The 142,886-nt window shown below is 41.4% G+C and overlaps 9 protein-coding genes across 9 annotated transcripts; 5 read left to right on the plus strand and 4 right to left on the minus strand.

Moving 5' to 3' along the window:
• Positions 1-16,677: 16,677 nt before the first annotated feature.
• Positions 16,678-25,432, minus strand: syn1 (synapsin I). Its single transcript, XM_030780811.1, has 13 exons — positions 25,125-25,432; positions 23,985-24,042; positions 23,493-23,584; positions 22,960-23,116; positions 22,405-22,494; positions 21,055-21,117; positions 20,541-20,683; positions 20,304-20,378; positions 19,986-20,088; positions 19,335-19,466; positions 18,473-18,554; positions 17,579-18,239; positions 16,678-16,822 (listed from the first exon to the last, which is right to left on the minus strand). The coding sequence occupies exons 1-13, from the start codon at positions 25,430-25,432 to the stop codon at positions 16,678-16,680; spliced, it is 2,109 nt and encodes a 702-aa protein (XP_030636671.1).
• Positions 25,433-31,768: 6,336 nt separating this feature from the next.
• vgll4l (vestigial like 4 like) lies at positions 31,769-36,372 on the plus strand. Its single transcript, XM_030790247.1, has 5 exons — positions 31,769-31,835; positions 34,443-34,566; positions 34,716-34,956; positions 35,827-35,908; positions 36,050-36,372. The coding sequence occupies exons 1-5, from the start codon at positions 31,769-31,771 to the stop codon at positions 36,370-36,372; spliced, it is 837 nt and encodes a 278-aa protein (XP_030646107.1).
• A 12,244-nt stretch (positions 36,373-48,616) lies between these two features.
• On the plus strand, positions 48,617-58,321 carry slc20a1a (solute carrier family 20 member 1a). The gene is made up of 11 exons (XM_030778593.1): positions 48,617-48,875; positions 50,153-50,899; positions 51,304-51,444; positions 51,876-51,961; positions 52,079-52,175; positions 54,342-54,461; positions 54,667-54,882; positions 55,061-55,562; positions 56,536-56,721; positions 57,165-57,249; positions 57,669-58,321. The coding sequence occupies exons 2-11, from the start codon at positions 50,554-50,556 to the stop codon at positions 57,822-57,824; spliced, it is 1,935 nt and encodes a 644-aa protein (XP_030634453.1). The 5' UTR covers positions 48,617-48,875; positions 50,153-50,553; the 3' UTR covers positions 57,825-58,321.
• An 872-nt stretch (positions 58,322-59,193) lies between these two features.
• snrnp200 (small nuclear ribonucleoprotein 200 (U5)) lies at positions 59,194-75,068 on the plus strand. The gene is made up of 45 exons (XM_030778581.1): positions 59,194-59,495; positions 59,967-60,130; positions 60,288-60,459; positions 60,658-60,850; positions 61,085-61,140; positions 61,251-61,346; positions 61,475-61,627; positions 61,716-61,815; positions 62,110-62,246; positions 62,581-62,661; positions 62,998-63,171; positions 63,392-63,529; positions 63,661-63,816; positions 63,988-64,158; positions 64,379-64,572; positions 64,753-64,876; positions 64,996-65,145; positions 65,307-65,417; positions 65,512-65,643; positions 65,802-65,990; positions 66,175-66,372; positions 66,730-66,882; positions 67,003-67,083; positions 67,226-67,309; positions 67,453-67,559; positions 67,722-67,840; positions 67,988-68,142; positions 68,361-68,550; positions 68,811-68,984; positions 69,263-69,423; positions 69,825-70,052; positions 70,305-70,496; positions 70,814-70,992; positions 71,149-71,300; positions 71,415-71,523; positions 71,650-71,758; positions 71,874-72,063; positions 72,257-72,421; positions 72,575-72,696; positions 72,823-72,966; positions 73,155-73,331; positions 73,471-73,631; positions 73,794-73,875; positions 73,978-74,070; positions 74,397-75,068. The coding sequence occupies exons 1-45, from the start codon at positions 59,451-59,453 to the stop codon at positions 74,544-74,546; spliced, it is 6,411 nt and encodes a 2,136-aa protein (XP_030634441.1). The 5' UTR covers positions 59,194-59,450; the 3' UTR covers positions 74,547-75,068.
• Positions 75,069-75,554: 486 nt separating this feature from the next.
• Positions 75,555-78,482, minus strand: ciao1 (cytosolic iron-sulfur assembly component 1). The gene is made up of 7 exons (XM_030778490.1): positions 78,226-78,482; positions 77,628-77,776; positions 77,375-77,486; positions 77,171-77,259; positions 76,554-76,749; positions 76,345-76,423; positions 75,555-76,198 (listed from the first exon to the last, which is right to left on the minus strand). The coding sequence occupies exons 1-7, from the start codon at positions 78,362-78,364 to the stop codon at positions 75,964-75,966; spliced, it is 999 nt and encodes a 332-aa protein (XP_030634350.1). The 5' UTR covers positions 78,365-78,482; the 3' UTR covers positions 75,555-75,963.
• Positions 78,483-78,732: 250 nt separating this feature from the next.
• Positions 78,733-82,776, plus strand: tmem127 (transmembrane protein 127). Its single transcript, XM_030783047.1, has 3 exons — positions 78,733-79,673; positions 80,074-80,238; positions 80,827-82,776. Exons 1-3 carry the CDS (start codon positions 79,436-79,438, stop codon positions 81,135-81,137), a joined length of 714 nt encoding a protein of 237 aa, XP_030638907.1. The 5' UTR covers positions 78,733-79,435; the 3' UTR covers positions 81,138-82,776.
• A 4,635-nt stretch (positions 82,777-87,411) lies between these two features.
• gatd3l (glutamine amidotransferase class 1 domain containing 3, like) lies at positions 87,412-90,428 on the plus strand. The gene is made up of 7 exons (XM_030780281.1): positions 87,412-87,531; positions 87,944-87,996; positions 88,261-88,374; positions 88,471-88,602; positions 89,419-89,511; positions 89,735-89,900; positions 90,294-90,428. Exons 1-7 carry the CDS (start codon positions 87,412-87,414, stop codon positions 90,426-90,428), a joined length of 813 nt encoding a protein of 270 aa, XP_030636141.1.
• A 2,879-nt stretch (positions 90,429-93,307) lies between these two features.
• igsf9b (immunoglobulin superfamily, member 9b) lies at positions 93,308-118,317 on the minus strand. The gene is made up of 20 exons (XM_030765223.1): positions 118,257-118,317; positions 116,058-116,264; positions 105,473-105,619; positions 103,860-104,011; positions 103,502-103,619; positions 102,779-102,920; positions 102,079-102,224; positions 101,711-101,853; positions 101,245-101,385; positions 100,957-101,073; positions 100,636-100,786; positions 100,378-100,489; positions 100,051-100,226; positions 99,713-99,939; positions 99,548-99,632; positions 99,139-99,309; positions 98,566-98,602; positions 94,077-97,583; positions 93,728-93,903; positions 93,308-93,498 (listed from the first exon to the last, which is right to left on the minus strand). The coding sequence occupies exons 1-20, from the start codon at positions 118,315-118,317 to the stop codon at positions 93,308-93,310; spliced, it is 6,207 nt and encodes a 2,068-aa protein (XP_030621083.1).
• An 11,703-nt stretch (positions 118,318-130,020) lies between these two features.
• On the minus strand, positions 130,021-133,312 carry tmem230b (transmembrane protein 230b). The gene is made up of 4 exons (XM_030774832.1): positions 133,231-133,312; positions 132,719-132,869; positions 132,378-132,500; positions 130,021-131,177 (listed from the first exon to the last, which is right to left on the minus strand). The coding sequence occupies exons 2-4, from the start codon at positions 132,812-132,814 to the stop codon at positions 131,037-131,039; spliced, it is 360 nt and encodes a 119-aa protein (XP_030630692.1). The 5' UTR covers positions 132,815-132,869; positions 133,231-133,312; the 3' UTR covers positions 130,021-131,036.
• Positions 133,313-142,886: the final 9,574 nt, after the last annotated feature.

Here is a 142,886-nt window from a genome sequence, read left to right on the forward strand (position 1 = left end):
GGTACTGTCCAAACATGAATACAAAATACTGCAGTGTGACCTATACAATTCAGGCATCCCAGACTACAGTGAACTCACTATCAATAAGTCTGCATAAACAACAGAGTCATTTTTGAGAATTTTCCATATGCAGAAAACAAAAAAACAAAAATAGTAGCCGGAGGGGTTACCACAGATGTAATATTTGTAATAATTTGAAAAGATGTGGACTACATTGTTACTCTGAAAACTAGGCTTACAGAGACTGAAACTAACATTACCAGTGTCATGTACGTTTGCCAAGTATATACACACCTATATTCAAAGTATTACAGTATAAAAGTACATTTGAGTTCAAACAGAGCTCTGAGTACAAAGAATATATCGTGTGGATACCGTGTAAGTAAAAACTACTTATAAACATCCTGCTTATTTAACTGAATGTCACAGCAATCGACCAACAGGTGTGGTACTTTATTGGTCCACTAGACCTTAAAGTCTAGGGCGGAACATAATTTTTAGAGGACTGATGGGGCAGAGCCGATAAGGGATGTTGTCTCTTAAATCCCTCGACAACTGGCATCAGTTGTTTTGCTTTTCCGCTGAAATCCTTGTTCTTTAGCTACAGGCCTGCAAAGATTAAACAACTGCTTTCGAAAACAAAATGTGGCCATTTCAGTATCTCTGATCATACAGTGCACGTTAAGAGACTGAGGCAAGATCCTCAAATACGTCTAAATATAGTTTGAGACAATTCGCCCCTTACCAATGCCTTCTGCAAACATACCACATGCTCCGTCGCCTAGATACAGCACACATTACAAACTCGAGGTCAGTCATACTTTCCTAAGTCGACAGAGTTTGGTAACAATGTGATTTATAAAGCAATGCCTGGTCTCGACAGTGAGGACAATAATATAAAGTCTGGGAATTGAGTGTTATTAGGACGTGTCTTTTCGGCGGAACAATAATGTAGTTTTAAAATGTTTATTTTACGGTTTTAAATAACACGAAATTTCTCTGATAAGATAATGAACAAAAAGCACACTTTGTTCTCATTTATGTCTGTGGCGCAGCGCCCGCAATGTGAAGCATCTATCGTAAAATGACCTAATACCTTCCTGCACAGATGACATCACTGTTAGCGCTGAAGCCCCTTTCGTTCTCATAAAACATTCCAGCAAAACAAAGCGGGTAAGTTTTATTGTCGTTCTCCATTCAATAGCATCAGTATCAATGCGCAATTGTCTTACCGTCTTCATCCATAGTTGAGAAGCATCCAGTATTCGTTTACGATTGGAGCAGCCTTGAAGTGAAACTCCAAAACCAATAGTCCTTCATTTCAGTAGTCCTTAAACTGATCGTGTAGTCTCAATCGTGCTCAAGAATACGTAGGTGGGCTGCATCAAACTCCTTAAGTATTATTGTTCGCCCACGGGTCCCGGGGGCGTACTGAGATAAGATAAGGGGGTGTGCCTGATTCTCTTGCGCTTGCCTGAGTGTGCGATGAGGTATGAATGCGCCTGCGCCTGCGCTTGTGTCTGTGTGTGCGTGTGCGCGTATCTGTTCACCTCACATCGACCGTACATATGCGGTGCCGCGGTTTGGGGGCCAATGAAAAGATAAGATGATTGTCATCATCCAGCTGTTGTTATCAGTCTTGCTGATCGTTTCCTGTGCGATTACGACAGTAACTCTCAAGCCCTACAATTACCTTTCCCCTTTACATTTGTTGTTTCTGAATGCGTGTCATTATTAAGGCGAACAATTACTGACCTTGAGATGAGCTTTGAGGGAATTAAATTACATCCTAAAGGGGGGAATTAATTTGTATCCCTAAATTCCAGTTATTAGATGCATGGCACACATCCTTTTGAATACACAGAGTCATCAAATGAATAGTTTAGAAAGGTCAACAGTAATTTTAAGCCAAATGACAAATCAAGGGTGCTTAACTTCATACTGCTTAGGCCTATGTGTACTTCTTGAGCGGCGTGGGAGGATATCAGTATTAACTGGTTATTTTTAAAAACATGAGTCACTCCGTCAGACTTGCCAATTAATTGAATTAAGTGAAGAAAACCGTTGCATTAGAAGGAGAGTGCAGCATTTGAAGATGTGCTGACAAAATTAACCTATGCATTAGGTTGATGAATAGAGAGTGAGTGATCTATTGGGTCGTTTTATTGATCATAACCACAAAGCGCTTTTACCCGCTAACGCAGTCAAGGTAGGGACTAACGCTACCAGTTGGCCTGATCTAAGTAGTCATTAATCCATGTACACAGCTAAGTGACCAAGCAAGTGTGGTCTTTGGAAGTGTTTCAGTAAAGCATAATGGGCAAGCCTGTACCTGTTGTCAGTTTAATAATAACTTTGTACTTATCAATCTGTCACTTATTCCTTACTTAATCTGAATGCATGGCAGTTTTATAGCAACAATACTGCTTCTCTGTATGTTCTTCCAAGCTAGTGTGTCAACTGACTGACTCTCTGTACCACTATTATTGCTATTTAGAATTTGAGGACCATAGCTCCTAAATTCTGACTCAATCCCAGTTAAATGACAGAAAGCAACAGTTTGAAAGTTGCTAATATGACGCTAACTGTTTTCCGTGTCGGTCTTAAGACGTGTCACAGTACAAAAAGAGTCCTGTCTACCACTGTGTAATTATTTTGTTCCCTGTTTGTTTTACTTGTTGTCTCAGACAGTTCGTTCTATCGCGCTTGTGAGCTCAAGTGTGAATGCTTTCTCTGTTCGCGAAGGCGCCTCTCTCCGGCATACACTTATTTACTTGTTGCATTATGCCGAGAGAAGCAAAGGAAACTGGTTTGTCTCTCATTGATTTTGTATTCAATGCGTTGTACATGCAAAAAGACATTTACAGAATGTTGTTCCATAATATCTAGGACTGATGGTTCACCTTGATTTTTTTTTTCATGGTGTGTAAATACAGTGTATCTGTATTGAGTTCTAGTCTCCAGAAATAGTACAGTATAATTCGGTGTAAACAGTCTTTTTCACTTCATTACAGTCTCCTATTTTCTCTTGTCTCTTAACCACTACGAGTTCCTCTGAATACTTAGATAACATTCCTCCCTTGGCTTTTTGTTCCCATTGCACAGAGCAGTGATTACTGAATGAAGATATATTAGCGTCTTTATTTGGGAAGCTTACTAAAGGAGATAATCAGGAGAAGAAATAGAAGGCCCTTAACCGCTGTGACCCCCCAACCCGGGCAATAACTGTGCTGTGACCGCACCTGGACTGCCTGCTGGCCGCGTGCGTCTCTCGACGGCCATTGTAAATTGATAGCGCTGGAACGACGATAGCAGACTCGTTGGAGCATCGCTGCATCATGTGACTGGCACCTGGGGGGAAAAAATAGTCCTTAGGAAAGCACAAAGGGAGAGATGAATTAGCACAGACAGTGCTGCTTAGCTCAGGACTGTCGTGACGATCACTGAGTTTGGTGTCACAGAGGGTGTCAAAAGGGCGAAGAACACATTAACGATTTTTGTCGACTGAACAAGGCTGGAATATATTCAGTAGTGAATATTCACGGATTTCAGCAGCATGAGAACAAGAGTGTAATGTCTCTAACAGTTTCTGCAGTTCTAGAATTTAGCTGCTTCTGATCTAATAATGTTATAATAATACCTGTTTCTTGTGTCACAATCAATTACTGCTCAAGTACTAATAATGCTGATCCTATGTTTTGACACAAAATCTTTACAAACTGATATATAAATATATATATATGCACATCCAAAAGCTTATAGAGCATTACATGGTTACTGCAGGATTTTTAATTTTTCTCTGCTCTCCACTTCCACTCCACAACCACAGAAAAAGCCCGTCGCTGTTATTGGAACTGAAACCTAAACTCCCATTGGTAAAGCCTACCCTCCATCTGTCTGCTTCCATATGGGTTTGGTATGATACAGCATGACAGGCCTGATTCCCGCACAACTCACAAGGTGTGAAGACCCAGCCAGCCTGAGAGTTTGAGTGGGCATAACGGGGAGTGGGCCCCAGCATCCAATTCATCCCGGTCCCCACGGCCTGAGAGCCATCCATGCATGACTGATTCACCTCTTCCTGCCGAGTACTGGGGCGTTAGTAACTGTCGGCCGCGTGTTAGCAGGTGTCTAAGGCACTGCAGAGGCTCTGGGGATGTGAGAGTTGGGAAGGAGATCAATGCTCAGCTGCAAATCCTGCTCGAGTTGATGAAAGACTCCTCACTCTGAGGGATCAACCAGACTAATGCCTTTTCTGATACAGATACACTGAAAACAACGCCCACCAAGCAGACAGAGGTTGCGCTAAATTGAGAACCTTGTGATCGACTTTTCTTTAATTCATGAGTCTGAATTTGAAATGGACAAGACATACCCCACATGATGTAAAATTTGAATTGAAAACAAGGTCACCCCCCCAATAAATTTGAAAGATCACCCACTGCCAAGTGGATACATGCCAGACGTGAGGCAACTCCAGTATTTAAGCCCAGTCCTACCCACAGAGGCATCTACGGTTCATTTGGGATTCCAGGTGTGAGGATGCAGTGAGTAAGTGTTGTGGCCTGTAGCATTTCAGTACGTCAGGTTTACTGTGATAATATTTTACCATTTTATCTATAACTGTCTTTGTTTGTGGCAGCGCTCACTCCCCACGGTACATGAATTGTGAATGAAGAAAGTAAAAATGTCCTAGTGTTCGGTGTGTGTGTGTGTGTGTGTCTTAAATCTTCACAGGAACAATTTCTCTCGCTCTCTTTCCTGGCCCCTGAAAGCAGCCGGAATCATCGCAAATTCTCCTTTTCACAAGTAGCCCTTGCTACATCCTGGCACCTGCCAAAATGGAAAATAATAATAATAATAATAATAATAATAATAATAATAATAATAAGTACGCAGACACAGACAAGTTGAGTGGAGGGCACAGCCTCCTTCTCACAAGCAGGTTGCTGAATAATGATGTAACACGAATCCTCAAACAGCAGATGATACATAATTCATTATCCACATACCGAGGTTGTTTTTTTTTTTTTAGTTTTTTTTTTTTTTTTTTTTTTATCTTTTCCAAGACCAGATCATTACATTCATGGAGAATGACTCACTAATCTCTCAGGGCCAGTTGAAGAAGTACTGAAAGAAAGCCTTCTTCATGATTACAGCACCATTTGTTTAAGGCTTTCTAACCTTCCACTGGGGGTCTTGGATGTTTAAATGTCGTGTATTGTCCTTTAACACCTGATTAAGCATCACAGACATTTCTTACCTGTCTAACGCAAAACTGGTGGGCCATAAAATATGGAAGAAGGACACAACATACTTGCAGTAACCTTCACTGTATTGCTTTCTCTCCGCCTCCTTTCGTCTCTGCATAATATCGTCTCTCCGAATGATCCCATTGGTTCTTTGTGATGTACACATTGCCAGATTGAGGAAAAAAAAAATATGAGCTGTACCTTTAAGGGGAAGTGCTTTTCTGGTAACAGACATCTGAAGGACGTTTGCTAATGATTGGTCTGAGAATAAACAGGACGTGTGAGAGAGGCAAATGAATGAAAGCTATACCTTTATTTACCGATTCCACAATGGTTCATACGATCGCCCGTCTGTCATTCCAAAATTATAAGCATAAACGTGATACGATTCTTGGCGTGTTAGAGAACACTTGCTCACCACAAATGACTAAACCCCATCTCATGATCCATACAACAAAGTCATTTAGATGACAGGGCCTGTCGTCAAGATAGCACATTTAATGAGCAGACCCAAACTGTCATAGATGCTGTTACGCCACTCTGCTAGTACAGATGGAATGCACTCGCATGTAATAACATGAAGGATAGTGACACTAATTGTTTTTTTTCCTGCCTCTCATTTTGATTTTTACACTTTGAAAAATTGATGGGCTTCGTTTCACTCGTCCTAGTGGAGATGCTGCTTTCCGGTTCTGTCGGTAAAACCTTTCCATGAACTAACCGTGATTTCTCCTGCTTCTACTTTAAACCTGAAGCAGATGTAAGAGCATTGCGGATGCAGTTAATTTTGTGGCTCACTTCAGCCTGTAAGAGCATGTAGCACACTTTATGCAAATTTAAAGACCAGACTCTCATCCCGAGCAGCACAGCTGTGATGGAGATAGAGCTGAACAGGAAAAGTCCATTACAGGAGAATAGCAAAAAAGCCAGGCAGTGGAAGTATATAGAAGAACTACATAAGAGTGAGTAAAAACACGTTAAGCATAGAGTCTCTCGGGAATCGCTCGCAGAAGCGTTTGCATCGTTGCATAATCAGGGTATATTTTTATACTCATGTGCAAAAAGTGTCTTTGCATGACCGATGATCTCCGCAACAACTGTTTGTAGCAGACATGGATGCACTGAGGTATTTCACAGCCAGCTGAGAGGAGGTGAGAACGTGGATGGCACTAGTGTTTGAGCAAATGGTCTCAATTAAAAAGCTTTAAACCAGAATGGCTTAGGAATTTTGACCCAAAGACTACACGTCGTAGAATGAACAGAGAGCATCAAAGAATGAGATTAGATTTTTTTTTTTCCCCTGCACGCATGAGCTGTCTGTACATCTATTTCAAACGGGATTAAGGGACCAATCAGCTGCCTCTCCAAGCTTCCCCAAAGCAGAGCCACACCAAAATTCAGACCCTGAGGAGCTGCTCCTCCTGAACGCTCTCACAGGCAGCCTTGATCCCTGCTTCGTGTTTCATTCTGGCCTGATTCAACTCAGTGCTGCTTCTGAGAGATCAATTGACTCACCCTTCCTCCAATGCTAGACTGGCCATTTGTTTTCAGGAAAATACAAACTGCTCTTTAGAGTTAGCCCTGGTCAACCAGGCATAGTACTGTCTTCAAACACACATTTTGAAGAAGTATTATAATTCTTTTTTTTTTCTCTTTTTTTTTTAGTTTTTATTATTCTGAAACGAATGAATAGTTTTAACATAATTCTTATCCATTTTTATTGAACTCCTGCAGTCTTTGAGTATCTTAGGTCATTTCTAAGCTTGCAAAGATTTGCATCAGTTAACAGTAAATTATGGTCTTTTTAAAGAAAAGCTTCAGTGTGTATAAAATGTTATCTTGGCTCTGTCTTTGGTTGTGCCTGGAGAAAGGTAATGCCAAGGTATTTTGGCTCACAAATAGAGGACAGGATTGTTTTCTCATGTTTGTCCGAGCAGATTATGCTCTAAGTCAGTTGCAGAGAGTCTCTCGTTCCCTGTGTCTGGCTGAGGATGCTGGCATCCTTCTCTGTCTCCTTACGAGTTTGCCTCCTGCTCAAGTGAACCCCTGGTACCTGGGAGTATTAGCTAAGCTACAGAAGGTGGAATTAAGTCCATAGTCATTAAAGATGAAAACAAAGAAGTGTTTTGGTGTATTTTTCCTTTTTTTTTTTACGCAAAATGTATGTATCTGCTTTGATTACATCAGCATTGTGCCTATGAAAAAAAAAAGAACACTTACAAACAAACCCTCCTTGATGATGAAGCTTTTTTTAAATAGACTGTCGTATCCATGGTTACAAGAAGAGGCCAAAAATCGTCGAGTGCAGTATTTCGTAATAGCTTTTTTTTTTTTTTTTTTTTTCTTTTCATTTCTTTTTTCCAAGGCGGAGAAAGGGCACGCTGTGGAGAAATGCTCCACGGAGACTAACTAAAACCTACATCAAGAGGAGGTTGCCTGAGAATACGAGGGAGTCTTTTTGCGTCCTTTAAGATAGAGAGAAAACGCTGTTGGCCCCATCTCCTCCTGTCTGAAGTAGAGGAATCTTCATTCATCTCAAACCCTCGCACAGTCATCCCCAGTTTATGGAGGGCGTAATGAGGCAAGCCAATCGTAGGTGTCTTTATATAATGTGGGGTACAGAGCAGTAAATGTGGCGAGGTTACATTAATCACACATTGTACCCTGTACTGGTGCATTGCAGCTCTGCTGTAACTCTCCTCCACTGCATAGATCAACAGTGTGAGAAAAACACATCATTTGCAAGGGCTGGGGGACTGACTTGTCCCCTGGAACTGACTCATGACTTGACTCACCGAGTCTGGTTGCTGCTCCAATTTTCAATTTTGCTCCAGGTGTATGATCTGGTTCGAGGAGAGTAAAAGCGTAAAAGTCCATATCATGGTTGAGACTTGGACAGCCACATTAACACCTCCAGATAGTGTTAATTAAATGGCTAGGTGCACCACACTCCACACACCTGCCAGGTATTATGGAAAAGATGTCAGTCATCTGTTTCACATGTGTGTTTGTGTGTGTGTGTGTGTGTATTTCAAAGTTTTAGTCGTCAACCGAAGTGGTTTTAGGCTTCGGCAAGCTAAAACTGCAAGAGAATCTCGTTAAATCTCATTAATCACCTCATTAAACATTAACCTCACTGCAGACATCTGAATGACAGGCAAATGCATGTTTTAAATGATATGTTAGAATGAATGTGATGTGTGTACTGTAATGCGGTGATAATGATTACAGAGATTATGTACTACGCCGAACCAGTTGTGCCGAATAAGACTTTCAGTTCGCTTGCTAAGGCTTTGTCATTTTTAGTCATTTATTTTATTTAAAATGGCTCTTATTTCATCAGCCAAGATGCATGCACAGCATTCTCAGTTGCGCTCCCTCAGGCTATTTGTTATTTGGCTTTTCCCAACACACAGAGAGAAAGTCATCTAAAATGCATTGCCGCCTCTGACAGGAAATACTTAGCAGAAGATTCATAGCGCTCTACAATGCCTGCTGAAGACAGACTACATCAGTGTAATGTAGACATAAGTGTCATTGAGCTTTTTCTGGCAGAGTTCAGTTCTTTTTTTTGTGTGTGTCACTGGGTTCTTTTTGACTTGCTGCCTTGTCTGTGTGTTTGTCTTATTGGGAGGGGGATAGGGTTTGTGTTCAGGCTTTGTCAGTAGAAGTCCAATAAAATCAAATCGCAATCTACACTGCTCTTCACAAACAAAGCTTGGGCTGATGAGTACCTATCGTAGATTGTCGATGAATTCAATACCAGATTGAATATCTTTCCATTCCCCTCTGGTACCATTTTCACATGCGGATAGCACACCTGCATCAGTTTAAGGCTATTGCGTTTTTGAAAAGACTTCTGCACTATAAGACATAGAGCTCACATTTTGACCGACACAATGGGTGTTGCTTCAGTCAACAGTGAAAAGTGCCTGGGATGTCATTATACCGCAGTAAATGCATATAATTACAAATGCTAATGAGGAAGTCTTGTATCTATGTACATAGACCCTCTCTCAGAAGCACCCGTTCAGTTAAATATCTCATCCACTTCTCTCCGTGTGATTTAAGGCTGTCTCAGCAGGGACATCTCTCATGGCCACTAAAAGCTCATGAAGTAGGTCGTGTGGGAATGGAGGGAGAAATGTAGAGAAGGAGAAATTTTCCCCCCTCTTATTAAGAGACCTGTAGATCTCCCTCTATCTTGAGTGTTCATTTATTCATAGTACTTCTGAGCAGGAGAGAGAGAGAGAGAGAGAACCTTCTCTTTTGCTCACAGATGAAAAAATCATCCTCTCTAGCTCTGCTTTTCTTGGAAAGGCTACGCTACAGTACAATACAATATTTAGGCCCTTCTTTATGTGTTTTGCTCTAACGTGGATCCCGATATTCTTAATAATTGAGCCTGAAATTCCGTCATCATATCACGGTTTTGGAAGAAGCCCATTTGCCTCTTTAAGGCTGATTTATCTAGTTTTCTGGATCAAGCCAGCTTTAAATAGACACAGCTTCTGTCATTGTCTCTCAGGCTACCTTTTCACTCTATCCAGGGCCGTTTTAGAAGCATGGACTTCACTAGGGAATGTGACACATCCATCAACTGGGATCATATATGAAGTGTGTCGAGTCAACGTTTCATCGTTTGTATGCCGAGTACACTTCGAGAGAGATTTTCTGCAAGAGCGTGTCTGACACCAAATCACGTTATCGCTTAGCGTCAGGCCGAAGCTACTTCAGGTCTTCTGACATTTATTAAGATTTATCACGTACTTCAGTCCAGTGTGCATCTAGAGCAGCCAGATAAGACATGAAACTCTAGAGAGGATCTGAGACTCTCTTATTTCTGACCCAGTGTCAAATAGCAAAGGTGTTGGGTTATCTGCAATATGACATCACATAGAATTTTATTTCACGTCGCAAGATAGATGTTGAGGGTCATAAAAAGTATTCAAGGGAAAGAGAAATTGATCAGTCCTCTAATTAAAATCGACCCTCCCCATGTCCCCTCCCCCCCTCTTCGAGGGCCCACGTACTCATCCCGTGCCTCTGGGGAGTCTTTAGATTAGAAACTTGTTGACTGGGTATCGAGTATATGGCATGTAGGTTAGGTTTGAACGTCCAGAAAACATTCACTCTTTTGGAGAGCCAGAGATAGTAGCCGATACATAGAATAAGAGAGAAGCAGCAGCGTTACTTTTTCCCAATCTCCTTTGAACTGAAGTATCTAAATGAAATCCCCATGGTAAACAAGTAGTAAACAGGTTAAAAAAAAAAAAAAAGAAGTACAGCTCACAAAGTGTGGTATTTGAATGTGTTTCTACAACGACAGTGAAATGTCAGGACATGTGTATATAATACTATGGACGTAACGTGAAGCTGAAAGGGAAGAATGACCTCTGCACACAGCATTGGTCAGTCCATAGACGCAACTCTCCGTACTGCAGTGTGTGACAGTCCACATGCTGTGCACAGTCTGCTGGTCTTTGCCGGACTCAGCACTGATAAAATTACAGCACAGATGGGACCCCTCTGACACAGAGAGTAAATTTACACATCTAAAGCTAGAAGACTTCTCCCGCATCTTCAAAACACAAAGCAAAAGCTTGTGAAGATCTTGAAAGGGATTTTTCTTTTTTTTTTTTACTTCTCTCTTTCAGATGTCTTCCTCCTCTATCTCACCATTTCACTTTTTTTTTCTGTCGTGTTGTTGTTTGTTTGTTTGTTTGTTTGTTTGTTTTTTACTATTTGAGAGACATTTCATTCATGGAATACAGGTCAGGTTCAGATTCATTTACAACAGATGTTGTCACAACACGGTTTTGAAAAACATAGGTGATTGGTCAGCGGCGTAATGTACTTTCTGTTGCACTTGTACAGAGAGAACGCAGAGGGAGATGGGGAAAGTGTTCAGACTTCAGAATTGCTTTGAGTACTGGGTGTAAATGGCTCTGTGTCAAAATGAATAAGAGAAAAACTCTCTTATAAAGATGAACAGCTACTGGCTGTACACTCATCTTTCTTAATCGATAACCTAATTATACTTTTAAAATGTCAGAATTCATAACTGCTCCTAAAACTTTCTATAGTTGTTAATACAATAATGTCACCATGACAAATTGTCCCCAACAACTTTTATTTCTCTCAAATATGTGGAAGGTGACCTTTACAGAGTCAGAGATGAAAATAGAGAATAAAAACGGCATAGAAAAACAATATCATGACGTGACATAAATTTGAAACTCGCAGACTTTTGGGTTCGTACACATTTCTAAAACAAATTGCTTGGGGTAGGTTTGGTTTGTGACCATGGAGACTGGAACGCCACGGGGGAAATAAGGAGCAGCATTGTCATAGCATCCCATTCCCGAATCCCCCGAAGTTTAAATATTACAAAATCAGCAAACAAGTCTATGAATAGTTGAAAGCTGAGAAATTCACACTCCTCCAGCACCCATCTGACTCACGCAACAGCTCATCCTCCACACGCTTCCTTCTGCTAAGATATCTCTCCGTTCTTTTCCATAGTCTGGTCTGCCAGACAACTACTTCTGGTCAGAGCTGTGGGATGGTACTTTTTGTTTGTCCTTGTGAGGGTGTTAGTGTTTGTGTATTAGAAAGTGAGAAAGAGAGAGAGAGTTTGTGTATCAGTGTGTGCATTTTTGTGCATTTACTTACTGGTTCACCTAGATCTCATTCATGGATATAAGTTCAGAAATTTCCAAAAGTTGTGCTTCAGGTATGGTGCCTGCACACAGTAAAAAGGAGGAGTTTGCATACTAAAGAGCATATTCATAATCATCAGTGACTAAATACTGAGTTTTTTTTCATAATTTTCTTTGCCATTTGGTTTACAGAGGTTGCAATCGTACCATCCTGACGGAAATCTTGCAGACTTGTGCCACTTAGTGGCCGTTTTGGGAAGCCAGGCACAGATGATGATGGATATTTGTGTAACAAAAAAAAAAAAAAAAAAAAAAAATATATATATATATATATATATATATATATATATATATATATATATATATATATATAAAGCGCTAAACTTATAAATCATTCAACCCCATAACTGAAAACTCTGTCTCTGTGCAAATATTGATGTCACCAAAAATGCCTCTCTGACTCCTCGTCTCTTGTGTCCTATTTATTCTGAGCAAAATATTATAACTGACCTCAGATCAGACAGAAAACAGTTTCAAGTGACGTCTTGACCCCAACTGCCATCGGCTTCTACAGAGGTGCTGCCTGAGGTGTTTAAATAGCAATTTTATTGCTATTAAGTTGGTGGCTCGTGGGAGGAATGGAGTGCCATGGTAACCATGGAAACCATTATTTTCTTGCTCTAATGTTTTGGCTCATAGAGTATACAGAGCTTTACAGTGTACTCTCGTAGGCCTTTTGCTGCAGACAGTCATCTCCCCTGTACGGGAATGAACTGCAGCTAGCTAATGCAGAGTGGCACTACAGTGCAAGCTGTGGTATTTATGGAATGAATGTGTGGGAAGGTGTTTAAAACTGTGCAATTAAAAAAAAATGTTTATAATAACTGTGAACAATGTTCAAGGAAGTTGAAAAACTCATTTAACTGATTAAGAATGTTCCTAAATGTTTTGTAGCTTCAGTCTATTCAAGGTATTTTTAGTGAGATCCTTATTAGTATATTATGTGTTCCAAAAGATTGTGTATTTGCATGAAAACTTCAAATGTGAGCACTTATGTATGTGAACTCTTACACCGGTATGCACTGACACACTTCACATCACAAAAAAGTCACATGTGAAGCACTATTATTTTATCATATAATACACGACACTATGAAGAAAAGAAACTAGTGCTTTTTAAGTTTCATAGACTTTATTGAGTATGTGCGCATTTTGGTAGCATAGACATTTCGCACAATTAATTAAGCTACATTTAAAATCACATCAAAGTTGCATCTATAAGTGTTAAACTACACTGTATTTTTACTACAATATTCATCTTAATAAGATTTTATATTATTCCTTCCTTTATATTATTACTATGTTTCATTTTCCTCTATATTATTTTTTATACAACTGGCAGGCATCAACAAATTTCATAGCAAAGACAAATTTCACAGAAATTCAAACAGTCAGTATTGGATAAAACCATTCAAAACAGTTTGTGACAAAAATCGAAGAACATCTTTTAAAACCAACACCTTCATAAAAAATAAAAAGCAATTAAAATATTAAATGCTTTCAATTGAAATTTAAAATACTAAAAAGACACAAATGATATGTAAAGACAAACTTAAATAGGAGAACTGAAAGCCATCGAACCATACAAATAAATAAATACATTCTTACATAGATAAATATTCAGAATATTTGCTTCCAAACTTATCTTCCTGATCAAGGATTTCTGCATCAAGCGTTCAACAATATAATTCACTCACTCGAAAGCCATCATTACACATGCTTAGGTGGCCTAGTTTTAAAAACATTGACCTCACTTTCCCTGTAGTAAAACATGAGGGGGAAAAAACATATTAAAAAAATCACCTTAACATTTTGCCTGAGCCAAACAATTTTATCTTGTACAACTCAAGAGTTTCATGTTGAACTATAACACATTCTACTTCACATTCTACTGCAGTCTTAAAGTGACAGGGTGGGGGTTTGTGTGGGGGAACATTCGAGTGACATCCAAATATCAAAACACTTACCAACATTTACAATTTAATCAAAACAAAAGTCCCATTTTATATTAAGTGTCTCTAATACGTATAATATTTACATAATAATTGCAAGATACTTCTAAATAGGAGTACAGTGCATTGTTAAAATATATTCCTTCAGAACATTGTAGTAGCCCATCTGGTTATTATGTGTGACAGATGCATAAGTTTAATATAATAATCAGTGCCTATAAAGATAAAAGTATAACTTTTGCAGTTATAATGTAAATAAGCTGGTAACAGCGACACTTAATACAAAGTGGAACCACAAAATTGATATCTGCCTTAACTGACTTAGAAGTTATTTAAAATTAACCATATTTGAGAGAAAAGAAAATTACATTCAAAGGTACTATAGCACAGAACGAAAATCATTAAAAACAGTATAGATCACATCCGTATCGCCCTCTGCCATTTCATAAATAAACAGATAAATAAATAAACCTTGTTGAGAAAAGCCAGAAGAAACCCCAGATAATCTTTAGCCAAACTCATAAAGTTCCTCTCTTTGACACAGAACACATTAACAAACGCCCATCATAGAAACTAAGAGGGAAAAAAAAAAATCAACTCCACATTAATTTTGCATTGTTTTTGTTAAGTCACAACCTGTACAACACTTCTATTTGGTTTCGACAGTTTACGGTACAACACTGAAACATTAATGCACCATATGTCACAAGGGATCAGCATTAATAGGCAAAGGGATTGGTGCAGGAGGGGCGGGGGGGGGTAGGGGGGTGGGTGCTGAGAGACAATTGGGACTAGCCAAATGAGCTCAGAAAAATGTATTGCCAATAAGACCTTAGTGTACCGGTGGTATACGTTCTCTCTTATGGAAGACATTACAGTGCCCAAGCTTGCATGCTGATTTTAGCTATGGATCCAAGGGGAATTTGGGACACTTCAGAATAATGATTAAAGGATCCAAGATTTAGGGGAAGGGGGGGGGGGGGAGAAAAGGGGTCCATGGATGTACTAAAAATGAACAAATTGAATATCCAAAATGAAACAGACATCTCCTTTGAAAGTGTACCTTTCTTTTAGTGTCTGTATCATGAGCACATTTGCTGATGGTATCCTTGGCTATACATTCTTTGGAGTGAGGCTGTCTGATGTGAGATAATGGACAGACAACCACCCAAACTCTCTCCCTCTCTCTCTTTCTAGTGCTGGTTTCAGAGACTACACTCAGACTAACAAGGCCCAAAGTTAAAAAACAAACACAGCAATCCGCAGATTACCTCATGGAACATATTCATAGGACTCTATTCTCTCACTCAAACCCTCCTGAGATTTTAAATCCACCTCATATATTCTCAAGTATAGCAGTTTTCATTGTGCAAACATGTCTCAATAAATGATAAATATATCCTTTCTCTCTCTAAATGACTCTATACTCCTCTGTACTGTAGATCAGCGACTTCGGGTTCTGTTGGGTTGGAAGACCTGATCGTAGACACTTTGCCGTTGTGCCACAATATCCAGGACATCCCTGAGACAAAATCCCTACTGAACTCAAACTCCTTGTACTCTTTCTGTCATTTATAAGGCAGGTTGATAAGGTTTTGGGGCAAACAATTGGCATAACCGTTGTTTTTTTTGTAGAGGGGTAGCATATTGAAAGGGAGGGGAGGCAGCTATGGCATTGCTCACTTAAATAAAACCACGGGGACTTTTTGACTACTTCATCTACGGCATGACGGCACAAATACGAAGCACAACTGTGAGCGGCTGCGTGTGCAAAACTACAATCTCCTTATAAGACATGCAGTTCAAACGACATTGCTAGCGGTGGCTAGTGCTAAAACGGCAGCTAGGTTAGCGTTACACTTTGACGAAAGCCTGTCCATACAGAATATAGTTTCACTGTTGCATCTTTATGGTGGTTCACTTGAGCCTCTACTGTGTTCAATCAAATACGGTGTCATCATTTTGAACATGAATTAATTTGGTCACATAGAAATGTATGAAACAATGTGAAATGACGTATAAATATTCTGCTTTTATATCGCTGTAAATCCTCTGTTTTGAGTTCTATTTTAAGATAACATTTGAGCTGTAATGTCATCCATCAAAACGCAGCTAAATTGCATATTTAGCAATAACCCATGAAATGACAGCAGAGGCTCTGAATGATTAAATATGGATATGACACAATGGACACTTTTTTCCACACTGGGAGTGAAACCTTGAGAAGTCAGTGACCGTGTGTGCTAAAAGGGGCATGTGTTATTAGTGTGTTTTTGCAAACATGTTTTCACACAGGATTTGAACTGGAATCAGTGATGGACTAGGAATGCTTTAGATATACAGTGTATTTGGCCATAATAACTGACATCTCTCTCTCTCTTGTAACTGTTATGTTCAACACATATAGGCAGTGATGCTCTTTTTTGCTGTGCAGCATTGGAAACCACCAATGTCTGAGACAGTGAATAATATTTCGTTGGTCCTTTGTTTGGGTTATAGATCTGAATACAAATGTTTGCATGTATGTGTGTGTGTGTGTGTGTGTGTGTGTGTGTGTGTGTGTGTGTGTGTGTGTCTTTACACGTTTATATATGTGTTGTGCATGACTAGACAAGACTGTCTGAGAGATGGACCGTGTGACCTGCTGTTTATTTATCTGTCTGATTTGTCATATCCAGGATGAGCATGTGTGTATTTTTGGTGGGAAATAGATGGAGCGTTAGATGAATGACCCGAGGAGTGTGTGGGGGCTTATTCCACAGAGAAGAGGCTGGCGAAGGACTTGCGAAGGTTACGGATGGTCTCAGCTTTCACCTCGTCCTGACTAAGAGTTGGGCGCGGTGCTGCCGCCGGTGTGTCTGGAATGTTGAAGGCATTGGTAAGAGACTGGGATTTGCTATAAAGAGAGGAGAGTGGCAATAGAGGACAGGAAGAAGCTATTAAAGTCATGCAGCAAACCCATGAAGATGACTGTAGAAGGGTAGCATAGTGACGCCATTGAAAAAGAGAGAGAAATGATGAAACTGGTTCAGTCTTTCCTAAGTGTTTTGACTAACAAACTGGAAATCCTTACTAGAGTGCATAACTAACAAACGCCTTCAAACTTCATGGGGAATGACCAGATCTGATGTGAAGGCATGCTCTTGATTGTTTTCATCATTTATGCTGTCTCAGTATTCCTCAATGTAAAGTTCTGCATGGTTCTTAAAAAATATTTGAATAAGTTGTGTATTGATTCTTATGTTGGCATAGGGTTTTGCGGCCCAACATTGAGAAATACAGGAACGCATAAAATGATGTCCTTTTCCAGCTTATTAAAATAGTTGATTGAAAGTGGAAACAGACAGACGACAATGCACACTTTCCTCAAGATGCATATTCAACTATCAAGAATTTGATTTCAAACTCTGGGGGAATGAGCTTGGATGTAATATGCAACTGAGTCACAAGATCAACATGTTTAGCATGCAAGTCATTCTAGAGCACATATTCAGCATCACATGTTATTGACTTCTAGACTCTGTAATATGCATTGCTTCTAGATGTCATTAGCATCATCATCCTCATCCTCATCCACATAGTCACTGTGTGCAATATAAAAACATTCCCTATAAAATACTACAGGCTACAGTAGAAGAAGTGTCGTTCTTACTTTAGTTGAGGGGAACCACTCAAAGCAGGGTGATCAGGGCTGGGCTTCTGGGGGGGCTGAGGCTTTTGCTGGACAGGAGGCCGGCCAGCCCCAGGACCAGCAGAGCCACCCGGGCCTCCCTGACCCTGCACAATGGGTCGTGGTTGTTGGGTGGTCGGGGGCCGAGGTCCACCCTGCTGTTGAGCAGGGCTTCTCTGCTGTTGACCGGGGTGGGGACCTCCCTGGGTCGGCTGCCTGACGGGCTGACCCTGCCTCTGTTGTGGAGGCCTCTGTTGAGGTTGACCACCTGTAGGTTTAGGCCCCTGGCCCCCTGTTTGGGACCTCTGTTGCTGTGGCTGTTGTTGTTGCTGTTGTGGGGCTCCTTGTTGCACCCTTTGGTTTTGAGGGGAACCTCCTTGACCACGTTGTGCTGAACCCTGAGCCGTAGGGGGTCTCTGTTGTGCTGGAACCCCCTGGCTTGGCGGTCGCTGCTGGGCAGCCTGGCCTCCCTGCCTAACTTGCTGAGTAGGGGGGTTCTGAGTGCTGGGACTAGTCACTGGCTGAGATTGGGATGGAGCTTGGCTTAGGCTCTGAATAGGCTGGCCCTGGGGAGTGGGCCGCTGCTGGGAAGGGGGTCCTTGACGACCACCGGGGCTGCCAGAGGGTGCTTGTTGTGGACCACCTTAAAAAGCGAAAAAGGCGTTACAGAATTAAGCACTGGGAACCTCATTGTTCACATCTTCTGAGTCACCAAAGGGATCGTGATTTGGTGTAATTTAATAAATAAACTGTCAGCTACTGACAGCTATTTTACACAGAGCTCCACAGTGACCGTCTGCATTTGAAATTCCAGTTAAGTCTCATTCACTAAAGAAAAAAGTATAAAGTTGTCAGTATAGAGTTATAGTTGTGTACCTTGTGGAGAAGGGCGTTGTTGGGCTTGGGGCACTCTAGTCTGGGTAACTGGTTGAGGTGATACAGCTCTCTGTGTAGGTGCCTAAGGAGAGAAGAAAAAAGGGAGAGAAAGAAAGAGAGTGAGAATGAGAGCGGGGTTAAATGGATTGCTGCTGTCGCATAATACGTTCCATAAATCCATCACCAAGCTATTGGCAAACAACCAAGGCATAAAAATTTCATATCATGACTTCGACACGTGTGCTGAAAAACAGAGAACGCCATAACTTTTTTTCCCCCCATGTTATTTCCTCCAGTCTCAAGACATCAGCAGATCACGCAGCTATAACTCACAATAATAACCACAGAACTCTAACCCAAGTTTCTGTCAAAAAAAAACCATTTTCTCCAAGTTGATTTCCTCAGCACCACTCCTCTACAAGCTGATTCAGGGGAAATTTTTTGTGTTACTTTTCGGGATAATCAATTATAGACAACTATGTACCACATTAAGACGGGATCAAACACTCAGACCTCTGCTGCAGGATTATCACGATGTGAGGTTTCCAGGATGAAAGAGATTATCCTCTTGAGCCTTTTCTCTTGTGAGTGGGATTAGCCACAAAGGCACAGTATAAATGACTCACTACATTCACAGCTTTAAGCGTATTGACAACTAGCCACTTTAATGCTCAAAATCAAAGACACTCCATCTGACAGTGCTACTTTGGTGGTCATATCGACATTGGTGGAAACTCACCATTCTCTGCAAGCACAAGCAACTTAAAATGTTTGTCAGGTTCCAGGGAAGGAATGTGCTTTTTGCTAGACCCCATACAAAGACCTTCCAAAATAAATTCAATGTGTGTGTGTGTGTGTTCACCTGTGAGCGGGTGGAAGAAGGCAGTCCAGTGCGTGGAATGGTCTGGTTCATTTTGGAGATGACTAGTTCAGCTATCTGAGCTCTATCCTCGTCCTGCTGGTCCCCAATCAATGGCATTGAACATCCCACCACCTGAGAGAGGGAGAGAGGATCAAAAGAGACAAAAGGGTCAGGTGAGCAATGTTTGCAAAATTTTTGCAGATTTAATATGATTAGACTCTGCTACAATAAGTTCGTGTTATGTATATTTATAACATGAATCCAATATTATAAGGCCAGCATTCTGTGGTCCAAAGGTAATATCAAAATTAACCATTTTATTCATAAGCATTTTTTTCATGAATGAATACCATGTAAACATCAGCATTTTGTGATTTTGATTAATAATATGCAGTACAACAGCTAATTTAAAAAATGCATCATGAAGGTTAATAGATAGGTTAATAGTAAGGCTAATGGGAAGGTTAATAGTAAACAATGACATTTTTATGCTTTACTACATAAGACTGTAAAGAGAGTTAGGTAGAAGCTAAAAAGACAGTTCTGGTAATATGAGCTGAGGTACACACTGTAATTCCAGTGCTCAACAGAAGAAATCTTTTGAATGTCACCTTTGCTACCTAAAGATGTCTGAAACTGGTGACCTCTAACCTCAATTATGTAGTCCCGGCCATCTTTTCCGTGTAAAGCTTCCACTGCACACATATCCAGACCACCAAAGACCTCAGAGCAAGAGTCCACCCACATGCGATACCTAGAGAGAGTACGCACACTTACAACAACTGCCCTTAGAATGAACATCCACCCACAAATGTTTCCTAGAGCAGAACAACAAGACTATGTTTCCCTCAAGCTCAGTTAAAACATCTTGCTATGCTGTCTCTGAATTCATTAAAAACCCATGCCATACACAAGTTCAAAAGTAACAGTTGGAAGTGACTAGGCATAGACAAGAGAAAAAACGTTTACCTGTCAGACATGGCAACTTGCTCCAACATGGCTGATCCTGTGTTGGTTTTCCAGTTTCCAGAGATTGAGGTCCTCCTGTCCAATCAAAGATCAATACAGGTTAAGCATACACATTCAAAAACCAGTGAACTGGAACTTTCTATCCCCTAAAATGCTATAAGTATAAATAATTAATGTGATTGACCAAATTGTACATAAGGTATCATATGGACATTAACAATCATGGTTTTCACCCACATATAGGCCTTGTAACTGTCTCCAATCTTCTGGATACGGACGTCATATTTGGCATCAATGAAAGGCTCAGATGTGGCGTATGTCTTGGTCAAGGCTACCACACTGGCAATATCCTGGAAATCGTATTGATTGTCCACTTTCACCTGCGGGAGAAAATGGAAATGCTTCTGTAAAGTTAGGCCACACACTTAATTTGACTGAGTGTGTTGTGGCTCCATTAACATAATGAAATATTCAAACAATAACACTTACAGACTCATAATACCTCGAGATAAGTGCAAAGCACATTTGATTCTCAGCTCATTATCCAATAAAGAACTAAACCACCACAGAGGAACAACGTTGGTGTAAAAAAAAAAAAATGTTATTTTATCATTTCCAAGATTGGTTTTGCATTTCAGTGTTTAACAGAGCTGTCATTTCCAGGCTTTATCCTTTAGCCAAAATAAAAGGGTTTTTTTTCCCAAACCCAGATGCTCCTGTGGCCTTTGTGTGTAAAAAAGTGATCACCCACCTTTCCCATGCCTGAATGGGCGTGGCCCATCTTCACAACCACAGGGAATCCAGGAGTGGTGATCTGTGAGAACGAGACAAAGAACAGACGAGGAACTTCATCAGCTGATGCACAAACATTAGGGAATTGAAGCAGTACATGGGTAACCCACTGGTGACAAATTAACTCTGAGAAAGTGTATATTGCCCCATGCTGTGTGGGATATTGTCCTTCACTGTTTCGCACAATATGAACCCTCTCAGATTTAAATTCACACTAATGGATTTGCCGTGTAGCTCTGACAATATGTTACGTCACCTTCATTATCTAAAGGCCCGTTAAACTGTCTAACACAAACTGTTGCCTCACCATTAAAAGATTTCTTCTTAATTAATCACTTCTTTCTTCAAAGAAAACCATTTAGTAGACTGAGACTCACAACCATCAATAAACAACGTGAGGAGAAGGCATCATTAAAAATTCATTTTTACTTTACCTCCACAAAGCATTTGGTTCCACAAAGACAATGCCATCTGATTCTGCAGCAATGTGACCTCAATCAACATTTTGTCTAACGCTAAAGTTAACTAAAATAAAGACAGCTACAAAAAAATCAGACTACTCATTAACCGTCTTCTGACAGCTGCAAAGGGCATATTTGACAGTTGCTATGGCATTTGAGAGACACAAGCGTTCTGCCACAAAGCCCTTTCATGACAAAAAAAAAAGTGTGCACCTGTCACAAAGAAACAAACAAGTGAACAAGTTCTACTGAACTAACACAAAATGGAGCCCAAAGACCATAGTACTCAGTCTGAGAATCCTTGGTTATAAGCCCTGGCTCAATACATGGCTCTCAAACCTACTCCAGCCCTGCGAGATACTTGTTGGATCATAGGCTGAATAAAGCCAGCGAAAGCTTGCAGAGGAGGAAGAGGCAGAGCAGGATGCAGTAGCACTGCAGTATCAAACACGCAGAGCCATTCAGACTAAACCGAGACAAGCTTCAGCATCACAGCACTGTAACAAACTCCGTCAGACATTCAACATCCATCCATTTTACTGCAGGCTCAGTAACAATTACCCTTTTCACAGCAAAACAACGATTAGATACTAACCCAAATTGCTTACTAGCCCTGAGAATGCAGCAAACTAAACAGGGAAAAAACTGAGATGGAACTCGGAATATTTATGAGGCTTTTAACGTGGTGTCTAGAGGAGCCAAACCCCGCTGTGTTTGCAACCCTATTGTGGTGAGCTGGGGCAAAGTATTAGCCAACATCCAGGCCCTCCTGGGCCAGGCTGTGTTTCTGGGTCTTTGGAAGTGACAGGGAACTAACATGGGGAGGTAACAGATGGCCAGTCACTCACCATCTCCTTGTGGTTTGGGTAATAAACCTGCTCGATCAGTGGGAACTCTTCTGGACCCAATTGCTTGTACAATCTGGTCATCTGAGCGAACTGCAAGAGACGCATCAACCCACACGTTTCACGCACAGTCATCGTATAACAACATTTGGGAGGCGAGAGGATGTGATTTCCCCTCTGAAAAAATTCGGTTACATAAGACACAGCGGCCTCTTGCGCACCAGGTTCGTGTTACAGTTTTATTTGTCCGTCTTAACCAGGCCCCTATTGAACAATGCCCGTATGTTTACTCGGCTTTTTTAGGGCTGAAAATATGATGTTGGAACTTGTTCAACCAGTTTATGTCAATATACACATATATTTTCCATGGTGCCATATTGTAATATGTTCCTTATGTTATGTCACATCTGTTCTGATATCGTCCCCATTATCTATCTTGTCTACATTTTACGCAACAGGTTATACGATATACGGTACATTTCTGAAGCCAGGAGCATCTCAAAAAAAAAAAAAAAAAGTCAATGTCTATTTATGATAAATATAGAATAAGGTGCTTACCACCCATGGCTTATCACAGAAGTTGTAGACAGAGTGGAGTGAGTTGACACTGGGAATCCCAGCGTACTGAAGACCAATTACGATGTTCCGGAAATCACCATTCTTGGCCATGCTGAAGGCATGCTGTCGCACCAGCACAAAGTCTGGTTTGAAACACCTAGGCCATCAGATAACCTTAAATGAACCTTTTTCATCATTGAATGAGGGCAGCATTAAAAATCATACTAAAATATGATACGTGTGTGTGTGTGTGTGTGTGTGTGTGTGTGTGTGTGTGTGTGTACATGAAATCTTTTACAAGGAGCTACTAATTTTCTGGGAAAGCAAGGACACTATGATACCAGCAATATATTTTGTATATGTGCAATCTGCCAATGTAACTTAGAATTACCTGCAAATGCACAAAACATCTTATTAAATCAAACAATTACAGACTCTTGATGATATGCCATTGTTCTGGTAAACGCTGTTTTCCTATCTTTCCTGTTCTTTTCATTGAATGCGACATGTGTAATTATATAAATGGAACTCACTTTGTGATCTTATTGCCATTGCGAATTGCCTCCACATCCACACTGTAGCTGCCAGTTGCATGGGCCACAAGATTGATCTCAGAGAAGTCGGCCTTAAAGCAAATCAACATGATCAGCATTTCCAGATCAATAGATCAATATGTCTGATTACTCCTTTCTGAGATTGGTTGAGAGTTGACCAAAAAAAAAATCAATGCTGTTTATCTTTAAGCTGAGTCAACTCCCTGCTCATTTGGTGACTTGTTATCATTTCAAGCATAATTCCTCACATTACTTGCCTTACGTTAGCTATGGCCAAGGATTGGACAGAACACAAAGGTACTTTACTAACTGCAGTGATAGAATGGGGATCCAATGGAGTGCATTTATACCCACGCAATTCTTCTTGAGGGTAAAGAGTATTGATTCAGGATTTGTAATACTGAAGCCCCCACCGGTGAGATACAGTGCTATCATTTATGATTGATGCCTTGATTTAAAAGAACTACCCACCTGTTCAACTTTGATGTCAAATTCACCATGAACTTTTTTGCCTTTGAAGACCTTTGCCCTGAATAAAAGATCAGTGGTAATTTCAGGATGTTGCTTATAGATAGGTAGATAGATAGATAGATAGATAGATAGATAGATAGATAGATAGACAGACAGACAGACACACAGACATGCAGGAGACAGACAGACAGACAGACAGATAGATAGATAGATAGATAGATAGATAGATAGATAGATAGATAGATAGATAGATAGATAGAGATTCGAGTATGTATGTATAATTATACCAACCAAATCTTTGAAAAATTCATAATACATTTTGAAATAATAGAATCAAAAAAGGAGAGGCACCCATTTAGTAAGGACCTGTTTAAATCAGATCTCAACGTACAAGATCGAATTTTCGAAATTCGTTTTGTTTCATGATGACTGCTTTCTAAAGGGAAACGCGCCACAACATCAAAAGTATACATTATGTTTTGTATCCAGCTGATAACTTAGCTGTCTGATACGGATAGTAAATAACAATGCTCTCAAATACATATCTGAAATTTTAACAGCTGCCTAAACAGCTGTGGGCATATGATAAGTTTTTGAACAGCAGGGAATCTGTACCTTCATATCTCACAGGACCTGAGCTATTCGCCTTATCTACGTGATACTGTTACGGTGGGGGGTCAGTGGGCAGGGTGGTGCGGACCTCCCGGTTTGGACTGTCACTCTACCTCTTGAATGAAATTTTGTTCCAGCGGGTGGTCTGGTTAGAAAACTAATAACGTCAATATCTGTGAATTAGAGAACGGAATATAATCACCGCAGTATAATAAGCCATACTGAGAGTAATCAGATTTCAGGATGTAACAACATGACGAATAGTCCAAACAGCTGCCGGCCTGAATTGCGAGGTGTAGCAAAATAGTTTACTTTTCTGACACTGATTCAAAAACTCAGGTTTCTAAAACGTTAGTTCTAGCTTGAAACTACAGTTAATTCCAGTCCTTTTGCAGAGGGATTGTGTTTACTTGACTGTTTAATTGATGGCATATTGTGTCTTTGCCATAATGAGAAAACGTGATTTGGAAATAATAATAAGCATAGTCACGACATCTCACAGAAAAAAAACGCTCCGGTTCGGCCTACCAGTCTGTCTGCTGGTCGTCAATAACCAAAAGTATCTTTGCATTTGCCGCGGCGCTGGTTCTTTCAGTCGCCTCGTTGAAAGTGGCTGCAGCAGCAGCCGTGGTCTGTTTGACAGCGTTTGAAATAGAGGAGAAAAAGCCGGCTCCTGTGGACTGACTGGGGGGCTGGCGCCTCTCTTGTGATCCTGGCGACACCGCCGGGGCAGGGCTTTGTTGCGGCGGGTCGGGGCGTTGTAGGTCAGTCATGTAGCCATTCGGCAAGTTGGACATAAAATTACTGTCCGACAGTCGACGTCTCAAGTAATTCATGGTGAAGATGAATGGTGCGATGACTCAGAGAACCGGTGAATTATTCCTTTATGCGCAGTAAATCCGGCAAGAATCGAAAAGCGCTAACAGGCTTCTGCCACTCTAGTTCCCCATTCAGATTCGGTTTGCGAAAGACGAATGAATCTTGTCAATGGATGGAACAGCCGCAATTTCTTCGGGCTACACCTCACACTAGTCGTCTGACTCCCCACTCACAGGTCGTGCTGTATTGGATTTCCTAGAACGAGATAAATGTGGGATATTAAGGCTTGTAATTTTAAAGACAAAATGATATAAAATGCCTGTCTTAAGTAAACTACGAGCTTTTTCATTTAAATTTTCACATTCTGGCAATAGGTTGGCCTACATCCCTAAAAATCCAATTAATCGACTGACGAAAAATAATGCAAGAAAAAATGACGGTGTTCCACTTAAGACTTAACGATAAACCGGTTCCATCCCATTAAAATTAACTAGAGGTAAATTAAGAGGAAACAGGTACATGCAATAGAAGTCATAGGTTAAACTCGATAAGCCGGGATATCCTCCTCTCGTCCTCTGGTCAGACTGCTCGTGACTCGTTTCGGGTGTTTGGAAGCGGAGGTACGGTTGGAGCTCAGGAATATTCAGGTATTGCATCACTCCCCTCCAGCCCAATCCCTCTCTGAAAGATCCGTTTTGTGTTTTTCTATGCCCCGCGTCATCCTTACTGACTTAGCATCACTTTTCTTTTCAGTGGATAACGTATACGCGCGGGACAGCTTTAGTGTTGTTAGGGTGATAGTTATGAAGCAAGGAGGGGCGTTGCCGTCTCATGGCAAAGAAGGGCAATGCGTTTTTATGAGCAGGTCACGAAATGAATCCCCAGACAGTACTCTCCAATATACTATATAATGGTGCTCCTTGCGAACTGCGGACGACAGTTGTCATTGAGCCTCAACTCTTAATAACGTAAACGTATTATTTGAGTAGCCAGTGCTTTCTCATGATTATCTGGCTGCTATTTTGAGAAGCAATATCACCTGGATCTCGTCTAATACCACCATTAAAACCAAAATGAGGTCTTTGATAGCAAACAATAATTTCTCAAAGGAAATGCGATTTCCCTACTACGCTACATGAATATAAATTGGGGCGCATTTGGTCGAATTGATTCTTGTGGTCCGGGATCTGGTTGCACTGTGGTTGCAATAATACTCCATCAGCTCATAACCGATTGAACGGAAATAAAGTCATTCACCTTTTTCTTTCAGTCCTAGATTATTGACCCAGTCGTGTTACGTGGTTTGCCAAATTTATACGATAGAAATGTTATTTTTATTCAGTTCCTTATAGAACAACATATTAATATCTCAAAAATGTGTCAGTGACGTTCATACTGAACTAGACTTGTAGGCTGCTTTATTTCTTCTTCCCTTTCTCAGGATCTAAAGATGGCATTTTAGCTTGAAGCAAGAATTCAGACATTTTCGCGTAAAATAAATATTGACACAGTCCTAAAACGCTTTCAGTAACCACATAATGTGATTAAAAGCAAAGACAAGAAAGTGCCACTCAGCCTATTGGCCTGTGGTACACTTTTAAAGCATGCTATCTAATTACTGAAGTCTACAGTGATTCAGGACACTGGACAATGAGCTAGTGCTGTGTCTTCATCCCCCATAAGGTTTTCAGGACCCTGGACAGGGACAGTGCTCTTATTCACTTGGCTTTAAACAAACAATCTGGATAGTAAATATATGGTCCCCTGGGATCCAGTCCAAAGGAAATGGCTGCAGCAAATGTACACCAGGTATTGACTTTCTTGTAAATGTACCCTGTTGCCATATATCATCAATTTGTATAATTCATTTTTGATGTAGAATTGTAAGGTCTTTTCATCTATATCATGAAACATATTTTATGACGAAAATGATGGATTGAGAAAGAAATTCAGCACCCTCATAACAATAAATATACAAATAGATAGATATATAAATATGTAAATAAATAAATAAATAAACATAAATAAAAAGAATTAAACAGTAACATAAAACAAAGCAGCAATATAAATGAGTTTATATGAACAATCACTATATGATAATATGACATCTAAACATAGATGTAGGAATAGGATGCACCAGAACCCCACCTGTAGTCATTTCCTCTGCATGGCTTTAGGGAAGACGGGGCTTCCAGAAGAGATTGTTATAATGACACTGCAGTCTAGAGAGCTCTCCAGTTCTCTGCTTTTTATAATGCAGTATTTTCTTTTTTTTCTTTTTTTTTTTGTTAAGAAAAAGGGAGGGGGGGGGGGAGAGGAGGAGGTGTCTGGGAGAATTCCGTTTGTCTCCCATTTGCCTCAGCACCTAGAGTAGCTTCAGCTCCTTTAGTCCTTGATTTATTTGACATGCCAAGTCATGGGGAAAAATCTGTCTCTTTTTTTTTTTTTTTGCGACATCCTTTTTAAAAAACGAGACAGCGTCTGGATGTGTGGCTCATAGAGTTGTTCTAGTATCGTCACAGTGTTTACTGGCACCAAACAGCCCAGTAATATATCATTACTGTTTTTTGGGGTTTTTTCCTCAGGAAAACTGGGTTCCTTTATATCAAGTAATACTGACTCAATGTGGATATGATATGAGAGTCAACATTGCCTGCTTATTGTCGCTACATTACAATAGATTCTGTTATACATAGTTTTCTGTTTTGTTATCCGGGAGGATCAGTTTTCAAATGCAGTTCTTGCACACACTGACTCAGCAGATCTGGTCCAAAATGTTAATAGTGAATTTGCCTGTTTCAGCATGTTTTTCAAACAAACTACATCTCACGTCTGAAGCACTATCTCTTACTTTAGTAGATTACAGGCTTTAGAAAAGCAGTATTTTTCATACAAATATAACTTTTAGATTTTTGTAAGCTTTATTGCATGTCTACATATATGGGAATATTTATCTAATCTTTCTAACTGAGTCCTATGTTGTATGGCTAAGATAGAATCGTGTGAAGTTTGGTGGAATGGCTTGTGCTTCCCCCCCCCCCTCTTAAAAGTCTTCCCTTTTTCAAAATTGCCTTTATTATTGGCAAATATGGAACCTGCATGGATGAACACACACACACACACACACACACGAGCACACACACACACCCACACGCCCCCACACACACACACACACACACACACACACACACCATTTTGAGACAATGGTCTTTGTATTTAAGTTGAGCAGAAATTACTGTGGGAGTAAAGAGCAGCCCAGTTCTTGTGAAGGTGTCAAACTGAGGTATTGTGGGAAGTCACATGCTGTTTGATAACCACAACCGACTCATTAATATTTGAGCGCAAGCCTCATGCTATAACTAAATTTGGTTTTATTAACCGTTAGTGTAAAGGTAGATGGAGCAAACCCAGTATTAAACAGTTAAAAAGGCACAGACCTGAGTCCTTTGGTTGCATGACAATGTTCAAATATTCCTATAGATGAGTTAAAAATCATAAGAATTTTGGTCAGTGACTAACAGCGAATGTTATCCCACTGCAATCTTTTAAAAATTCTAAATTCAAAATTGAAATGACGGTAGTAATATGAAAATGAAGAGATCAAAGATAAATCTTAACTATGTTGCATTTAACATTGATATTTGCTGGACTGTGTCACAAGGAAATGCAGTGAGAATAGAGACCATAAAAAATGAATGCGAAACTTATACAAAGTATTAGGGCAGAATAATGAATTATTAACTTTAGCAGTTTATTTCTGATTTGACCTTGAAATACAGAGTCACATATATATATATTCTTTACTCTGTTTTATTTCTGGGGTCAAATGCCAGTCAGATCTAGTTTAAAGCAGAAAGTCATTGAGAAATAGTGTTGGTGACCTCTGTTTAAGGACAAACCATGTCCTTGAAGAACTGCACTTAATGTTGTCTACCCCTAGGTGTCACTGTTTAGTGTGCAGTGATTCAAACCCATAGATATACATATATATGATGCCAGTGGAAAAAGACATTTGCCAAATTTCCTGGGAAAGGTTTGTGTGAGATATTTCCTGGCATGCTGTGGCATGGGACATCCCAGTTGTGTGGAATTGATGTCAAACGGAACATGAATTCTCGGTTAATCTTAACCAATACGTAGGTGCGGTACCGAGCACATTTATTGGTTGACTCTCTCTGGCACGAACACCAAGGCAAATCCTTAAGTCTTCATTGTGCGAAGAACAGAAATGCAACTTTTCAGATTAGCTTTTTCAGCCACATCTGTTTATTTGAATGGCTGTGTCGTTAATCGCGTCCAATTATGAATGAATCGCACAGGAAAATAAAAGATGAAAACGGAAGATAAGGATTGACAGTTGTGTAAATATTCCAGGACACGTTTTATTTACATATTCATTCGACAGGGAAATGAGAGATCGTCCTTTTAGAGTGCTGCGTGAGAACCTGCATCTGTTAAGACTGAAAAAAAAAATGACTTTAACTTTCAAGAAGGTATTAATATTACATATATCACACAGAGAGAGAAGCTGACAGAGATCTATGCTTCTAATAATCCTTGGCCAGTGCTCACTCTTCATCTCGCTATTTTTTTTGTTTTTTGTTTTTTATTTTATGTTTTAGGAACACCGCGTTATTTCATGCTTTAGGGGGTTACATGAATTAAATTAGCCATTGTTTCCGTTAATAAAAAATTTATTCACCATCTGAACCAATTATCCTCAAATGGCCCTATTTGGCAAAGTGTTCGTATGCATGAACTGGTCTAGCAACTTTCATTAAAGCTTGATGTCACCATTCAATTCACTTTAGCTCTACCATACTCCATTCAAATTACCTTTAAATCCAATCAATTCATATATGACAATAGGCACTGTTGTAAAAGAGCTTCACTGAATCCCAGAAGTCAACACCTAGAGAGCTAGCCTGAGGCAGCAATAGCACTATGCAACACTATATTCATTAACACAATAAAATTCTTGACTACGCCACTGTGGTCAGCTGTCTGTGTGTGTGTGTGTGTGTGTGTGTGTGTGCGCGCGCACGCAGGCGCTAGTGTGTGTGTGTGTGTGTGTGTGTGTGTCTATAGTGTGTTTGTAGTCACGTAGGCTTACATCTGAAAGCAGTAAGTGAGTGCGTGTGCCGATGCTTTAGCAAGCTGGGGCAGGATTGTACAAAGAGGGTTGTTCTCTTTTCAACACTTAGGAGCCTTTGTCTATCTACCAAAAAAGGAAGGTAAAAAAAAAAAGGTAAGGGAGAAAAGAAAGAGAAAGACTATCTTTAAAGGTGAGGGGGAACTCACAACAGTATGCTGCATGTATGGACAGGCTGGTAGAATAGCTACAGCTCAGGTGGGCTAAGCACTCTGAAGAATGCAGTCAGGCAAGATTTTAGATTAGGGATCGAGGGAGGGCCTGTAGACAGGTGCTGACTTCCAGAAAGGAAACAAAAGACACAGCAGGGCTTGTTTGTGGATTCAGGAGGGATTTTAGAGAGGGAAAAAAAAAGAAGAGATGAACTTCATGGTCGCTTTTTTTTAATGTATATTTGTATTATATTCAAGATATATACATATATGTATATGTTCAGAAGGACACGTGTAATTTCTAGCCCCCTTTTACATTAGTTTAACTTTATACCAGCGCATTTAAATAAAAATGACACAACCTTATGTAATACAATAATGTAACATACGTACATTATCCCAGTTACTACGTTTGTCTTTAAATGACTTGCTGTTCCTTGTATGACTACTCTATAGCTGTGAGCACCAGAAAAGACTAAAAACTACTCATACACAAAAAATAGTCACTAATACACATGTTAAATATATCTAAGATATTTGTTTACCCAGAATGCTTTATATATTCAGGAAAATTCTCATTTATTTACTGAAAATGTTATAAATAAGGTCAATTTAACAGAAATATTTGATTTGAATCTATGTCATGTGTAAGCCTTGTGAATTCACTAAAGGTTGGAAAGGAGGGGGGTGGGGTGAATAGTGATAGACAGAGGGCGATTCACAGTTCCGTACTGCGTAAGCTCCTCCCAAAACACACCTGTGATCATCGCCTTAATAATGGCAAACAGACAAAGAATGGAAAAAAAAGGAGGGACATGGAATGGGATTGGTTTAAGAGCAGCCAATGGGAAGTCAGAGGGAAATTTTCATGAAAGACGGAGAAAAAATTAAAGACAACGTTGAAATAGAGCTCGTGCTGGTTAGGCACTGACAGTTACGTCTTATCTGACTAAGTAAGCACAGGAGCGTCATAGACTATTCAATAGCAGTGTCCTATCTGTTTGTCTGAGGGAACTTACCACACTGACAGGCACTCAAGAGTTGGAGCCATGGCTGTTACTAATTTCCACTACATTACAAGAATGAACAGTGGTTTCAAAGTCTACATCCTTGAGGGTAACTATTGCTTATTTCATTTTTTATGATTCATTTTTGTCACACTGACTAGCCACTAAAAGTCACTGTATCTGTATATGGTTTCCACAAAACATATGTCTTCTCTAATTCCTAATCCTTTTAAAATGCTTTCTGTCTTTTGCCGCATTTTACGCAACTAAAGATATGGGGAACAGTGTGAGTGTCTGACTGAGGTTTTCGTGATTAAATTTGTACATTATTATTTTTCAGGCTATATTTGTATGAAGTATACATTTAATGGGACCGAATTTTCACACTCTGTCTTAGAGCATAAAAATGATTTTAAAAAAAAAACAACAACTGTGTGTTATGATAGCATAAGGTTAGAGATAGGGATGAAAAACTACATTATCTGGAAGTGGGAAGATTTTTCTGAGCGTTTTGTAGCTTCAGTGAGATCTTATATTCTCTGTAGTGAAAGTTTTTAGCAGAGTTGTGGATATTTTAAGGATGATTGATAACCGTCGGTTAACAGTAACAGTAAGTGAGGGCTCTAAGACGAATTGCCTAATTGCTTTTGTCTCTCAGCTTGCTGGGGAAAATAACCCTGCCTCAGGCATAAGAAATTCAGAGTAGGTGTAAGGTGTGGTTTACACCCATTCCCCCATATGCAATCAGGCCTTGTCAACCAGTCACACTTCACAGCTCTGCGTGTACGTGTGCGCTTGCGTGCAGGTGTGTGTATGTGTGTAAGTGTGAGTGTGCCTGTGTGTGCGTGTATGTGTGTGTGTGTGTGTGTGTGTTTGGATGGAGAGAAGAAGGAGACTTTCCACGAGTTGATTCACCTTAGTTAGATTCAGTCGACCAACAATGTTCCCACATCATTCCACAGCGTTTGGACATTTGAAGTGTCTAGCGTTTGAAATATGATAGTGGAGGCTCTCTAACCGGAGGCTTAAAAATTCACCCGAACCCCTCCTTCATGTTAATGTTTTGCCAAAAGGGACAGAATCTCTTGGCAGAGACTTAAATTGGCCCATTGATGTCCATTGACCATGAATGCACTTTGTTAGCTTGTCTGAATTGCACACTGTGCGGTAGCGTATCGGCATAGCATTCCCATATTTCATTTGCTCTGACCAATTTGTTGTCCCAAATTTCTCTTTTTGCTTTTACTGCTGTTTCAGCACAAAAAGAACTCTTAGAGGGTCAGCATGATGTCTAAAGTGAAAAAAAAAAGAAAACATGTTGTGTTTCTCTGAAGTCTCTGAATGTACACTCTATCGCTAATTTCACCAAACGGCTTTAGAGAGTGCTATAAACGCAGCTCTGACTCCTGCAGGAATTTGGAGAAGTTGTGGGTTGGAGACTATTTGGGGACATTGCAATTTTAGATTGTCAGTACAACAGATGAATGGGATTAGCCTGGTCTTAGGCAGGCAGCAAATATGATAGTCAAATTGTAATGCGAACCTCAAATAACATTGCCTGTAGTCGTAAGATCCTCAGACAATGTCACCGAGTTGCAGGTAGACCTAAATCAGTAGCTGTAGTGTGGTTTGGCCTGCATTCTTTGTTTCATGATGGGAGACCATTGGCAAGTGTTAATATTGCACCTTTGTCTTCAGAACAAATGGGAACAATTGCAACACTTTAAAATGAGTTTTAGGGCTGCGAATTTTCGTTTCATTGACTGCTGCATTCAGTCAACAAAACAAAACAAAACGTTAGCACCTGCTAATGTTTCTGGGTTGGTTTTTTTTCCCCCTTCTCCAAAGAAGTGTGTCAACCTAGTTTCTTTGTGTATTGACAAAATAATTGCGAGACCTATTGTTTACAAGTTTTTCACTGTTTTTACCCGCTCAGATCTTGAATTACTAGTTGATCTGTTGTTTTCTGTTTGGATTGGAATGTTGATTTCAGTTTGACAGTCTGCCATTATAAACAACTGGAAAAACCATTCAGTGCTATTGGACGCACCACCTGATGACACACCATGTCACACAGTGGCTGGCACTTTTCCCGCCTAATGTGACATGAAGCGCAATGTTTACGGTTGATAACGTCCCCGTTTGGCTCATGATTATTCACAGGAGCGTGTTTTTCAGTTAGTGTGAATTTTTTTTTTCCCCTTTTTGTTTTGCATCTGAATGACACTTTCCGTTAGTGTTGAATCAGCTGGGAAGAGACATACAGTCATAGTAACTGAGCCAGTTTATCTTGCTCTACTGCTTAACGGAGTTTACATTTAGCGGTGGCATGGATGTTTCCCACAATTAAGTCATGCAGGTGCCGTTGACATTTATTTCAGAGATTAACAGTCAGTTGTTTGCCACACCTTTACTCTGATGATGACCGTTTTTTAAATATAAATGAAATCATATTTACTGTGTGAACAAAACTCTATTTATCTATCTATCTATCTATCTATCTATCTATCTATCTATCTATCTATCTATCTATCTGTTTGTCTTGCTAGCTAAACTATCCAGTAATCTAGCTATCTATCAAACTGAGAGGTCTTCATCTATATTTCATTTTGCTATTAATGAATTAGAATGTTCAAATAACATGTTTAGAAAATCATGTTCTGCATTTTTGTATTTTCAGTACATATCGCTAATACCGCGTATGTTTTTTTTGTAGGTCAGCCCAACCTGAGGGGAGAGGACAGGTTCCGTCACATGACCAGCGAGAGAGTCCGAGTTCTCCCAGCTCACCCAGTTAAACGCAAGCACAGCGCAGAGTATGGGAGAACACTGGAGGAGAGGTATTTGGAACGAGAATAAATCCAAGAACAGTCAACAATTATTTCTTAAACCACACAACAAGTTCATAATAATGATATCAGTATCAGTTCTTCGCAGTGGTGTAGAGTGTCATAATTGGCATATTGAATGTTGGGATTTTGTATTACAGAAGAGAGAGGGCATTGAGTAAGAGTCTGGTCCTGAGTGGTGGCAGGAGGGCCTCGGTTTTCAGTCTTCCAGAGAGTCCCACATCCACATGGAGCCCCACCAGCAGTCCAACACACCCCATCCCAAGCCCTGTCTGCTCCACCCCAACCATGGACGAACCACTGGCCCTGATCAAAAAACCACGCCAGGACCAAGAGAAAACAGAGGACAGGATCAAAACTCCTGCCAGCAGCCACATTCAGGTGCTTACACAAGGGAAAATTTAATCTCTAAATAATTACAATGGAACTGCTTGCCTTTTTAGGAATCATCTGTCATGTTAAACCAGAGCTAATGTTCTTTAGAGAACCTTAACCTCACTCCTAACCACTCCCAATTCCCTAAGACAGGACTTAGCTGTTTGACCCTTCACTCATATTGAACCATAAACAACCTGTTTGGTAATCCAACAGTCAAACATACCATTAGTAACTGCCCAAAACTTGTCTGATTCCAAAACACTGTGTTCAGACTAAAGACACACTGTACATCCCCTAACCTCTGAGAATCTATCCCGAGGCTGTCTGTGTGCACTTATCTACGCGATCTGGGAGGCACATCAGAATGCCAAAAAAAAAAAAGGTCCCTCTGTATTTCCAAGAGTCAGTGTGAAAGTGTGTGCACAGGCCTCTGCCTGTCCTAGATATGCAATCCAGCCGGATTCAGGGAGAATATGTGAGCAATGGGTGGAGGAATGTTGTCAACAAGTCCAAACACACACACGACTGTTGCTGATCTGCCTGTGGCATGAAGTCACTGAAAGCTTGGATGGCTTATATGTAAATGTATTTTTCAACAGCCACATAATTTGAGAGATTTTAAACAATTTTAGATACAATACTTGATAAACGATGTTAAATGAAATACTAAAAGAAAACATAACGTGCGGATGGTTCTTAAAGTGCAGAAACGCGTCACACACGTGATGAAGTTTTTCTTTCTTTCCTTTTTTTTTTTTTATTCTTTGAACCAGTAGGAACCAGAACCAGTAGGTTTTTTGGGTGTGTTTTTAACAGAGCGCTTTTGAAGGAAATTACTTAGGAGTTTTCACTAACGTGATATCTGTCTTTTAGATTCGTCCTTCGGTCATCACCTGCGTCTCTTCCACGGTAAAGTCGACACGGAGGGTCGACGATTGCCGCGGCCATTCTACTGGTAGGGGACTAGAAAAAAAAATCATTATTATTTGCCTTTCTCATATAAAACAAAAATGGAAGAAACGGCAAAACAAAATTCCATAGCTCACGACATATTATGTAAACATCTGACCTTGCGACCCTCTGTCCTTCCTTCCAGTAACAACCAAGCGGAGTTACGACCGTGTGGTGGAGGAGCATTTCCAGAGAAGCCTGGGGGCGAATTACAGCAAGACGAGTTCGGAGCTGTACTTCAGCAGCGTGTCGGTGGACGACCACTTCGCGAAGGCTCTCGGCGACAAATGGCTCCAACTCAAAGCGTCGTCTTCGTCCCGCGCTTCCTCCACGTCGTCCTCCTCCTCGTCTCCGCCCAGCAGCCCCAGTTACATCCATTCGCCCGGTTACGGCCAGAGCCCGAAACGAGCCCGAAAAGATTCGTCCAGCCCAAGCGCAGCCTCTGCAACCCTCTGGTCTGTCAAATAAAGCCCAGATTACTGTAAAGATGGGGGTTTTTTTATATATAAATGAGAGATTGGGTTTAAGAGCTGCACGTCTGCAGGCTTCATCGTGTTATGCAGATCAGTTTATTTTTTCCTGCTGTAAAAAGCCAAAAGGAGACCTTGCAGGTCTCCACGTGTTGGTCAGTACACGCAGAGAAGTCATATCTCAAATGTTGGTCGACCTATATTCATTTTGCCTTTCCATCAGCTTACATTTCAATCTTCATCATTCAGTCAGCCAACAGAGAAAGGGACCACTGTACGCCCAAGTTTCGTGGAACCTGAAGCATTTCATAGTAATTGAGAGCTGTAGGAGCAGTTTTTTGGTGGCTAGATCTCGCGGTCTCTATGTCTTGTGCTGCAGGTGCTATTCTTACTGGAAATGACATGGAACGTTTTTGTCTGTTTGTTTGTTTTACATTTTAATTGCACTGAATATTACTGTATTTGGCTATCATTGCCTGTGATCAGATACTAACCCTGTATTTATAGGATTACATGGTTTCGCTGTTTTAGATCTTACACAGGTCTTTTTGTACTTTTAAGTCCTTTTGGCTAAATATCATGAATGTTTCTGAGACATCAATAACTTCATTTCACGGAATACAGGAAAGAAATGTTGTTAACGGAAGCTAGATTTATAAAAGTCTTAGATGATACTGAATGTGAACGAGCTCATTTCGATAAATGTTTGTATTTCAAAAACTATGCTGGGGCTACTGTACATATTTATAATAAATGTAAATATGCTTATTTGAGACATATCTGGATGTTTTGTCACTGCAATTCTTCACTTTCTTCATTTCTGTACGCCCACCGTACACTCAAGGCACTAGGGTTTAAAAAAAAAAAAAAGCTTTTCTTTTAGCATAACTACCACCCAGATCAAAGGAGGATTCCGATTTATTTAGCCAAGTAACTTCAAAGTAACTTTTCATGACTTCCAACACCAAGTTCACAGCGTAAGCGAGGTTTAATCAGACATTTTTATGGCCCGATCAAAGTCAAGCACATGATCCTACAAGACAAGAAAACACAGCACGAGCTCTAGCCCTTTAGCATTTAGCAATCTTTTTCTCCGAATGACGAATATGGGGGGGGCAATGGTTATCCATTATTCAGTGCTAAAGAGTAACTCCAGGAAAGCCTTGGAAACCCTCTCCTGATCAGGTGCAACTGGAATACAAAGTCTGTTCCAAAAACATTTCATGCTATGCTGTTTTTCACTCGGCCTCAATTACTGTTAGCCTAGATTTTCTTGTACGTACACTGGCTATGCTGTCCTAGAGGACCTGTTTTGAAAAACAAAATCAATGGTAACCGCATACACATGTCAGATGCAAACAAGTTGTCACTCAGAAAGGAGTAATACAATGTACTTGAGAGACTGGTTTGAGCAGACATCTGCTGGTACATGTATACAGCACAAACCATTGAAGAGGGAGTTCAAAGGAATTTATCCAAGCCAAGAAGTCCTTCCCTCTGTGTGTGTGTGTGTGTGTGTGTATGTGTCCAGGTTACTGTCTCATGTTTCTCAGTGAAAAAAAAAAAAAAAAGACTCACTCTGAATGGCTATGTCCCGGAGGTGTTGCTGTAATCTGATGTCCTTCAGGAATGTGGACCCTCGGAGGCAGTTGCAAAAGCGCATGAAAAGCTGGTCACACTGACATCATCATCATCATCATTATTACTCAGAACAAATGCGTGTGCTGAACTTAGAACTAACAATGACTATGACAATCACTCTTTACTTTTAGGCCATGTAGTTCTCGTATTCAAATACGTGTTTTTAATCTTATCTTCGTCAAACCTAATATCAGTGCAGTAAAAGAGTCAAATGCCTCTGTTGAACTTTTACTTACTTTCATGCTGTGTAGTTTCCAATGAAACAGAAACCGCACAAATCCAGACTACCCAAAACAAAATTTTCAACGATCCTGCTTAGCAATGTCGATCACAACAAACAATGGCCTACACACGGAAATGATGCTGGGATCACTGTGTTGTCGATAGGAATCAGAGCGGATCTTGGCATTTGACTTTGAATCTCAGTACATTTCTTTTGTTGGAAAGCTCTTGTTCTACAAGTCGCGATGAATACTTTATCTCTCTGAGTGGCCGTCGAGTCCGGTTCTCTAAATTAAGCACGCTCGAAGCACAGATGCGTTGAAAAGCAATGCAGACAAGTTTCATTACATTTACTATTCGGTCCTTTCGGGAAAAGGCCTGGTATGAGTTAAGGCATGCTGGCTGCCATACAGTTTATTAAAAAGGCTACAGATATGAAACAAGAAGCCAAATATATTCTAAAAACTTACTTTTTCTCTGGTTGTGTGTCTAGTTGTGTGTGTATATGTGTAAGTGTAAGTATTTTTGTCAATATATCAAATTTTCTTGACACAAAACCTTTTTTTCTACAGGACAGTACATTCCTTGTTATAAATGCCTTGTGTGTGTGTGTGTGTGTGTGTGTGTGTGTGTGTGTGAAATGAGGTTGAAATCTAAAACAATTACGCCATCACCTACAACACAGCACTTACAGTCTGAACCATCCTGCGCCTCCTCACTATCACTCATTGCATGACATTACTTTTCTTTGGCAAAGGAAATAAATAGGAGTTGTTTCTCCCGTGTGTGTGCATGTGTGTCTGTATGTACAATTTAACTATTTGTTTCCTGGCTTCAACATGTTCTCAAAATGTTGGAACCGTCTTGAAATCAGTCTGAAATCGTTTAGAGTAACTGAACCTTTCCCTTAAGGCTATACATAACGGGGCTTATCTAATGCTCCGCTAATGACCTCCTCAAGCACAGACAAAGAGAAAGGGCAGAGGTGTGTAGTGTTCTCTGAGCATGACAGACTGTGTCTCATCTCGTGATTGTCCTCCGAGTCCAAGTTAAAAGGACCATCAAAGTATTTTGTAGGAGTCAGCCACAGAATATAAAACAGACTTGTTAAACAGATGAAAAGCCGGTTTTCAAAAGGCCGCACCTTCTTAACAAGTCAAAAGTCTGTGCATTTGTTGAAACACATCCCCTTCAATTAAATCATAGCTAATCATCATCCTTGGGGTTTTTTTGTTTGTTTATTTGTTTGGTTGGTTGGGGGTTTTTTTTCTGTTTTGATTTGTTGGATTGGTTTTTTTTTTCAACTGTGTGGATGCATTCGGAAGCAAAGGGAGAAAAAAACAACTTCCCCTATTAACCATGTGTTAAAAAAAAAAGAAAAAAAAAAAGAGACAAAACAAGTTGATCCAATCCTTGTATGTTTCTTTAGATACCACACAGAGATGCACGGGGAGCGATTTCAACCCATCCCTGTTGTAATAGGTCATGCCCTCGCTCACATTCACAGCGTTTCCAGTAATTAACTTCAAATAAACAACTGTTTCTGAGTCATTTCCGCAGGACAACCAAACCTTAATCCCAAAAGACTGATCAACGTATAAGTCAGCTCCCCAGACAATGACGCAGAGTATGTCTGTGATCCGCCCCAAACAGGGCTGTATGTTGTGTTGTCACTGACATAAACCAATTCACCCATGTAACAGATTCACATCATTTCAAGGCAATGTTTCAAGGGAAAATTGATAACAGAATCCAACCGTTTATAGCCTTCACTTTGGGTTTTGATAGAAATACATAACTTTACTTACCTAGGTCTCAATTTGCCATAGTTTATTGAGGAGTATGAGAACCAGAGGGAAGGTGGGGGACATGTACAGGTCTAAACAGGCCCCCAGGAGCTAACACACTCACACATTCCTCTCTCCTGAGAGAATCATTTAGAAAGATCCTACGGATCCTGTTTGACCAGGGAATGGAGGCAAGGGGGAAAAAAAGCGAGTGAGAGAAAGAGGAGGTGGAGGGGTGGAAGGGAGGGATGGGTGGATGGATGGATGCATAAGGGAAAAGAACGAGGAAGGGAGGGCGGCGGACGGCTTTTTTAATTTTTTTTTTTTCAGTTACGCATTTGCATGTCGCATCTTGTCTTGATCTTTGCAAATGCTGAAGTGTGCAAAAACTTTTCTGTGAGAACCATGCCATGAAATTCTTTCTCTTTTTTTTTTTCCTGCTTAAAGTTGATTTGAAGTGTGCTTATCTGGAAATTCAAGATTGGCTATAATGGCACAAGCTTGAAATAAACTGTCTACTGTTGCATATAGAGAGGCACCGCCCTTTTAGAATACATTACTGCACTATTAATGTAAACATACAATAGGAACATAATCTAATTAAGCAACGTATTAGGATATCGCTAAAAGCAGCTGCAGTTTAGTAGTAACTGTATTGACACGCCCAACATAATAACAAGACACTGGATATAGTACTTGGACAATAAGTAGCTTCTCCTTGACTATTGTTGTTGAATGAATAGAATCACATTAATAAATGCCATAACCCAAGCTGTAACGCCGGAATGACAACTGATCATCGACTGCTCTCTTTGCTTTAAAAAACAGGAGCCGAGTCATCAGTTCTGTGCCAGAATCTCAAGGCTAGTTTGTAAAAGCAATCCCCCAAAAAAACAAGAAAAACCAAATCGTTAGGCATGAAGATGCAGACTTTAAGGTAGTGGTTTACTGCCACCTAGTGGCCGTTGTATGAAAGACCCATTGCTATTTTTGGAATAGCATAACTCCAGACTTGCTCTCTGTGACTATGCTCCACCTACTGCTCATGTCTAACTCCGTGGACTGATCATCTCTGAGGACAGTGAGGTATTTTATTAATGCATGAAAGGCTGATAGATGAAAGCGGTAGACGCAAAAATCAGACCTACCACCCTGTCTGGCTGGGAGATTGATGTCATTAGTTCCTTTCAGCCTATTGGGTGAGCGTGTCTCTCACTCAGCCAATAGGAATGTCTAAACATTTTAGGTCAACGTACACTGTGGCTAAGGGTCAATCTGTTCTCTCTTTGTTGTTATTGTAAGAGTTGATCGATATTAGAGATAATGAAGTGAACGTAGTTTATGACTTTTAATGCTGCACTATCACTGAAATATCAACATAACTTTTTTTTTTTTAAGATTTGAGGGAAGCATATATGTTGATAGTAAACATTTGGCAGTTATGATTTTTCTTTTGCAAACTCTTATTTAATGGCAATGAAAAAGTTTTGGTTGACTTTTTTTACTTCATGCCACATACAGGAAGTCAAACGTTTGATGACCTACAGAGTCCAGTGGAGAATTTGTGCTGCTGCTAGGCAACCATTTAGAACAAGAGTTCAACTGTTTCTTTACTTCACTGACCTAAATGTGTGGCTATAGTTGTGATAGAAACTGTCGAAACAGGTGTTTCATGCATCAACCCAATTTCGCATTGTTTACCAACTCCATTTGGTTTTGCAGAAATTATATCAAATAATAATTCAAACAAACCATTCCCACACATGGAAAAATTATTATGAATTCACTGTACTGTAGCCACACCACATGAAGATATGTTACTTAAATATTTCAATGAGACAGACAATACTGGATAATCTGAATGATGAGTCCAGGTGTGAAAGTATAAAACAACTGAAGAGTTCTTTTTTGCACTTTCAACAGACTACAAAGGCAAAGTAGGTTGCCTATAATGAACCGTTCTTTGATATGGGAGACCAAAGTGTTTGCAGCCCTTGTGACTGTATGCTATTCCTGTTATTGCTCACAGTGTAACACATCCAATGAAACATTTACCATGTTTTGAATTACTGGAATGCATTTAAGATCAGAGGCATCAGCTGACACAGTTGCTAATTGACTGTGTTTTTCAACATTATGACTTAGCTAATGGAGTTATTCAGGGTCACCTCTTCTCAGTATATCAAAACATGTTTTAGTATTGCTAACCATTATATAGTACTGAATACACTCCAAAAGCTAAGTTCTAATCCTAATAATGTCAGACACTGGTTGCAATATTCTGTACATTAACACACAAAGTGACAGTTTCTTAAAATATTAAGGGAATTGTTAAAGAAAAACAATTGCACTGAGACGCTCGTTCAATTCCTGAATTTCCCAGAAGGCTTGTTTGATTAATTATTACTGGAAAAAGGATGATTGACAGTGTACCAGAACCAATGAGGGGGTTCAATGTGGCCAGGGGCCTGTCTGAGAGGAGACAGTGAGTGGTGGCTGGCTGGAAAAATCGTCTCTGTGGGCAGAGGCCGCATGATTGCCTTTGCTCTGGGCAAGTAAGAACATGCCCTCAGCTCTTTCTAATTAATGGTGAAAACATGTCAATAGACTGCTCACTGCATCAAAGCAAAGCCTCCAGATCCCAAACATCAGAGAAACTGTTCCAATTCAATGATGTATTTCCAGTCACAGATGAATTTATATCTGCTTAAACCAGCATACTCACATGGTAATGACACAATCACAGCTATGTTAAATTGTACTGTTACCATTGTACTGTTATGTAGTACTGTTATATGACAAATAACTGATTTAGATCTTGTTCATAAATTCATCAACACCAATATTGCTCAGAAATACTCCTTAAAATTATGCATTTGTCCTTGAAGTCTGATCTGCTGCTTTGCTGTTTCAGACCAGAGGAGTCCAGACATGTTGTTGTGGAGTCAGGGTATACATAGGGCTTTTCTTGCACCTCAGTAATTCATTGACTCATTAAAGGAACTGATTGGTTTCTGAGGTCCCTCTCCTGGTTTTCCGAGTTTTAATTAGCGGCTGAAATTGAAGTTTTAACTCAGAGATCTTCTCGCAAATCAACCCTTAAGGACTGACTTTGGACAGCTGTTGAACACAGCTATGCTTGGTTAATGAGGCATTTGTCTCTTATGCCAGTGAAAAATATTATGGTAATTTCTCTAATCTCTCTTTTTATGTAAGACCAAATGAAAGCACGCTAACTATTTTATTTTAAAAAAGTCCTTTTTTTTCCCCTATAAAAAAAAAAGTTTCTTCTTAACCGAAAACTGTATATTGCTGCTTTGTGATTTCAAGCACAGTTCATGGTGGTGTGAGCAATGACCCCTTCCCCTTAACTGAACAGACCAGTATTGTTCCAATGTAAAACAGTGGTTTGAGATGTAGAGAGAAAAATATTCTGCATCACGATCGTTCCATGTTCCACCTCTACCACTGTCTGAATTAAAAAGACATCAGACAGCCTCACTTTGCCGCTGTAGAAAACAACAGAGGAGATCTGACATAAGTCTAAAATCAAACAAATCAGCACTGACTAAGATCAGAGCAGTTAAGTGAAACCGTTGGCTTTCAAATATATACATAAATACAGACGTACATACACACACCAGCAGATTATCAATCCATTAATCTTCTGTGCTTATTCACATCTGTTGCGTTATATCTGATTATATATCTCTTTGTCTTTTGTTATGTTTGTCATGTTTTCTTACGTATACTTTAGAAACGCCCCGTGGTTAAAGTGCTTTCTGAAATCCTTTTATTTTATGGTATCATCTGGAGCAGGCTTGATTCTGTTTTGACTTGTCTTTTCAGTCTTTGTTTACTGTGCCTTTGGAGCTGCTCTCCCCAACGAGACTCTTCATATAATATATTATTTCATTTATCACTTCGAAAGTTTGTGGTAGAAGTTTGTGGTAGAGACAGCCAGTGTTACATCATCACACAGTTAACTCAGATCTCAGATCTGATATATGATTATGTGGTTGCTTTTTTTCTTTTTCTTTTTTTTTTTATCGTTTTGTTTTGGGGTTTTTTAACGGGTTTGAACTGCCTGTAAAAAAAACATTGTAGACTTTCATGATTGTCACACAGGTCTGGAGAGAGAGTATGTGAACGCAGAAAGACAGCAAAGCTGGAAACAGTATGTTTGTGGCTTTCATATACATGTATGAAGACTTGAATGTTGATGAAAAATTCATCGATGTAGTTGATTCTTGCTTACAAACTATGGATGATGCAGTGGAGGAGTTGAGAGTAGGAAAGGGAGAAGTCAAAGACTGGTGTGCACTATGACACAGGTCTACACGACCAGCTCTTACAGTTTCAATAGGCATTTTCAAATATCACAAGGAAACGCTGTTCCCAGTTGTGCCACCAGGATAAGTGAAACGTACCAGTTAAGTGTGTAGCACTGTGTCACAGAGCCACTGAGTGTGACTGAAAGCCAACCATGCATAGTAGATGTCAGCAGACACAATTAGCTACCTTGCCACACATACCATTTTAGTTTCCTTTAGTTGTTACAGATGACAGAATTTGGTTTCGTTAAAAGATTAAACCATTTTTTGTTGCAAATTTCTTTACATATGACCTTTACATTATCACAGCTGTAACTGGAGAAGTGATATGCTAGCTGTTACTTTGACTTATAGCCTTATGCTGTATCAGTCAAAAAGGAGTACAAAAATGTTCTTTGCTGAATGTTCACACTGCAGAGGTTATATATTTATTCTCTATTCCTGTTCTTCAGTTTTTATTTTTACTTATGTTTCTATCCCAGCGAACCAGATTTTCTGAGCGACAACTTTAGCAAATCTTATACAGCAGAAAAGTTGACAGTGATGGAAACACTCTACTTTGACCCACATATATGTCTGTCTTATTTTGAGAAAAAATGTTTTGTAGAACGAGAAAAAAACAATAAAGAGAGAGATGATGGGATTGTGTTGAACAGACCTCATTGCAGAAATGTGTGCCTCTCTGTGGAGCTAGTCCAGACAAGCTTAGCAAAAAAATATCTTATTATAGAGACTCAACATCGTGCGTCAGTGTTTTTAGTTTTTTAATAGAGAAAGACCTGGCGGCAGATAGACGTGGGTGAGACACCCTAACCCAAACTATTTAGTCTAAGAATTCATTTCCTGTTTTGCTACACATTGGCTCTAAATATGGGGTTAGGGATGTGGTTGGGGAAAAACAGTACCACCACTGTATGGCTAAGAGTGGTAGAACCATTTCTGACCTGCCAGTCGGTAACCAAATGGGAAAAATGAACAGATGAAGTCTAGAACACCTCATGTCGTCAAACCCAATACATATGTTATGACTGAAAGCTGTCTAGGGCGAATGGAACAGAATCGGGGAGGAGACAGGTCAAACTGTCATGTTGTGCAGCCCGTTCCATTTTACACTGGACTCAACTCAACTTAATCATTAGGACTGAAGTTATATAATCTTTGTGAAATGGGCTAGTCTTAAAACCGCTGTTGTTTCTGTCTCAGACACACTGTACTTTACGCTGGCCAGGGGCCAGAGTTCCCTCTGTCACAAACGGAATGCTTGTGGTTGTGAGGTCAGGGTTTATGTGGGACCAAAAAAATCCTTTTGGCAAGGGGGGGGGGGGGGGGGGCAAGGAGGGATTTCACACACCATTGTGATTTTACTAAAATGGAAGAAGAGTTTTAGAGGAGAAAAAGAGTACATTAAGTTATTTCTGTGCAGTACATGTTGGACCTTAGCAACTCTGGGCCCCTCCCGTGACGGAAAGGGGGGGTGAAAACGTACGTACGTTGAGATGAGCTGAAGATGGCAGTTGACAGAATGAAAATGAGAACATTTCCAACTGTAATCCTACTGTTTTCTTCACAAACCTCGGTCAACAAGTCAAGTTTAACATATTTTAAACTTCCTTCACAAGCCACACTCAGCGAGATATCTTAAAATATGAAACATTTTTTTTTTAAATCAAAGCGTTTCTGTGATAAACACAGAGATAAACATTTTCCCTGTTATGGACATCACCTTCATCAAGATTACTCACCATCCGTCATCAATGCTTACTTACGTTCCTCAAATTCCCCTCGGTGAATAAACATCACATAACATTGAGAGAGAGATGCATGTTGAAGGAGGGATATAGTTTGAATGGAACTGATTAACGTCAGATTGTTTGCAGTGGAAAAATGGCAGGATGATCTGAACAGTTTGCGCTGGCGGTCACACACGTGGCCTGCCATGCTGCGTGTTTTCCTGCGAACAAAGTTCAATTAAAAATATCCATGTCTGTTAAATTAGCGCTTAGCAGGATGTTTCCACCTCACACATTCATTTGAACGCTCCCAAACTAATGAATAATGAAGAATTGTCGGAAAGGCAAAGTCAGCGGTTCTGTGCGCATCGTAGCATCTCAATCTTGAGCAACTTTGCTGACTTTTCATAGTCTACAACTAAAATTAATGGAAAAAAGCTGTGTTCTTGTTAGTGTTTCGGATGTTGATTGCTAATCCATTCTTTTGTTGACTCAATGTTCATTTATGCTCTTTTTTCTTCCACTGACAAAACTTAATGATTTTTCTTCCATTGACAAAACTTAATGAATTCCAAATACTGGTATTTTTAACGAAACGAGCCAATATGTTTTGTGTATTTCACCAATGCACAATTCAAAGGCATGTCACTGAGAAAAATACACTTCAGTCTAAAAAAAAAACAAAAAACAGCTAAACTTACTGTAATTTACTGATGATACAGCTTTCCTAGCCTTTTAGTGTAATTTGAACTGAGAATTCCATTGCAAGTCTGATAAACATACTACTAATAAAATACTGTTCTTTATCCAGATTTTTTTTTTTTAAATCATGTGTAGCATTATTTGATGGCATCTTAAAGTAAATATTCAGCAATTTGAGGTTCTAGCATCAGATGAGTGTTCTTAACATTGTGTTTTGTAATCATTTCTCCAATATGCCCCTCGTTTTTGCAGTGTGACCAAATCAAATAAGTCACTCTTTCGATCTATTCAATCTACATAACCGTCAGTTTTCTTTTTCTCTTGATTCAACCCAGCCCTAAAGGTTTTAACAGTTGATGTTCCAAAACAGTGCATGCTGAAGTCATTGACTGTAAACAAACCCATTATTACAAAAAAGTTCCAACAGAACACACATCTCCCACAATAGAATACTGAAAAATAATAGAACAGTATTTTACGGCAATTTTTTTTCGTATCGTATAATTTAGTGAGTGTAATTCAATAAAATACCTGTTGACTCTCACTCTGTGACCCCTATGATACATCCATTTTATTTTGGACCCAACCTTACATGAGCTTTCATTATCACAAGGTGAGGATTGTGAATGTGTGTTGTGAGGGGATCAACGTGGGCAAACACGAAAAACAATTGCCTCCAGTCCACACATTTGATTGATCGAAATGCAGCATTAAGACATGGCCAAGAACCAACAGGGCATTAATCTTAAAGCCTCCAGGAGGAATGCAGCACTGTGTTGCCAGCTCTCTACCAGATGAGTTACGAAAAAAAAAAAAAAAAAATTCCTCCGTTACACAGCGAAGCTGTCATTAAAGCCAGAAGTAGGATTTTTTCATGGACCAGGGTTCTATAATTATACTGTAACCTCCCATACAGCCAGATGAACCCAGTAATTGGACTTGTAAATATCAGTCTGAAAAGTGCATGTGAAAGGTTTGTTGTTTAAATAGCCAAAATAATGCTTGGTGTAAAATAACAGAGGAAGTTAATTACGAGTTGCATCGAAGGCCGATTTGACATGGGGGGAAAGGTAAGAGGGGAACCTCCTTTATGGACGATTTTAATAATAATTCAATCAGTTTGTGTGTGGTTTTATTTTTGTATACATTGGAATTAAGGATAGGTGTGTCATAGGCGATGTTAAGGGAACACAGGTTATAGGTCTTCATAAGCCTACATAGCTTACAAAAGCGGTCAAAGTTCTGTTTAAACATTACCAATGAAAATTCATAGGATATCAATGTCAAGAATAAATAAGACATTGGTATCATCTCCAAAATAACCAATGTTTTTGTTATCTATACTTTTACAACTATCTGATCAGCTATATGTATCACGTTATTACATTACACAGATACTATATCACTGTGTTGCATTATACAGCAAACTAACCTTTGATGATTCTAAGCACGGAGAATGGCGTGACCTCTAAAACCAAGGGCAGCCTATTTGGCTACTGTTAGTTATTACTCGACTGTTTGGAGTAGGGGGGAGAGCCTGTCTAAAATAGTTATGTAATAACTTTTCTCAGCAATGTATAGTTCTTCCTGTATAATGTACAGAATCTATCTGTATTGAATTATAGGGGTCACAATAAGACACGATGCAAAAATACATCGCCGTAGATCATTTCCCTGTTTCTTGCAGTCTAGCTAAATATTAAAGCGAGTAGTTTCTTTTGGAGAGTACAAGCACAGTCTCATGACTACCTCTCGGTCTGTGACGCAACCCTCATCTCCTCCCCCTTCTCCAAAATAAATACTGAACTCAGGAGCAGTTGAAAAGTGGCATTTGATGACCAAAAACGTATGACAGAAGTGCAACGTTTTAGGAACGTTTTCATTAGTTTTTTTTTCTCTTGAAGTTTAGATCAAAATAACACGTTCTTGAGTTTGTTTGAAATTGCCATTTAAAATTGTAAATTACAGGAAGTGTTATATGAATATAGGCGCCAGTTTGCATGTTGCGCGCCTATATCGCTGATCTGCGAGTGACAGCCGAACAAGACCGTGGACATCTCAGAAGAACATTTGACAAACCCGGTGGTGAGTTCATAGAGTTATATTCATTTCATTAAACATTCAGGGCTACTATTACAGATGTGCACATATATTCTAATGCAAAATACTAACGCTGTTGCGGAATATAGACAGGAATTGACTGCAATGTTATTCTGCTGTACATGTCAGGACCATATTAACATACATGTAAAGTCACCCCAAAATGTGGATTCTTCGAATACACTGTAAGCAGTTGGAACCAATATTAGAAACACACAGAAAACATTGAAAAAGTCCCACACATTTAGTAAACTTAAGATGAAATGTGAACATGTAGCGTGTTTTGTTCGAATTGCCTTTTTCAAGTGCCATTTTTCAGTTTTATGGAATGCTTAATTCATACTTCATCCTCTAAGGAATTTCATTTATGTTTGTTGGTAACACGGAGCTGCAAATTTGAACATGATCGTCTTAGTGAGGCTGCTGACTCTCTCTCTCTGCCTTCCTTTGATTTGAGCGCCACTTATGCAATCGTCTGCTAAGAACTTGGCATCGAAAAACAAATACTATTTTCAGGCATATAATCAAATGACATGCTTAATGGAGCGTTGTTAAGCCTGTATTTTAAATACGGAATCTGCATTTCTATTTATTAAATGTGTCACAGTTCGCAAACAACTGTCCACCTATAGTAGGTGTAAAGAGAATGGTGACAAAACAAGCAAACAGCGGTAGTGTGAATGACCCCGTCAGCTTGCTACAACAGAGACTTATTCCAGCTTTCTATACCTGAAGTGTCGGTTGGTTAAGTGAACGCCTCATTTAAGTTTTACGGTGGAAAACGTCTGAGTACATTTGTTCCTTGGGAATGGACTCTCTTGTGGTTGCTGTGTTACACTTATTTGCAGGGGTTAGACAAATAACAGTCCTGAACCCACAGGTAGCATTTGCCACTACATTTTACAAGAGAAAATACAGCCATCTAGCCTATAGATCAGTCTTGTACTCTCTCAGTCAAGCTATTTGAGAATTTCATGTCTTCAGTCAAGGAGTTTATAACAAAATGTGTTTTGTAGTTCCTTTCCTGTTACAGTTTGCTAATGTTTCTTTTTTTTGTTGTTGTTATTTGCTGTATGTCTGTGCTGAATAACAAACCTAAACTCCTGCTGTTGCTTTTCACAGTCTAGAGCTAGTTTAAACCACATGACAAAAGAAAGAAAAAAAGAAAAACAAGGTGGTTTCGCTTAATTACGTGCTTCCCCGTGTGTTGTTTTGTGGAGCCGACGGTCTCTAATCGATTCATATGACTCTTACTTTTTCAGAATGTGTCGTCGATCTTCACCAGCACTAGCTGCACAATGGATGTCAACTCATTCTGCATAGTCCTCCACAGCCAATTAGAAGTCCTCATTAACATTAGTATACGCAGCTAACAACTGCCTTTTGTGTCACTGCTCTCCTCTCCTTATCGTATAACGAGATAGGAAAGGAACAGGGCATAGCTTGTTTTTCTTAGATTGACTAGTCTTCCTCTTAATCTAAAAATCAACATATTTATTTATTTAACGTCAGCGAACAAATACCTCATTAACTAAAAAAAAAACAGTACTTGACATAAGATATTGAGATTAGCTTTATTTATCGAATAGGTTAATATTTTGCCGTTCATCTTGCACAGTCCTTTCGAAAACAAACCAAAGAAATTAGACGAATTTTTACAACAATGGAAACCACCACTTTCGCGACCTTTGAAACCATTACGGAAATCTCCCCGGCTTTTGGAGACATGTCACATTACCTTTGGCTTCTGATCCTGGGCTTCGTCATCGCGTTCATCTTGGCCTTCTCGGTCGGGGCCAATGACGTGGCTAATTCGTTTGGCACGGCGGTGGGTTCTGGTGTGGTCACCTTACGCCAGGCCTGCATCCTGGCCACCGTATTTGAGACGGTGGGCGCTATGCTTCTGGGAGCCAAAGTCAGCGAGACCATTCGGAAGGGCATCATCGACGTGAACATGTACAATGGCTCCGAGCCCCTGCTCATGGCCGGCTCCATCAGTGCCATGTTTGGTGAGTGGTCACAGTGGATGAAGCCCATCCTACTTCAGTTATGGTCAGTTATGGATAGGAGATGGAGTATTCTATGAGACCTTGGTAACTCCTCTCATGTTATCACTATTACACACATGTAGCATGGACAGAACTGTGCTATTAACATGAAATACAAATGATCTTTTTTTATCATTCTGCTATAATTCTGAAGGCTTCTCATATAGTCACTCACTGGCGTTTACATTCTTTCACTGACACGGTGTCACATGTTCATACACACATATTGTAAACAAACATTTGCTTCCCTGCCACTGTTATATAAGATTAGTTGAGGAATCGCAGGATGCCTCCGTGGCGAAATTTTCACACGTCGCTGTAAAAAGACAGACAGGCGTATCACAAGTGCTCGTCTGTGTCCGCAGGATCGGCTGTTTGGCAACTTCTGGCTTCGTTTTTGAAGCTGCCCATCTCTGGAACGCACTGCATTGTGGGTGCCACGATTGGGTTTTCCATGGTAGCCAAAGGTCCCAAAGGGGTCCATTGGATGGAACTGATCAGGATTGGTATGTACCTATTTTGATCCAGAGCTATAATTATCATGGAACTCTCAGTTTTGTGTGTCTCAAGATTTGGGGAGGGTGGGATAGTTTGTGACAGGGAAAGACTCTGGGTCTTCTTCTTTGCTTTAATTTTGTTGTTTAGTCCTTTTTCTCAGTGTTCCGACACGAGTCTATTTTTAGACTTGTACGAGCTGAACCCTACAGACAGAAAAAAACGTGCTCGTGTGAGCAGACCAGTGTCTCCAGCAATTTAAGAACTGTTTATGGATACACAGCTTATGATTCTAAGAAAAGACTAAGCTTAATGATGTGAAAACATACGAGACTATGTCTGCTCTTTGTATAAAGTTCTATAGCTCAACAGGCAACGTAATAGATCCAACTCAGCAATACGAGTGACCTGGCAAATTTATTTTGTTTGTGCTTTATTTTAGTGACGTCCTGGTTTCTCTCTCCTCTGCTGTCTGGAATCATGTCTGCTGTTCTCTTTTATTTCGTGCGCAGATTCATCTTGAATAAGGTACATAGAAGATCTCGACAGATTTGTGTTTTATGCGCCATCTCCGTGTCTGTTTGTTGCCACCCAGTTTTTCCATTTCTGATGGTATCTGCTCGCAATTATTTTTATCTCTGTCAGGAGGATCCAGTACCCAACGGATTACGCGCCCTGCCAATCTTCTACGCAGTTACCATGGCGATCAACCTGTTCTCCATCATGTTCACTGGCGCTCCACGTGAGTAACGACACCTCAACGTCCTCGCACACGTTGCCCGCACAGACACAAACAAACAAACAAACGAAAAAAAAAAGAGGAAAAATTCAAGTTAGCCCTGCCAACGGAGCGCAGGGTGTCAGTGGGTTTTGTGGGGCACTGTGACTCATTTGTTTACGTAGGACGAGCTTTGACTGGAGCCAACACAGCAGCCAGCCTTCAGAGCGGATATATCTGAGACAGTCCAAAAAAAAAAAAAAAAAAAAAGAAAGAAAGAAAAATATGGTACACGGTGCACTCCCAACTCTTTTATCCTTCTCTTGTGAATTCAGTGTTCGCATTCAGGCACCAAATACATGAGTATGCAAAATTATCGTAGCGTTCTCTTTTGATTTTTTTTTACGTTCTTTAAAAAAAAAAAAAAGGATTTTAAACGCCGAATTTCCACCCCTTTGTTCTCTCTCACTTGCAGGGCAACGCTTTTCGAGAAGGCAACTGGCCTGGGCCGTTTACTGAAGGCTGCAGGCCGGTCTGTTTCAAAATACATGTAAAATACACGCACACACATAAAACACACAATACCCATGGCATCACATACACTTAGCGTTAGCACCAAATACAACACAGGCATTCAGTACAAGCCCATACCATCTGTCTTTGATTTTCTCCATGAAACACAGGCACACTCACACACATATATACATACACAAAATTTTTCTTTTATTACATAACCACAAGGCCAGAGGAGGAGATCCTGTCCTGCTGTTCACCCTCTTCTGTTCTTTTCTTTTCTTTCCTTTTCTTTTCTTTCTATTTTCTCTCGCTCCATGGCAGCTTGAATTCACAAAAGCTCACAGCATGTTTATTACTGTAGTAACATGAGTGGTTGACTGCATAACCAACCTTACTTTGTTATAGTGTTTGCTAATCTTCACCATACCTGTCTCATTACTAGACCACTCCAAGTTTTATGTAATTTTTAATGTCCTAAATTTCACATCATAATTCCTGATATCTGATTGTTATCATTTTGATTGCATTGCCTAACACAACACCTCAACAAATTATCCATATTAGGTAAGTTGATGGAACTACATTAGTATAACTATCATGCTTGGCTTCCCATGTTTTGTAATTTATTGGCCTAAAAATGTATTACCCTCTGAGAACATTTCTAGTTTGACAACAGCACAACCCCCCCCCCCAAAAAAAAAACCAAAAAATGATGGGAAGTCAAGATTCTTTACAATAACAAGAGAATTCTGACAGACCCGTGTTAACTAAATGTTTGTACTTCATGAAAGGTTGAGCCATAATCACAAGGGCACACTCTCATTCATGCTCTTTTTATCTGCAAATGACATGTGTGTCTGCGCAGCATAACTGATACCGCTACGGAAAAGAAGTCGCTCAACCCCAGGAAATCTAAAGAAAAACTTAGATGGAACGAGAAGTTTTCACTAGAAATTTCTCCACCGACAGTTGTGAATTGGATGTCATGTGATCGTTCTGTTACCTTGTGTAACTATTTATCTAACTGCAGTGCCCGTTCGCAGAGTCACTCTGCGCTCGCAGAAGCACATGGTCCTAAAGCCCGACCTACTTCGAGAACGATAGCGCGTTTATTTCCGTGAAGTGTTTTTTTGGGTTTTTTTGTCGTTTATTTTTTTGTTTGCAATTTTTTTTTTTTCACCCACTCCACTGAGCTATTTTTAACTTATCTCGGGCATTTTTAAGAGCCAGTTCATGCGTGAAACATGATAATTTGTGGAATGTGGTGGAACCCACTTAAGGTAATTTAGGAAGTCTTTTTTTATTATAAGGCTCTTATTTGAAACTATCATAAAAAAAAAAAAATCCTTTTCATTGGTACTGTGTCTTGCTGAAATGTCCTCCCTGAATTTTTTGTCCAAATCAACTCCAACAACGGCCACAAAGTTATTAGAAAAACTGGCTGTTCATAACCAATGCCGTGTTATTTTCCACGTTAAAGTAACTGAGGACCCTACTAACAATACTGTTAAGCCGTCGCTAAATGATAAATCTTTTTTTTTTCAATTCCTCTTGATTGAGATGGGAAAACTGAGCTTGATGGAGCCGCAGTGTACTGTGTTTAATGGTGCAGTGCTTTTGACTCTTCACTGGATCGTCAAGTTCTTCTCTCTTGTCTCCCCGTTTGTTCCGCAGTGTTGGGGTTTGACAGGGTACCATGGTGGGGTACTCTTCTCATCTCGCTGGGCTGTGCTGTGGTGACTGCCATGGTGGTGGTGTTTGTCGTGTGCCCACGCCTGAAGAAGAAAATTAAACGTAGGTTTTTCATTTTGCCTTCGCTGTCCTCTCTCTGTACGGTCTCCGCTATGTTTAGCAAATAAATGGTGAGGATTGTTGTGTGGTTCAGAAGATGTAGCGGGCTGACTCACCGGTCGGCACGCAGATTGTCATAGATCTGAGCTCTAAACGTTCGTGTGATTTGGAAAAAAAAATGTGATAATGTTGATTCTCTTTTAACCAGGTGAAATGGCCTCTAACCCTTGCGAGACGCCGCTGGTTGAGAAGAAGCCCACTGAACCTGCCCCCCAAGAACATCCCCTCACATCCCATACCTACGCCCCTGTACCACAGGCACCATCTGCCGAAGACAACAAAGTGGCCTTTGACATCGGTGACTCGGAGGAAACTGACCTAGACAACAAGGAATTTGATACCAAAGACCTGGAATGCACCAATGGTGAGAGGCTTTATACATCACAAATGGATGTACAAACATAAATTTACGGGACATTTTGAGTTAAATGTGCTGCTGAATAGAAGCTATTTGTTGTTTAAATTAAAAAAAAAAAAGGTAGAAAGGAAAAGCTGACAGGGTAAACCTCCTAATCTGATTTCTCGTCGTTTGACTTCCATAGCACTTAATGGCACGGTGGGCGGGGTCATTCCCGACCTTAATGGAGCCAATTTCCACACTGTGCACAAAGACTCGGGCCTGTACAAGGATCTGCTGCATAAGCTCCACTTGGCCAAAGTGGGCGACTGCATGGGAGAGACGGGCGAGCGACCAATCCGTCGCAACAACAGTTACACGTCCTACACGATGGCCATTTACGGTATCCACGGCTCCTCCAGCCAAAGCGATTTCAGCCGGACCGGAGAGGAAGGCGAGAAGAGGCGAACCAGGATGGACAGCTACAACAGCTACTGCACGGCGGTGGCGGACGGTGCTCAGGCAGCGGGCGAGGACAGGGCTCCGGACGTGGAGGTGGGAGATGAGGCCAGCAGGGAGGATTCTCTGGGGGAGGAGGAGTTGGACGAGCTGGAGGTGGACAAACCTGAGGTGTCTATACTCTTCCAGTTCCTGCAGATCCTGACTGCTTGCTTCGGGTCCTTCGCCCACGGAGGCAACGACGTCAGGTACGAGGAGGAGAAAAAGGAGCTGGAATTCGAACGCGTGAAGATTAGTAGAAATACAGAGGGTTAAGTGCGGAGACTGAAAGATTGAGCTGCCGTACCATTGCCAAAAAAAAACCAAAAAAACTTCTTCTCGTGTGTTGACTTGATAATTACCTCTGATGTCCACTTAATCACATAGAATTGCCCTGGTAGAGGAAATTTGTTCATTCAAAAAGACAGAAGTTAAAAACATCAGCATGTGAAGAGAGAACATGGATTTCTCAAGTAGGAGAGATTCATGATTTATTTGGGATTAACAGTTCGAATCCCAGCTTCGCCGCACTTTTAAGGAGAGGTTAGAAGTCCATGAATGTACCATTGTCTGTGTTCCCATAGGCAGGTGTTTCAGCTGAGGTGTTATTCAAACTCCTTATAAGTCATCAGGGTTAATGAGGTGTCAGCATCATTTAGGAACTTCTTGTATGAATAGCGCTTTCCTTCAACCATGTCACATCATTTGACAATGCTACACAGTTTCAGTATATGAGGAGTGGGAGTGTGTCATACACTGTTTGGTAAATAAGGGAGAAACAATTGGGAGAATATGGGTAATTCAACACTCTAAATCAAAGAGAAAAATTTTGGAGGAAGAGAAATTTGGAGTTATATGACCATACAACACTGAGAAAAATCCTTCATCAAATCGGTAGAAAATGCTTTCAGCCTTCAGGTTGGGGTTAGGCAAGGCCAAGTTTCTGCCCGTAACTTTTTGTTTTATAGACATTGCTAGATAACACATATCCAAAATAGATTGTATTGTAAATTAAACAACTGTTGTTTGTTGATATGTGAACCTGGTGATCCACATATTTAAACTCACATATATCAATGAGATCAGTCAAAAACATTGTGAAAGTATGTTAAGGGTTAACTCCAGCTACACTTTTAATGATTCACTGCAACAGTTCCCTCTGTATCTCTTTCTCTTTCTCAGTAATGCGATTGGTCCTCTGGTTGCTCTCTGGCTGGTGTACGATAACGCCTCTGTGGTGTCTAACTCTCCCACACCCATCTGGCTGCTCCTCTACGGGGGAGTGGGTATCTGTGTCGGGCTTTGGGTGTGGGGTCGCAGGGTCATCCAAACCATGGGCAAAGACCTCACGCCCATCACCCCTTCCAGGTAATTACAAAAAACGAAATGAAAGCGCTGATAATTAATAAACACTTTTTTTTTTTAATTACCTCAGTGCAGAACTGTTGATTTAGATATATTAAAAACAGTTCTCACAGAGCTTGAAGGGCAAGTTCCCTCTCTGTTTGTGTTATCTTTTGTTCATGACTGTACAGTGTCAACAAAGGCATCTGAGAACAGATGTGTCCCATTGCAAATCACTTGCAGCCTTATCAGTAATTTCCTCTTGTCCCTACAACAAATTCATCTTGTTCTTCTCTAAGCGTAATAAATCTGATATCGGACATGACCCCAAGAGAGAAACGGTATTAAATGGGAAGCAAAGTGTTCCATTCATTTTTTTTTTTTTTAGGTGAATAGATGTTTTAATGAAAGAAAAAAAGTTAATTATGATTGCTTTAAATATGCGTGAATAATATTTTCCTTCACAGTGGATTTAGCATTGAGCTGGCCTCTGCCGTGACTGTAGTTGTGGCTTCTAACGTTGGACTCCCAGTCAGTACTACCCACTGCAAGGTAAACCACTCCCAGAAAACCCCCAGAGACCCCGCGCAGTTTCCTACGCTGCTGTTGGGTACTGCTATTATAGTAACAGGAGAACAAACGTCAATACACAACTACTCAAATACTGAGATTTAATACTCTGTTTTCTTGGAATGTTGCACTAACCTTTTCAAAGTTATGTGAATAGGGTTAGACTCCTGTGGTTTTCATTTAGCGTTTGTTTAGTCAAAATTTCACCGTATAAATATCAAGCTTAAAGTTCGGCCGGCCTAGTGATTTCGTGTTTCATACTTTAAGCTGCTCAAATCCTAAAAATTTACCCCAGACTTTTTCTTTTATTGCTCTCGGTGATGTGTTTCATTTATTTTTTCTCAATGTATTATCCAGTTTCCCTCGGAAAAAAATCCTTTTCCCTCCTTCTCTGTGCGTAGGTGGGCTCCGTGGTAGCGGTCGGCTGGCTGCGCTCCAGGAAAGCGGTTGACTGGCGTCTCTTCCGGAACATCTTTATAGCCTGGTTTGTGACGGTGCCGATCTCCGGACTCATCAGCGCAGCCATCATGGCCCTGTTCACATACGTTATCCTGTGAACCAACAAATGACTGGGAACAAACGCACCCCTGGAGCTCTGTTTTCTATTGTAAATGCTTTCAACTACCTAATTAGGATTGTCTGTATTTGCTTCACTGTGCCTCTGTGTCAAATTTAGGTTTCCGTTTTCAGTGGAAATATCAAAATGATCTGTACTGTACATAGATAATCATTGCCCAGATTCACTGTGTTTATGAAACATGTTTGTAATTTTCATATGTATTTCTAATGCCTAAATTAGAAGTTTGAACAGAATAATCATGGCTGTCGATTTAAAAGCGTACCCAAAGTTCAGTTGAGGACTAAAGATTATTCCAAATTTTAGAGAATGTAAATTATTTTATATATCAGTAATCTTACCCACAGTTTGGGAGGAACTAAATGATGATTTTATATATTTTATAGAAACTATATCTGTAGGCCTCAATAAGGCAGGATTCTGGTTTTGCTTTTTTTGGGATGTACTTGCACGACAATAAAAGCAAATCAGCCCAGCTACAATTGTTGTCTTTCCTTCTGTATCGTTTTTTTTTTTTCTTTTTCTTTCACACCCACTTTGGAACACATCATCCACATGTGTTGTTAAACAGTTATGAATAATTTATTAACTTCATCTAAACAACAAAATAGTAGGCAACATTGTAATTACAGCTAATCTCTTCATGGATGTATCCTCAACAACATAATTGTTTCATACCTGGGTTTATTCTTTATGGTTAAAGATATCATCTATCATGTTAAGAAGTGATGTTTAAAATGAGCACCAAATATCCACAAAATTTTATGTGTTCATTTCTTGACTTGACACAGACACGCGATCTTTGTCTTGATACCACATCCGATAAATACATCAAAAATAAACTACGTTGTACCAAAGCAAACAGTGACATACTGAACTGAACTCTCCGAATAAGCCAGGTCTGCGAAACACCGGGTAACGCAGGACACTGAGCTCTTTTCTAACTCACAGCTGTTCCCTTGATTATCTCTTATCTGTCCAGGTTGGATGGACCTCTCTGTTAGCGCCGCCCCGTGGCAAAGTATTTGAAACTACAATGGGTGTAAAACTGACGACGGTTGCGACGTAGTTGGTAACAAGGGTTATGGTTGAATAACATTTTACGTGCAGATCATTTGCACAGTGCTGAGCAAAGCAAATAGAGGCACGACAGTGCGAGTTCACAAGTAAACTTGAGTTCTGCCATAGTCTTAACCATTAACTAAGACTGAACAGTTGGTGTCGTAGTGACGGTCAACAGATGGCGCCGTCGACCATGGACTAATAACTTCTGCACCGTCATTGACCCATTACACGGAAACGGAAGCGTTCGTGTTGTCTATTCGTTTTGGATGCGCCGAGCGTGCATGTAACGTTTGGGGAACGCTTGCTAAAGTGAAGAAAGTTCCCTGTGGGGAAACTGGAGTTTTGTACTTTTCTGTTCCCTCGTCTTGTTCCGAAACGAAGGGAACAGCACTACTCAATTTTGCATGCACGCCTGAAGTGCAGTCTAACTTCAGTTACATCAGGCAGTTCATAATATCTAGCTAGCCTTGCTAGCTAACTTTTAGCGGTTGCCGCTAACTAGCCACATTTTTAGCTTGTACCGAGTACCGAAGCTAAAGCCATGGCGGATGTTACTGCGCGTAGCTTACAGTACGAATACAAAGCGGTAAGTTTAATACACTGCGTTATTCCTTTAGTATTTTGCTGCCCGTTGGTTTCAGGTTGGTGCACTAAATATTTTTTGTGTAAATTTGCACCTTAGCTGTCACTTGCCACTGTTTAGCTCCACTAGTTGGATAATGCCGTATTCTCTTTTTGGTGTTTTAACCGCCTGTTAAATAAATGGTTCCTCAGCGTTGAGAACCAGGTATCCAGAAGTTTCGGTGACGTCTTTGAAATGTAACAATATGTGGAAAATTATAACGTGTTTAACAAAGCAGGAAAATTAATGAGCTCAGATCTCTTACCATCGCAAACCTGCAAGTACACTTTGCTATTACACTGTTGGCTACGTGAACAGAAAACTCAAAGAACTTTTAGCGAATCGTTGTGAGATGAGACTCTTTTTTTGTGCTTGTACTCCGACTTGGTTCGCGGAAAGTGAATGTTAATTTTAGTTTTTGATTTGCTATTACAGAATTCCAACTTGGTTTTGCAAGCGGATCGTTCGCTCATAGACCGCACTCGCCGAGATGAACCAACAGGTGAAGTGCTATCGCTGGTGGGAAAACTGGAAGGGACCAAGATGGGAGACAAGGCTCAAAGAACCAAACCGCAAATGTTGGAAGAGAGGAGAGCGAAGTACGTTTTGTTGTGCCGACAAAATGCATTGTCTAATGTGATAATACCTTCAAAATGTTAATAATACACGACGATTACGTTTTTTTCCACTATGTTTACCATCTCGCTGCGATTCATGGCTAGGACTAAAGTGAAGTCAATCTTTTGTGTCATGTAGGAGGAGAAAGCGTGATGAAGACAGACACGACATCAACAAGATGAAGGGGTTTACTCTGCTGTCTGAGGGCATCGACGAGATGGTGGGCATTGTCTACAAGCCCAAGACTAAAGAAACCAGAGAGACATATGAAATTCTGCTCAGTTTCATCCAGGCAGCTTTGGGAGACCAGGTCAGCACAGCACCATTCATCATATGATAAAATAAATGTTGAATGTTTTCTGGGTCCATTAGTTAATGTGAATATTACAAGGTGATGATGATTCCAATTTCCTTGTTGATGTCAAAACGAATGTGCATCATGTCATGACATGTTTTGGGGGATTTTTTTTTTTGTCATTATTGATTTTTCATCCCTTTCTCTCGTCAGCCTCGGGACATCCTGTGCGGAGCCGCGGACGAGGTGCTGGCTGTGCTGAAGAACGATAAAATGAGAGATAAGGAGAGGAGGAGAGAGGTGGAACAGCTGCTGGGGCCGGCTGACGACACACGCTACCACGTACTGGTCAACCTGGGCAAAAAGATCACAGACTACGGAGGAGACAAGGAGCTCCAGAACATGGGTAAGAAACAGGACATGGGGCAGAACCATTATGGTTCATAGACCAGAACAAGTCTGACAGCTACAAGTAATATTTTCTCCTGGTATTTATTTTAACGTTAAATCACTAGTCAGACTTTGGTCCAGGGAGTTTCACAGACATGGTGTGCTTCCATATAAAATCAGCGAATGATGTTATGATGAATCATAAAGATTCGATTGATTAATCCGCTCTCTTTTTAATTTTCTCTCCCAGACGATAACATTGATGAGACATACGGCGTGAACGTGCAGTTTGAATCAGATGAAGAGGTGAGTTTGCCAGGCAGCATATGTGTTTGCCAACGTAAGTGGAGGGCAGTCAGTGTGTGATTCTGTCTATAAATGTGTTTAATCCTGTGTGTGTGTGTGTGTGTGTGCAGGAGGGGGATGAGGACCAGTTTGGTGAAGTGCGGGACGAAGGCTCTGATGACAGTGAGGGAGAGGAAGCAGATGTGGGCTGCACTCTGTCTGCTAACGTAAGCCCCTTTCATTCTCCTTTTCAGGGCGCTTCCTACAAGACTACCATTACCGGAACGTTCTACCTCTGACCGTATGTAGAGATAATTTAACATGCACCCGCCTCTCTTTTTTTTTTGTTCTTTAGCTGGGAGCAGCGGGTGATGTCATGACAGCTAAAAAGAAGGACCTGCACCCCCGTGACATCGACGCCTTCTGGCTTCAGAGACAGCTTAGCCGTTTCTACGACGACGCCATCGTGTCTCAGAAGAAAGCAGACGAAGTCTTGGAGATTCTCAAGGTGAGATGCGGTTTGTCACATTGTGAGAGCGCGAGTGTGTTCGGTCGATTTTTCTCGGAGAGCTGACTCGATCTGACCTGTGTTGCAGACGGCCAGCGACGACAGAGAGTGCGAGAATCAGCTGGTTCTGCTTCTGGGCTTTAACACGTTCGACTTCATCAAGATCCTCCGGCAGCACAGACGGATGAGTGAGTCACCGCACTTTTCTCAGCACGTTCACATGCTCTCAGCAACTTCATTCAGCCAAGTGTTTATCAGTAACACACTGCAAAATCACCATCTTTCATCACACGTTCATCTCGACGAATATATGAATTTCGACAGCTAAACACTTTTCTCTGGATGGTTTTGAACAGTGCACGATGGCTAAGATGTAATGGATTGATTTGAGTGGTGTTCTCATTCACGTGTGGCTGCTCTCAGCAGTCCTGTACTGTACTATGATTTTTGTTGTCTCATTCACGTGTCTGTGCTCTCTGCAGTCCTGTACTGCACCATGCTGGCCAGTGCTCAGAGTGAGGCAGAGAAAGAGCGGATCATGAATAAGATGGAGGCTGATCCTGACTTATCTAAAGTGCTCTACCAGCTGCAGGAGACTGAGAAAGAGGACATTATACGGGTGAGGAAAACGGGCTGCTCTACACACACAGGGAGATACTGTGTCAATTAGACTGATGTCTTCACTGAGTTCACCTTGAAAACAAAATGTTTTTACCACACCATATCATATATTCTATGAAGAATAAGTGATTCAGTGTTTTTAATGAGTTCTGGGTTTATCACATGGAACTCTTGGAAGTGGAAGGTGCTTATTCAGCGACTTGGCTTAAATCTATTAATGAGTAATGTTTATGTTCTCTGATGCGTTGTTCTCTGATGCATGTAAAATGTGGGTGTTTGGGTTTTACAGTAACTACACGGAGTAAAAATTGTAAATAATGCATGTTCCACAGGAGGAAAGATCGCGGAGGGAGAGAGTGAGGAAATCCAGGGTGGACAACGACCTAGAGTCCATGGACATCGACCATGGAGAGGTAAACGACCTTTACCCTCCGACAAAAAATAAGCATGACCACAAATTCATGTCAAACAAATACTGAAACAACCCCGAACACAGCTCTTAAAAAATAACATCAACCCCCCTCCCCAAAAAGACATCATGTATTTTTGTTGTTCAAATTCTGCGTCCCATAAACAGATGCTGTAGTAATGTCCCTTTGTGTGTACATGCCTGATTGTATTAACTGAGGCCTGTGACCCTCTCCTGTGTGTGTAGTCTGATTGTATTAACTGAGGCCTGTGACCCTCTCCTGTGTGTGTAGTCTGATTGTATTAACTGAGGCCTGTGACCCTCTCCTGTGTGTGTGCAGTCTGTGGCTCCTAGGCAGCTCTTGGATCTGGAGGACCTGGCTTTCACACAGGGCAGTCACTTCATGGCCAACAAACGCTGCCAGCTGCCCGACGGCTCCTTCCGCAAACAGCGCAAAGGCTACGAGGAGGTGCACGTGCCCGCCCTCAAACCCAAACCCTTCGCAGAGGACGAGGTCTGTGTGCCCCGCTGGGCTTGAAATCTCAATATCTCCATGCATAGCTGTTCTCTGCGTGTGTTTTTGTTTGTTTTTGTTTTGTGTTTTTTTTAATAGGCTTCGCACATATTGTGTGCATGACTAAATTTACTGTATCTGAATTCTTGTAGAGTTAGTGTTTGTGTTTGTGTATGTATGCATGTATGTCTCAATGGTTTGTTTACTTTTATTTTTGCAGACGCTGGTGCCCATTGAAAAATTACCCAAGTACGCTCAGGCTGGCTTTGAAGGCTTCAAAACCCTGAACCGCATTCAGAGCAAACTGTTTAAGACCACCATGGAGACAGATGAAAACCTGCTGGTCTGTGCTCCAACGGTGAGTTCAACCCTAGTACTATCGTCTACGGTCACTACTTACAAAGTTTTTTTCTTTTAAAAAAAAAAGTGTATGAATGCCTTGTGTTTTCCACCATCTGACGCCGTTGCCGTTTTCATGTCGGCCCGCAGGGAGCAGGTAAAACCAACGTAGCCCTGATGGCCATGCTCAGAGAGATTGGCAAACACATCAACATGGACGGCACCATCAACGTGGACGACTTTAAGATCATCTACATCGCCCCCATGCGTTCTCTGGTACAGGAGATGGTGGGCAGCTTCGGCAAGGTATCGGCCCCAGACGCCTCTCACCTCGAACCTAAATCGTCTTCTTTCAACGTGTAGTCGTCACACGAAAGCTCATTCTAAACGGAAAGGATTTTACGCTGAAAATACATTTTGTTTTTTTTTCTTGTGCGTCCTCGTTCCGACGTCTGTCCTGTTTTGTTTTCTCTGCAGCGATTGGCCAGCTACGGCATCACTGTGTCAGAGCTGACGGGCGACCACCAGCTGTGTAAGGAGGAGATCAACGCCACTCAGATCATTGTCTGTACGCCGGAGAAATGGGACATCATCACCCGCAAGGGGGGAGAACGCACCTATACACAGCTCGTGCGACTCATTATTATTGTGAGTAAAACAGTTCTCACACCGGCGCAACCCCCCCCCCCCCCCCCCCCAAAAGGGCCAGGGTATTTCTCCGTCAACATCAAATTTCTTTTTTGTTTAATAAATTGTTTATTGAAAGAGTTGTTCGTGTTTTGTGGATATATGTACTGAAGTATGTTTGCCGTTTGCCATCGATGAGTGTTAATTCACTGGTTTGTTTTCTCTTTTTTCGCCTGTTTAGGATGAGATCCACTTGTTGCACGACGACCGTGGACCAGTGCTGGAGTCTCTGATTGCCAGAACCATCCGGAACGTGGAGCTGACTCAGGAGGATGTGCGTCTCATCGGCCTCAGCGCCACTCTGCCCAACTACGAGGACGTAGCCACCTGCCTGCGCGTCGACCCCTCCCGCGGACTTTTCTACTTTGACAACAGGTGAGACAGACGGGGACACAGGTCACTACGTCACTTTTTCCCCTTCTGCTGGCCCTTTGGTGTGATGAGTCGTGTTTGTGGTAATCATTATGAACTTATAACGTCTCTCGCTCTTTCTCTCTGTCACTGTCTCCCTCTCTCTCTCTCTCTCTCTCTCTCTCTCACTCTCACTCAACCCAGTTTCCGCCCGGTGCCTCTGGAGCAGACCTATGTCGGAATCACAGAGAAAAAAGCCATCAAACGTTTCCAGATCATGAACGAAATCGTTTATGAGAAGATCATGGAACACGCTGGAAAGAACCAGGTTAACCGCGTTTTCATAATGCCTTCTTTCTGATGAGAATCTCTCTCCATCACCATCAGTGGTTTTTTTGGTGTTCACCTTCTGGTCTCCTGCGTGGTCTTACTGTGTGTCTGTCTCAGGTGCTGGTGTTTGTGCACTCGCGTAAGGAGACCGGGAAGACGGCCCGTGCGATCAGGGACATGTGTTTGGAGAAGGACACTCTGGGTCTGTTTCTCAGAGAGGGCTCCGCCTCCACCGAGGTCTTAAGGACAGAGGCAGAACAGTGCAAAGTGAGTGCATCAGTATTGTACAAGTCTCTCAGCGCAGTCTTTAGCACCCTCAGGACTAGACCCGCATGCTGTGGGTAAATTTCACTGTCAAAATCAATACTATCGAATAACGTCAGAGACGTGTCTGTTAACTGTTAAATGTATTTTCTACTTTACTCAAGAACCTGGAGCTGAAGGATTTGCTGCCATATGGCTTTGCCATCCATCATGCTGGCATGACCAGGGTGGACAGAACACTGGTGGAGGATCTGTTCGCCGACAGACACATTCAGGTCGGTTCAGTCGATTCACTTCTTAATCTGAGCCTGCAGCTCTCATCCATCACTACATGTATCACTAACCTGTGTGTGTGTGTGTGTTTTGCAGGTGTTGGTGTCCACTGCCACTCTGGCCTGGGGTGTGAACTTGCCTGCCCACACGGTCATCATTAAAGGCACACAAGTGTACAGCCCAGAGAAAGGCCGATGGACAGAGCTGGGAGCCCTGGATATTCTCCAGGTCAGTTCACACAGCCGAGGGAAAAACGGCCAATTAGAAACTCTTAGCAACCACGGCGTCTTATCTCAGAGGCCAAAAGGTCACACTGGTGAATGCAAATGTACTTGCTTCATTTCCTCATGTCAGACACTCTGATTGCATTTGTGTGCGTCTCTCAGATGCTGGGCCGTGCCGGCAGGCCACAGTACGACACTAAAGGAGAGGGCATCCTGATCACGTCTCATGGAGAGCTGCAGTATTACCTGTCTCTGCTCAACCAGCAGCTTCCCATAGAGAGCCAGATGGTGGGCAAACTGCCCGACATGCTCAATGCCGAGGTTGTCCTGGGCAACGTGCAGAACGCCAAGGTGATTAGACTGCACACACACACACATACAAAATTCTCATCATCACGACCGACTGTCAAAGTGATTGACATTTCTGGTGTTTCGTGATCACTTTCTTTTGTGACGCTCCTGTTTTTCAACTGACCTCATTGCTGTTGCTGCACCAGCAAGTAATACTCACATTGTGTCACCGTATCCCTGTCAGGACGCTGTGAACTGGCTGGGCTATACTTACCTGTACGTGAGAATGCTAAGAAACCCCACGCTGTACGGCGTGTCTCACGATGAGCGGAGCAGCGACCCCCTGCTGGAGAGACGCAGAATGGACCTGGTTCACACCGCTGCCACCATCCTGGAGAAAAACAACCTGGTCAAATACGACAAGAGATCCGGCAGCTTCCAGGTGGAGACATCAAATACACTTTAGAGCTTTATACAGCATTTCTTAAATGTATAACAACAATTCGGGAGACATGGTATTTGCAGGACAATTCGGTGACAAAGGACATGGTAGTGCATTTCAATTTGTAGTGCATTTCAATGACGAAGGTCATGAGCAATGTTTTTTGTGAAAGCAATTCATTTTTTTAAATATTCATATGGGTTATGCTTAGTAACGTAACATGAGTAATGTTTAGTAAATGTGTTCCTGAGTTATTATTTGAATAATTATTGTTCTTAATGTTCTTGAATAATTAATGTTCTTAATTTAACCTAAAGTGCCAGACATAACCATGTTTTTTTTAAATTGTTTTTGCAGGTGACAGACTTGGGTCGCATCGCCAGTCATTTCTACATCACTCACGAGTCCATCATGACATATAACCAGCTCCTGAAGCCCACGCTGAGTGAGATTGAACTGTTCAGAGTCTTCTCCCTCTCGTCTGAGTTCAGAAACATCACTGTTAGAGAGGTGAGCGCCGCCCACGCGACAAAACAACCAATTCACCCCTCAGAAACGCGCTTCTGCAGATATTCTGCAGATATATGGTCTAGCTCCTAAACATATGTCTGATGGTTTTCTGATTGACAGGAAGAGAAACTTGAGCTTCAGAAATTGCTGGAGAGAGTCCCCATCCCTGTGAAGGAGAGCATTGAAGAACCTAGTGCTAAGGTATTTTTTATTTCTTTAAATGCAGTCATGTTTCTCGTTTTTTTATACTAGGCTCTTTTCTAGGCTCTGTGGTCTCTCTTATGTAACCCTGGTTCTGTCCTCCTGATGTAGTTTGTATTTTCTCTCTGTGTCTCTCCACCAGATAAACGTGCTGCTCCAGGCCTTCATCTCTCAGCTCAAACTGGAGGGCTTTGCCTTGATGGCTGATATGGTCTATGTTACCCAGGCAAGTTTTCATTTCAGCTAAACCACGATAGATCAGATTCAGCCCAGTGTGTATGGATACGTTGGACTGGTCTCTCTCTCTGTTCGACAGAGATGAGTTTAACGTGGATAAATGCTGACGTTTGTTTTTCTGTGTGTTGACAGAGTGCAGGAAGACTGATGCGTGCCATCTTTGAGATTGTACTGGGCAGAGGTTGGGCTCAACTCACAGACAAGACCATGAACCTGTGCAAAATGATCGACAAACGCATGTGAGTCTTTTTGTTCTGTTACTATGTTCTTCTCGTACACTGTTCCTCATTCTAGACGGTTGTGTTTTGAAAATGACTTCTTGCTTTATATAGACCACAGCCCCGGAGGTAGCAGTTCCAGTGTCTTTTCTGACTGATCTAAACCCGTGTCTTTTACCTCAGGTGGCAGTCCATGTCCCCCCTGCGCCAGTTCCGGAAGCTTCCAGAGGAGGTCATCAAAAAGATTGAGAAGAAGAGCTTCCCTTTTGAACGTCTCTACGACCTCAACCACAACGAAATCGGTCAGCGCCCACCCTCAACCCTTCAGTTTTACTCTTAACGTCTTTCCTCTGTCCAAGTGCAAACCCCTCATGTCTTCTGTGAAGGAAATGACAAAAGCAGATCTCTTTGCTGTATGCCGTTTTATTCATGTTTGTCTTCTCCTCCAGGCGAGTTGATCCGTATGCCGAAGATGGGTAAGACCATCCACAAGTACGTGCACCAGTTCCCCAAACTGGACCTGGCGGTTCACATTCAGCCAATCACACGCTCTACGCTCAAAGTGGAGCTCACCATCACACCGGACTTCCAATGGGATGACAAGGTTTGAATTTATTTATTTATTTTTTTTTTTTTTGAAATACAGATGGCACTTGCATAAACTAAACCATTCATGTTAAAAGAAGTGAACAAAGCAGAGAACTTCTAATTTATGGTGTTTCAGTACTGTGGCTCATTGACGTTCTGAGAAAATAGGCTGGTCTTCATGTAAAAGCAGTCATCAGAGCTCAGTCAAGCCCTCATCTTTCTTTCCTTGCTCAGGTGCACGGCTCCTCGGAGGCTTTCTGGATCCTGGTGGAGGATGTAGACAGCGAGGTCATCCTGCATCACGAGTACTTCCTCCTCAAGTCCAAATACGCTCAGGACGAACACCTGGTCACCTTCTTCGTGCCCGTGTTCGAGCCGCTCCCCCCGCAGTACTTCATCAGAGTCGTGTCTGACCGCTGGCTCTGTGAGTCTTCCACCTTAACACGCCACCTCACCACGCTGCTTAACACACCACTTCATCGCGCTGCTTAGATACGTGTGTTTGTTAGGAATCTAACGGTCACCTCAGTGGTGTTTCTTTTTTTTAAATCAGTCTGTTCTCTGATATATCATGTGTTCTTTGGTGAAAAATGGAAATTTCTAGAAAATGAACAATTCTTTCTTGCCTTGTGTCTAAGAAGTACTGTTGTTTTAGTAAGTGTAACCTCTCTTTCTCTCTGTCAGCCTGTGAGACCCAGCTGCCAGTGTCTTTCCGTCACCTGATCCTGCCAGAGAAGTACCCTCCTCCCACTGAGCTGCTGGACCTGCAGCCCCTCCCTGTCTCTGCTCTGAGAAACGCAGCCTTTGAGAGCCTTTACCAGAACAAGTTCCCCTTCTTCAACCCCATTCAAACACAGGGTACGACACAACAACGCACCACAGCTTCACAACTGTGTCACCTTGTCTTCCACACCCACTCTAAGAGTTTCACAACTCTCCCATTGTCCACCTTTCTTTCTTTCTTTCTTTCTTTCTTTCTCTTTTTCTTTCAGCTTTTATTCCTTTTATCTTTCCTTTACTCAGATTTAAACATTTATTATCTAATGATACACTTCTTAACAAACCATGTAAAGTGATTCTAATTTCTGTACACAAAGTACCTTGTAGAGTAAATTTTCTCCCATATTTTTTTCTAGTTTTCAATGCTGTGTACAACAGTGATGACAACGTGTTTGTTGGAGCTCCCACCGGCAGTGGAAAGACCATCTGTGCTGAGTTTGCCATTCTTAGGATGCTGCTACACAACGCTGAGGGGCGCTGTGTCTACATCACGCCCATGGAGGCTCTGGCTGAACAGGTCTGACCCTCCTCCCTCTCACTGCACAGGCACACGCTGAGCGACAGACTAAATGTACCTGGTTCAATGATTTTTCCAGGGTTTTTTCTGACAAGCCATTAGCCTGATTCAGACATACATAAGACTCAATCTCATACGTCCAGACTTACTGAAGTCTCAAAGCTGGTGACATGGCCAGGAACTGGTCCAAGTTTCCTTTTCACCCAGCCCTTTGGTACATATTAAAGACATTAGCTTGTCAGGAACTTTGGCTCATTTTAGTTTCTTGGGTTCCGGAGAACATCTGAACCTGACCACATCTTGCATTCAAGAAAAAAAAAAAAATAAGCAGACTCAACGCTGCAGTCTTTCTTCGCAAAGAGCCGCGGTACTGAGACGTCTTTGATTTGACTTGTGAACAGGTGTTTATGGACTGGCATCAGAAGTTCCAGGATGCCCTGAGTAAGAAGGTGGTGTTACTGACCGGAGAGACGAGCACTGACCTCAAACTGCTGGGAAAAGGCGACATCATCATCAGCACCCCGGACAAATGGGACATCCTGTCTCGTCGCTGGAAACAGAGGAAGAACGTGCAGAACGTCAGCCTCTTCATCGTGGACGAGACCCACCTCATTGGCGGAGAGAACGGGGTAGGTCTCCTTCACTTGGAGAAAAACCTGTTATTGAATCTGTATTATGACTGTTACCATGGGAATCAAGAAATAGAAATACCACATTTTAATTAGCATAGCCTGTCCTCGCTCACTTAATACTAGTAGAGGAAGTATCTCTCAAGATTTGACCTATATCGATGATGAACACCAATTGTTAGTTTAGCTCTAATAGGTCCACCATAGCTCTGACCTGACTCCTCCCCTTGTGTGTGTTTGTGTGTGTCACAGCCTGTGTTGGAGGTGATCTGCTCCAGGATGAGGTACATCTCATCTCAGATCGAGAGACCCATCCGTATAGTGGCACTCAGCTCCTCCTTGTCCAACGCTAAGGACGTCGCTCACTGGCTTGGCTGTAGCACCACAGCCACCTTCAATTTCCACCCCAACGTGAGGCCTGTTCCTCTGGAGCTCCACATCCAGGTACATCTCTCTTTCAACCCGCTTTACTGTGGGATGAAGCACGCTCCATCTAGGAAGGGTTTTAAATCACACAGGATCTGTCAAATGATCTTAGATGAGGTATTCCGTCTAATCTGTATTAGGTATCACATCTAATTAGAATATTAGGATATGAAATGGTCTTACACTAGATCATTAGATTATTACATTAGATCACTTCTAATCCTGTTACTTCTAACTAAAGCCAGGATTGCTCGGTGCACTAGAGCACTGTTCATCTTATCCAGTTGATAACATTTTGTTCTCTTTTTCTCTCTCTCTCCTCTCACCCCTGGCAGGGCTTTAATGTCAGTCACACTCAGACTCGTTTGTTGTCTATGGCCAAACCTGTGTATCATGCCATCATGAAACACTCTCCCACCAAACCAGTCGTCGTGTTCGTGCCGTCCCGCAGGCAGACTCGCCTCACGGCCATCGACATCCTCACCTTCTGCGCCGCCGACGTGGTCCCCCAGAGGTGTGGAACGATCCCAGCTCATTCCAGTTCTCCAAATCGTATTACGTTCCACTGAGTCACAGTGTTTTCAGTGGTCATAATTCATATGTTTTTGTCATATTTGTCGAGGAGATACTTAGAGTTAAACCCTTTTTTTTTTTTTTTTTTTTTTTTCAGGTTCCTGCACTGCACGGAGAAGGACCTGGCTCCGTTCCTGGAGAAACTGACAGACAACACACTGAGAGAGACTCTGTCCAACGGCGTTGGCTACCTACACGAGGGGCTCTCCGCCTCTGAGCGCAGGATCGTGGAGCAGCTCTTCAACTCTGGTAAGACCAACTGAAGTTAACGTAACCTCCTCTTTGAAGACGAGAGATTTTTATTTATTTATTTTTTTAAGAAACTCTTGATTCATGGACCTTTTGTGCTTTTCTCTGTTCCAGGTGCTGTTCAGGTGGTGGTGGCATCTCGTTCTCTCTGTTGGGGCACGAGCATTTCTGCCCATTTGGTCATTGTCATGGATACGCAGTACTACAATGGCAAAATCCACGCGTAAGTCCTGAGAGCAAAGTGAACAGAGTTGATATATAAAGCATCATCACCAATCAGTGCCAGAAAGCCGTATTAGCAACTTTATTGATTTCTGTCTGACTTTTTTTTTTTTTTGTCTTCTTTTAGCTATGTAGACTATCCCATTTATGATGTCCTCCAAATGGTGGGGAAAGCCAACCGCCCTCTACAGGACGACGAGGGACGATGCGTGATCATGTGTCAGGGCTCCAAGAAGGTAGCGGATCTCCGTCTGTTTCCCTCTCTTCCTCTCTGTCTCTCTTTCGTGCTCTCATTTTCATCCTCTTTGTTTTGCTCCGTCAGCAACCTCATCGTCTTTCTCTCCCCAACAGGACTTTTTTAAGAAGTTCCTGTATGAGCCTCTACCCGTGGAATCCCACCTGGACCACTGTCTCCACGACCATTTCAACGCCGAGATCGTCACCAAGACCATCGAGAACAAACAGGACGCCGTGGACTACTTAACCTGGACCTTCCTCTACCGCCGCATGACCCAGAACCCCAACTACTATAACCTTCAGGGTGAGGAAAAGCACAGCTCCACACCTTAACTCTCATATTTCATATAGAGTGGTAGAACATCAGAACAGGCCATGCCAATCTGAAGCAACAGAACATCTGTCAAGAATAGTATCTTAGCTAGAGGAAACCGGATGGTTGATAGAAAAGTCTTGGTAAAGAAAGTCAAACCTAACGCCTGCTCGTTCTCCTGCAGGGATGTCACACCGTCACCTGTCAGACCACCTGTCGGAGCTGGTGGAGAACACGCTGCAGGATCTGGAACAGTCCAAATGCATCAGCATTGAGGATGAGATGGACGTGGCTCCACTCAACCTGGGCATGATCGCAGCCTACTACTACATCAACTACACCACCATCGGTAAGCCCAACAGCTACCTACAACAGCCCGCAGCCGGAGTCAGATACCACTAACTCTGTATCCACCTCATTATGATTGGAAATGTATTTTCTGACCGGACCATTGCAGTGTTCTCTGATACTGATTATCTATTCTTCATTCTCATTCTTACAGAGCTGTTCAGCATGTCTCTCAATGCTAAGACCAAGATCCGTGGCCTGATCGAGATCATTTCCAACGCTGCTGAGTACAAGAACATCCCCATCAGACACCACGAAGATGCTTTGCTCCGACAGGTTCGTCTCATACACACATTCTCACACACACACACACACACTCCGTTTTCCATCCAGAATATGTAAAATATGCTCCCAAGTGACACCGGACTAGCCATTGAAGCTTGGTTTCTGGTTCTGTTACAGCTGGCCCAAAAAGTACCCCACAAGCTCAACAACCCCAAATTTAACGACCCACATGTGAAGACCAACCTGCTGCTCCAGGCTCACCTGTCCCGCATGCAGCTGAGTGCAGAGCTCCAGTCTGACACAGAGGAGATCCTCAGCAAGGTGGGTACACTGGAAACCAGCACCTGAGAGAAGCTATAGGATGAAAGGGTTGGCTGAGCATTAATTAAGGATGACTCTTGTGGTTAATTGAGATTGAGTGACCAGTTGAAGATGTGTTTTTTGTTTTGTTTTGTTTTTACTTTTCCGTTTCTCTGACCATTGATCTCTGTGTATGTGTATGTGTGTAGGCAGTACGTCTGATCCAGGCTTGCGTGGATGTGCTGTCCAGTAACGGCTGGCTGAGTCCGGCCCTGGCTGCCATGGAGCTGGCTCAGATGGTCACCCAGGCTATGTGGTCCAAAGACTCCTACCTCAAACAACTGCCCCACTTCACATCAGACCACATCAAACGCTGCGGCGAGAAGGTGAGGAACAAAACAGACCCGACAGTTTACTACATGTTGCCATCAGCAGTTGACAATACTCATGATTCTTTGGTCATATTTGTGTAAATGAATGTTAATATGATAATAACTGAGCTGTTATCACTGTCTGTGTGTGAAGGGTGTGGAGAGCATTTTCGACATTATGGAAATGGAGGATGAAGAACGTTCCGGTCTCCTGCAGCTGTCTGACTCTCAGATGGCCGACGTGGCTCGTTTCTGTAACCGCTACCCCAACATCGAACTGTCCTACGAGGTGGCAGAAAAGGACCAAGTCAAGAGGTAGGATCCTCACAAGACGCATAGACGCGAGCTTACACAATGAATAAACGCAACCTTCACAGCCCGTTCCTGGTTTTGACATTCAAAGTCCGTGCGTTGGCGCGTTTTAAAACCGTGTTTTTATTCGAGGGGTCTTGACGGTTTGATTTGTGTTGTTGACAGTGGCAGTCCTGTTGTGGTGATGGTGCAGTTAGAGAGAGAAGAGGAGGTGACCGGGCCCGTCATCGCTCCGCTCTTCCCACAGGTAACTGTCCTCACTGTCCTCACAACACGCAAGCGCTACTAACGGTTGACTTTTGTTTAAGACAGATTTACTCAGTGTGTGAACGTTCGTTTTGCTCTACAGAAACGTGAAGAGGGCTGGTGGGTCGTGATCGGAGATCCTAAATCCAACAGTCTGATCTCGATCAAGAGGCTTACCCTACAGCAGAAAGCCAAGGTCTGTCTTTCCTACCTTACACTGGACATACCACTCACACTGCTCGTGTAATACTAGTCTAATACTAGTCATGTAAAATGATTGGTTTTCTCAGTTAGAGCTTCCATCCCACTGTTATCATTCATTATTGTGGATATTCAGTGTGGTTCAGGAATTAACACCATTCTTGGAACAAAATCACAGATATTGCCACCAACTGTAAAATTCACCTGTTCCTTGCATCAGTGTAAAATACAGAAAATGCCAGCCTGGGTGAATCAGTGCACCGCACATAATAACAATAATAATAATAATAGTAATAATAATGATATTCTCTGCTCCCTCAGGTGAAACTGGATTTTGTGGCTCCTGTGGTAGGCACCCATAACTACACGCTGTACTTCATGAGTGACGCTTACATGGGCTGTGACCAGGAGTACAAGTTCAGCGTGGACGTGAAGGAGGCCGACAGTGATGGAGACAGCGACTCAGACTAAGTCTCCAACCCCAGGATTAGGACGGTCTATCATCTTTACTCTCCTGTGTTTGTTCATTAAGATGGGTTTGGTTTTCATCTCCTCCTGTGTACAGTTCTTTATGAGCAAGTATCCGAGTTATGGATGTTTTGTCAGTTTAAATTACATTTCTACTTATTTCATGTTTTGATTTTATTTTGAAATGACAGCTCTTTTGGTATATACTCCGAGGCAACCCAGTCTGAGTTTGTTTGATCAGAAATAAGAATTCAGAATGCTAGGTTGTTCATGGTAGTTTAGTAAACTCAGATTATGTGTGAAGATTTGAGAAAGAATTGTGTAAATGGAGACATTTTCACTGAGCAGATGTGTTGCTTGAAACCATCCTTCTAAGTTAATTGTCTTCTATGACAGTTTGTTTAAGCAAGTATTGAACAAGAAACCTGTTTGAGACATGAGCACAATTGTCCTGTACTTTGTGTTTTTATAAAAGAAAGAAGTCACAGTTTCTGTAGATGTTTCATGTCCTTTGAAATAAAGTGATCCAACTTGTCAGGTCTATGAATGAGTTGAGATGGGACCATTTTTAAAAGGGAAAATATTTTCAGGTTACACCGTCATTGGAAAAATAAATGGTTGATAAAAATCAACCTTTGGTGAATCCTTTACCATTCCTAAGTCTGTTCTTAGAGGCATAAACTTGAATCTCAAACTTTTCCAAGTCACTGGTCCATATTGCAATTCCCATTATTTAAGTGAATGAGCTATCCTGCCTAAGCTCATAGCCTGGCGAGTAATTTGACATTAAGTGTGAACAGAATTTTAAACAGAAGTTTTAAATTAAAATTGAATATATTTCATATGATTCCCCAATTCCTTAAATTGCCCTTGACCACTAAATTCTCCTATGTGCCAGAAGACTGACACCATTTTGATAAATCTGTATTTGAATTTTTTAATATTTTTGTAAAATAATACAGCTGAACAAAGACACATTTTAAAAACATTATCAAAGTTCATCTTTCTTCTCTCAGTTACGACAAGCAAAACAACAAAATTACCAAAACTTCCGAGAATACTTTGTGGCAGCAGCGGAATAAGCGGAAATGAATTCAACTTTGACCAGTAATTTAAGAACCAAGGTACAGTCTGTAGGTGAAAGTTTGTGTGGTGACAAAGTCTTGAGAAATAAATAAATAATATGATGGCTATGACAATCATTTATGGTGTCAGAGTAGATTTTAGTAGAAATATATGACTACATCATATATTTAATCAAAATTCCAATACTTTTTTCTTTTTAATCCAGGGATGTTGTAAGTAACCAGAGATTTGCAAATGCATGTGTTCTCAACTGTTAACACCTCAATACTACTGCTACTGGAAAAGTCAGTGCTCTTTGTAAAACCGCAGCTTTGTGGGGTGGTCTTAGGTCAGTTCATTCCTCGGATTTGTATTTCCAGATGCCAATCTCCCCATTGTCACTGCAGGTGGCCAGTAGTCCCGCCTCCTTCGGGTGCCATGCCACACAGTTGATGTCCTGACTATGAGCTCTAGGCACGTGCGCAGACAGGGAAAAGATGGGCTGGTCGGGGTCAGAGGTCGCATCCTCCTTAAATATACGCACTCCGTCGTCACCGCACGCTGTTGCTAGGGCGCCAGTCAGACGACACCTGAGAACAAATCAGCTTGAGGTTGTGAGAAGTATAGAAGTATACGACTAAATCCAATGAACCTGAAAAAGAACCTAGAGAATTTATTTTGTTTGCTTTTTATTTTTTCCTGGGGAAGCTACGGTCCATTTAATAAGATGACTCACCATGCGATGTCATAAATTGTGCGGTCATGGAACCCAGATAAGGTACACACACACTTCCATGTCCCCTCTGCAGAATCACCTTCAATAAAGAGTAAACCCATTAAGCTTCTACAAAGTCTCTAGCCTGTTCCGTGTATTGTTTTAAGATAATTACTCAACATCCTAATTGTCTAAAACAGCCCTTAATAGGCATTAACGCTTCTATTTACCATCGCCAGGTTGGCATTCTTTCCAAATCTTCACCGTGCGGTCATCGCTACAGGAGGCCAGTCTCTGGCCGTTCGGGTCGAAAGCCAAGCTCCAGACTGTGGACGTGTGTCCCTCCAGTGTAGCCCTGACTTCCCAATCGTCATCCTCTTCCTTATAAATGCACACTGTGTTGTCATAACTGGCAGATGCCAGAAGCTAGAGAGAGAGAGAGAGATCAGTTTGACTCACAAATTTGGCTTCAGAGGCCATATTAATTCAATATTCATCTCGTAATTTAATTGCCATAATCTACATCCCTTTGTAGTCCAAAAACAACAACAAAACACCCAAAAGCTGGCATATCATGCATAACTATCGACAAGAAATACCTTTTAAGGAAGACTGAAACCCTGTAATTAAAAAAAAACAAAAAAACCCCAAACATATTCCCCAAGCCCAACAAGGTGAGACTGTTTATTTCCAGCAGCCTATCAGTATTAAGATGATGGGGTCTAAAAAGACTACCTTCCTCTACTTGCTATGAAAAGGGTTTTTTTTTTTTCCATGTTGCAGCACAATGTAGAAGGAAACAGAGAGAAGCAAATGAAAACAAACAGGAAACGGGTTTTTTTTTTACCTCCTGTGTGGGGTGCCACACAACATGCTTCACATCCTGTGTGTGTGAATTCACCACACTAACACACTCATACTCGTCTTCCTCATCCACTAAAAAACAGAGATTGAAACAGAATGAGTACAGCGCTGAACAAATAGTGCTTCCGATTAATGTGACTGCAATCACATGGATCACAGTGTATTGATGATAATGGCCCATACTGACCTTCCCAAACCCAGACACTCTTGTCTCTGCTACAGGTGGCCAGCAGGTTGCCTGATGGGGCCCACGCAACACATTTCACCTCATTCTCATGACCCTCCAAAACAGTCAGAGACTGACCAGGGAGAAACAAGGGAGACAAACATACTTAAAATGATTACTATCAAGACCTACACAATCTTATAACAAGGTCACCATTTTGGAACTGCAGAGGGTTAAATGCAATGAACTTGTGATGTTAAAGCGACAGGTTTACCTCAAAATCGTTATTGTTCTTCTTCCATATACATGTTGTGGCATCAAAGCTAGCAGATGCCAGGTAATTGCCACAGGGTGACCACGCCACCTTTCTGACTGTGCGTTGATGGCCATCTGACAACACGCACTTACACTCCCAAGAATCACCTGTAGTGATTAGAAAAGAGACAGATCAGATCAGAGATCTTTACACCTGCGATTAACATTAAAATACAACTTCCCAAACTGTTCTGAAACGGAAATTAAGTGACCATCACTAGTAAAACCAAGAATGTATGTCTATGTTAAAAACGCCGGCTTTTCTTTCTGGTGAGCATTTCAGTTCTTATTTATGACAACAGTCTGCGGTTTGCAGCAGAGTAAACGTTGTGCTGCAAGATTCTGTAATATTTGCAAACTGTGCCCCGTGTGGGAAGAAGGTTGTGAAACGCTGCTTTACAGAACAAACTGACAATACGTGTTAGACGACTGTTTGCGGGAATAATAGCTGGTTTGTCAAAGGCATGCATCTGACAAATCGCGGACTATATGGTACGTTCTGCCCTGTTCGGAATAGTTCGGCCGTTATGCATTTTCATCCCAAAAGAACACATTACCTTCTTTACCCCATATCCTAATGGCTCGGTCCCCACCGCAAGAAGCCAGCAATGTGCCCCTTGGGTTCCACGCTACGAACCAGCAGCGCGAATCTGGATGAGCATTAAACCTGTGGACAAGGTCCAACGTGTCCTTCATTTCAGTTTCGTAAAACACGTTTTTCGCCTACAGTCCGACAAAAACAAAAAGTATACTTCAAATTATGACTTCACGTAAAAGCTGATCACCAATGAACAAATGACAGAAGGTCGACGTTAGATTGTTTATCAGCTCTGCTTTACTTCCTGTTTTTTTTTTTTTTTACTTTACAGGTCTTTGAAAAATCTTGTAAGCAGTACTGCCACCTATAGTTTGGGATGAGTCCACTACGCTGCGTTTACCTAACGTTCGCCTACCGCCACACTAGATGGCAGGGTGCACAACTACTTACAACCGCACTGACGTAAACGAGATGAAGAGGAAGGGGAAGTTACAGCGATCTAGGAAGGTTTTCGGGCTAGCGATGGAAAGCCTTTGTTTTTGTTTTTAGATTTTAGTTAAAGGACAGGATGTCGTTCTGTTTGTAGTAATTTCGTCATTGTTTAGGGTTATTTTTTGGAACGGGGAACAAAGTACCACTGACCTTCTTGGTATCCTGTTTTAGGTTAATATTAGTTCTGATCTAGAATATTTTTTTGCTAGTCTGGTAGCGCTAGCCACATAGCCTGTGGAGCTAGCTTCAACGAACGTTTTCTGGTAAGACGAAGAGCAGATGTAGTCAGATCAGTCATTCCTGTGAAATCGTAACTAGAAGCAATAATCTTGACCGCTAAGATTTGGAGCGCTATCTTGAATATTAGGGGGATGACATCCATGATTTGTTAATCAGTCATGCCATATAGTACTGAAGGGCCTTAGAGTAGTGGTGAAAACAGATGTTCTCCCTCTATTGTACATTTTGACGTAACGAGCCGACCAGCTGTTGTTAGCAGGCGCAGTAACAAGCAGAGTTCTTTAGTGGAATAACTTAGCTGTGTTTCGCTTCGTCTGATTTTAGCCACCCACACTGTGTTTAAAAGGAATTTTTTTCTGAACATATCAGGGAATATCTAACGACGCACTGTTGGCGTAGCTTGTTTTTTTTCCCTTAGGTTGTATCGAATTGAGAGTGTTGAGGTAAAACACAACTGTTTTGTTTGAGTAAGGCAATTAGCTAGCTTTTGTGTAATCATGTACGCACCCCCTGGATCTACTCTCCCTGGAAACCGACGGAGGCGAGGTGGTACTGCGCTGCCTAAACAGCCTGAGCGGAGTCTAGTGTCCGCGCTCCCCGGAGCACTGTCGATTACGGCTTTATGTACGGCGTTAGCTGAGCCAGCCTGGCTTCGTGTACATGGGGGTACTTGCCCAAGACAGGAGCTTGGAGTGGCAGACGTCTTGGGGTACATTGATGAGAATCTCGTGAAGGGTGAGTGGTTATCATGGCGTTTGTACGATAGTATTCTGTGTTATTTTTCAGTTACTACAGTGAAAGTGAAACAGAGTTCAAGGTCTGTTGATTTATCGTGCTCCCTAGCGATACTGATGGGTATTACTTGTACATACGTAGGCTTTTCTCTTTTTTTCCCCTAGAAAGACTACCCCTTTCCTGGTTAGTTACGTAAATATGGATAAACCCGGCCTATTCCGAGCAATTGTTCTGGTGTTAAAATTTCACACACACACACATACAAAAGAGTGGCAACCTCAGGTTTTGGGAGATAAACATTTAGAAACCAAGGACAGATGTGCAATTTTATGACAGGGTAGGTAAGAAATGATCTGTCTGTTGTGTCATGGTAATTAACACTCATCCATCTCTTGTACAGACAACTGTGTGAACTCTCAGACCATCCTGTTGTTGCGGGTGATCGCTGCCTTCTGTTTCCTGGGCATTCTCTGCAGTCTGACGGCCTTCCTGTTGGATGTCTTTGGACCTAAACATCCAGCTCTCAAGATCACACGCAGATATGCCTTCGCTCACATCCTTACAGGTACAAAAAGAGCACAGCTTCTCTGAGCAGTGCCACATAATCAGCTGTCATACCTTGTTGTAGAATCATAAACCTGTAAAGGAAGGGTTGGAATTTGGAGTTTGGAATATTAAGAGGGTAAGAGCGACAGACTGTGAAATTACTTCCAGGGCCTTTCTTTCGTTTAAGTGTCCAACAAAAAAAAGTGTCCAAGTACTTATTTTATGTAAATTTCTGCACATACATGATGAAAACTGCCTCAGCACTGCATCACATAAATGAGTTTTAAACAGAGGAATCTTTACATGATACTGAGGAGAAGAGTGTATCCCCAGTTGTTACGTTATTCAGTATGACAGCATCAGCTGTATTTATACATATATATATATATATATATATATATATATATATACACACACACACACACACAAAACTATTTAGTTGTATAGTGTGTATATATATATGTATGTATATATATATATAGTATATAGTAGCTTAGTCAAGCTGCTTAATCAGTAGCTTAATCAAGCTGCACAGCTCAGCCACTAACATCTCCCTCCCATTTGTTCTCCAATGAATCCATGTTTGTTTTCCACCTCCCCTTCCCAGTGCTCCAGTGTGCCACAGTGATTGGATTCTGCTACTGGGCTTCAGAGCTCATCCTGTCCCTGCAGCAGCAGCATAAAAAATACCACGGCTCCCTCATATACGTCACCTTCGCCATCAGCTTCTACCTGGTGGCCGGCGCCGGAGGGGCCTCCATCCTGGCGACGGCCGCCAACCTGCTCCGTCACTACCCCACGGAGGAAGAGGAGCAGGCCTTGGAGCTCCTCTCCGAAATGGAGGAGAGCAGCGAAACGTATCCTGCCGACTACGACATCACCAACCAGTTCCAGCCGCCGCCCGCTTACACGCCCTGATCCTGTGGCTACCCCAACCGCCCTCATCTCCCTTTCAACCCCCAATCTATAAATACCACTGTTGGCCTCAGTGCAAATATAGACTCAATAGACTGACAGATTTCCAGTTGCCATTTGATAAATAATCAGCAACTTTACATCTCTTGCTGGTAAACCTCCCTCCTATGTCCAGTACCATATGTACAGTTAACTGAAGAATAATGTTGATTTATGGTGCATGAAAAAGCTATAAGGCATCACTTTTGGAAGTTCACGCGGTCGCTGCACAAATTGGATCATTTCTCGCAGTAGAGTGCATGTACACGGTAGTTAAAAGCCCCAGAATGTCCAACACGTAACCTTTTTCCTGGAGACAACATGTAATACGATGCGGCACGCTTTACCATGCACTAATGTGAAACTCAGCATGGTGAATGCTGAGCATTTTACCCTAATGTTATTTCATAAAGAAAGGAAATTACACTTTTTCAGATTTGCCTCTTAGGCACTTTCAACTATGAACATAGAAGTATAGATCATCATCATCAATTCAACTCCTTTGTTTCCTTGTGTAGTTCTTTCCTTTAGTTACTGAATAAGCCTTCAGATAACATTCCACGTGTAAAAGGTTCAAGTCAGGAGAGGCCTTCTCGCTCACATATTTTGCTCTTGAAATTCAGCGGCTCATCTTTAATAGATCTGATTGCTTTCAGCTAGTTTGTTTGGTTTCTCTCAGAAAGCGTCTTCGCACTACACTGCTGGTTTTCTCGCTCTGACAGTGAACAAGAAGTACTGCATGACCCTGTTAGGTGGAGTGGGTGATTTTATTTAATTGGTTTCAGATTGACAGATATGATCATGAATTTTCTTAATATTGAAACTAATGTAATGAGGTCTACACTTTAACTGTGCCTCAGACAAAATACTGTATTTTTATGTATTTATTTTGTTGCATATTTGAGGAGAAACAAAATGTAAATATGAACCATCTCTAGTCATTTTTCCCCCTGTCATCCCTTTGAATTGATTAGACTCAGACTTTTATTTCAATAGTCAGGTTTTTTTCCACTATGTGATAAACAAAAGATTTTTTTTTTTTTTACAATAATTCTGCCCAACAGAGCTTCTAAAAGAACATTTTGAGTTCCCATGTTCCCAGGCTCTGTATTGAAATGCAATTAAGAAGCTTTCTGGCAACTCAAGTGTTCAAGTTTGCCAAACTCGTTATGGCTGTACACGTTACTCTCTTAAATTTTGATCTGTTTTTTTTTTTTTTCCCTTTTAATGTTTGTGTTCGTGTGTTTTGATAGCAACCGTAAGATGAGGATGTCAAGATGCAGCAGTTGTGCAATATGCATCAGTAAATCAAACTCCAAAAATTAAGATCAATCATACTTGCTTCTTCATTAGATTTCCTTGTGCAGTCGCTGCATGGTATGACCATTTGATACCGTACTTGTGTTGATTCTGCGGACATTACGATTGTGAGACCTGATTGTAATCATGTACTGTTAAATTCTGAAATGCAGTTTGTGTTTTCTAGTTATGGGGTGGTTTGTGTTAGATTTTTTACAATGTTTTTGCCTTTGTCTTCAGTTCTGTATTAGTTCAAATTTCATTAACGTGTAAAAAGATGTGAATTAAAATTATTTGGTGGTTAGTTCAGGCTCTTTGTTTATGATGTCACTGTATATGCACAGTACAGTGTTTAAAAAAAACCCCTCATATTTTGGTGTGCGTTGACAGCTTTATCTTCAGTCCTTTGCGCTCGCTCAAGCTTGTTAGCACTAAGAAAAAGGAAACTCGACTATTGTTATGGCAACGCGGTATACAGAGGCCGGCATAGACACACAAGGAAGTACTCGCTAGCCGCCCGGCCAAGTTGTTTTCTATGCGTTTTTATATTGTGTTAATTGTAACAGTTATCAAAAATAACAGCGAATGTGTTTCAACGTTTGCAAAATTTAACAGTTGAACCACCGGAGGAGATGGACGCGTCTGTCAGTTGGGTAGCAGACAGTCTAGACTTGCTTCCAAGGTACTAGCCAGCTAAAATAATCTATGCTATAGTCGATTTAATGAGATAACCAACTGGTCTGCAACTGGTTGACTTAAAAGAGCTTTAAATTATGCAATGGCTTTTATCACAGTAAATGTATCCTTAACACATCCACGACAGTATATACCGTAGCTGTCCCAAAGAATTTTGAATAAGCAAGGACTCTTAATCATTGTAGTGGATTTTGCAGTAATTAGTATGTTTATTCAGTCACCGGACATGTATGAGAAGAAAATGCTGCGACAGTCTAGCCATAGAGAACATTTTTTTGAAAGATAAGGATAAGGTTCTTATTTTTATTCGGGTAACGCTATGTCTGCCAGCAATTTACCACCCTTGCCGAACCTACCAAACTGGTCTCGGGTGGGGATCCTCGACAGAGCTCGTTACCCACGTCTGCTATCAAGCGACTGTGTATCAAGTTCCCTGCAGTTTGACAATCAAGCGCTCATTTCCCAGAAAAGAACGGGTACCGACATGCGGATTGCATCATTGGAGAAGGACATTTTATTCCTTCAACAGCAGCATAAGGACGTGTTAGAAAAATTGCACGAGGAAATTGAAGACCTTAAACGCAAAAATAAAGGTACGTGTCTCACTCACACGTAACCGAACTTTTATGTCCCATTCTACGGAACGGCAAGGACAACAGGCTCTTTTTGGTCTTTCCCTACAGAACTGCAGTATAGATTAATTATGGACTCAGGAGAATCTCCTCAAAAAGGTATGTTGTTCTTATCTAAACATTTCTGTGAAGGACACAGAGAGAAAATATAAGATACAGGCCTACACATCCTTTTTAGTTAAAAAAGAAAAGTGTCATAATTAATAGGAGTTCCTTTGCTTCAGAGGCCCAGACTGCTTCTCCATCCAGCAGTGGCAGAAACTTTCCTCAGTCTTCTCGGTCCCACATTTTGAATGGTCCACCCTCTCAAAATGGACATACTGGGTAGGCCAACTAGTGTTACCCCGGCCACAGTTATGTCACTGGAGCTTTTCCCCTTCACTGAAACTTTTTTTTGTCTTTCCTTTCACTTGTATCAACCAGAAGGTCTAGGGAGACCTCGGGGCTTCACAGGACAGAGCCCAGCACGTCACACACACACAAAACCATTGCGTCTCTGCACCCTCTGCGCATTCACAGCGGTGCTTCTCAGTCGCTTCGTGCCCCGACGTTACAAGAGTGTGAGAAAATGATCCAGAATCTCTACACCACCAACAGCTTACAGTCCCAGGAGGTCAGGATTCCCCAGAATGTCCATGACATGTATAGACCAATATGATTGGCTCAAACTTTGACCATCTCTCACCTCTGCACTCATTTCAGCTGCTGCGACTGAAAGCAATCCTCAAAGACATAGTATTCAACAAGAAGAAAATATCGTGTGAGGTTTCCAACCTGACAAAGGCTTACCTCTCTGAACCCAGCAGGTCGGCATGGTTTTATGTGCAGGAACAGCATTTTACAGCACATTCAGACTGTCCGTCTCTTATAATCATCGCGTCCATTAATATCATCTCTCTGTCTTTTAGAGGAGATGATTTGGAGCAGTTTCCAAAACAGCCTTTAAAGCCACTGCCAAACAAGCTGTAGGTCAACCTAACCTTCTGTGACACCTCAAATTTAATAAAACTGAATAATTCACGATACTGAATGCCTCTTATCTGATCATTTTCAGGCCCTCTGTCCAGCCCAGGCTGAGTGATAAGGTCGTCCTGCCAGCAATAAAGCAGAGCCTGAGCACCACAATGACAGAGAGGCAGAAGAAGGCCCAAGACATGCATAAAAGCCGCCTCAGAAGAGAGGTCAACCACCAGCCATGCTGCCCTTTCTGAATGCTCATAAACTGTGAAAGACAACAAAGTTAAACGTGCTGGTGACGTTTTTGAATAATTGTCCACGTTGAGTTTAATTTCCGATTCGTATTATGAATAACCCGATCTGAACTTACAATGCACTGTGCCATTATGGAGTACCGTATATGCAGTTCTCAAAGAGTGCCCCTCAAGTCAAGTAGCTCACTAGTTTCAAAGTAACGTGTGGAGGGATATCTCAGAGTTTTCTTTCTATGTTTAAGTTCCTTCTTTTGGTGTGTCTTTTTATGTCTCTTCTCATGTGGTTCCAGGATCATTGGTAAATGATCATAGTTCAGCTCCAGTCTTGTTTTGAGATATTAGATATTTCTTTAGTTTTTGTGTGTGTGTGTGTGTGTGTGTGTGTGTGTGTGTGTGTGTGTGGTTTTATGCCCTTGAATTATGATATGGTCCATTTTTAAGTCGTGAATCAAAGTTTTGATTTGAAAAGAACACGATGAAATGTCCGTATTGTCTCAAGTCTCATTGATTTGTTTTAAATGACGTCCATTTCCTTCTCTGTTGGCTCTTTACTTGTCTAAGTCTCACCAGGATATATTTAAAAGACAATTATGGAAAATGAATGAGTCAGCATGGAGGAAACAGACTTTTACACCCTCAGTTTAAGATGGCTTTGTCTTTGTAAGTGCTAAATTAGATTACTGTAGTTCAGTTCATGTGGCCCATTCAGCTGTCTCTGATTGTGTCAACACATCTTGCTTTCAGGAACAAAAAAACCCTCATGCCACTCATCTCTCTGTTAAAAAAACACAACTAACCAAATTCCATTTGTATGTTCCAAGTATACTGAGGTAGTTGAAACACTGAATAATAAATGAAGCAAGTGAATGAAAAAACTTCCAGAACTTTACAGAATCTAACTGTCCATTAACAAATTTGGGCTATGTTTTTTGTCCCTGATGAGCCACTTAAGATTGTTTCCATGAGATAAGCCAAAAACGCATCCCAGACATGAGTTAAGCTCTGCCACGGCCGTCTAATGCTGTGTTACTCTGAACTGAAGAGGGCATGTCAAACAGACAGTGCTACAGTATACACAAAGTCAAGTAGTCGTGAGACATTGCCAACTCTGGAAATTAATAGGATGCAACCCCCCCCCCCCCCCCAAAAAAAAACAAAAAAAACAGCTGAAATATTTAAATACTTAAAGTAGCATTTTTTCCCATTCTAGTCGAGGTTGATTTGAGCTTATTATTATGTATTTTAGGCATGCCAAAACACCAGCGGTGCTGCATTCAAAACTGGAGAACAATTACTTATGCATTTTATGTTAATAGTAGACTTTGACATTCATTCATAGCAGGTTTGGGTATAGGACTATACATGCAATACAAAATAATCACGTAGGAGTTGCAAGTTGTGTAATGTTAGGATCATACAGGGTTCCCCTGGCTCTCGAAGCATGTAGTCTAGTATAGGATATCCTCACTAAGGAAATGTAGACCGCTCTCTTGGACCGATGCCTTTGGTGCCAGCAGACAGCAGAGTATTACTGCATTAAGAGCATTATGAAGTAATGGGCTTTAGCGGTCGGGTATCTTATTCAGACCTGTTCATCCCCAAAACGGTTTTGGTTGAATGCCAGGTAATCGACTTTGATTACTGCCCTCATATTATGCCCAGGTCAACCTTCATCTATGAGCTAACCTAGTAAAACAGGATTCCTGTGATTTAATTGTATTCCACTTGTGTGAATTTGCAGAAAGTCAGGATTAATTAGTCACATTGGTGTAGCTGAGATGAATTTCATATGAATAGTTTTAAATGAGTCTGCACACTTTTTTTTTTTTTTAACGTCAATTGAATTGAAAACAAGGATTACGGTCATTCATACATTTATGAACACATCACCATGTCTGTTTGTTTGTTTGTTTTTGAAGGCTTCAAAGCATCAGAATTGCATCAACGTATCATAAAAAATGGTTCCTGAACTGATACAGGTGTACAGCTAGAGCAAAGTGAGGGAATGAGATAGGAAGAGCACTCAGTCAAACTGTCTCTGCAGAGTTAGCCAGTTCAGACGGTCAATGCCAGTTCAGGGGTGGCTCAGGAACGGACTATAGTGATTGTGTGGAGGTACTGAAGGAGTGCTGGCCAAATGACTTAGTATAATAAGATCATTGAGGAAGGTATTATTAGAGAGGCGATGGAGAAAGGAAAAGGTTTCTTCAGACAAAGAATCTTATCTTCTCAGAAATCGAGCTTACTACTTGACGTCAGGGCCCGTGCATTGGCATATAAACCGTCAACAAGGGCTTCGGTGAGAGTGGAGGAGAGGTCTAGTTGATCAGAGTTTGGAACCGACGTCCGTTGCATTTTTGTTGGTCCTCCACTCTTTTTGGGTGCTGTCTCAATTTGATCATGCTGGCATCACGGGCACTGCTTACTAAGCAAGCTGCAGCTGTTCTTCTTCGCCAGCCTACGTGCCTGGCACACCATGGAGGTGACTGGGGCAACTGGGGCAATACCAACATTGCTGTGGTGAGTACTGGAAAAATCAAAGAGCGATCAAACAGTGTCAGTGGTCTAGGTATCTGGCCATAGACAATGGTATAAGGAGTCCAGTCCTAGCAGATAAAAAAATACAGTCATCATAACGCACTACATATCAGAAAATAGACGGGTCTAAAAGGTGTGGTGGTCAGAGCTGGAGTAGAAGGAAATGAGAAGGCTCAAAGTTGTATAATGAATAAATGCTTGTGCATTAAATGTTCTCCAGTTGTCTGTGAAGTAGCATTGGGTAGTGGAAAGTTTTCTTTTTATGAAGTGAATGGTTGAAAAGAAAAAGGGAAAAAAAGGATAACTATTTTGGGTTGACTTGGATGGATGGATGGATGGATGGTAATGATGCTTGTGTTATGAGATGGTAATATCATTGTGTGGTATCATTCAGGTATTCTCAGGCTGTGGCTGGTGGGATGGTACTGACATTCACGAGGCTGCATTGTGAGTATGATTGGCAGCTGTCTAATACTAAAATAAAGGCGTTACTCCGATATTTACTATTTATTTTTTTCTGGAACATTTCTGTAAAGACAGGTTTATGATAACGCATAAAATTATTGGTAAATATTTACACCCTTACACTTCTTAGATATCATATTCTGTGTATTCATAAAATCATCAGTGATGGAATTTACTACATTTTTATGGAAGCTACATTACGTTATAACTTATTTAAATATTAAATTCTGTTTAATCACTCAACAGCACCATGTATCACCTGAGTCGCAATGGGGCGCGATTTCAGCTGTTTGCCCCCAACCAGCAGCAAATGCATGTGATGGACCACATGAAGATGCAGCCCTCTTCTGGAGAGAACAGGTACTAAAGCCTTAGCCCACTGTCTTTTCCTACTGGCATCGTTAACTAACACAAACTGATCTGAGAGCAGTGTGGGTAATTTACACTTTATTGCAGGAACATGATGATTGAGTCTGCCCGGTTCTGCCATGGTCAGGGGATGATGCAGATGCAAGACCTTTCCAAACTGGACATCAACAGTTTTGATGCCATTATCTTCCCTGGGGGCCATGGCATTGTCAAGAACCTGTAAGAGAGATAGAGAGAGAGAGAGAGAGAGAGAGAGATCATACTGTAGTTGAATGTTAATATAAATGCAGAGTTTATTATGTTTGGGGTCAAGAGACTTTGTTTTCTTAAAAATGTATAGTTTCATAAAAAGCTGCTTGATCTAGAAAAGCGTGAGCATTTCTCCACTTGGCTCAGTTATCCCGTTTATTTTATTTCAAGATGTGAGATGATTCTGTGAATTAGGCTTTTTTAGTATCCAACTGTGTGCGTACCTCCGTATCGCCCTCTATTCCTGGGGAGCTAATCTTCTTACCTGGTGACATTAAACAAACACACACAGAGAAAAGCCCCTGATACGATTATAGACAACGATCAAGATTGATCGTATTCTCACAGAATGATAGATGACATGGGGTAACCTAGAGTTGGGCTTTTTAGGTTAAAAGACAGCCCTCTGCTGTAAGAGGTCCAGGCACTCAGTAGTCAAACTACCATTGCAGCGTTTACTCTGTTTGTTTCTAGGGATTTATGGCAACTGTTTGTACCAATTTGCAGTTAATTAATAATGTATACACCTCATTACTCTGTATGAAGGTGAACTATGGCAGTAATGAGGTAAATTGTCACCTCTTACTGAATTAACACTCTCTATGTAATACAATTATGATACTTACCCTCACCTTCCTCAAGTTTTTAAATATGTAGTACCTGTGAACAGGATGAGTGACGGGATGCACAGGAAATGGCACTGGGAGAATGCGTAGATCAGTTTGACACGTGCAGTAATACGTTTTATGACTCTGTATGCGTGCACTAAACACTGTGTGTCTGCAGATCCACTTACAACAAGGATGGCAAAGATTGCAAGCTGCACAATGACGTGGAGAGAGTCCTCAAGGAATTTCATCGTAACCGCAAGCCCATTGGGTAATTAATCATTTTCAGTTCCCCAAATGCTTTCCTTTCATGACCTTATGCATGAGCATGTGTTACTAATTTATAACAAGATTAACGATCGTCGAGTTAATCCGAGCGGTAAAACAACACGAGGGGTTTCCATTACAACTTCCGTGTTTGTAATGTTTCCATAGCTCTTAGTAAATACGGTAAAAACATGAATGTTGAATTCTCTTCACTGCTGCTGAACCAGCCTGTCCAGCATGTCCCCTCTGCTGGCCTGTCGGGTTCTGCCCAGTCTGGAGGTGACCATGGGTTACGAGCGAGATGAGGGAGACCGCTGGGGTCGCTGGCCCAACACTAACATGGTGCAGTCAGTCAAGAGCATGGGAGCACGTCACAACGTCCGCGAGCCTTACATATCCTTTCAGAGGTCAGAGGTCAGAGGGACAGGGAGGGAGGAGAAGGGGAAAGCAGAAGAGAGAGGGAGAGAAGGAGGGACGGGTAGAGAGATTTCAGAGAGAAGAAAGAGAGAGAAAATATTGGGGACAGAGAGAAAGAAAGAAAGAAAGAAAGAAAGAGAGAAAGAAAGAAAGAGAAAGAAAGAAAGAAAGAAAGAAAGAAAGAAAGAAAGAAAGAAGTTGTCAGTAGAGTATCATACAATGAATATGAGCTGAGTTGTGAATATTGGTCTGAATATTCATAAGCATTGATATTGATCAGGCTTTTCATCCTTGTTTAAAAGAGGGGCTTGATGAAGTGTGTAACGGCGTAAATGCTATTCCTTTGTCTTCCTTGACTATCCCTTTCACGAGGCCTATGTGGATGAAAAGAACAAGGTGGTCTCCACTCCGACCTTCATGTGGGAGACAGACTATCACTACCACTACATCTTTGATGGCATCGGCAACATGGTGAAGCACGTCATGCGAATGACTGCTAAATGAGCCATTCGAAGACAGGAGAGAAGGTTCTAGAAAGCTGAGCATTAGACTGACTTTACTCTTTGAAGCATTATGTTGGTTTACAGAGAGTAAATAAAATGAGCATGTCTTGTGAACAGGTCTTTTGAGTAGTATTTGGTCATAAATGCATACATATCCTGTATGAGTTATAAAAAAAGTGATATAAAGGGCAAAAAAACACATATCATCATACTAAATTGAAAATATGTACTGGAGAGACCATCAGATGTCTGCAGTTTTTTGCTGACTGACATTTAGAAATGTGTGGTAAAAAAGAAAAAAATCTCTCTCCAACATTTAGTAAACATTAAATCAGTTTATTCAGTACAAACATATAAAAATAACATTAACAACATAAAGACAAAAAGCACAGATATAAAAATCAGCATTTTTAAAAAATTTGTAAAAAAAAAAAAAAAAAACCTTTTAAAAATCATTTCTCAAAATGACGACATTTAAACGCGTTACAAAATGTACAGCTGTATTTTAAATATAAGACAGTGATCTTATGGTCTTATAAAAGTCAAAAGGAACACTGTAGCCACCTTTATACACATCCTCCACAGCTCTTATAAAAAGAGAACAACCAGACCAGGACAAAAATATATACAACAGACTCAGAACAGATTAATGTACAGCAACAAGATAAAACATCTCACCAGCAGAATGAAAGACATTCACAGTTAACCTTTCACATTGATGAGAATGCTTTTGTAAACACTGTTACATATCAAAAATCTTTGTTCATGTACATAAATACACATCAGTGCTGATTTACTGAATTCTTCGAATAACAAAAAAATAGAGAAGCACAGACAGCAGAACAAAGACTTTACAAGACCATCAATTACCATGAGCGCATAGGCATTCATTTTCCATATTACAATGTGCTGGACAGAAATATTTGCATGTATCCAGAGGGGAATGCATCATCCATCAATAGTATGTTTAAAGCTTCATAAACGTTAATGTGCATTAATATTCGGTTTACAGGTGGCTGATTCATTAGAAAGTCACTAGACATCATATAAGTGTATTATTTCTCATTTTAGTTCATTAATAAGGTGTCTCTATGATTAGAGAGGAATTCCAGCTGAAGGTCATACTTGAACGACATAAAAAGTGTTTAGAATATTCTAAAGAAAACGGATCAACAAAATTTTGAATTTTTTAAAATATACTATACATCTTCTGAAAACAAAGTCTAATTAACACCAAAATCATATCACTCGATTTGACAAATAGCATATGATCTTCAACATACTTAACTTACATTTATAATAATACATAAACATATGTGTATATATATATATATATATATTTATCATTGTCATTTCAATAGCTTATTGTGTACAGTAAGAACAGTATGTATCCAGACACCAAATCCAGAGGTTTAAATATTACTGTGGTAGTAAAATGGTCAAATCAGTGATGCCCTTTTTTTGGAAATATACAGTATATGTGGTTTATCTTGTGACTTTTGGAAGATAATGTACTACCCTTGCTGGACTCATCAAATTCATCAAGCATTCTCATTAAACAAAAGTAGTTTGTGTTGCTATTGTAATAATTCAAAACTTAATCCAAAAATTTTGGACCGTTATGCTCCCTATAAAGGCCTATTGGTAGTAATAAAAACAACAACAAAAAAATAAACAGAGCTTCTCTGAAACACACAAAACAAAACACTGAATTTTTTAGGAACACGTGTGGAAATGAATCTGGATCTATTTGAACCAGAACATCAACTTTCAGGCATATGGTTATGGCTTATAACCACTTTAAAGCTTAAAGCTGTCTGGTATTTAACGTAGAACTGGCAACAAACAAAGATACAAACAGCAAAAATCAAAACAAAACACACACAAAAAAACAAACTTGATGTAGCAAATGAGAAACCTGCTGTGACTGCTGCATAAAATTGTAGCAGACAAATTCCATTTTCTTGGCAATAATATTTGATTGTCCGAGTGTATCAAAAGACAGCCCTGTACAGTTGCGGTTTTGGCATGTTCCTAACAGTAAAAATTTCCCATCAGACAAAATATTTTCCTAAGAGGGTGATATAAATTGTTTAATTCAGCTTCATTGAACACTATCCAGAGTCAGGAAGCAGCAGTCACATATATAAAGTATTTGTCCAGCATTAATATTTGTCTCAAACAGCATAAAGGGCCACAAAATAACCCCAACCTTCTCTGTGTTCCTTTACAGGGGCAATTTTCAGTACACAGCTTCTTTTAGCTTGCTGGATGACCACTGAGTTCATTACCACTGACCACCAATGTAACCTGCGTTGTGTAGACACCAAGCACAGTCACACACTGGACTTGAACTCGTGACCTTTGGCATGGGAGGCGGGTGTGCTAGCGTGGAGGCTAAAACCCATGGGCACTAGCCTCTGTCACTCGCTGCTACAGTTACACTCACCCCCTCATAACCTCACTCCCATCCAGCTTACTCTTCAGACTCAGGTCAATGGCACTTTCCCAAACCTATTTGTCTCCTCCCTCTGAATGGTCTGAAATACAAAATAATAAGATTGAAAATTTAATCCAGTCGCACTATTCAAGCAGTCATATCATGTTATCGTTCCTCCTCGCTATACTTTAATATCCAAAATCCCAGAGCCAAATATCATACTTAACATAAGCTCGATAAACATTCAAAATACACAAAAAATGACAGTAAACAGTTGGGACAAATAAAATTGGTCATTGCAATTGCAATGAAATTTTCACGATGTTGTCAGGTCTATTGGGAATCACTTTCAAAACACAAATCAGACAATAAGGACAAAACCGTCATAGATACATTTAGAGAGGATGGGTAAAGGGAATGTAACGGACCGAGATGGGCTCTCAAAGAAGAGCAGAACTTGTGTCAGAGTCTGGGTCTGGGGTTTGGCAGGACACTCGGGAGGAGGATTCCTGGGCTCTGCGATACTCCTGAAACTCCAGGCGTAGGGCATTGAAGCGTGCATCGCTCAGTGAGCGACTGTATGGGATGCGAGGAGGCTGGGATGCAGGAGGACTGACCAGGGTATATAGGCCTAAAGGAGTAGAGGGGAGGAGAGGAGAGGAGAGGAGAGGAGAGGAGAGGAGGGGGGAGGAGAGGAGAGGAGAGGAGAGGAGAGGAGAGGAGAGGAGAGGAGAGGAGAGGAGAGGAGAGGAGAGGGATGTCTCAAGGGTAGTCACCAGTGACAAAATGTAGCTAATCAGGTCAGCAGTATTGACAGCAAATATGATCGGATCAGTTGGGGATGATGGTCAGACTCTCACCTTTACTTTGAAGGTCCTGGAGGCCAACAGTGGAGCGTGGGCGATCTCGCCTAAACTCCCTACCCCGCCCAATACCTGCCTGGGGCTGATCCATCTTCATGGCCTCCAGGATGTCAGGATCCACAGAGCACTCAGCTGCGTCCCATTCATAACTTTCATCTACTGAGGTATTCCTTCTACACACACATATGCAACAACATACACAATGAGACATGCAAATTGAATGAGAATGAAAAAAAACAACTAATAAAACTTAAAAGAAACTTTCAGTTATTATCTTCGGCACCATCTGACAAGAGGTCATCCTCTTGCAATGGGATACGACAGTGTCTGGACACGTCAGCTTCACCTTTTTGATCTCCGCTCCCGCAGATCCATCTCTGCCCTGTGCCTCTCACCTTCCTCTGTGGTCTCAGGAGAGCTGAGTAGGGTAGGTGTGATGGAGAGAGATTGGCGGAGGTGTCCATGCCCATAAGGACCTACACTTCCCCTACCACTGCTCTGACTGGCATAGCTGGCCCGTCCTCCTTCAACTCTGCTATCCCTACCCCCTGCTTCTGTACCTCCCTTTCTTATGCAACCCCCCCTCTCAAACTCTCCCTGGTTCTCATGCTCTCTGGGTGGGAAGGGTGGGTGATATGGTGAGGGCCAGCTGTATCCTCGGGGCAGGAAAGGCCTGGGAGGTGGACCCCTTCTGAAGTCCATAGGGCGTGGATACTCCCCCCTAGCCATTGGTCTGTGTGGCCCAAAGGGTCGTGGAGGGTCCTGAGGGATGTACCTATGCTGCACTGACCTCAAGGTTTCCTGATATGACAAGGGGCATCTGGAAGAGTCTGGAAAGACAGTGGCCTGTCGTCGTGGATCCAAAGATTCACGTTGGGCTGAAAATAAGTGTTCCATGGGCCATGGTGGATCCATTACTGGTGCTGGAGCACCATGTTTGAGGTAGGAAGAGGTCATATAGGGCATGTTGCCATAGTGAAGTGGCTCGAGACTGTAATTGCTTGGAGTTCGTGAGGGGACTGCACCTTGCCACGAAGGACCTGGCCTGGATAAAGGGGCTGCAGGTGTGCGGCCCAAACTGTAGGATTTGATCCGTACATCAGGGATGGGAAATTCATCTCTGTAACAGGTCTCTGAGATATAAGTCCTGGGGTTTTCATAATGCTCCCACCTTTGAGATCCCAAACTAATGGATTTCTTTAGGAATGGTCGGGGTTGCCCAATGCCTGAGAGAGTTCTACATGGGCCTATGCTGATTGATTTCTTCATGAAAGGCATGGGAGCTTGAGAGATCCTAGAGGCTATTTTATTAGTCCTGTTGCCCTGAGAGTGAGGTCTTTGGGATTGTCCTGAAGTAGATTCTGTTGTGCCTTCAGCTTGGTCAGGACTTTTGGAAGCAATTGCTGCAACACTTTTAGCCATACTCATTAATGTCTGTGATGAACTAAATCTAGTGGGTTGCTTTTCAGAACTTTGGCTCTTCTGAGAGAGCAATTGCTGAGAACTCTTATGTCTACCTCTGCATTCCAAAACTTTCTCAGTGCTTCTCTCAGGACCTCCTATCCTGCAAGTTGTGTCTCTTGGTAGTACCTGTGATGAATGTTTAGAATCTGGGATAACCCCATGTTTTGAATGTCCAACAGGAGTAATAGGTGTCCTGCAATCTGAGACAACTGCACTGTCAGAGCCTGCTTTTGCTTCAGAGTGGTCCTGTGAGTGAGCCTCCCAGTTTTTTGGAACCACATCTGGCTCATCTCTAATTAGACTCCCTGTCTCTTGTTCTGTCTTAAGCCATGTTGATTCAGCAACCTCGCTGTCCTCAATTGGATCATCTACACTCATTTCAATAAAGCCTGGCAAGCTAAGATACTCTAAAATGGCACTGGTCTGCAAAGGGGACATTCTGGCAGGCTGTGAAGCCAGCTTAGCTTTCATAGAGTCTGACATCCTAGCAGCAGAGAAATTTGACTGGTCACTTTCACACTCATTTTCCAAAAGCGTTAGAGGGGAAACACGACTAGGGCTGTCACTGAAGATGCATTTGTCACTCTTGCGTGAACGTGCCCGTACAGCCTCTCTCTCCTGTTCAAGATATGCTGATGAAGTGCTGGGCTCGTCGACAACTTTGCTATCACTGTCTGTTACTGTCCCCTTTGCTGATGCTTTTTGTTGATCATAGGGCAAGGTGGAGCATCCAGAAGCACTGTGGTTTAACCTTCTACCTTCCTGTTCAGGTCTCCCTTCTTCTAAATGTGCGGTACTGTGAAGGCTAAGGTTGTGATAAGGCTGTCCAGGACTTGGTTCCCTCTCTCTATCTCTTAGAACAGACCTAGCATGTTCTAATACATGTCCTTCAGGTGGCTGTGTGTCATGCATGGTGGAGGATGTGGGCTTAAGGGCTTTTTCCATCTCTCTCTCCTCCTTCCAGGCTTCTTTAGCTAAAGATCTCTTGCTGTCCATCTCTTGGTCTTGATCTAAGAGTCTCTCAGGGTACCTGGCTCGACTCTTACCCAAGTCAGTCACAGATGAAGGAGGGCTTTCTGTTTTAGGAGAGAGAAGAGAGAGAGAGGTGCACTGTGTAATGGGTGACTCTGAGAAATCTGCTGTTGCCATGCTTTGCTGAGGTGTCTTTGGGCGCAAGGAGCGAGGTGTGTTCCCTTCTGAGAGGCTCTGCGCAGGCACTAGACTGGTGGGGGAGCTAACAGGGCTAATGTCCCACTGAATGTAGGATGAAGAAGAGGGGAGCCTCTCCATAGGACTACTGGTGTGGCCAAAGTAACAGCCCCTCCGGTAGTCAGATACACGCTGGGCCAAACTGCTAGGCCGCTTGTTTTTGTATCGTAATTGAATGTCCTGAGGTTTCCATACTGGGTCCTCTGCCACTGCCCCAGTCCATCTCCTCAGGGGACTGGCTGACTTGGAACGCCTCTCCTCTCTCTCTCTCTCCTGAACTCTGCGAGTGGCCGTATAGCTTTCCAATTCTCTTTCCATCTCCTCCCTTTCCTTTACTAGCTTCAGACACTTGCTAATGTTGTCCATCTCTTGTTCATCCTCCAGCTGTGACATCATAGTGCTTGGCTCAGTTAGACAACTGTCTCTGTCTATTGGCTGGTAGCCTGTGGAATGTAGCAGCCTCTCTCGCTCCAGAGCACGGGCTCTTCTCGCCAGACTAGGGAAAACGTCCTCTGGGTGGCCAGAGATACAATATTTCTTCAGAGAGTCATAGGTCTTTCTCTCGGTGGAGTCTGAGTAGAAGCTTGTCCTTTCCAGCAGTGCCTCTGAACCGCCCTGCTCCTCATCTGAATAAAAGCAGCCATGGCGGGAGAAATTTCTAGCCATAGCCTTCACCCTACCTGGGGAGTGTGAAGGCCTCTCAGAGTCTTGTGAATTCACAGACAATGCAGGAGATCGCTCCTTCCTCTCTTCCCTATCTGAGCTCAGAGAGCTTGACTTGGGAGAGCCTTTGAAAGAAACTCTGATACTTCCTCCACCACTTCCTTTCCCAGGTGATTGAGGGAAGTCTTTTTTTAGATTTTTCTTGATATGTGTTGGTGTGGAGCCGTCAGGGTAGGGCTTCACTATGAAACGGCCGTCAGGACCTCTGGATATGGACTCAAGAGCAGAGGTTGGTGATGGGGAGCCTCCAAGGTGGCTCTCAAAAAGGGTATAATGAGGAGGAGGAGAAGATGAAGAGAGTAGCTGTTTCTTCTGGTCCTGGTACTCACTGCGGCTGCCTTTATCAAAAGAGGAGCGATCAGAGCGGTCAGAGGATGAGGAGTTGGGGAAAAAGGAGAGGGGAGGGCAGAGTTTCAACTTCAGCACGCTGTCGGGGCTGTCAGAAGGCGAGCAAGCTCTGAAGAAGAGAGAAAATGAGGGAGTGTTAGGAGTCAGATTCAAGGAGAATGAAGGGCAACACTTTTAAGGATATAACTTGATCTAAAATGGCATTGAAAAGATAATGACAAGCATAAAAAATGTATTGCCATTGAAAAATCTGAATGGCAAGCAAATAATTAAGAGCTGGATCAATATTTCTACTTGAAGGGAAAGAGACACTAAACCTCTTTAATTAAACAGATTGCATGATTGTATGATATCCACTATATGGAATGGATAATGTGGACCTAGATGCTATGATGATTTGATAGACTTCAACCCAATCACCATAATCAGTACATATTAGTAGAGCTACTCAAGTGAACATTCATTAAGAAGAGACAATGGACAATGGAAACATTATAGTGACAAACAGATGCTCTAGTCTTTACTTTCAGTGGCCTTTATGATGTCTGTGTTTACTGCAACTAAGTGTTTTTAACATGCTTCTATTATGATTGCCTTTTTGTCACAATAATAAAATTACTTGCCCTGTAGCATAATTACGACATTGTTAAGTTGACATTTTCAAGGCCTCTGAAAACAAAGGCACTTTTTACACTTGGTTTTAAAATGTGTCTTGGGCGATCGGATCACGTGTCTATCACGCGTCTCCAAGGTATCCAGCTGACCACTTGTGCTGGGATTTCGTTACTGCTACGTTACTTTCGCTAGAGGATTATTACATTAGTCTCTTTCGGGTACACATCAGGACGCATTAGCGTTTACACTACAAAAATATGTGGTCAAATGTGTCCCAGACCCTTCGGTAAGTGGTTTGAGTGATCGGAGCAGAATGCGTCTTGGTGGTTGTTTACACATTGTATTTAGCACTGTCCACTTGTGATCGAATCGCCCAAGATGCATTTTAAAACCAAGTGTAAACAGGGCCAAAGAGTTAGCAGAGAAAAAGATACATATAGTGGCATGATGCATGCATAGTAACGATGAACACTTACTCTGAAGATGGACTCTTCTGGAAGGCAGAGGGGATATCTGAAACGGTTTTGGGAGGATGCAAAGTTCATATCATGCCACAGATAAAACGAGCAAAACAGTGAGATGACACAAATATAGCGCTAACTGAAATAAAGGCACCATGCAGGGATACCAAAAATGAGAGAGTGAAAAACATAGGTTCCTCTGGTCCAGTGTTTCAGCCATTAAGAGTAGACGGTTGGACCAGAGGAAGACAGAATGAAAGTCTCATTGTTGTCAACAGTAATGCATGCCTGTGTTTGCCTGTCGTGGTTCCATATAACAGACTTGGGCTGAATTCTGAGCATCAACATTGTTGACAAGAATGTAAGAGCAGTGGATTATACAGGCATTGTCTCTAACCTCACGCATTTGGATGGATATTTCTCCAATGAATTAGAGTTGAGTGGAATGGAGAGAGATGCATCAAAATACGGAACTGAATGCAGCCGTTTCTTTAAGCCATGATTATTCAATGTTATTTTTGAAGCCCCAAATAAATACAGTGAATGCACAGTACATGATGTGTATGTAAAAATGTCTGTCATCTTTACCGTCTCTTCTCTTCCTTCGTCTTTGCCCTCTCCTGTGGTTCATCACACACGCTGTCACAAGGGACAGGATGATGGCCACAAACAAAAAGCATACGCCCCCAGTCACACCGGCCAATAGGGGCTCAGGCACAAATGCCAGAAGGCTGGGCTCAGCTGGGTACATCTCCATATCTGTTTACCACATGGTGCACAATATTTGGTCAGTTGGTTTCAACTTTTAACTAACATGATGCATGATATAGAACGTGCCCTTGTGAAAGTCCGTAAATAAAAGGGCGTTTTATTCAAGAAAACAACAAAACCATTTCAAATGGTCAGAAACAATCACAAATATTCAATATGGAATAACAGAGTGATGACAGAAGACAATTGGATCCAGGTATGATATATATTGCTTAAAGACACTTACCTTTTGTAGAGACGTTGATGACTTCACTGGGCTCACTCAGAAGTTTGTCCCCACGGGACAGTAATCTCAGCTCATAGTTAGCATCCTAAGATGAATGAACAATCAGTAAGAAAATGCTACTGTGTAAAAGACAGGGCAATGCTTTATAACTTTGCAAGAAATTACCTTTACTAATCCTTGAACAATTAATTCACTTGTATTGACACTGATGGCTCCATCAAGAGTAACCCACTCCCCCTTTTCACGTCTCGCCTGGAGAACAAATCCAGTGATGGATGAAGATTCAGCTGTGGGTGGCACCCACTGCAGGAGAATACCTACTGCTGTGCGATTGGCTGAGAGCAAGGTAGGAGGAGCAAACGGTGGTTCAGTAGGAGACTCTGTTGGGGGTGCTGAACAAGACAGAGAGAAATGTTTTCAGAAAAACAGAAAAACTATGAAAATTGCGTTTGCCTCATCCAAACACAGAATCAATTCCAGAATGAGTTTTAACAGGCACTGACCCAAAGTCCTGACAGTGACGATCTCACTGAAGGGTCCTGAGCCCAGCTTGTTCTGAGGCAGCACGCTAAACTGGTAACTGGTCCCAGCAATAAGTCCTGTTACCAGGAGGTAAGTTTTCGAAGTGGGCACAGGAAGAGATGACCACTCATGTTTCCCTCTTTTGGTGGGCTTCACCCTGAGAGATGAGCACAATTAGACAAAATTATATATAACTCACTGAAACTGATAAAATTCTTACTGAGCAGTTTCATAATCAAAAGGTAATTGAATTTAATGCTCGTGTAAAACAGATAATTAGAGACAAGGACAATCACAGAGAGACTGACCAGACAGAGAACTTTTGAGTGTAACCTCCATCAAATCCAGGCTCCCATGACACATTGGCCTGATTCATCCCAGGATCTACTGACACTGATGTCACAGCATGAGGGCTGGTTCCTATGAGAGGGACAAAGTCAAGATACATTTATTCTGTCACAAGACAAAACCTGAATTAGAGCACCTCACAAATTTTTGAAGTTGAGCTGTAGCCAGTGGTAAGACATTCAAACATATGAGACTTGAGCTCTTGCACATTCACTCACCCAATACTAACACCAAAGTGCTTGCGCTGACTGTGGCTACACGATTTGTGGCATGGCACTCCCACGCCCCCTGGTGGTCCTTGCTAAGAGGACGCAGGACCAGAGAACCATTTGATGATACGGAGTATGGAGAGCGAGGATTGGAACCAACCTAAGTCACAAAATACAAAAAAAAAAAAAAAAAATTAAGTTCATTTTTAAGCAACGCATTGTCATAGGGACTGGCATGCTAGAGAAAACATTAACACAAGTTAACTAAAAGCTTTCACAAAAGCATACTTTTGTGTGAACAGAGGCTGTGGATTTTCAGCTGCTATTTACCTTGGTCCAGGTGATATTTGGAGAAGGGTCTCCATGTGCCTGGCAAGGGATCACCAACTCCCTGCCCACCTCCTGAAGGTATTCTGCCCGAGGGGCCACCATGAATGAAGGAGGGTCCTGTAAATGTGACGGGTTTAAACAAGTTAGACAATAAAGTTCTGACCTTGCAGAATTTATTGTGTTAGCTCTAAAGAGTTCTCTTTAATCATCAATCTAATGTTTTCATGTTCAAAAGCAACAAAACATGGCTTTCACATATTTTTTCAAATACATGCTAAACAACTTTACCTCCAGAATGACTTGGGTGGGTTCTGACTGGCCCATGGTCCCATAGCTGTTGTAGGCAGTGCAGGTGTACATACCAACTGCATCATCATTGGCTGTTGCTATGAACACTGAGCCTTCAGAGTTGACCATCCAGCCAGGGAGCTGACAAGGTAAAGGGAAGAGCTTTGCATAACTGTGCTATAAATAATTTGAGTGATTTTAGGGGAATGCCACAGTGACAGCATAGAATAACGATAAATTCATCAAAAAAATCTAATTTGCTCAGTAATCACAGCTTATTTTCAGGGAGCTTCAGATTAAAGAAATGAGAGAAAAATTGGTGATAAATCATTCTGGTGGTATTAGAACACACTGTGGAGGAAAACAGTTGTCTGGCAGGTATGACAAGCAGACTGAAGAATGAGTTTGAATAAAGATCATTAATGTCAGCCTAAAGAGACTACAGCATAAAGCTGTCAATATCTACCTGGTCCAAGTCCAACACATCTCCATCTTTGGTCCAGTTGACAAACAGCATCGGTGGCTCAGCCTGGACGGGGCAGACTATGGTTCCCTCCATGCCTGTGGGGAGGTAGGTCTCCCTGGGCATCCGGACTACCCGTGCAGGGTCTGTATGAGAGAAAGAATGTGTTGCGTCAATATAAAGAGCGGTATTCAAACTATATCTTGACACATTTCCCACTGAGCTGAGAGAAAGCATTAGCATGGAGACCCCGAAAAAACAGCATTGGCCTATATTCCAACACTACAAAAGTGACCATAAGATATTAACATTCATCCCAAATACATGTACATGCATGTAAGTGTGTACACACATGTATCCAATACACTTACGTTTTACTTTGAGGTTGGCAGAGGCGGAGGGTGGGGTGAGAAGTCCATTCGTAGGTGTGCATGTATAGTTCCCAGAGTCATCTGGGATAAGACTAGAGATGAGGAGGGATCCATCCACTAAAACCTTCACACGTGATTTCAGAGATCTGCACAGAAAAAACACACAGACCGTGAACATCGAGGTTATGGGTAATTGTTAATCGAAACAAACTACTGAATACCGAACTATACCCTAATGTAATCAGTCTATGCCAGTTTGTCTGTCAAACACTGATTGCCATCTTTCCTAATGTCTTTTGCTTTACTTTGTTTTCCTTGTTATCCTATTTATCTACACAGTGCTTTGACACTCCATTCTCTGCTTCCTAAAGCACAGAGAACAAACAGATTATTGATACAACATGAGAAAAAAAAATCTGATTAAAACAATCAGGTGACTATATCTGTGACTAAAAGAACATCATATATACTTACCGCATACAAGTCACACATTGTCGGGACTAAAGGGTCCAACTACAGCATCTCATGAGACAATGGATATTGTAAAGCATGACCATGAACTGCTTAAGTCTTTGTAAGATTATCTAGGAATGACACGGAAAGCTTGGCTGGACTCGTGATCCAGAGGAATACCTCCTTAAGCAGGTGTGTGTGCCTGATGTAAACCTAGCGAGCTGAGAGGACATTTGATGAAACTCACTCTACGTGAAACACGTTTTCGCCCTCTTTCCACCACTCGTAAGTGAGATTGGATGGGTAAGCATCAGCTTGGCATTGAAGAACTGCATCCTGGGACATGTTCATGATGGTGTCCTCTGGAGGGAGGGTGATGATTGGTGGACCTGTTTGACACCAAGAAGGGTGTATTTCAAACTGAAAGATTCGTTGCCAGTGTAAGCTTGACGACATTTAGCATCGACGAAATATTAAAGGTGTTAATGTTAAGAGCGAGGATTAGTGCTAGCATTAGCATTAACTCAAGGTCGAGGATTAAGGCTGTCAGTCTGCAAACAATGACTGTCTCTCTGGTTTTAAAGCTCAGGTTGAATGAGATTCAGGACAAGAAAGGTTTTTAGAACTAGACACACACACACATACACACAAACTATGTTGCACTTTCTTCACCACTAGATGTCGCTATATGTTTAGTTTCTGAAACTGTGAACCCTGAGCTTTTGTCTTACATTCTTAGGAGAAATTCTCTTTCACCCAAATAAGAGTGAAGCGTGAATAAACGTCTGCAGTATCATTAAGATCACTGAATGCATTCCTGGAAAAAAGGTCAAACATTTCTGCCAGTGCTTAACTGGGTTAATGGTTAATACCTTTGGAGCCATTTAAATGGGCTGAATCCTATTGTCCTCTGTAATGCTGCTTTTTTTTTTTTTACCCGCACGTGGGTGAGACACTGTGTGTCACTGACCTTTGACCAGCAGCTGGGTAGTATGAGTTAGATTGCCCTCCAAGTTGGACACGTGACACTTGTACATTCCTGACGTCTCCCTGGTAACCTTAGTCAAAGACAAGGTGCCATTGACTACCTGTTGGAAATGACATGTAAGAGATAAAGAAAGAGACAGATTTATAAGCCGCAAGTCGCTTGCAAAATCACAAGAAACTGGTCTCTGCTGAGTTGCTTGAAACTGATAATTAAAAAAAAAAAAAAGGAAATAGTATTCTGTAAAACATAAATAATAGAAATCCCTCTGACCAACAACCAAAGTGAATGAATAATAAACTGAGAGATCATGTGCTATTCTTAAATATTGCGCTTTCAATACCTCAATTTCCTTCTGTTTTTCCAGCGGAGTTTCATCTTTTCTCCAAGTGACAGTTGGTTTGGGGTTACCGTGGGCATTGCAGTTCAGAGTGAGGGGTTCGCCCAGAAGAACCTCCACAAAAGCAGGGGGCTTCTTTATAAACACTGGGGGAGCTGGAGCAGAGGTAGCGATCAGTCACTGAGGTCAGACCCAGCACAAACACCATTAACTTCACACTGATATAAAACATTTTCTGCCTGAAAAAAATCATTTTAAGAGACCCAAAGAACTTATTTACACATTTGTAATATAACGTTCACATACGTTACTGGCTATAAACATTTAATATGCCCCCCCCCCCCCCCCCCATACACATCTATGTATGTAAAGGTACATTGCATGAAACCTGAAGAACAGTTTTGAGAGATTTCTAAAATCATTTAGAAAGTTAACTATCTCTCTGAAAACTGCACTTAAAACAATTGTGTTTAGCACTAACAAAGCATCTTCTCTCATGTAAATCCTTTTCAGTGAAAACAAAGTCAAGAGTTATTTTCCCATGTCCTCTCTACACAAAGAAACTCCAATAAAGCAATGCTTATCTTCTTACAATAGATTGTATACAGACTACATGCTTTAAGTGGACAGCTTGTCACACATGTCTGGTCTTTCTCCCACTCTTCTGACTGGAAGGCAAGAGGGCTGACACATTCACAAACACAGAAGATGAGGTTTTACGCCTCACTGCTGATGTGGATTGAGTGTGTGGGTTCTAAACTAGACTCTGAGCCTTTTAAAGGAATGGTTATATGTGTGTGTGAAGTTTCTGTGGGAGTGAGAAATCAGAGAGAGAGAGAGAGAGAGAGAGACAGACAGAGAGAGACAGACAGAAAGAGACAGACAGAGAGAGAGAGAGAGAGAGAGAGAGAGAGAGAGAGAGGAAGGCTAGGGTGTGTGTGTGTGTGTGTGGGTGTGTTTGTGTGTGAATGAGGGTGGGGTGAGAGGGAAAATTGTTTGCACTGCCAAATAAAACAGATGAACACAGAGTCAACATTCAGTGCAATACTGATCCAAACACAAAATCTCTCTCTCTCTCTCCCTCACCTCTTCTGTTACTGACTATTCAAAAGCAAGTCAAACTAACTGAGGATGTAAGGCAGCTCAACAACAGCAAGCCATTAACCATACCCAGAGCACCAAGGCCTAAAACACAGACAAAGGCATCAGGCAAGGAACATAGTGAAGAGTGGACACATAAACACATACACGCACACGCGCACACACACACACACACACACACACACACACACACACACACACACAGACATTCACACTGATGTGAGCAGTGTGAAGATACACAGCCTTATGCAATCCCCTTTCATGCAGTGCAATCCGCCTCCCTGTAAGTGGCAGTTAGAGTCGGGCACTCACTGAAACTTCTCCTGTTACCGGGCAGCTTCACCACTAGGTAGCCGATCATACAAACGACAAAAACCTCCTTTTTGGAGTCCAGGTAGGAATAGGGTTAGGGGTTACTGCCTACATTTGCCGAATAACAGAGAGCTTAAAAGCCGTTCGGTCTTTTCTGGGAGGATTTGGGCTGCGGAACAACGAAGTCTGCTTTCTTCTGATACCTGTAATTGAGAGGAAGGTCCAGGTGCCATTCTGAAACTCCTCTGTGGTTTTATCCAGCAACAGAATGCGACATTCAAACCAGCCTTCGTCTTCCAAAGTCAGCTCTTCCACTCGAAGAGACGCCCCCTGTGTCAAAGACACACGACCTGAAAGAAACAGCGTGGTTAATAAACACAAAAGAACAAAAAGAAAGAAACACCTGTTAACCATCAAAACACACAGTGACATTACAAAGCAAACTGACTATAAACATGGACGCAGAGAGAAAACATTACGACTGACAAAACATACAAATCACGGGCTTAGAACAACGTAGCAGCATAGAGGCAAATAAGCAGTAACCTCAGGACAGGATCGGCAATTAGTCTAGTAATGCAAAACCATACCATTCAATGAAAAAAAAGGCCTGAAATTTTTCACAATTCTGATATTGCAGTAGTATAACAGCCCGTCTCTGCCAACCAGGAATCAGCTTTTCATTCAGAAATTCTTTCGAAGACATATGAGCACAGAAATTTATATCTGCCTGTGGGGCATGGGTGTAACTGATTTATAAAAGAAAAGAACAGCAGATTTAACAAAACAAATCAAAACAAAAAGGAAAGTGACTGATGACCACAATACACAACACAGACGGTGGAAAAGATTGAAGTTCAGACAGTGCAACCTATTGGAGTGGGAGCATTCAAAACAATCTCAATCCAAATAAATCAAAAGAAACTCAGGCTAATTACATTCAACCGGTCGTTTTTAACTTCTTGTATAGCACTTGGAATGAGTAGAACACACATCAGTGTAAACGTTAAACTAAACTGAAAAATTAAATCTGGATAGAGACCTTGAGCTACCACAGAGAAAATTCATTACAGTAGTGGATGTGTAGAGCAAGGTTATACTGTAAGTTATTTGGAGATCCAGTGGGTAAGGTAAAGAAATGAAAGGCGAAGCATTTTCTCCACTTAATAATATGTAAAAACTGACTAGACATAGTGCATTTAAAAATATCAACTGCTGCTGTTGATCATGCAGAGAGACAGAACTATATGGTAAACTTAGACACCGAGTAAAGACTTACTGAACAAAGCCATTTTTTTCCCTCTCTATCTCTCAGTCCCTACCTTTCTTACGCGCACACACACACACACACATTAAATTGGATTTCATATCTCTAGGATTTCATAAATTTTCCAAGATCATAAGCCAGAAATAATTTATACCTCACATTATGACATGAACATGCAATAAACCACACTGGCTTATCAAGGATATTCCTACTCTCTCTCTCTCTCTCTCTCTTTCACAGTCACACACACACACACTCCCCTCAAATATACACCCTTACACCCCACCCTTCCCTTTTTTTCCCCCTCAGTCTACTTCTAACAACTTCTGGTTCTTTGAAACTTGATCTCTGAGTTGCCTGGTTACTGAAGCCAAGTGCCCCCCCTCCCACCTCACACACCCCCCTAAACCCCCCCCCCCTTTCATTCCTCCTTTTTCAATGACAGCTTTTTTCAAATTTCAGGGAATTTAAACGCAAGCATGCTGGATGTCTATTATGTGTATGTGGGGGACATTTGCCGTTCACTGGCCGCAGCTGTTGTAGTTTTGAAAATAAAGAGAGAAGAACAGTGATGCCACACGCACCCTGCACAGCAGTAGAATAATAATGAAAAAGAAAATAGAGATACAACTTAGTTTTAGAGTGTTTTCATAGACCTGATGCCAAAGGACGGCGTACTGACCGGAGAAAGAAAGAGTGTGTGAGAGAGAGGTAAAAAAAAAAAGGGCCACCCTTCTAACTCCTCAAAGGAAATTACTAATACTTTTTTTTAAAGCTTCTGAAATGATCCGTGCAAGACTTTAAAGTGTCTAGTCTGGTACTGTTACGGATGCACCTGTAACGCACTAAAAGGCAGTTCAGAGATCTCAGAAACCCTGGAGGCCAGTTAGAGCTATGAGTCTGTTATTACAAAAAGCAGTCTGCGTAACGCGTAATTATAATCTAGCATTCCGACTGATTGAACCTGTGAAAAAGAGCACTTTGAAGTGTGCTCATCCTCAATTTATCTTTTCTTAAATGGTTATCCAAAGAGGTCTTGCTCTCCGTGCGATCGTACGGCGGGAGAAACATACTGAATTTTCTTTCTTTGCCCTCATCGTGATGTGACCGAAAATATCAAAACGAAATAGAATAAGGGCTATCATTTGGACTGTCTCTCTTACGCGGTCTTTGTCTCAAGGGCTGTCTTCCGAAAGCGCGAGTCCAAAGGAGCCAAAAAAAAAAAAAGCTTTAAAACCAATGAAGTAAAAAACCGTTGGCCTGAGGCCGCGAGGTAAAAAAAAAAATCCACGCCGTCCCTACAAAGAGTTTATACCGAGAACAAACAATTAACTCGATATTTGTCTTGGGGCTGCTGTTCTGTTTAAAGGATCACAAAGGACTCAAACAGGTAATCGTTTACGGATTTCCCACCCTCGAATCCTTCCCTTTAAGGCAGCAACTGTTCGGTCGGAGTTAAATATAGGGCCGACTTTTAAAGGGAGAGTGTCTGTGTGTGTGCGTGCGTGTGTGTGTGTGTGTGTGTGTGTGTTTATGTTGTCATAAAACAGACTCCTGGCATCCAGAGGTAAGAATGTCTGAGGGACCTAACGGGAGAGAGAGAAGCGGGAGCGGGGGGAATGCGGTCGGATATGAGAGAGGGTGTGGTAAAGGGCGTGTATGCGTATATGTGTGTGTATCTGTTCTCCTTCAGTGAGGTGCTCCAGGAGCTGCATATTTCTGACCTGCTCTTTCGGGATCCAAACCGCAAAAGGAAATAACTTTGCGCAAGGTATAATGAAAGAAACAAAACAAAAGGAGGTGTCGGGCGTAACACAGTAAATACACAAGGCTTAAGAAATGAGCGGCGAGAGGCGTAAGGAAAACAGCGCAGATCAGGAGAAAGAATGCTGGCTGTAAATGGAAAAACAGAATTCCACGCAGTCCATCATGGATGTCACACACACACACACACACACAATCACAGACATGTGCTCCAAGAATGTGTCAATTATCACATCTAACAACGCATGCAGTTCCTCACTGGCTATGTTGGGGAGTAGGAACTCTATTAGACGCTTAACCCTTTTCCCGCCTGTCTGTCCATCATGACGAATAGAATGTGCCCCCCCTCCCTCTCTAACGGCCCCCCCCTTAATTCTCTCAGGTTACCATAGTGATGAAACCAAGGGTTGGGAGTTTGGATTTGAATTTGGTCTCTGTAGAAACACACTGGGGGAAAAAAATACAGGGAGGGAGGGAGGAACAGCGTTTCTGTCAGAGATTTTGAAAAATGACATGAGGGATGCTGGAAAAAATAAAAACCTGTTTTGATTTAAATGATGGTCAACTGGCTTGTAACAGATAAGACTGTATACAAAAGGGGATGGGGAGAGAAAAAGAAAAAGAGAGAGAGAGAGAGACACAGAGAGAGAGAGAGAGAGAGAGACAGAGAGACAGAGAGAGAGAGAGAGAGTGAGAGTGAGAGAGTGGTGAAAGCAAAGCGTGTTTTCATTTGAATCTGTGGCTAGACAATGGCTGTGAGTGACAGATGCAGGTCTGTTTGGGTTTAAATGTGGAGCTCCATGGTGGGGACTACGGCTGAGACACTCGTGGAGGAAAAAAACAATTAGAGCATGGTCTTCAGGTCAACCAAATTTTCATTAATTCAAGGATTTACGTTATTCCTTTGGTCGCATTTTTTAAACGACGACATTTAATCTCTACCAAAAGGACTTAAACGTTTCCAGCTATCACACTCAGAACTGCCAAGCAGGGAGAACATAATCAGACTAAGCAAACCTAAGTTATTGATAAACTCACAAAAATGTGGCAAGTGCATGGCAGGAATTCCATAAGAGGGTTAGGAGGGAGGTAAGGCAAAGGGCATTCAGATCAATAATCAGCCCACTACAACCAATCGGCGTTCAGCATTCTCTGACCCTCCTGACCCCATAATTTTCAACCAGACACGTCCATCACTCCACACGGGGCTATATTGACACGATGGCTGGGTTCACCAGGGACGCATCAGCCAATCACAACTTGAGGGCTCTAGACATCTAGAGACAATGAGAAAACAAACAGCCCAACCACACCCCTTTCTCTTTTCTCTTCATTATATACTGTTTCCTCTATTACCCCTCTGAATCGGACCCATCCTTTTCTTTCTGCCTTCCTTCTTTCTTTCTTTAAAAATGACATTTTAGTTTAACTGTTTTCCACTATGTTTTCTCTACATCTATTTTACCTTTCTTTGCTGTCTATATTCTCCACCTATTTTTATCCCTCTTGGCCCTGGGAGTCTATCCATCTATTTTTTTTTTTCTTTCTTTCTTTGCTGTCTCCTCTCCCCATATATTTCCATCCATTATTTTTCCACCAGCCTCATATCACATGACGGCACCCTCACGCTCTAACCTGCGCTGCTGTTTTGAGTTGTCTGTCTGGTGTGCAGTGGAGGATGTGAAGTAAAATCCTAATTCCCACACGGGCACTGGGTGCCCCTCAGGGACCTGCTACAGGCAGACTCTTTCTCAGTGGGTGGTGGACAAAAATCATCCGCAGTTAAAAAAAAAAATCAGTATTTTTCCTGTCTGAGAAACACCGCTGCCAAAAACATGCGGTGCTGGGATTTTGGGCAGTAGCTTTTTACAGATTTACAGAGTCCTTGTTTCAGGCTCCCAGGGGGCTTAGAAGAGACATCCTCTGAAAATAATAAACAAAAAAAAAAAACCCCACACACACTATTTCCAGGCCATAAACAATATGTCAATAAAAATAATACAATTTACAGCCTTTTTGATTTATTCATGAGTATAGATGGACCTCTGCTACATCACACCAGCAAGAGACCACTTCCGCAGTATAACTGTGGGTGGTACGAACAGCTTGTCGATTAAGTCTGTTTTTTCCGTTTGTTTTGTTTACCGTGATCTGTTCTGTTCTTCTCTGTTTAAACCTCCGGGATCACCCCCTATTGTCTGCGGACAGTGGAATGCCCTCGTGTCTGTTGGGGAAACTGCTTTTCGCAGCTCCATACGTTAACGTGTCCTCGCGGCCCGGGGACGTGCTTACTGCATGTGTTGCATTTAATATTGCTGCGCCCAGAGAAGGAAGATGGATCATTGTGTTTATAGAGACCCCCAGCCTTGTTTTTCTTTGTTCCATACCATATGAGTTTAAGGGAGCCAGCTCCCCGCTGCATTGTGGGATGTGTTTTCATTTGAATACAATCATAAGTCTAGGGGTTGGCCCCCTGCCCCTATCACCCATCATCCCCCACCCCCTCCCCTTTCCCTGTCCACTCAACCCCCCCCTAAATTTTTACCCCCCTCCTCACCCCCTCTCAAAACCACCCCATACCCCTCTTCCCTAATTCTACACTCTCCCTAAGCAGTCTAACCCTCTTGTGAATAGGTCTTTGTCATAAGGCAGATTACAGTTAACACTGTCCCTGTCGCTCTCACTCCAGCTGCCCCCCCCCCCCCCCCCCCCCTCGCTACATCAGAGAGCAGATTTGGTTCAGGAGCGGCACACAACTGAGACAGCGGCACTGCCATTGGCATGGCTCAAGGGCACAGATCAATACAGAGAACATTTGAGAGCAACCTTATCCACCAGAACGGAGCAAAATGGTCAACACCAGCTATTTAAGTGTTATTCAATAATACGTAACCGATACGGACGAGTGAATCCTGTGCTTTGGAATGTCTTAAACAGTCACAGGCTGCTGGTGAATGTTTATCGGAGTGTTTTTATTCTTAGTCATTCAGCTGAGAGAGGACAAATATTTATTGCCGTAGACTGTCGAGTACACATATTTGTGCATATATGGTGTATTGTCAATGGAAACAGAAGTCAGTCTGTGAGCTGCTCTTTGTCACTTATTTTCAGGCTACGCTGCTTAATGTCACAGATAAGGCAACATCTTATCTCAAACCATGGCTACGAAACGCATCAGTTTTTTCTCCAGATTACAAATTAGCTCAATTCAGCATGCCATTCCACATCAAAATCTCCAAGCCCACGAGGCTAAGCCTAAATTTTGACCCTGTAAAATCCAGCCCTGACCGCGTGCTGTAGTTTCTCCGGCCGCCCATGCTTGGCATTTGACTGTGGCCCACCAATACGCTTCCCACATGTTGCATGAAACTCTCTGTTTCCAATTCACTCCCAGGTATGCGTCCTCCCCGAGGAGCCCCGAACCGTGCGTGGAGGTCCTGTACAATGGAGCCTTGCACAATAGCCGCCCGATCTACTTCCTTGCGCCTCTGGTTACACAAGAAAGCAGCAGAGACGAAGCGCTGAGAGTTAATTGTTCGAAAAGAAAAACGAAAAAAACAACAACCCCAAACTTGCAGAACATGAGATCCAAGAGTTTGCATTCTTTTCTCTGCTGTGTTAGTGTTTGGGCAAACATTTAATACATCTGGTTTGAGCGGAAATACAGGTTTGTTCTTCAATGTAAGTGGTCTCATTTTCTTCTTCTTCTTTTTTTTTTTTTTTACTTCCTCCAAAGGTGATCAACCAATAGAAATGTCAGGTAAACTACACACACACACACACACAAAAAAAAAAAACAATGGCGAAGCCTATTCCATGGGACAAACCTGGAGGTCAACGAGAGGTAAAGGTCTTCTCGGCTGAATGAGCTGTGCTATGAAAGAGATCTGTGGTGAAAGAGTGTCTGTAGTGGTGGAGGGGGACGGGGGGGGGGGGTGAAAGTTGGTTGACCTGGCCTCTGAATGGTCTGTATTCTATAGTAGAAACATAAAGAAGGGGACAGATATTTAGGGGCTCTGTCTACGAGTAAAAGAAGGAAGAGTGTTTCAGACGTGTCGGAAGGCCCAGATGAAAGGAAAGTGCATGTCACAGAAAGGGTGAGGGAAGACCCTGTTTTTTAGCATTGTGCAGAAGTAGTATTGGGAATAGGTAGTATTGATGAAAGAGGAGTGAACTGACTACTTCAGAACTCAGCAGCCCCTCCAAAGAGTTTTAAAGGGGGGGGGGGGGGGGGGGGTGAGTTGGGTTGGGTATGGGGGTGTCGTGTCCAGGCCATGATGCTTTTAAGCTCAGACCTGTTGAACCCAGTCTAGGGGTTTGCAGCCCCTCCCTCTTCCTGATGGGGGGTCTTTCCCCTCATTTCCTCAATGATGGAGGGATGGAAAGAAACAGGCATTTGATCTAGACTGCTTAAAGTAATAGCTTCTGACAGCGCGGGCTCTGAGTACAATCTCCACACCACCAGACGCAGCTACCAGGGCAGAGCGCTGGAGCCACTGCCAAAAATAAACCTTACAAGCTGTCATTCTTTTACACAGGTGTTACTAGCGCCATTGGTAACCGGCACTTCTAAACCCGCATTTGCTAAAGGAGTGGAGTTCATGCGGCCTATTTCAAACCAATGCTTTTGTGCTGATCATGCAGTACTTTCCTTTTTATTACACAATTTTCCCATGTGCTTAAGAAAATAAAAACTGTACAGGAGGATTAGTTGACTGATTTTTTGGTATTAAAGAAACGTGTGTGGTCTAAATGAGTTGTGAGAGAAAGAAAGAAAAAAGACAGGAAGAAAGAAAGAAAGAAAGAATGAAAGACAGACAGACAGAGGGAAAGAAAGAAAGAAAGAAAGAAAGAAAGAAAGAGGGTGGGGGACTAACATGAGAGAAGACCCTCTCTTAAATTTACTTATTATAACTTCATCACATGAGGTTAGCGTGGGCGCTTTGCCCCAGCTATATATCTCCAGCTGTCACTAGTTGTCTCATTAATGTGGTGCATGTGGCCAAAGCAGGGACACTGGGCCTTGATCAAAGAGACAGACGCACATCCAGCCCCGATATATCATAGCTCAGGAATGCCATTAGCTTTCATTCTAATCAGAAATGCCTCAGATACCGTATCGTAAAGATTGGAGGATGAATTGATGTCTTTATTACGACTCTTATTCACGGATAACAGAAGCTCGCACCACTCCCGCTTGACATTTTCGGAGTCTGCGCGAGTGAGCATGCAAATCTACGCAAAGCAAAAGCCAAAGCGCGACGGAGTTAAGGCTGGGATATGGAATAAATATCACGTCCCGATACCGTTTCGTACCAGACCAATGAGTAACAGTTAATAAATAACAAATTCCATTCACGTACAGTCCACTTACGCTAGGTCTCAGCTGAGCAGACCTGCTGCGACAGTGATATTTCATCCCTAAACCTCAAACCATAATGAGAATAAGTGGCATGCATATAAATGTTGGAACATTAGAAAGTTCCCCTTTTTCTCCATTTCGAATCCCCAAAGGAGATTTGGTTTTTCGAAAACAAAACAAAAAAGAAAAAAAAAAACCAACGAATACTTTTTGAACATGTGCGGAGGATAGGGAACTCGTCTGATGCGCAGCAGGGACAGCTTTTTGAAGATGAGAGACGATGGTCGGGTCTCGTCTTGTCTCTTGTGGCGTGTGGGGGGGTTTCTGTGGTCAGGTCTACATCCGTACGCATTTTAATTTGAGGGGAGAGCACATGAGATACACAACGCTGATATGCTTTATGTGTTGCCAGCTGGCTCCCGACTCTGAGGGAAATTACAAACAGAGACGCGATTGAAAGTGAGTGGGGGACAGAGAGTGAGAGAGAGAGAGAGAGAGAGTGAGAGAGAGAGAGAGAGAGAGAGAGAGGGGAGGCTATTAAGTAAAATTTAAGACCTTTAGTTTTATCTTTAGCACCATCATCGTGCCTTGTATTCCCTAATGTCTTAAGGGTATAAATTAGATGTTTTAGTTTGTGTGCTTCCTTCTTTCTTTGTTTCCCTCTCTCTCTCTCTCTCTCTCTGTTTCTGACTGTCTGTTTTGTCTGCCTTTCTTCATTGTTTCAGTAATAATAAACAAGTCTACTCCTCATTTGCATCAGATCATTCACTGGTAAGCTGTAATGGGGGTGCAGATGACTAGTGTTTTGGTCAGGAGGTGTGAGGTCTCATCTGTCCAGCAAATGATCCTCGCTGCTCTCTCTCTCTCTTTCCCTGGCCGGTCAGGCCCCAGCGGGAAGGAAAGAGGCGGGGGGGGGGGGGGGGGGGGGGGGCAGTGTTAGGGGGAGTGGGTGTCTTGATGTCTACTTCGATCTCTGATCAAACATGTCAAAAAAGTGAACCAAATCAAATCAAAAGGCGTCCTGTCGAGGACTCCCGGTGAGAAGCATTGACCTGCATGGAGTGACAACCAAGGCTATGGAGACACAGGCTGTAGCATTGGTTATGACCAAAAAAAAAAGAGAGAGAGAGAGAGAGAGAGGAGGGGATGGGGACAGGGGCGGGGGTGAGATAATGATAGCTCTTTGTTTTCTGTTTTTCTGGGAGACAATGACTGGATTATACAACCAGACCAAGGAGAAGCTATTATTCCATGCGCTCCTTCTTACAGCGAAACAATCTCCTATTAGTGGGTCAGACCAACAGTATCCCGAACACAGACAGACAGTACTACCACCGGCCTCCCTGGCGGCCCCCGCCCCGGACCTGCCTCAGTTTAACCCTACTCTCCTTAATCCCAGCTCCCGCTCAATAACCACCCCCACTGCTGCTAACCTTTCTCCTGTCTGTTTTACCCCTCCTCCACAACCTCCTCCTCCTCACCCCCCCCCTCTGTTCTCCTCTGCATCTATTAAAACTGGTTCCCACTCTCTCCCTCCTCATCCTTCACCCATTCTTCTGACTCCCTCTGTCTCTCTCTCTCTCTCTTTCCCTCTCTCCCAACACAGACAAACACATTGTAATTAAAGGTGCATCGCTTGGGTGGGTCCTCCTTATTAGTGAATATTATGCCCAAGAGGGTTTCATCCCATTATCAACATCAATAAATACCAATGTACAAGTGACTACACTCCCGCAACATACTTCACCCAGTTCTTCCACCTCCATTCAGACAAACAGTTGTTCTCGAGGCGCCTCCCAGCCATATAGCACTTATGCCGGAAATGACATCCCACAAGGACCTTGAATGTTGTTGAAAGGTTGAACAAGGTGGATTCTTACTCTGAATAACTAAAGGGAAACAATCTTTTTCAAGACACTGGAAAAAACACCCAAAAGCACCTTCATTGCCTGACTGGGTAACAGGCAGTGTTTTGTGGGTTTTGTTTTGGCTTTTCTTTTTTTTTTGGTGTGTGTTTGTGTGTGTCTGTGTGGGAGTGTGTGTGTGTGTGTGTGTGTGTCTAATCCTCATAGGAAACAGTGCAGTTAAAAAGACTAGAACTGCCTTTAAAGCATCCATTGTTTCCTTTGCGCCAAGGCGCTAAACCTTTTTGAGAGCACTCAATAACCTAGTGGCATAGAGGAAAGAAAAATACATTTCAATCTTCTTCTTTAGGTTTTGATTTGAGAGAACCTTTCAGATTTTTTTTACCCTTTGTGATAAGTGGAGTGAGCGCCTGTTGATTTTTTTAGTCAAGTTATGATTCCAGTTATGATTCACTGCAAGGGATAACATGTTGTTTTTTTTTTTTTTAAACAACTCAGCGGTGTTGTTTAAACCGGGAGCGGGAACTCACCCTTGTAGTTTGGATGCACACGGGGAGTATATACTCCAAATTTGATGAGGATAGGGACGTTGTATCCGAGTCGTACCCATTCCACAACGTGCAGGGGGAAGAGATTTGGCGTGGTGGTCCCACCCGAGGAGGGAGTGAGGCTGCAGCCAAGTTCAGCCGCCCCCCCTACCCTTCCCCGAACCACCGGCTCGGCGCTGTGTGAGGGACCTGTTGGAACAGGACACACGGACACATCATCTCACAACTCTCTCGCAACTTCAGCTCACACTACTACTACAGCCGCTGAAGCGGGATTAAGAGATATGCTTTCTGAGGAAACACCTTTTAGATCAAATAGGGACAGGCCAAAAACAATGTTTAAAAGCTAGTTTGTTCGTTTTCATCAGAACAGTACTAGTACATCCTGACTCTTGTAGGTGTATACGCAACTTGGTAACTTTCAAGCTTTTTGACCACTGTTTATATTACAATGCTCTGATTCTGTTCTGTACTCCAAAGTTAAACAGCAAAATAAAGTCGGTTTAACACAATGAAACGTTAAAGATAACGACTTCAACATACGCAACATGTAACGATTGGAGTAACGCATCTTCCCATATATGTTTTCTATTTATTTCACATGTTGAACTTCAGCCAACGGTGGAGGGGGGATATAAACATTTGTTATTAGTCAGCGAGCTGCGTTTGCTTGAGTTTCAGCTGTTGGATCAAGTTGATGATAAAAACAGCATTTGCTGGACCATGCGGTTGCTCATTCCACCGGCAGCTATCGAATAAACATCCCGTCTCATTTTTTATGGTTGGAAGGAGATTCTACAGTTTTCCTCCAGTTCCATTTTGGCTCCCTGAAGAGTGAGGGAACAAGAGGACACAGACTAAAGAAGGAGCCAAGAGGAAAGCAAGAGAGAGAGAGAGAGAGAGAGATGGAAAGAATGAAGAAGGAAGAGTAGAGGAAAGAAAGAGAGAGAGAGAGAGAGAGAGAGAGAGAGCGCAAACGGGGGAAAAGAGTTTGGGAAAACAGGAACAAAAGAGGGGGTAAAGAGGGACAGGGAAATTTGGGGGAGGTACAGGGCCAGAGAGAGCTGGGACTGCTGAGAGATGTTACATGCATGTAAATCAATCTGTGTTAATATGCTGGAACCCTGCCTGCTCGTTCAAACACGTAGACACGCCCCAAATTTATGTGAGACCCTAAGCAAAACCTCCAATGAGAGGGGGAGCTGGGGCTGTGTGAAGAGCAGGCGGGGCTTCGTCCAGGAGCCGCTAGGCCTAGGACATGGAGAATCCCATTAGACGCACCTGGTGTTGCTGTTGTTCCCTACTGTTGCGTTTTGCCGCTGCTGGTCCTCGTCTGGCCCGGCGATTAGTGGGTAATCTCTCAAAGAGAACGCTTGCTGATAGCGCCCCATAAACACACACACACACAAACATACACACACACACACACCCCCTTCCGCTGTCATCCCCCCTTCCTAGCCTAGACCCCCTGAGGCACACACATGCTCCCCCCTCCTCCCCCTTACGCACCCCCACGCGAAAAGTGTGCCTTGAGGGAAAGGGGAATCTCTAAATCCCAGATTGATCTAAATCCGCGTTTGTAGGTTTCATTCTTTGACAGGGATTTCGCCCCTGTCCTTGCATGTACTCTAGGGTCTCTTTAAATACATCTCCCATCCCCCCCCAGCCCATCCCCAACCCCAACTACCTATCCGTTTCACTTTCCCCCGTATTTACGAGCTACTGTCCTTTGGGAACCAGTGACAACTTTTCTGCTGGACTTCTAGGCCATATTCCCAGTGAAAAGAGGCTCCTCTCATTCACAAATGTATCTCTCGACTGTACTGGTTTTGTAAATCTGATTCAAAGGCAATGGATGGATTTCTGGGATTCTGAATATGCTGGCCTAAATCTGATAAACAGCATGTTTACTTTGGTGTGAAATTAGGATGGGGGGAGGAGACTGGTGATTGAGAGGAGGTTGAGTCAGGTTGCATGGTGAGAAGAATAAATAATGAGCAAATGGCAAACAGTTGGAAAATTATAGTAAAGAAGAGAAGGGAAAGAGAAATGAATTTAACAGGGACAAAGAAGATGTGGCTGGAAGAAAGGTGAGAAGAGAAGAGAAGAGAAGAGAAGAGAAGAGAAGAGAAGAGAAGAGAAGAGAAGAGAAGAGAAGAGAAGAGAAGAGAGAATACTCACGTAACAGACAGAGGGCGGCAGCAAAAGTGATGCCCAGAACCCAGAGTCTCTCCTGGGCCATTGCAGATGTTCACACAATGTCACTCATCTCCCCCTCCTGAAAAGACAACACACACACACACACACACACACACACACACACACACACTGGTCAGCCTTGAAATGATCGGAAAATCTAATGGTTCTTTGGGTTTATAAATGACCATTTAGAATACATATGTCACATGAATTCATATTCATTAAGTGTTCTACCACAGCGGTTAGCGCTGATAAAAAAAAAAAAAATGTTCAAGGATTCTCAATGTTACAGGAATGCAAGTTATTTAAACTGAAGGATTTTTTACAGAAGCTGTTCACATAGAAGTATCTTATGCGTTACTTCCATGCAGAGCTCATGAGGGATATTCTAACCGTACACATTCTTTCCATAATCCTTATTCATGCCATAACTGTGAAGTTTCTGTTCTGTGGTTGGAGCACTGGAAAATATCAATAATTCTGCTATTATGTGGTCACCCCAAGAACCAGTGTGAACGCTGGAATCAGAGCTTTGTCTCAAATTACAACTACAGTTTTATTCGTGTGCCGGACATTCTTATCCAGAAAGACGTGGAAGAAGTGTTTGGAATTATGGGGTTAGGTGTTTGTCAGGAGAGGCAGAGTTGGAGATAATATAGCATTTTGCAGTTTTATGTTTTCATTTCAACATTTTGAAGAGGAGCAATGTTTTTTTTTGTGTGTTTTTTTAAAGCTGTTTTGGACAGAGGTACTCATTAAATGAACAGATGTAAATGCGGCCACATTGGGGGAGCAGAGGGAAGGAGCCAGTCATTTGAGATAAAAGGCTAAGATACAGATCTCCAAATGTCACCGTCACCAGATTAACACGGCTTCTCCCTCCCTCGCTGGCCCGGCTCTGATATCAGAAGACACATCGCTGAGAGACAAGTTGACATGTGCAACGAGAAAGGCAACAATTCCTCTGTCTCGTTTTATCTTCCCTTTCTCTGTCTCTCATCGTTCCTTGACAGAGTTCTCCCTTCCTCCCAGCAAACCCGAAAGCATGATTTTTTTTTTTTTTTTTTTTGCACAACTCTTTTTCTTTTAATGAAATTCAGTACCGACAGCTAAGATTCCCGGGCAAAAAAAAAGAATACGTTATCTGATCTTCTTTGGTGTTTTTCCTCCGCGCACTCTCTCAAAGGTTAGAAAACCCGTTTGAAAACAGAGCTAACCTGAGGCTCACTGAATTTCTGAAACACATAGTCTAAGCTGGCTTTCAATGCCTTAAAAGAGTGTGAATGCATCTATCCACAGGACTGAAGAAAATAATCCCCCTACACATCTTTTTGTCTCCCTCAAATATTGTCAAGAGGTTCCTCATTCCAAACTGACTTGAAAAGGTGGATTGAAGGGTAAATTTAATACAAAATTGGCCCACATCCATTCAACTACCCTACTGTGTATCTAAGAACAGTCAACCTCCCCAACTCTGCACTCTCCCACACACTACAGTCAAAGCCTATAATACCAGCTTATTACTTTAAGTTAATTACTCCAGTGGTAAGAGCTATTTTCAAGCACAAGGAAGTGGAGCATGTGAGAAAGTCTTGCAGTCACACATTGATCAACACTAGAGCACACTCAAGTCGCTGGCAAATCTGACAGGTATACAACTGTTCTAGCACTGTTGTTGTCATATGATTCTGACAAAAAGGACTGAAAGGTAATATAAAGTCATGGTAACGTACATAGATGAGCAGAATTCTGGTCTTCATCTGTAAGCCATCAAAAAAAAGTGTTCGATTTTTATCACTCCAGGTATCACGATCTCATTTTAAACATAAACCACGATACATATCAGAATCTTGTAGCAATAATATGAATTATGACTATCCCCTGAGGCATGTGCGACGGCCCGCAGGAATCCCAGAGAGATAATAATATATTTTCACTGAAATTAAAATAATTAAACGTGCTCATGAAAGAGGTTCCAGTTCTGAACTGTGGGACAAACATTGGGTAAAGTGAAGGGGGCTGAAGCAGGTCAAAATAACAGTGAGATAAGAATGAATGGGAAAGGTAGCTCCAATAAGATTGACTTGAAATACGTTCCCAAAAGGAAAGAAGATGTTCTTAGACTCAATAGGGTACATATACTGCACATTTACAGAGTTCACGGGAGTATGGACTTCACTCTATTTTGCCCATAAACGCATATTTTGGATCTCCTGGCATCGTGACTCAACGGGGCTGTTGCACAAAATAGGACCGGATTGCACAAAACTGCATCATGCTCTGAAGTAAAACTATTTTTCTGAAGCAAACTACACAATATGTTCATGACAGAACTTTAGTGCGACATATCTGGAATACGCAGATCGGGAATGTTAGAGGGAGAGCTTAAGACAATCTGACTGAATGCAACTTGTTGTCCTGGAAACAAATAACGCAATGTAAAGCACATGTTCAGTTTGAGCCAATCAGTATCAGATGACTAAATTACCTAAACTGTTTTCTCAACCTCGGTCAAGTGCATAAACCACGCAAGCGCCCAAAAGTTGTACTCATCTTCAATGTTTTGTTCATTTTTTTACCTTGATACATTTTGTACAAGAAATTGATGTGTTAGTTCCTTCTTTTAGTGTATAATACATAAATATCCAGATAAATGCATAATGCAGAGTGGTTTCCTCTACGACTGATCAGACAGCACAGTGTGTGCGCCACACACCCCTTCTTATTGCACGGTGGCACAAACATTCTCCTTTGAGGCGTTGGGCAATTCGTTTTAGCACTACCTTCAAAAACTGATCCGAGACCAGTTTTGTTTTATCTTTGCAGTGATAGTCCAACTCGGTTTAGGCCACATGGTCTGATCCAAAATCGGCCAGTGAGAGAAAATAGCCAGATTGAGCAGTCCATTGTGCTGCTCTGCATGAGGTCCCTGAAAAGGCTGACTGTTGAACAAGGCTGCCTTGTGAGAACGCTTTTCAGGAACAGGACTGCCTGCAGTCAACGCATAAGGAAGAGGAGAGAGAGAGAGAGAGGAGGGCAAAGTCAACAGGTACAAAGGGAAGGAGAACGAACAGCTAACTCTACAGTCTTTGTGTATTAAAGTGTGCCTCTGTCACTAAGGTTTGTCCTATCGTTGGTAGAGCTAATGTGAACATAAACATACGTCAAATATTTATTTTGGTGATTATTCAGGTTTGCTGTAATATTTAGCGCTGTGACACTTTACTTAAAACCTTAGATTAATAATACACTAAGGTTGCTATATCAAAAACAAAAATACTTCAGATTCTTTACATGTTAATAAGTGTATGCTCAATACAGGAGCAAATGTATACCACATGCTGTAGGCCTTCAAACAAATTCTTCTGAGGCATAGAGAGGATATGTCTGCACTCAACCTCACTCATCTATACAGCACTCTTTACTACACGTTTGAACAAGAAAAACAACAACAACAACAACAACAAAAACTGACCTTCAATGTGAATTTGAGAAGCTCTTGACTGTTCTGAAGCAGTTCAAGGACTGATATGGGTGACCATTTGGGCAACAAGTCCAGGAGAATACATAAACCTCACAGTACAGGAACATTGACTGCAATGTTTATGACTTCCTGCTGGAGTTTTTAATTTCCATACTAGAGTAGAAATTAACTGGACTGGGGACAGGCCTCAACGTCAGTGTTGAAAGCATATTGGGATTAGAGGTTCCATCCAGCGGTAATTAAAATGGGCAATATTAAGGTTTTATAGCCTTAGATACAAAGCGTAACTACCTCCACATCAATCACCAGTGTCTCAAACTTTAGCCTTCAACCACATCCACATTTCAGGTATGTGTAAAAAAGAGGAACAATCATGAAGAACTCTCATTTACTAAGAAGAGAAGGTTCATGTTGGAGAAAATGTGGTGAGAAGGAAACCGGCTGAAGTAAAGATATTTCAAGGTTTCATCAGAAAAAAACAAAAAACAAAACCCTTCCTCTTTGACAGCTACAGTCTGGATCGATGTCCTCTGCACTGAAAATTACTTCTAATGGCTAGACACATTCTGAGCTTCTTAATGATTGTGATGTTTGGTGTTTAACTAGTTTGGAGCAGTAATGCAGATTGGTTTGAGTGTGGCTGTAGCAAACATATACTGTACTGCAAAGCTTTGACCATAATGTCTGGAAGCTGTCTAGTCAGTGCCAATCTATGGACAGATGCCATTGGCGGGTTACAAGGTAAAGGAAGGTTCCTGTGAGTACCAGCTTTACTTAAAAGGGTAAACAAGGCAAAAATTACTTTAGCACTCATCCTTAGCCAGGCAAAACATCTCAACACTCCCCCACAACTTTCGTGAAAAATCTGTTACTTAGAACAGCTGATGCTGCTCAGCCATATATCTACGCCAAAACGCATATAGCATCATATATAACAAAATTGAATATAGTCTTAAGTTTTACCTAGAAATAGCCAACTCACAAGTGGCAGTTTGGAGACCAGCAACCCACTCTTTTTAAGACCAACTGCATCTGTTTCAGGAACGTGCTTGTCCTATAGGCAAGGCTCTAGATCTTTGTAAACTTCCTCTTGGTTGACGCGCTTACCAAAATCCTTCCTGATCCACTTTTTGTTACCTATGGCCTTAATGAATTAATTCATTTAGACATCACACCACACCGTGGCCAACAAAGACATCAGAACAACGTACAGATTAGTGAAAACCAATCAGTCTGTTGAATTCCTAATTTACACCATGCTAATAATGTGCTGTTCGACAGATGTACTGTGCATTACATTGTAATCCTCAAATTTGCAGAGTTTGCATGGTACAAACCCAATCTACTCCCAAGTGAACAGCTGTAATCAGAGATGTCAATGTTCTGGTTAATGCTGTTTGCCATTTTGATCGCATTATGGGTAACATGGCGAGTTTATCACATCAACATGTAGCATGGCCTGAGAGGCCATTAGTGAGGTAGCTAAGCCAGATATCTAGCCTGAGGGTGTAGGTGTTGAATATTCCAAATCAGGGTGAAAAGCGGTCAAATAAACATCTCTTCACCTGTTAACGCACCAGAATACCTCTTACTATTCTGGTTAGATGTCTCACTACCTAATCGCTTAGATACATGCAGAGCTAACCAGCTTTTTTTTTTTTTTTGGCTGACTGTTTACGTGCATTTCCACGGGAACATAGCATGTGTTAGCTTGTGTTGGCCCATGCCGTTCCTCTAGATTTGTCTGTGCAGGTATCCTATTAACATTAGGAGTCACTTAAGTGTGATTTTGGGGAGAGTACCCTGTCTGGCTCATCCTCCCAGCCAATTAAATTATTCAATTAATTAATTTACACATCACACTATTTCCATGGCTAGCAAAGACATCAGAAGAACGCACAGATCAGTGAAAACCAATCGCTTGGTGGAATTCCTAACTCGCATAGTGTTCCATGCAATGTCCAGTTCAGCTAAAAGTAACACCGAGCTTCAGACTAGCTCCACTCGGTCTTACGGAGTTCTACCACCGCAATGCGCTGATGAGGTGTGTTTTTACAAAGTATGAGTAATCCGGCCAATCCATGTCTCAGGTCACGGTGTGGTCAAATCTGAAAGTGGCAGGTTCAGTTAAGGACAAAGGGATTTCCAGAAGGATCAGAGATCTTATGGTGGAGAACACAGTACATCAGCCCAGCATGTAGTACCATCTTGAACCTTGTCTCACATGTATTTTGACACGACAGCATAGTGCATGCAAATATTCTTGAATACTCCACAAAACACGAAGCATTATGGTGGAAAAGTTCCAAAACATTCAAAACAAGAGTTCACACATGATATATACTCACAAAGTCTAATGGTTTGTGGACAGTGCTAGTTGGCAGTTTAATAATTCATACAAATAGAAAATGCACTGTGATATTAGAAACTGGTCTTGAAAGTGTTTCAGCTGGCCCATACTAATCTTGAGTAAACATCTCTGAAGTTGCTGCTCATAATCAATTAGTTGCATCATCTTAAAAATAAAAGGCCAGCCTGACCCGTGACATATTAATATGATGTTAACTCTTCAAGTACTCCAGTGAGAGAAATTTAAGTAAATATGTACAACACACAGCTGTCTACCTTAACTGAGCTAACAGGTCCAAAAGTACTGCCTGCCATGGAGGCAGCCTGATAAGCAGCTGCATTACCCTGTTGCTAATCCTGGATCATCCTGCAAGGTGCAGGGCACCAGACCAGGCCAAGGAGGGGGACAGAGGACAAGAGAAGGACAATAGCCACTGTCATAGCACATATATACGTAGGGACTTAAACTTCTTTTAATGATCTTGTTGTACTATTTACTTAATACTGCTTTGCGAAGTATTTTGTGCTACAGTATTTCGCATGGATGGCACTGCGTACATGACGTTTTGACTACTGCTTCTTTTAGGGCGCTTTTTCTAAAACTGTAAAAAGTGCTCGAACTGAAGAGCTATTTGCTTTAACCATGACACAATGTCGTCTGTCAAAATACTAACAAGATGCGTAAACCTCCATTGGAAGAAAACCCTCTCTCGCATGCAACGTCAAATCTCAAAAGGACGTTGTGCTCGTTTACGAGATTGTAATACTCATGTGAAGTTAATTCCTTGTGCAGACCATTAAATACTATTGCTGAAGAGCACACTTATGTTCCTCAGTAAGGAGTGGATCATCCCAGCACATGGTCCAGAGCCTATTACAGAACTATCTTCCTCGATCGTGCTTTCTCACTCTGTCAGGCTTGAAGGATGTTCAGACCTAACCTGTGCCCTTTGGTGCCAGGGCAGATCCTTATCATCTACTCTCTTTCGTTCTATCACAGCCAGGGTAAGCCTCTTACTGAACCTGACTGAAGAAGGGTGACAGCAGGGGTGCACAGGTGAAAACAGAATGCCACTGATTACACATAAAACTGAAAGATATGCGAGGGCCGGTTGTTTTACATGGTGATCTGAAATGCTCTTCGTGGGACGTACGTCCCGCTGCTGCATGTTACTTAATTTTCGTATTGAAGCGCTGAAGCTGGTAAAAATCAATCAAAGACAGATTGATTTAAAAGCAGCACAGGCATTGGTAGCTGGAGTGAAATCTCAAATGGACAGAATTGAGGGTAAAATCTCATTGTCTAGGAAGGTTATAGTAGTGAGATAATTCCCCCAGCATGCCGGTCCCGTGCCCCTTTCATGCATGAACTCTCACGAGATCCTTGAGCCCAGTGTAAACTCAATATTACAGAAACAGGCCTGTGTCTGCAAACAATGGCTCCATTAATAGACTGTAGTAACACTGCTCTAATCTCCTTCCACTTTTTTCCTTATTTATCTTCCAAGAACTATAAGAAGTTGTTGGTTGCAGTCTGTGCAAGAACAAATACAGTAGCCAAAAAAAGAAAACACCATTCAGAAGGACAAGAGAAACAGGTACTGATTTACAGTGACTCCATAGCATAATGTTCCATTGTAATCTGTTGTATACATCTAAGTTGATTTGTGTGGTGAGCTGCTTATGTGAAAGACTACAGAACTGCATTTTTAGAGAGAGAGAGAGTGTGTTAAATATCTAAGTAATGGTCATATCTTGCATCTCCAACATTTCCACTTTTTATCTTTCACATTTCCACTATGACCTCTGCTATGACCTCTACTATGATTTGTGAAAGCATACATGGCCCCATATGTTCCAATACTAGTGAGTGATCAATGTAAATAGGCTAAGAACATGAGGCCAATGAAGTCAGCATGTAGCTAAATGAAGCTTTGGGTTCTGACAAGCCTGGATTTTGGCTACAATGGTGCCTGTAGTCCTGAGTAAGCAATTCACATTGACTCTACCAACGACGGCCACTCCAGCTACCCTGCAGATACAATTATGCCTGGGAAATTTACTTTGTCTGGAACACAAAACTGCCAGAGCTCTCAAGCTGTCATTAACAGTCTGGTTTGAGCAATAAAGATGATGTCAGTGACACCAAAAATAGCAATTAGAGATCGTTCAATTTCATGGTTATTCGAACACCCATAAAATAATGTGAGAAATGACAGGTTTTTTGTTTGTTTGGTTTTTTTTTTAAATCCCGTGCTGCATTCATTTTTGATCTTTTTAATGAAGACTCAAATGCTGGAGAAAACATTACAGATCAATATGTCTGTGTGAATGATAAATGTAGATTTATGTTTGTACATTCTTACGTGTACACAGAAGCATCAACACATGCATCCGATACATATGACTGCATAGTTTAAATGTAGAAACCTGCACGCATGCAAGTAGGAGGAGCTATAATTTTATCTGCTGCAGCAGACAACTGCATGCCTGTTGATTCTCTCTGACAATTACAGATGAGACAATTTATTATTTTATGTCAGATAACAAAAGAGACAAAGATGCTTTGGAACAACATGAATACCGACTGGGTGGAGTAAAACCACGTTCATCATTCTACTCCAATGCAAAGTACACAAATACTACTGTTTGTATTGGTTCACATCCACATTGGCGGATAAAGAAGCTTGTTCTGGTTTGCTCTTTGATTTGATATTGGATATTTAGGCATATTAAGATTGAGGAACATGTGCGAGGTAATGAGTATGGAAAAGGAAACATAAAAACATGGTAGAACTGGAGAAAAAACTTGGAATATAGGTCAATGAGATATGAAAAGCAATAAACGCCATGTAAACAAAGCCAAACCTTAACTGTCAACAGCTGAGTTGTTTACAAGCTGCCAGCCTGGTCAGTTGTTTGAGTAGAAAAAAAAACGGGTCGTAACTGAATTGAAGTATAGCCTGGAACTGGCAAAATGTCAAATTTTGAAGAGAAAAAAACATAGCATGCAGCGTCGGATAGCCCGTCACCACATTTTCAACAATATTTTGTTCCAGTTAAATGCAGGACAATAGACCTGTCTGGCACGTGAGGAATGGTCGTGGGAAACAGCTGAATCGTCATTGATAGTTCTTGAAAATAACATTTTGGTATAAAAACGGGGGAAAAAACCGAAAGGAAATTTCATAGTATTAAACCGCACTGGTGACAATAATACTCCACACCGCACGCACATATCAGTCACTAACTTGACCATTGTTCTCAACAAGCAACACGGCGCTTTATGTGGGCTAAAGCTTGGAGCACCTGCGTCAAGGCTTTAAACACGGAAAATACAGGAACTAAGAGAGGGTTGTATAAAGACCGCCGTTTAAACTTCTATGTTACGACAAGCATTCACTAAGAACAAAATAATCAAAGGGCATCAAATGATCTAACTGCGTAGACGTCAAAGAACATATGTTAGATGAACGAGTATGAATAATACATGTAGAATAGCAGCTGGTAATTCCAAGAAGAAATTCATGGCCACCTAATTAGGTGAATTATTTTTTTGTCCTTTTACCTTTTTTAGGCACTTTTCTGGATCAGTCATAAATGATGTCCATCCATCAACGCGTCTCTCTTCCAATCAGATTCTGTAGGAATCTCCTTTTAAACAGAGTTGAATCCACTGGGTCAAATAATGGAGACAACTATACTTTAAAGAGAAAAAGTAGTCCACGTGCACGTGCACATAAACAATGTTTTGTTTTGTTTTGTTTTTCCTCACTGAGACTTTGAAATCCCTCTGACAGCAATTCGAAAACTCTGTCCTTTGGTTCGTTCGTTTTCAGCTTCAACATTTCACTGTTGCGCATAAACACTCGAAAAAAATCAGCTGTCCCATTCGAATCGTCGCCTTGAGTCAAGAGATTTGCAGCTACCTTTGAAATGTACCTCAGTATTGAAGCCTTGCCCGCGGCAAACGTGTGAAAGTTAGAGCGAAGGCCAGCCTCCTTGGTTTCATGAAAACTAGTGAGTTTTAGTGAGCCCCCTGCACCTGTGGCTCCATTACGACAAACAAAATTGTGTCCTCAGAAAGAGTTTAATGAACAAAAGTTGAAAATCACCTTGGGGTTGTCTGTGAGACTTTCCGCGAATTTCATTACGTCAATAAACAGTCCTCTGAGTCTGTTAGTCCAGCATTAAAGGTAACGATGCGCTTAGTATCGTCGCGTAGATGGGTAAAAGTTTTCAAGTCAAGAATCCCAAATGTTTCTGTCCAGTGAAGCACTTTACTTCCAAGAGGGTAGCACGCCTCTTTTTCCTACGACGTTATAACACCGACGAGGATCGTATACTCCTCGCACCCCGCTCAAGCTCAGTGTCTTCTTATACACACTGCTCTCACTTCTTCTGTCCATCCCCTCACAAACCAGGCGTCTCTCACCCCGGACAAGCTAGTAACACCTCCCTCTCCTCTGTGGTTACAATCCCTGTGGTTCATTCCTCCTTTTCAGATTGAAAAATTATGCTGCCGTTGCTTCCCATTTTCATTTGCTGCCTCGTGACTTTTCTCCCCCTAACGCCTGACCCCAACCGAATGACCTAAAGGGTTGAGCATTGTTCCCCAACACCCCCGAGAATTCTCTCATACATGTACCCCTTGCTTCTCATTTTCATTCATTATTGTTCACGCTTTTTCGTCTTCATATTATACCAGCAAATCTGTTTTAATTAGTTGATTATATTTTTAAAGCTGCAGAATCATCCCAGTTACAATTTTAAGCACGATTACTTTGTAAAGCTATAAATCAGTCAAAGAAAGGAAGAAGTGTTTCCTAACGACTTTTTAAAAAGTGTAATTTACATAGATGTGTAAAAGGTTAAGGTGATATTGATATTGACCACAAACCTAACTTGCATTTAAAATTTCAGATGGGCAGTACCACCCATCATTTTTGTTGTGTAAGTGTTGACAATAACCTGGGCGATTTTCGGGGTGATTTTACACAAAAGGTTGCACTGATATTTAACAGAAGAAATCAGTTCATTTCTCCACCACATGGCGGTGTAGGTTGACGAAAACGTTGATGTAAAAATACAACGCAAAATGAAATAATGAAGACATCAAATGAAAAAAAAAACCTATTGAAGTATCATACTGCAGTAAAATAATAAAATGACAGAATGATTTTACGGGTGTTTCATAGCCTATTTCAATATTCATTATAAACATATTTCTGCCATGAAAGATACTTTACAATAAAAACGAACATACAATTTAAAAATCACTAGTCGCCAAGACCAGTGTCATAACTGTGTGTAATAAGCATCAAACCTGAAGTGTTGTGCAGTATAAAAAGACAACACAATGTGATGTATCAATCATCTTTCACCCCTTTATTTCTACATTGGACAGGTTGTATGGAGAATGCCTTGAAACCATACTGCCTGTCATATATAGACGGGGCAGTGGACCTATTCTGGTATGGGCAATTTTGTCTAGGAGTCGTTTGGTCCAATTATTACTTCGTGCCGCAGAATTAGGACCAAAACCATTATAGGTGACCAGGTGCACTCTACGGTGCAAACATTCTTTCCTCAAGACGTTCCCGAATTCCAAGACCATAATAGCACCATAAATGCCGCTAGACAGATTAAAGAGTGGGTCCATGAACAGCTGGATGGAGTAAATCAGCTTGCAGCAACTCCCCAATCATAAACATCATTGAACCTTCACTTTACAACTGTTACCCAAACTAGCCTGAGGCTGTTCTGAAGGCAGGAGAACTTCCCAACTCCGCATCAGTTCATACATATTCTCATATTGTTTTCCTGTTTTTTTTTTTAATCCAAACAGGCAAACATTAAAAGTGTTAGTGATGAAACCATTGACAAAAACGATTCATACGCATGTAAAATCAGTTAAACCTTTATTTAGACCTATCACATGGATTTGTAAGCGTCACCCACAACAACAGTGGCATAAACACAATGAGACAGAATATTTTCCATCAAAATTTAACATTTTCATCATCAATCTTGTCTGTGAGACACGCTCTAGGGCTACAATATCAAAATGTTAGAGAGGGATTTCATCACTTGGTATCAGCAGCTTTGAACTTTCAACCAAGAGAAATGAAAATTCTACATTTACCTTTTTTTGCAGAGATGCCGCTTTGCACACTATTCTTTCGCACGCTGAGTTTAATTCACTGTCCATACTTATGTGCCAGTGTGCTTGGAAAGACCACATAGAGGGATCAAAGGATTCATATTTATCATATGACATTCTGAGAAATTCCTCTGGAATGTATCACTGATATTTGACCAAGAACAGTTGAGATACTGTCCATTTTGGTGATCACTGTTGCATTGCACATTCCTAGTTTGATAGAGCTCAGATTAGTTATACTTTACACGAATCTCACTAAATCTTAAATTTGACTCAGCCAGAACAAATATGATCATTATGAAAGGCTTTCCATATTTATTTCTCTGAAAGACGACACTACTAGAAAATGTAGTTATATCAAAGAGACACTGAATAAATTAAATATGTGCTCATACATTCTATGCTTTTCTGGGTTTTTCAGTCTTCATCAAAATGTTATTGCCTAAAGTATGCTAAAATAGCAGTTCAAATGCTAGAGGTATAAATCTTTTCAAAATGTGGGGTAAAGCCAAATCATACTCATCTTATAACTTCAACAAAAGTCACAAAATTTCAAACTTGTCACAGTAAAAGCTCAAATTACTACATGAAACACTAATACTTCAGAATGTAAGCTGTTTTCATGCATTGTTTTATCCCATCATTTCATAGAGCATGAGCCTTAAACTCACGAAATGATCGGACTTGAGGTGAGCACAGCTCTTTGCACTCATTTTCCGGAAAAATCTCAGCTTTCTGTGATTTTCCAAGCTGCTGATGCAGTGACTCAGTCGTCAAAGTCGGGGATGTCATCGTATGAGTAACCACGGTAACCCTTGGAGGCGTAGTAAGCGATTCGCAGGTGATAAAATCCAGGGAGGAAGACCAGAATCCCAATGATTAGGATGGGGACAGTGCGATCGCGGTGCTTTAAAGATAAAGAACAGGTTAACATTAACACATCTGCTAATAAGGTATGAAATGAATGTATAATGTAAATGTAATAATGTAAATAATGTTATGTAACCTATGATATTTAGTACCATTGTTCTATGTACTGTTTGAGATACTTTTTAAGCAATATTTCTATAGGAAAAAAAAAAGAAGAAAATTCCAGTGGATTTCAAAAAGTGCTTTAATGGCGCTTCATTGGCAGCAAGGTTTAAAGCAATCCAATTGGATGAAGTAAATATACCTTCAGGCTACTCCTGCATAATGGTCAAGGCTTAAAATGACCAAGATAATGTAGATAACTGTCACTGTCCATGCTGGGGGAGGGGGGGGGGGGGTTTACGGCTGAGATAAACGACTAGGTTTACTTAGTGTATTTAACATGTGAGAGTAATGCTCTTTTATATTCTGACCCTGGTCTGGATTATCACAGGGAATTTCACCACCTTAAATGCAGAAAGCATGTTGACCTTCCTGTCTCTGATGTTAAACGTGACTTAAGGCCCCTAAACGCGACTAAAGAGCTGAGAGTGAAATGCCATCTGGACTGAGCACAGAGCCAGGGCAAGCAATATGCCGAGGACATTTCTAGGAAAAGCGTGTCCGGGTCGGACTGGGATTATTTGAGGGATCAGGTGTTTTTCTAACGGCAGGGTCCAATCGCTGACGGCTCTACGCCTCCTAAGAGCAGCATGTGTTACTTATTGTCGTCAAAGGCCAAGGCTTCGCTTTATGATTAGAGAGGTTTCAGGTTTTTTTTTTTTAAAGCAGTCCACCAACCAAAGGTACAGGTATCAGTCCGAGATATACATTCCAACCAGCCAATATATAGTGTTGCACTGCATTACACTTACAGAGTTATTTATTAGTGAAGTGACATCATGAACTATACAAATGCTACATGGGTTTTTAAATAATTGTATGACCTGTACACTTCAAGTGTAGCTCCAGTTATCAACTACCGTCTCAATACAGTAAATTAATGAGTGACCTGATATTTTAAAGCCTTTTGGTATTTGTGATAGTGTAATTTATACTAAACCACTGTCTGTAATTAGTCAACATACTGCTCATACATTAATAACTGGAAATAACGTTGAATGCACCAATATTAAGAAAGGTTTGATGTACAATAACAAATTCAAACACTGTGTATGGTATGGACATTGGTACTTACTGTGACTTCAAAGTATCCAGCTAAGAGAAGAGCCCCGATAATGATCAAAAGAGAGCCAATTAAGAACAGGACCACCGCTAAGGCAATAGCCTTGTATGGAACTTTGGGTGGGCTCTTCTTGAACTAAAACGACAGGAGACGACAGAGGAATTGTGATTAAAAACTGACTCGCTGCACAACGTAATAGTGCAACACAATGACCACCAAGCCTACGTGACACACTAACAAGAGAACAAAACTACAAAGTAGCGGTCAGAATTCGTTTCGCTATGTTGACAGCGACTTTTGCAAATGTGAAAAGGCTATTAATACATGTGACATCTTGCATGTGGGAGCCTTACCTGGAGGTCTATATAACCGTTGTCATCATTTGCCAGCTTAGAGTACCTGACTTTACTGCTGGGCATACCACTTGTTACAGTGTTTCGGGCAGGCATTTTCACTTTTGTCGTCTCCTCCTGTATTTCCTAGTTGCTCAGTCAACGAACGCATCTAAATTTAGAGTTACATTATGATGAACAATCACAGAGACTGAGTTCCGTTACATCAACAAATATTTTTACACTTATGTTGCAAATACTGATGACTGACACCGATCGAATTGTACGTGTCTTCGTGTTTGTTTGTACATTTTGTTAGGGGCAAAATTAACTCATAAAACAAAATTCGAAATATTTAGCAGCTCATTTCGATGGCTCGCTAGCTAAGCTAAACTTCATACCCACTTGCAGCAGTTGTCTATGGGTGAACCGTAATCATGGAAATTCTTTTTCATTAAATCGCCACCGCGCATATTACTTTACAGTATTTCTGTGACATGCTAAAATTATTATTATTTTTTTTAATGCCTTACGTAAACGTCATCCTCTTTGGTTTGCAGATGAGAGCACACAAGAGATTATTTCATTATTTGAGAAGACTTCCTGGTTTTCCATTCGGTCACACATGCGTATTCGTGTCTGGAATATGGTGCGTCGTACAATAACTTGCCACAGAGGAGCGCTGTAGGACAAAATAACATTTATCTAAACTGGCTTGGTAGGACATAGCCTGATTTGACGTGAGTTTTTCAATATTTCCTATTATGGTGAGAGCTGACCTTTTACGGCGATGTGACATAATTTTTCCCCCATTTTTCCTATTATGGGTGAGGTAAGAATTTCGTTGGGAGTATCAGCGTAAAAGGCAACCACCTACCAACAATTGCTCCAAGATTCTGATTTCGGATACTTTGAAACCAGCTCTTCAGCTTTAGAATTATATCTTTAAAGAATTCACACGAAATAACCCAACTGTACTGAGCTTCAGGGTTTAGAATTTATACTAACGGTATGTTTCCTGTTTTCTGAGTTAATCTGTATGCATCTACAAATATATCTACAGACACACAAATCTGAAAAACTAACAATTGAAAAATAAATGAGAGATATTTCTGATAAAACAGTGAAAGGATCAACAAGTGTTAAGTTGAAGAAAGATCAGGGAATAGTATCACTGCGGTGTATTCACAGACCTGCTTTATCTGTAGTGCTTTCAAAAGGCACCGAACACCTTTCATTTCCAAACATAAAGGTTTCTGTCATTAACGTAGCGCAATAGCACTACATACATTTAGCCGTTACAAACACAGCTTCACATTAGAGCGCAGACACGCTCTCGTAATGTGATTTCTTCAATGTGTAGCAAATAACATATGTGACATTGCCTCATTTATATATTACCTGGGGCTTAAAAGATGATCGATTTAGTGAGGGAGAGAAGAAGGGAGGAATGGAAGGAGGGAAAACCGAGTGTGGATAGAGAGGTGTTCAATTAAATTTCATAGAGCTGGTAACATAATGTCAGAGAGAGCATTCAGGAAAAAACAAGGGTGACTAAAACAGAAATTTAATGAGCTAGAGCAAAATAGCTATTTTAAATGAATTGATTGCCTCATTAAAGGAAATAATTAGTATGTTCCCTTAGCCTTGTCTGTGCCTGCAGGGCTGAAATATTAACAGCTATCTCTTGGCAACCTTGTACCATTCTTACTTTGCCAGTCCCTTGGTTTCTTTATTGCTTTCTTTCTTTCTTTTACTCTTTTTTAGAAGTATATAATTATGACCAAAAACAATCTTTACAGAATCATTTGTCTTGTTCTCTCAGGTTTAAAAGCTTTTTGTTCCTGGCTAGTGTTGCACAGTCTGTTTTTTTTTTTGTTTTGTTTTGTTTTGGGTTTTTTTATGCGGACCATTTCATGCTGTGTCACCATCAGCTCTGAGTTCCTCGTAATGGAGCCACTCAGGTGCATTGCATTTAATTGCACCCTCTCCCTCCCTCTCTCTCTCTCTCTCCCTCTCCCTCTCTTTCTCTCTCTCTCTCTCTCTCTCTCTCTCCCTCTCTTTCTCTCTCTCTCTTTCTCTCTCTCTCTCCCTCCCTTTCTATCTCCCTCCCTTTCTATCTCTCTCAGAGCTCTATATAAAATTGTCTCCAAAACATGTAGAGTGTAAAAAAGCTAGTGTGGAAAAAAGCTCAGTTTCAGGACTAGAATCAATTTATGGACTGTGATTTGAGCCTGGATCTTTTTTTTTTTTTTTTAAAGAGAGAACACTGTGTGTGTGTGTGTGTGTGTTTGCTGGGTTTTCATACCCATTTTCTAAAATTTAGATTAACTGAGTGGAAAACATTTGATTAACATTAGTGTCAGTGTAATCTGGAACCAAAGTTGACAAATTGAATTGATCAGTGTATAGCTTGTTGTAGAGCTTTTTTTGATAACAGAGGTGAGTGTGAGGGCATAAGTCACTGCCTGCTCTCATCCACTCTTCTTTAGTATGAGATAGAGAGAGAGAGAGAGAGAGAGAGATTCCTTGATAAACATCTAGTCATTATCTGAACAGTCAATACAGAACGGGAGTTAGACTTCAGTAGACTGCAGGCTACTACTAAGAATAAAACTCCAGCATTAAGTTAGGTGGAATGAGGCGGCTTGTGTGGGAGAGGAACTGAATTGAAACCGCAATGCGTCTGTAAACATTTCTGTCTCTTTTATTTTGTTCGCGTTCACCAAACATGTTTCTCTTCTGCGTCTGTGTCTGTTATTTCTGTAGACATACCTCCGTAGGCTGATTCAACTCACAGTTTAATTTTTCATTTAGATGTTGTGGGTGGATAAGGCTCCATCTCCAACTCAGTCCATGCTGCTATGAGTAATTGCTTTCACTCAGCACACATACACACAGACAGACAGACAGACAGGCAGACACACACATGCACACATGTATCAGAGGTTGTCCATCTATACAAGATCTTATATTAAGATAAGGAGCAGAAAACAGCAGTGGTGAAATCTGTGAAAATCCCAAGTGATGCTAACATCAAAGAGAAGTAATATGAGAAGCTAAAGAAATAGCAGAGATTGAAGGAGGAACTGGAAAGCATGTGGAAGGTGAAATCCAACTGATCCCTGAAACAAGAACATTGATCTCAGTTCAGAAGTATGTGATCCTCGGAACAGCAAAACGAAAATTCTGTGCCACACCCTCGGATGTCCAGGCCTCTGAGGAAAAAAAAAGAGTGAGACAGAAATAAAGGAATATAAGAGAATGTTAGAGAGAAAGAAAGAGAGAGACAGAGAGAGAAAGAGAATGACACTGTGATCTCTTTGAGTATGTCATGTCTGTGTGACTGTAACCAAGTTTTCTGTTACTTGTTTCTTTGTCTCACAGTTAATGCAACTTAACTGTGAGACAAAGAAACAAGTATTGTCCAGCATTGTAAAGCATTAAAAGGTAGCCAGTTTTCAACACTCATTCTGGGTGCTGCTATTTGAGCATAGATTGTTAAAAAAAAAAAGATGTAAATGGTTAAGAACATGTGTTCTTTTTCAGGACTTAGAATGTTCTTTTTCATTCTGGTACATCTTTGGGACACTCAACCGAGGGATCATCGCCTTCCCGAACATCTAAACTGTTCTAATGCAACTCTGTTTATACCCTGTTCACCTCATCAAAATGTCCCACCCTTGGTCTGTTTTCTGTTTGGACCAGTAAACTCTGGGAGCTCAGCGTTGACTGTAACTGGAATGCTGTATGTGATAATATGTTCCACACCATTCAAACGTATGGACCATCAATGAACGCATCTCCGAACGCATTTCAAATTGATTCCCGGGGTTTCCGTGACACCCCGTTATTCTTACCTAATGATTCTTTCCAATGACAAAAGTTGTACCAAATGTTCTACTGGATCAAAAGGAGATTGTACCCATGTGTTCTGGCAACACCCACACATTATGGCATTCTGGAGATATGAAACTAAAACAAAGTCAGATTCTTTTGTATATCAGTATCCCTGAGTGCTGGGCTTTACTTTTATTAGAGGATGACTCAAACGTAAACCTTAACTTGACAATGGAGAGAATTGTTTATGGCAGGTTTTACAGCTGCCAAAAAGTCCATTTTGACAGGTTGGTTTAAACTGGATACTTGGGTCATCAATCTGGCATTGTAACCTCTTAGATACTTCTACGCCGCAATATGCTACTGCCAGACATCATAATAACGCAGAGACGGCAGTTCATAATTGGACCAATGCCATAACATTTGTTCAAGATCTTGTGGGACAATTCAATTATCTCCGGTAACAAAATATAATAATGTAATTGTATTAATGTAATATCATGTTACGATAATACCCCATATTAACTCTAATCTTCTGTAGTCATGTGAGGGGGCAGATCTTAAGTGTATTCATTAGGATGTCATTTCATGGAATTGTGGTCTTTCCAAGGGTCCTTTTCTATTTGATCTTATTGTATTATTTTCCCTGCCCCTGTGCCCAGTTCTTTTGGATATGTAGTACTGCTGAGATACTTATGTTTGTAAAAATGTTAATACCCAGTAATGTTTTTCACACAAACACACACACACACACACACACACACACACACACACGCGCGCGCGCGCACACAGAGAGAGAGAGAAAGAGAGAGAAAGAGAGAGAAAGAGAGAAGCGCGTGCACACACACACACAGGGAGAGAGAGAGAAAGAGAGAGAAAAGCTACATGTTCCTCTATGCCGTTTGCTGTTATAATGGCTACATAACTCGCGGCATTACATAAATGGATGATGAAGTTATTACCCAAGCAAACAAGAAAAGGTCTGTATCGGTCAGTGTACTGATATAAGAGATTTGCTTTCCTTTCTTGTTTGTCTGTATGTTTTTCCACAGTGATTCTTACAAAAACAGAAAATGCTAATTGACAACAGAGGTAACAGGCTACTTTTGGAATACTTTATGTACCCACTTAGGATTCTTTCATGCACTCAATCAAACATTGACTGGGCAATTTGTAAGTCTACTACTTCTCCTGTTCATTTCATTTCTAACTGTTCATTTCTTCATCAATCGCTGGGCCTGTCTTTAAATATTTTATTGCATTGATTTTTGAGTACAATTTTCAAGTATGGTTTCGAGCACATTACAATATCGGTCATCATGTATGAACAAATGATTTATTAAAATACAATCTTAACACCAAATCTCTTCAGCATAACAACCCCTCAAATATTGAAGGCATTATTGGAAAAAAAAAAGAAAAAAAGAAGAGATCAAAGGAATCAAACTGTGTACCCACTGAATGACTCACATATCAGATGAAAGTTGTGAAGGCTGGGAAATTAGCTATCCTGATTCTTCCTTTTATTGGTGTCCTCAGACATGCGCTGTGTCTGACTAATGAGCATCTGTCCAGGTTTAGTCACGGAGAAATTTTCCCTGTGGAGTTACTAACGTCCCACTCTACGGAGCTTTTACACAGTCCTGCCCCAATATGTGTGTGTCCGTGCATGCGTGCGCGCGTGTGTTGGAGTCTACATTTTAGCCTGTTTATTTGTGTGTGTGGGTGCGTGTGTGTGTTTGTGTTTGTGGGTGCATTTGTGTGTATGTGTATCAGTGGGCCCACTTATGATTCTGTGTGTCCCCTCATAGAGAAAGTAATAAAGTAATTCAACAAAATAATCTCACACAGTGGTAAACCTTTACCTTTGGTGAATAATTTATGTACTCAGAGCCGATAAAAGAAAATTGTCTTTCTCAGCATAACATCCAGCGAGTGCATCACCGTGATTGCCATGTCGCGGCTAGGGGAAAATTGGATTGTCATCCCAGACAAATTTACAGCGCCCCCTAGAGTCCACTCGAATGGGTAGAATTGAGCCTCAAAGCTATGCATCTGTGAACTCGCAACAGGCAGCGAACGAATTCAAAACAGTCTAAGTGCTCAAGGAGATAATGCCGTCATGTTTTGTGTAATTAGTATTGGTTTTACGATAACGTGAACACTGCCAAAGCTAAATGCATCTCAAGTCACACCACAGGGGGACTTTTATAATGTCATTCTCATTTAAACAACATAATTGTTTTTGGCATTTTTGTAAGCACTTCCCATAGCTCGATGATATTCTCCCCAATGATTGGCTTTTAGGACTCTTAGATGATTCACATAAACCGTGGAGTATGATGCATTTGTTTAACCTTATGACCTCTGTGCTGCTGTGTAGTTTTGCAGGTGAGAGCCAGCGTAATTTTTATTCTAGGTTTGTAGTGTACCACCTAAGTGGTATAAATTATTAAACCTATTGCCATTTTGGCCATGCATTTTTAGCTAGGCATTTTAAGAAATGTCGAATCACAGGGACTGAATGTGCTATGAGATTGCCCTTTTTTTTGCTGAGTGTTTTATAATTAATGAATGCCTTTTGTTTCAGGTGAAATATATTGAATACCCTGTAGTTTCTCCTACAAAGGAAATATTGACAGCAAAACTTCAGCTGTGGTGTGCTGGAGTGGAGCTGCTCTTGTATGAGCATAAAAACAAACAGAAAAAGAGAGAGAGAGAGAGAGAGAGAGAGAGAGAGAATGGCACAGCCTACAGCAAATAGGGCTGAAAAAAGACTGAGGATTTTTTTTTTCACATTAAAGTATGTGACTTGTCCATAAATAGAGGCAAATTACTCTCTCTCTCTCTCTCTCTCTGTCTCTCTCTCCACACACAGACATGCATGGACACACAAACAGGGCACGCAGTCATCCCCGCAGGCTGATTGACCGCACAGGACAGCGTAATTAGAGGGTGTTTTAGGCAGAGTTGTGTCAGGTTCAGTAATTAAGCTCGACTTCATTACTGCATTGCAGTCACAACAGTGAAAATGAAGTCAAGTGAGTCTGTAGGCTGTGCCTAACATTACCAAAGGATGCGGACTCTCTCTCTCTCTCATGCTTTTGCTGCTTGCTTTCAGAGATCTAGACTGATGCTTCAAAAAAAGTCAGGGGTCCGACTGAAATTCATGTTTGATTAAAAGAAGAAGAAGAAAAAAAAAACAGCATCAATGCACAAATCACATTTCCTGTACTCCTCTTTTCCACTTTTTCTCTCTCCCTCTTTATCTCTTTCCAACTCTTCTGACGTCTAATTTACTTCTGTAGAGTAAAAGTGGAGATTTATGACCAAGTAGGATTTGTCTGTGTATCTGTGTGTGTGTGTGTGTGTGTGTGTTTATCCCAGAGGGACTGTGCATGCGACCCCATGTGAACGTGTACGTGCGTAAGCATGTGCATGTGCGAGTGTATGCGTGTTCATGTGTAGGTGGTTTATTGCCAAGCGCTTGATTATCTAAGCTTTATCTTTGAACATTTTTCGAAATCTTTCCCTCTCTCTCTCTCTGTCTCTCTCTCATCCTCTGATGACTAAGTCTGCCCAGACATGTGCACTGTTGTTCTGAGAGTCTGACCCTGGGTTTCTTAACGTCTCAGTTTGATTTGATCTTCAGCATAGGGAATGTTCAGTCATCATTATCTTTCATTTTAAGGTTGAAGAATGCTATTGGGCTATTGATTTATCCTTTACAGACAATGTTGCATTACATCACCGTCTGTTGCAAAGTTAAAAGAAGCCAATTGCTCACTTGTAAGATGACGTCTGGTTTAAAAAAAAAAAAAAAAAGCGTTCTTTACCATCTCATTTCGGGAAATTTACATTGTTTTCTCAAAAGTGTAACCTAGTATTTAAGATTTCATAAAAATTTCACGAAAACATCACTACTATATATATATATATATATATATATATATATATATATATATATATATATATATATATATCTTTAATATTCTTTTTCACAACCCTTCTTAATTTTGCTCTTCAGTCGGCGTTGGCATTGCAATCTGAACTGTTACGTTTTTTTGACACAGTTGCTGGCAGCCAAATCATTATGGATTTGCAGACACTGGCTTGGCACTTCATTGCGGCCACAATCCAGATCTAACTGAAATGTATTAAAGCAACGAGCTAACGGTTTTACTACTCGTGGCATTACATAAATGGATGATGAAGTTATTACCCGAGCAAACAAGAAAAGGTCTGTATCGGTCAGTGTACTGATATAAGAGATTTTCTTTCCTTTCTTGTTTGTCTGTATGTTTTTCCACAGTGATTCTTACAAAAACAGAAAATGCTAATTGACAACAGAGGTAACAGGCTACTTTTGGAATACTTTATGTACCCACTTAGGATTCCTTCATGCACTCAATCAAACATTGACTGGGCAATTTGTAAGTCTACTACTTCTGCTAACTGTTCATTTCTTCACTAATTGCTGGGCCTGTCTTTAAATATTTTATTGCGTTGACTTTTGAGTACAATTTTCAAGTATGGTTTCGAGCACATTACAATATCGGTCATCATGTATGAACAAATGATTTATTAAAATACAATCTCAACACCAATTCTCTTCAGCATAACAACCCCTCAAAGTAAAAAGAAGCCAATTGTAAGATGATGTCTGGTTAAAAAAAAAAAAAAGCATCCTTTACCATACTTTACCTCTGTTGACAATCAGCATTTTCCAATGTTTTTGTAAGAATCACTGTGGAAAAACATACAGACAAACAAGAAAGGAAAGCAAATCTCTTATATCAGTACACTGACCGATACAGACCTTTTCTTGTTTGCTCGGGTAATAACTTCATCATCCATTTATGTAATGCCACAAGTTGTAGCTCGTTGCTTTAATACATTTCAGTTAGATCTGAATTGTGACCATAATGAAGTGCTAGGCCAGTGTCTGCAAATCCATAATGATTTGGCTGCCAATAGTTGTGTCAAAAAAAATCTAACAGTTCGGATAGCAACGCCACAGCATAATACTTTTGTTCTCTGTCTGAAAAGTATGAATCAGTGACTTGTTCATGTCGCCTGTTCCACACTATAGTTTCCGGGCTTTCATTCAGGCTGCAATGCCCAAGGTGAGCATCCGCTTAACTGTACTTCAGCTGTGCAACAACAGGTGCAATTGCGCTAGCAAGCTAAATACGATTTCCATATGAAGCATTCATTCATTCATTCATTCATTCTCTAAGCCCTTTATCCTGATTAGGGTCGCTGGGGGTGCTGGAGCCCACCCTAGCGTTCAGCGGGTGAAAGACAGGGAAACACCCTGGACAGGTCGCCAGTCCATCGCAGGGCAGACACACACGAACACATTCACACCTAGGGGCAGTTTAGGATCTCCAATTTGCCTGACTTACGTGTCTTTGGACTGTGGGAGGAAAGTGGAGCTCCCGCAGGAAACCCACAGAGACATGGGGAGAACCTGCAAAGTCCACTCCAATCCGAAGCGACACGTCTAAAATTGACCGTGACATACAGGGTGACGTCACAAGGCAATATCAACCCAACGGGCATGTCAATGTTAGGGCAGAGCCATTCACACACTAATGTTCTCGGTGAGCAGTGAGGTAGCATAATGAAATGCCAGCAGATGACAAATTGTCTCAGTGTAGCCTGACTCAATTAAATACAGGTAGCAGCTCATGGGACATGCTGTCAAGAGACTTGAGGCACATTTGTTAATATATATTTTTTTTGTATGTGTATCAACAGCTTTTATGACCTGTAAGGACGTGATGATGTTTATTCGGTTTTTTTTTCTATATAGAATAATGTAAATTTATGGGTTATTAACTGTCAAAGTGTCGTGGCAAGTACACTGCTGACATATTTCAAGTGCCTCTTGTTAGGGGTCAACAAAAGACCTTCCACTGAGAGTGAATTCATCAGCTTAACACAACAAAATGTCTTTTTCACACAAAAGCTTGGACAAGGAGCCTCTCTCAATTAATTAACCTTTCACAAGGAAATGTTTCCCAAAATTGATTTTAGAAGAAAACAGAACAGCTGGAACTCTTTGTCCTCTATTACTCCATGACAGTCAGTCGTGGAGGTGAAAAGACATTTTAATAATTTGATCTGGTATAATTACCCGTCTGAAGGATGTCTGGGAATTTGGGTTTTCTTCCACACACACACACACACACACACACACACACATGAAGTCCACCTCTCACTCTCTCTCTCTCTCTCTCTCTCTCTCTCTATCTCACTCACACACACACACACACACACACACATACACACATACTCACACACAGAAATGGGCATTGGCAAAATATGTGAGCAAAGCGGAACC

This window comes from Chanos chanos, chromosome 1 (assembly GCF_902362185.1).
Source record: "Chanos chanos chromosome 1, fChaCha1.1, whole genome shotgun sequence".
Taxonomy (NCBI): Eukaryota; Metazoa; Chordata; class Actinopteri; order Gonorynchiformes; family Chanidae; genus Chanos; species Chanos chanos.

Bases quoted from the DNA above. Each gene is read 5' to 3' on its own strand.
- tmem127 (XM_030783047.1), top strand. From the start codon at position 79,436: ATGTACGCACCCCCTGGATCTACTCTCCCTGGAAACCGACGGAGGCGA. The intron at 79,674-80,073 runs GTGAGTGGTTAT...TCTCTTGTACAG, and splicing joins TGATGAGAATCTCGTGAAGG to ACAACTGTGTGAACTCTCAG. The intron at 80,239-80,826 runs GTACAAAAAGAG...TCCCCTTCCCAG, and splicing joins CTTCGCTCACATCCTTACAG to TGCTCCAGTGTGCCACAGTG.
- slc20a1a (XM_030778593.1), top strand. From the start codon at position 50,554: ATGGAAACCACCACTTTCGCGACCTTTGAAACCATTACGGAAATCTCC. The intron at 50,900-51,303 runs GTGAGTGGTCAC...CTGTGTCCGCAG, and splicing joins CTCCATCAGTGCCATGTTTG to GATCGGCTGTTTGGCAACTT. The intron at 52,176-54,341 runs GTGAGTAACGAC...TTTGTTCCGCAG, and splicing joins CATGTTCACTGGCGCTCCAC to TGTTGGGGTTTGACAGGGTA.
- igsf9b (XM_030765223.1), bottom strand. From the start codon at position 118,317: ATGGCCCAGGAGAGACTCTGGGTTCTGGGCATCACTTTTGCTGCCGCC. The intron at 104,012-105,472 runs GTATCAGAAGAA...CCTCTGCTCCAG, and splicing joins GACCTTCCTCTCAATTACAG to CTCCCCCAGTGTTTATAAAG. The intron at 100,227-100,377 runs GTCAGTCTCTCT...CTCATCTCTCAG, and splicing joins ACTCAAAAGTTCTCTGTCTG to GGTGAAGCCCACCAAAAGAG.
- vgll4l (XM_030790247.1), top strand. From the start codon at position 31,769: ATGGCTGTTACTAATTTCCACTACATTACAAGAATGAACAGTGGTTTC. The intron at 34,957-35,826 runs GTGCTTACACAA...TCTGTCTTTTAG, and splicing joins CTGCCAGCAGCCACATTCAG to ATTCGTCCTTCGGTCATCAC. The intron at 35,909-36,049 runs GTAGGGGACTAG...CCTTCCTTCCAG, and splicing joins TTGCCGCGGCCATTCTACTG to TAACAACCAAGCGGAGTTAC.
- tmem230b (XM_030774832.1), bottom strand. From the start codon at position 132,814: ATGCCTGCCCGAAACACTGTAACAAGTGGTATGCCCAGCAGTAAAGTC. The intron at 132,501-132,718 runs GTAAGGCTCCCA...CTGTCGTTTTAG, and splicing joins ACGGTTATATAGACCTCCAG to TTCAAGAAGAGCCCACCCAA. The intron at 131,178-132,377 runs GTAAGTACCAAT...TTATCTTTAAAG, and splicing joins CTGGATACTTTGAAGTCACA to CACCGCGATCGCACTGTCCC.
- ciao1 (XM_030778490.1), bottom strand. From the start codon at position 78,364: ATGAAGGACACGTTGGACCTTGTCCACAGGTTTAATGCTCATCCAGAT. The intron at 77,777-78,225 runs GTAATGTGTTCT...TAATCACTACAG, and splicing joins TAGGATATGGGGTAAAGAAG to GTGATTCTTGGGAGTGTAAG. The intron at 76,750-77,170 runs GTAAAAAAAAAA...CTCTCTCTCTAG, and splicing joins TGTGGCACCCCACACAGGAG to CTTCTGGCATCTGCCAGTTA.
- snrnp200 (XM_030778581.1), top strand. From the start codon at position 59,451: ATGGCGGATGTTACTGCGCGTAGCTTACAGTACGAATACAAAGCG. The intron at 61,816-62,109 runs GTGAGTCACCGC...TGCTCTCTGCAG, and splicing joins CCGGCAGCACAGACGGATGA to TCCTGTACTGCACCATGCTG. The intron at 67,310-67,452 runs GCAAGTTTTCAT...GTGTGTTGACAG, and splicing joins ATATGGTCTATGTTACCCAG to AGTGCAGGAAGACTGATGCG.
- gatd3l (XM_030780281.1), top strand. From the start codon at position 87,412: ATGCTGGCATCACGGGCACTGCTTACTAAGCAAGCTGCAGCTGTTCTT. The intron at 88,603-89,418 runs GTAAGAGAGATA...GTGTGTCTGCAG, and splicing joins CATGGCATTGTCAAGAACCT to ATCCACTTACAACAAGGATG. The intron at 89,901-90,293 runs ATATCCTTTCAG...TATCCCTTTCAC, and splicing joins ACAACGTCCGCGAGCCTTAC to GAGGCCTATGTGGATGAAAA.
- syn1 (XM_030780811.1), bottom strand. From the start codon at position 25,432: ATGAATTACTTGAGACGTCGACTGTCGGACAGTAATTTTATGTCCAAC. The intron at 20,379-20,540 runs GTGGGTGAAAAC...TTGATTGGACAG, and splicing joins GACAGTTACAAGGCCTATAT to GAGGACCTCAATCTCTGGAA. The intron at 19,467-19,985 runs GTTAGAGGTCAC...TCCCTCTCTCAG, and splicing joins GCCGGGACTACATAATTGAG to GTGGTGGGATGTTCAATGCC.